Genomic DNA, 144,179 nt, shown 5'->3' on the forward strand with positions numbered 1-144,179 from the left:
CCACACAGTGCCTAATATAAGAGTTCCTCAGGAAACCTGTGTGATTCCTCAGAGAACCACCCCTTTTTAAAGGGTTATCAATATACAACATACCCTCTAATACTCACAGGTTGCTTTATTGCTGCAAATAACTATATCAGTGACTTTTTGATTGAACTTTGCTCACTGTAAGTTGTGTTGGGCTTCTTCTAATCTTATGTTCAATGTAACTCATAGAGTGCTGTATATAGTGACGACAGAGAAGAGGATAAAAATGGACACTCATGTCTAGCTTGATGAGGATATAGTCAAAGCTTTGAAAGGTAAACTGAGAAGTCAATGGAATTCGAATGCATATCTATGCAAATTATAATACACATTCAAACATGGATACAGAAATGTTAATCATTGGTTAATTTTATATAAATTCTTCTTCCCTTTCACAGATCCTATGATAAAGCAGTCTTCAAATACTACAGTATCTGAACCACAAGCCCTCAGTTGTGGAAAATGCGAGTCGTACTCAAAGAAGTGACCGTCCACTTGAAGATGAAGATATTTAAACTCTTCTGTTTCTTTAGTTCAGCCGTTTGTAGGCCTTAGTTTGTAAATAATGCATTATTCACTTCTCCATATTGTTTTTCCATAACTTTTGTGATGCTTATTTAGTGATGTAATATTCATACTTTTCAGTAATACAGGTATTACAGAAATGTTCTTCAAAAAAATTATAAAAATAGCACTGCCATAGAATTTCACTGATCTTTCATGTATTATAATGTATTTTGTTTTTTATATATTTATTTTGCAATGTACACAACAAGACTTTTCTTGATTTCAAAGTGTGTGTCTTAACATTTATATTACATTATTGTTGCACTTTTAATATACCATTTTGAATACTGAAAAAAAAACAGCTTTATAATAAACTAGTGTAATGCTAATACATTTCTAATGAGCTCAAATGCTATTGAAATGTTCTTGAAGCACATTAAAATGAACAATTCTAACTGTAGTTTAAAAGTATGAAAGTATATTTTAAATTAACTGTACAGAAATACACTTAAATTGCTCTAAATGTACTTGAAGTGGTTTCATTTTAGCACAATTTAATATATTAAAATATATTGTCAATAGCTTAAAATTGATCTTAAGCATAACTTGAAATACACTTAATATACTTGAAGTTGTTTCAAAATAATACATTAAATATGCACTTAGTATAGTATAATTAAAATATATTAAGTATGTCCAAAAAATCACTATTTAAATATATTTCCTTTTCACCTGGGTGTCAACTAACTTTCATTAATTAGCAACTACATGTCAACTAACTATCATTAGAATATGAATAAACAGTAGTAGACTTTTAGGTTAGAGTTAGGTGTTAGGGTTCGGGTAAGTTGAAAAAGTTGACATGTAGTTGCAAAGTTACTTATAGTCAGTAGTGATTTTGCCAAGTACAACATGTTCCTGGATCAGCATATTTCGTAGATCCTGGAACCACATTCCTGTGCGAAAATTAACCATATCCCTACCCCTAAACCTAACCCTACAGTGGACCATCAAAATAAATTGTGGCCTAAAGGAATGAGCTGGGTGCAAAACAAATTAAGGACACAATCTATAGTATGTTCATGAGTTTTTAAAAGAGTTAATGACATATAAGAGTGTCCACTAGGGGTGTGCAGCAAATGTCGGTCTCTGTTAGTGATGCACACAATCTTTGTCTGAAATGGTTTTGGAGGGCTAAAATCCAAAAAAAGTGACATTTCATTAGTGCTTCTCCAATGGTGCATTTTGACTATGTCTGTTTCATGCACACAAAGATATGTTAACAAAACTTCACAAAATATGATTTGTAGTGCATATGCCATCCAATAATAACAATAAGCTTTTGCTATCATAAATCTTTCGTGAAAACATCATTATATCATTAAAAGTTTATATCAAAACTTCTTAATGTGCCGTTTAAATGTTTGTATATACTTTAATTTGAGTGTTGATTATTAAGTAATCATCAATTTCGTTTTCAGTGTTTTGGTAAAAAAAAAAAAAAAAATAATAATAATAATAATTTTGGCATATCACTAGTATCTGTATCTAGTATCTGTTTCTGCAATGGCAAACTTATTTGAATCCGTATCTGTATTGGGTTAAAGCTGAATGTGGGTGGGGCTTACAGTAGAAGTTTGTCAAAACTGTTTTAATTATGTTCCCTTCATAGTTAGCATGTGTGGGACATATTGGATGTGTGCTCACGTATAATTTAATCTACATTTTTCGTGTTGGTAAATCATTCAAGAACTTGCTAGGAGGAATAAGTGCAATTTTGACATAGAGACTATTCCCTTCCAATGCATTAAATACTTAACAGTCTCGGGACTCTTAAAAAATGTATTCGCTCCAACCCAGTTTCCATCACAATGCACACTAACAAAATGTTGCAAAAAATTTCTGCAGTGTTTTTTTGTTTGTTTTTTTCTTCTGACCTTCACATTTCTTTTATAATCTGTCCTTGGTGAGCTTTTAACAGCATCTATGGACGGTATGCAAGTAGCTTCTTAAATCCATAACAAATAGTCAAATAGTTTTTTTCTGTATGTCCCAGATCTCATAGATGACATGATGCTTTCTTTGGCATACAACTAAGAAACCTTAGATATCTTGCATAACCTTTGAAATTCAATATAGTATTCATTTCAATCTCACTCTACATCTGCCAAAATAATAGCAAAGCTATTGTGAAAATTCACAGTTGAATTCCTCTTTTGCAAATGTCTCCTTTGATGTCGTCCAAGGCCATCTTGATGAGTCTGATGGTCTTTTTACAGTGTATATACACACCACCCCTTTCTAGAGTCAGTTCAAGAGTATACATTTCTCTCTGTTCCTCTCTATCTCGGATTGTCTCTCCAGGCCTGAACACATGCTCTTGCACTGTCTGTGAGTGTGGGAACATATTTTGTAGTTGGATTAAACATGATGTTTTGTAATGGTCCGTGTCCATGTGTTATTTAAATACATTTTACAAAACCTGTCTAGGTCATATTTCACCCCAAAACATAAAATAAAATAAAAATGATACAAGTAATCACAAACAATATGATGCAAATATTGTATGCTACCCACAACAGCAAACCAATTTTACTATATATATATATATATATATATATATATATATATATATATATATATATATACACTGTATGTATGTGTGTGTGTGTGTGTGTGTGTGTGTATGCTACATGGCTTATAAGTAGATAAATCTCAACCGTATGACTGGATTCCACAAAACATCAACCCAGTTATATATGATAATCAATCCTGTTATTAGGGGTTCAAGCACAAAGTGCTGAAACCCTATTGTAATTGTCCTGATTTTTATTATTATTATTATATATTATGAGCGAAACTGCTCATAACTCCTAGACCGTATGTCATAGACTCAAGTGTCTTATATCAATGGAAAGCTGGACTCCTGATGATCAAAACGTATATCTCCGATTTCATTTCCGGTATGCAAATTTTTCCGCCATTTTGAATTTTGTCAAAAACCTACTTTTGTGAACTAGTTATCTTAGTTATTTTCTCTCTCTCAGATACACTGGGGTTTAGTCCTCTTGGTTTATCACTTTCATTAACCTCCGTTTTCACTCTGTTAGCTTTATAACGGGGATCAGCTCTTAACGCTGACCTCTACAATGTCAACTACACATGTGAGAGGTGACCTTTCACCTCCATAATTAACATGCCCTCCAAGCTTCTGCCTCCACTGAGTCTCCCAGAAGAGAACCACATTTCTCGCCTCCAAGGTCAAAAACACTTTAATTTTCTCATAATATGCATTGGAGCATCAGCTCTTTTCTCAGTGTGTGATACGGTTTTGTTTAAGAATCTGGTCTCTCTAAACCCCTCCTGTTTGAAAACAGTGTCTTCTTGACGTGTCGACAACATGAACCAAACTCTTCCAGGCGGGTCAAGGTAGATGTTGTTCGCAGACAGCCAATGAAGAACATAGACTGGCATTACGCACATTTGTTACAAACCTACGTATGTTTGCGCAGGAAGGAAGACTGTAATTACTGATGACTTAAGGCAGTTCAGAATTGTTTCTTCCTTTGCACTTTTTATTTTTAAAGCTTTGCAACGTTTGAACATTTTATATTCACAAACAGCTATATAACACAAACACATTACATTAAAGGTAATATCCGAAAAAGCATGATAGAGGCACTTTACCAGTCTTCTAATTTCCTCGGCCGATGGTGGCTTGCGAACTGCATTTTGTACGCACTAATTTCTGAACCAAGCAGATTATGAATGCAACTTAAGAATATAGACTATTTTTATAATCACTGCAAGTTACATGATTTTTATATAAAAAAGCATTTAGGGCATACTTAATCAAAAACTGTAAAAACTGTAAAAAATCACTAAAGCCCCATTCACACCAAGGACACACCAATAACTTCTGTGGTATCACAACACCACAACTACAATGATAACGATAAAGATAAAAATCGTTGTAAACATTTAAAAAAAAAAATAGCAGAACTATAACGATAATGGCAAAGAGCAATGATATCATTTGAATGACTTTCAGAACGATTATTTTTCCAGCTGATGGAATACAAAAACATTAACAGCCCATCATTATAGCTATCATTCTTGGTGTGTTTGGGCTTTAACATGTTATTTTGTGTGAAGAAAACCGTGATTTTTTTTAAATGTCATGCAGAGTTTATTTTATATAACTTTTTTGTGCCACTTCATTAATATAAAATTTTTGTGTAATTTTAAAAAAAGTGCATGACACAGCATATCTTTACAGGGGACTTTATGGTTAGAAATGGGGATAGGATTACAACTATATTTATTTGATAGAAATGTTCTTTCAGGCTCAACAGAAGATGATCCAGGAACATGACCTACTTTCACTGTTTAATAGCACACAATGTGATCTTTTATGATAGTGCTTACTTTTTTTCTGAGCCATTAGCTTCAAATCACTTTTAACCATGAGAATATATCACTTTTATTATGGTTAGATTAGGAAGTAAGTAAGTTTCAATCGACAGTTGTGCCGTTTCCAGATGTCGGTTTGTCTTACATATTGAGTTTATAAGGAAACATTTTAATAAGACCAGCTTGAATAACACACATCCTTCAAATATTATTCATAGCTTAGCTATTGCTTAGCCATACCACAGCTACGAAACCACAGTTTTGAAAGCTGCCAAAACATGCCTTTCAGCATATTTATTGACAGGGGCGTAGTTTGTGGGGGGGTTAGGGGGGAGATAACCCCCCCAATATTTAAATCTATGCATTACAACCCCCCCAATATTTATACCATGATCACATGAAAAATATGCAGAATAAATTTTCAACCCCCCCAATGTTCAAACCAAATCTACGCCCTTGTTTATTGAGGCCATTTGTGCCTCACCCATATTTTCTCTTGTTTATCCTGTGTGAAAGCATATCTGCATGTCTGTAATTGAACATTCATTTTACTTTGTGTGTTTGTCATCATAGTTGTTTACTTATAATTTAATTTGATGTTTTCTGGCACATTATTTCTGTAAAACTTTTATATTTCCTTTTTGAGCCTCATTTTGAGGGGGAACATTAGAAACGCAAAGCTATTCACTATGGTTTGACAGAACACTGGACTTCTAAACCCTCTTGTTCTGTCTGTGGTGTAGTGGAGTGCTGGCTACAGAGACTGTATAAACACTTTAGTGACACCAGAGCAAAGCTCAGTCCCCATGACAATCTGATATGGCCTATTTCCAAAAGGCCTGACTTTTCACGGTGGACGCCCAAATGTTTGGCCCAAAAGCCATTATTGCTCCTATTAGATTTCACTGTCAAGCCACAGAAGCTCTAGCAGCGAAATGGAAAACAATGATTTGTGGGACATTTCGCGTACTGATATTTGATAAACAGTTTGAGAAGTAGGCCCCTATCCCAATCCTCTAGAGGCATTAATTGGGTGCCTTTGGGCAGATGATGTTTAATCTAATGTTGTTTTGCAGAAATGAGCCGTCTAAAAATCATTCATCAAAGTTGTAAAAAAAAAAAAAAAAAAGATCTTTATTATGAAACAGCTTTTATTGAAATCATGTCATCCTTTCGTCTCTGGTTATTGTTTATTTGATACAATTTGATAAATAAGTGTGATTTCTCCCTTTATGTGATGTGACTTCACTGGAATCCATAATTGTAAAATTTCACTTTGCATTATGTGGTTTCATTTGTTAACATTGCTTAAAGGTGAAGTAGTTTCTGCAACACTAGTGGCAACTAGCGGAATTACAAAAATAAAGCATATTTTGCAAACACCTCTTTTGCACCTCCCCCAACTCAAACATCACAAACACACAATCACACCCCAAACATTATTATCCAGTTACTTATTAGAAACATACGTTTTTTTTAAATGAAAACAGCTTCAAAATTTGCGTTTTCAACATGGCTGTGTAATTTACATTGTGGAACAAAACGTTGAAGTATCGTCATGTTATATTTACAAAATCTTACATACTTCACTTTAACTAGATTAGTTAACATGAACTAACCATGAAACACATTAAACTGATTTGGCTTATCGCGATTATGAAATTGAAATAGTTTTTTATGCACAGCCATTGTCATTGATGTATGGCTCTGTAAACGCTTCTCCATCTGAAAGCACTGTGAGATTGAGTCACTTAGAATGTGCTTTTGAAAAAGAAACACGAGTCAAACATCAGATTACTAATTACTTTACTTTCAAGTTACTTTGAAAACCTATTAAACCTACAAGAATACACTACAAAGTGAAACTCAGTTCTTGCCGTAATTTAATATTGACTGAAAAATGAAAACAGCAACTTGACTTGATCAGATTCTGTATCTTCAGCAGGCTTATAAATTCTGAAGGCTTTAAGGAAATGTGGCCCATTGTCTGTGACGGTCGCTGTGATTTTCAATGACAGTCCAAATGCTGAATGCCCTTGCTCTATTTCACTTGCAATCACATCATATGCCTTCCTTTGATTCTTTTACAGGCTAAAGCAGCTTTTTCACAGCTGAAATTCACAGGATTAATCCAATAGGCTGTCATTCCAAGGAAGCTTTTATTATTACAAGTCCATATGTCTGCGGTTGTGGAGACATACTCCAAAACGCTTGAATGTTTTTTTTAAGTTCATACTCCATATCCGCATAGCATTTATCTAGATGCCTTGCAAATGTCTTTTGGTCCTGCAAGGGTACAGACCTGTCCGTCACGGGTATCATCGTAAGCAAGTCTCTAAATGACTGCGATTCCACAGTCGACAAGGGCAGCATTTCCTCCACCACAGTCGACAAGGGCAGCATTTCCTCCACCACATACGCTGCTACAGCTCTCTTCACCTGTCCAGAAGTTACCTTCCCTCCCGATCCTGAACAAAAATCCAATCTAGCTTGTTTAGACGAGGTTGCACCACTCTTGTTTCGGGCGTGGGTATTGTTATCCTCCTTGGCGACGGGATTTGTTGTAGAATGCATTCTGTTCAAGTGCTTCAACAAATTGCTGGTCGAGTTAATAGCGGTAGAAAGTTCTTTAGAAATTGCTCACGGTTTGCATTTAACAGTTATATTTTTGTCTTTACGCTCAATGAAATCAAAATAATGTTTATATTTCCACTTGAAGAAACAACCACCACACTCATCTGCGTCCATTTTAGCAGCACGCGTTCTCAGGTAATTCATTAAAGCGCATGCTCATTAACTGGGTTTCAGCATTTCATGCTTGAACCCCTAATTAAAAAGGAACTGCACCAGCGGTTTGGAAAATGGATGGATGATTCAGCTGCAGGCGCCATCTTCTGGTCAGATGCGGGAATTCTAAGCCACGCCAAACGTGATTAGAAATTAATTTTACTTCATTTTTTCTTAACAATACATTTGTAACGCAAGTAACTTAATTTTATTGACATCAGTAACTGTAATCAAATTACATACATTTTAAATGTAATGAGTTACATTACTGCGTTATCACAAAAAGTAATTAGAATACTTTGTAACGCGTTATACCCAGAGATGGGCATAAATACATGGAAATGTATTTAAAATACAAATACAAAATACTGTGTGGAAAAATGTATTTAAATACAAATACAAAATACTGTGTGGAAATTTTTTTATTTAAATACAAATACAGTATTTAGTATTTTGAAAATACACAAAATACATGTGAAATTGGCCATCCAGTGCAGGTACAGGTCACAGTGAATGAAGAAACTACATAGGCCTACTGACTTTACATTCCTAACCACTTTCTTTCTTTCTTTCTTTCTTTCTTTCTTTCTTTCTGGCCTATGCAAAACCTATGCAAAATAGCAGTCAATGTAGTCTATTGCCTGTGGTGAACACTATTAAAAAAATCATACTGTATGTAAAACTGTGGGAACCTTTTCTGCTATCTAGCAAAGAATATGGATGGGCGAAATGACAAAAATCACAATTTTATTTCACAGTAATAATATCATGGTTTCACAATTCTCAATATCAGTTTTGATTCCACAGCATAAACTGAATTTCAAACTCTTTTGAGGTGTTTTATTTTAATTTATTTTTTTGCAGGTAGTCTCAATGCTTTTTAAGTCAATTTATGTTTATTTTATGTAAAGTTTATTTGTTTCTATAAGTTTATTAAAATTAGAAAGTGTATCTAAAATTTTAAATTAGAATTAATTTAGATTAATTTGAAACTATTTACCCCTTTTTTATTATTATTTTTATGTACAATAAAACTAAAAGCTGAAGATTTTTGTGGTGTATCATTCATCAGTGTTTGTTTTTCCACTCCAACGTTCCAATAATTCCTGCCCACTAAAAGCTGCACGGATATTTGCTTACCCCACAAATAGGCCCATCTATGTAAACGATTTAGAAAAAGTTCCATCAATTCAAACTTTATATCATCGCTATGATATGTAGTGTCATATCACCCAGCCCTAACATGCAGTAATGCTTTAAAGGTTGTATCTGTCACGTAATGGGTAAAACAGGAAGCGAGGATTCATGTGCGTAAAAGGAATTTATTAAATAAACAAAACAAACTTACAATCAAAACAACCCCGTGGGGGGAAAAACAGGAGAGAACTGGCATCAAGCAGGCATCAAGAAGAACACGAGGGAACATAGACAACGAACCAGCACAGGACTGCAAACACAGGGGGACTAAATAGGGAACAAACAAGGAAGGTAACGAGGCAGGCAGGTGAGGGACATTAAACAATAACGAGATAAGATGGGCGGGGTTTGACAATTGACAGGAGAGCACATGGCACAAGGAAATAACATGACAGCTATGTGCTCACAACAGACCAGACTAACACAAACACATGACAAACCGGGAGTGTCACAGCTCTGTCACTAAACCAAGAGAAAACCCAGACACAGGTGACAGAACTGTGACACTACCCCCCCTCAAAGGAACGCCACCTGGCGTTCCCAAGGAGGGACACAAAAAACAAGACAAGAACATCAAACGTGCAAGACCAAAAAGCAGACAAGACAAGCAGATCAAAACACATACACCGAGAGGGAAAGGAGGGAGGTGGAACTGTGGGGGATTAGGGGGAGGGACGGAGGGCCAGGACCATGGGAAGGAATGGACACAGGGGATGACAGTTCATCAGGCGGCCTGGGCGGAGACGACCCTTCAGGCGACCAGGGCGGAGACTTCCCCTCGAGCGACCACGGCGAAGACGACCCATCGGGCGGCCACGGCGGAGACGACCCCTCGGGAGGCCACGGCGGAGACGACCCCTCGGGCGGCCACGGCGGAGACGACCCCTCGGGCGGCCACGGCGGAGACGACCCCTCGGGCGGCCATGGCACAGGAACAGACACCGGCTCAGGAACAGACAACAACGGCTCAGGAACAGACAACACCGGCTCAGACACCACCGGCTCAGGAACAGATACCACCGGCTCGGTGGCGGCCATCTTGTCCGAAGACACAGGCTCGGCGGCGGCCATCTTGTCCGAAGACACAGGCTCGGCAGGCGTGACGTGAACAGGCTCGGCGGCAACCATCTTGTCCGCAGACACTGGATCTGGCTCGGTGGCGGCCATCTTGTCCGAAGACACAGGCTCGGCGGCGGCCATCCTGTCCGAAGACACAGGCTCGGCAGACGTGACGTGAACAGTCTCTGGATCGGCAGACGTGACGTGAACAGTCTCTGGATCGAAAGACGTGACGTGAACAGTCTCTGGATCGAAAGACGTGACGTGAACAGTCTCTGGATCGGCAGACGTGACGTGAACAGTCTCTGGATCGGCAGACGTGACGTGAACAGTCTCTGGATCGGCAGACGTGACCGGTCGCTGGGGTGGCGCCGGCAGGACGAGCAGCTTGGGCGGGGCCGGCAGGGCGAGCCGCTTGGGCGGGGCCGGCAGAGCAGGGCGCCTGGGCGGGGCCGGCAGAGCAGGGCGCCTGGGCGGGGCCGGCAGAGCAGGACGCCTGGGCGGTGCGTCAGTGACGGCAGTCACCTCCGGGATGGTCTCCGTGTTAGGAGCCACCGGACAATCAACTGAAGAGGCCCCTTTCCTCCTCCTCCTCCGTCTCCGGACCACCGGAGTCGAGACCACCGAACCCGGGACCACCGGAACTGGGACCACCGGAACTGGGACCACCGGACTCGGGACCACCGGACTCGGGACCACCGGAACTGGGACCACCGGATTCGGGACCACCGGAACTGGGACCACCGGACTCGGGACCACCGGACTCGGGACCACCGGACTCGGGACCACCGGAACTGGGACCATTGGACTCGGGACCATCGGAGCTGAGGCCACCGGAACAGTCACGGAGGGAGTCTTCCTTCTCCTCCTCCGTTTCGGGACCACCGGAACTGGGGCCGCTGTAGTTTGCCTCACTGGAGGGTTCTCTCGTCATTCCAGAAAATCAATGAACCTCCAGAACGTCAATCGCTCCAGCCCTGTCATTGTCCAAACATCAACGGGCTCCTCAAGGGCGTAGTTAAATAGGTCCTTAAGGGCCATCTCACCCAGCCCCAGCCCCTCTGCAGCGGAGCTGAACTCCAGGGTAAAGTCTCTCACATTCGTCCCCTTCTGTCGAAGGGAACTCAAGGCGGTGAACTTAACAATGCGTTCATAACGCGGGCAGGAAATAGGAGAGGCTGGTGGCTGGCGTGAATCCTTCCGCTGAATCCTCATTATGGCTGGTTCGTTCTGTCACGTAATGGGTAAAACAGGAAGCGAGGATTCATGTGCGTAAAAGGAATTTATTAAATAAACAAAACAAACTTACAATCAAAACAACCCTGTGGGGGGAAAAACAGGAGAGAACTCAGGCAGGCATCAAGAAGAACACGAGGGAACATAGACAACGAACCAGCACAGGACTGCAAACACAGGGGGACTAAATAGGGAACAAACAAGGAAGGTAACGAGGCAGGCAGGTGAGGGACATTAAACAATAATGAGATAACAAGATGGGCGGGGTTTGACAATTGACAGGAGAGCACATGGCACAAGGAAATAACATGACAGCTATGTGCTCACAACAGACCAGACTAACACAAACACATGACAAACCGGGAGTGTCACAGCTCTGTCACTAAACCAAGAGAAAACCCAGACACAGGTGACTGTGTGTGAACTGTGACAGTATCAGCGATTTCACCATAGACTGTAAAAAAAATATGGACGTAGTGTCCGTGACGTCACCCGTAGGTTTCTGAAGATAATTTTTGAAGCCTAAAGTGGGCGGAGCCGGCCGTCGCCATCTTGACCTTGCGTCACTCCCAGATAACAGAAAATGGGCAAAGAGGCTGAGAAATCACGCCCAAATAGCTCGACGTGATCGAGTTAGCTCAGGCTGTTAACGGCTCTTGGTAATGCTATAAGGTTATGCTACTGACAGTACCAAGTCTGCGACTGCACAGTACCTCGCGCTAAAGTGACACTTGATGATGTAAAGTCAATTAAAAGTTCCTGTTTTTGCCCTTCGAAATATTATAATAGTTAAAAGACATGGCTACAAGTGAGACTGTGTATCGTGATTCTGTACTATTCTGCTAGTTGAAAATGTATTATGCAGTAACTTAATATTACTCTGAGAGTGTGTGTGACAGTGATTTATGTGCATAGCCTACATGTCAGTCACTTTTTTATAGTCTATGGTCCGTCAGCGCGGCATCGCTTGTCAAGTTCGTAGAGAGCTTATTCAGTCCATTTTAAATTCTGATTTTGGCCGCCTCTCAAATGGGTTAAACCATAGATATATTGCCTATGAAGTTCAAGTAAATGCGCTAGAAAATCTGCGCTCATTCATGGATGTGCATTTATTGCATAGACGGAGAAAGCGCCGACGCCTGCATGATTTCATCTGACGGTACATAAGCATATTATAATCCATCTGTTCCGTGAGAGCAGAACGAACGAGCCTTTATTGACGTTTTTAAATCTGAAAACTCCAAAAAGCAACGAAATTGTCAGACATCCATTAGTGCATGTTCACAGAGGAAAACAACTGAAATACAGCGCTGGTTGTTCTCTCGAACGATACTCGACGACAACGACGGAATCCAAAGCCGTGGGCTTTGTACCCAAGTAATGGGTGTATTAAACTGTATGAAATAATCCCGAAAAAAAGCACAAACACTGCAGAGAAAGCAAGTTCAGCAGCAACATTTGCTGAGGTGAAGTGACGGCTAACAGCAGACAAACGGCAAGCATTGACATCAGCGACAACCCACCTGTCACTCAAGTGGCCACACCCTTCAATGAAGAAATTTAAATATTAATCAACTAAACGGATGAGTTATAAAAAAATGCACCCCCCTCACAGTTGTTATGAAGGGCAAAATTAGCTGTATAGACCAAAGCCACATAGAGATCCAGGCTGTAAACATGTTTTTTTCTGCTGTAAAGTTGGTAATTTTAACATGGGGGAGATACAGATTTGACTCACTTCTGCAGCCAGCCCAAGCGGCCAGTCAATGAATTGCAGTTTAACTCACTTCCGTGTTGGTTTCAAGAGAGAGAAGGGGAGGTTGTCGCTTGGATTTCACCAATCACCGACTGGGGTGGGTGTTATGAGGTTTTGGTGTTCTCCGACTTCGCGTGCAGCTGTGCGCGAGCACAAAACCTCACAACACCCGCCCCTGTCGGTGATCGGTTGGAACACTCTTTATTTTGGTTTTGAGTGGTTGGTGAAACCAATTGTTTTTGTGTGCAGATCTCAGAGCCTAGGCTGCCTACAGAGACGCGTTTTTTGACGGCATGCTTATGGGACGGGCAGCTAGCGGATTATTAGGAAAGATTAGATGAATGTGATCATTTATGTTTTGGCCTGAAATCACTGATACAACCTTTAAACACATTTGACAAGCTAGTTGATAAAAATCAACTACCGGTCAAGAAGACTGATTGGCTAACGCTATTTTCCCACTTGTCTGTGCTCTTTTATTCTTTCATGTTAACTGAAGTGAATAATGCACTATTTTAACTTTAATCAACAAGTAGAATTGATCATGACATTCACCTTATTCCAAAAGAAATCGCTGATCCAATGCTCAGCTAGTGAATGTCTGAACTAGTTGATGCACAAAATCAATACCCCGATAAGGAGGTTGACTGGCAAAAAGTATTTTATGTATTTTGAAAATACAAAAATACTCATCTTAAATGTATTTAAATACAAATACAAAATACTGTGTGGAAAAATGTATTTAAATACAAATACAAAATAGTATTTTGTATTTCAAATACGTATTTTAAATACATGTATCTGAAATACTGCCCATCCCTGGTTATACCCAACTCTGGTCATGTTAAATCAATCAAAGCGTTTCAATCTTCTGTTTATTCAGCTACATTATTTACATAGTGGTGAAGTAAATACTATTTCTACATGAAAAAGTTAGTTCAAGGCAAGAATTTAAAAAATGAAGTAAATTATATATTAGTACTTAATTCAAGCATGTAGAAATTAAAGCGTAATATCAATGTTATAAAATTAAGTAAAATTACTAAATTTTTTCCTGATGCTGGTGTTCCCATCAAAATGGCAATATACTAATCCTAACAACAAAAGCAATGATAAAACAGTGTAAATACAGCTGGAAAACAGTGAAAAACAACCAAGGCTGCACTGGGCCTTGAATAATTAATTAGGTTGATTTTTCACTGTCATTTTGTGACATTTGGAGTTCATTTTCTAATTTAACTTAGTTAAGTAGAGTTTACTTAATTCCATATATGAAATTTATTTTAAAAAATATGCGTGCAAAAACTTTACAAAAAAAAATTAAGTACATTTTACTTATTGTATTTTTTCAGTGCACTATACCCTTAAATAGGGCACTATTTGAGGGGACAGCCATTTATAGTGGTGTCCGAAACCACAGAGGACGTTATTGAGTGCACTCATTCAATCCCACAATACACCGCAATAACGAGTGTACAACTGATGCTCGGCTAGAGAATACCCATAATGCATTGTGAGAGTCGCGCATCAAATGAATTCCCGCATCTGACCAGAAGATGGCACCTGCAGCTGAATCATCCATCCATTTTCCAAACCGCTGGTGCAGTTCCTTTTTAATTAGGGGTTCAAGCATGAAATGCTGAAACCCTATTGTAATTGTAAGGATTCGTAAAACGCATCGTGCAGGCCAAACCGTAAGGCCTAGAGACGTGAAACCTGGCCAGATGGTAGGCCTCAATTTGGGGACAACCTATCAGAGTATGACCCCGATTGGCCCATAGGTGGCGCTACAGCAACCAAAAGTACAAAATCGCTCATAACTCTTAGGCCTAGACTCAAGTGCCTTACACCACTGTGATCCCTGGCTCAAGGCGGATAAAATGGCTATCTCCAAATTCGATTTAGGCAGGAAAAATTTTCTGCTATGTCGCATTTTGTCCAAAACCTACTTTTGCGAACTAGTCCCTGGTTTTTCACCGGATCGAAACCAGACCAGTCTAGGACAATTCTCTGGACTCTCTAGATCAATAATTATAATAGGATAATTAATAGGATAATTAATTTAAAAAAAGTTGAACTTTTGTATTTTAATGGCTGTAACAGGGTCATTTATAAAATGGGCGTGGCAAAATACACTAAAAAGCCCATAAATCCTAAATAAAAACTCAGAACTTCACAAAAATTGGTGAGCATATGTGACATAACATAATTAACAAGCATGCCAATTTTTATGGAGATCGGACGATAGGTGGCGCTATGACTGTTAAAAAGCTTTAAAACCATATATTGCCTATGGTACATTGCCTATATTGACTGTAAATGGTATTTTTCATCTATTATGTCAGTGGTTACATGCTTGCTAAATAAAACTTAATAACTTTTGATGCTTTTATGCTTAAAGGCCTTAACTGCTTGAACCCCGATAAATGCTGCTTGCAGCTTTAATTGATTATTAGATTGTTTAACTACGGTTTATGTATGCTAGTTTCCATGACAGAGTTCAAGATAAATATTTTCATTACTACTGGAGCTGCCAGTTTGCCATGTTTTAAATGATTATTAAGCAGCACAAACCATGCAAAAGCTGTAGTGCTTCTGGAGCACTCAGTGTCCGAATTCACTCACTCGTTTGCATTCACTACTTCAGTGGACTAAATTAGGGGAGAAATGTAGGGAATAGTGAATGAGGGTATAGGTGGCGATTTCGAACACAGCAAAGGAATGATGTGCGTTTTCGTACTTCTGTAGCTGGGCATGTTTGGCGTGTTTGCGTGAGAGCGCCCTCTGGTGTTCAAATGGGGCAGAATTTGCTACCGATCAGCCGCACTGCACTGACAAGTTGCGCATAAAATAATCACAGCCTTTGCCAAATCCGTGCGGTTTCATAGCGATTAATCGTGCAGCTCTAGTTTGTTATTTAGTGATTGGTCAAATCCCCTACTCGATACAAATTAAAAATTTGCTGCCTCAATAAGGGTTTACATCAGTGATATCAAATCCTCATTGGCTCTTGCATGTTTTATAACTGATCGCAACATGCCGTGTTTCAGGTAATTGTGCATTTGAATAAGATAATTTGTATAATTACACTGTAACAAAATTAAAGACAAACTCAGACAGGAAAATTAAATTTTTACTGTTACTGGGACAACAATTAAGAGAGTGTTAGTATTTGTTTTATTTTATTTATAGAATCATTTATTCTGTGCCAGTTTAACCAGACAAACCAGACAGTTTACGGCACCCATTGACTTTCATACTAGAAAAAATAATAATACTATGGAAGTCAATATTTGCCGTCGATACCAACATTCTTCAAAATATCTTTGTTTGTGTTCAGCAGAAGAAAGAAACTCATACAGGTTTGGAACAACATTAGGGTAAGTAAATTAAATAATTTATATTTTTAGGTGAACTATCCGTTTAACTCATTGAAAAAAAAAAAAAATATATATATATATATATATATATATATATATATATATATATATATATATATATTTGACTGACTAAATTACCATGTACTTCAGTGTTGTTGGTTGATTTTTGCCATTACTTACTTGTAGTGTAGCTAATTATACCTTTTCAAATAGGTAGCTTGAATTACTTTCGGATACAAATAACTTGGAAAACTAGTTTCAAAGTAGCTTCCCCAAAACTGATGGTAACAGTTTTCAGTGCCAGACACTTTGCAACAAGATATGGTGTATCCAGAGCTCTCCTCGCACAGTCCAACCAATGCACAAAACCTAGTTTTCTCTCTGGTGTAATCAGAGGAGGAGAGTGTTGTGTTGGCCTGGATCAAAAATCGCAACGAAAGTCAGCCAACAATGGAAGGACTGATAAAGATAAAGTGGAATAAAGAAATGACTGCCATGCCACCCTCTGTCTGATACCACTCTGTCCAGCAGCCTGAATCTATTGCTCTCTCATTTCTTCCTCTCTCAACGGCTCTCTTCAATCTAGCACAAACATAAATGAAGTTTGAAAAATGTGCATTCGAAAACCAATTTAAAGGATGGCTGGCTTTAAGACATGTAGTTTGCAAATGAGTGTGCACTTTAACTAGAGAAATATGAAGCAAGCTGTAATGAGATTTCTTGACTTACAGGGCCAACCATATCTCTCCGGGTTGGGAATTCTGAAATGAGCAATTTTTGGTATGCATTATTATTAAACAAAATAGAGGACGCTATGGAATACACAATGCAGCACTGTGTGGAAGATGAGTCTCTTAGTGGTATAATCAGATATGGATTGCAGCTGTAATATTCCTCCAAGAACTCTTCTGCCTGAATTTAACAATAAAATCTCAAATTATGTCTCTGTCTCTGTTTTTGCAGTCATTTGTAATAGATTTTTAAATATGCCTTAGAACATTATCAAATAATTTCAAGTTCAAGGGTCATTCTATGAAACTGGAGCGATTTCCAGTTTAATAATGTGGATATTAATAAGGTGTATTTTTGTAACATATATTCTTTCAGATACAGTAAATAATGTTTTGAAATGTTAATAAATTATTGTCATCTCAAGCTAACTTAATACAAATGATGACATCATTTCCAGTTTTGGTGATCTAACACTATAATATTTTAAGGTGCAATAGGTGATCTGGGCAATGCTAACTTTAGCCTGCTAGCATTGAAAGCATACGATCCCACCCTCCCTGCAAATTGCTGTCCAAAGCCATATCTCCTCAACAACACATGAACGCACACAGACCAGAAGCGAGACGACCAGAGACACCGTTATTGGATTACATCATGTGTACAGTGATAACAGTACTACAATAACAAACATAAACTACTGTTTGCCTGCCATTCTCGCTCTGTCTGCACAGCGTATGTGAACGTGCTGATGACTTATGATGTTTGCGTGAACAGGCTGTGCAGTGGTATGCAAACACACGTTGACTGACAGCCCATATACACATACATATTTCACACTTAACATCATATATTTTTGTTATATTTCAGAATATATTTCAATGTATTTTTTTCTGTATGGGTCCCCAAAAGTGTCAAAATATATGTGGCATATATTCCAAATACATTGAAATATATTCTGAAATATAACAAAAATATATGATGTTAAGTGTGAAATATATTTTTTGGGCCAATTTCAAATATTTGCATATATTCCAAAATATATACTGAAAATATATTTCTTTTGTGTATGGGAGGGAACACATGCTTTCTTTTCACTTGGACAGATTCCAATGATTTAACAAATATTATATGATCCTACACCTTCCACAGACAATATATATTTATAAAAATACATTTAGACCGCTTAACATAGTGATTGATATCAGGATATGAGGAGACTTTCAACCAGCATAACAAAAAAATGTTTCTGTAGAGAATCATCTATTGCACCTTTAATATGAACACTTATCAGTTACAATATACAATTATCAGTTGTTTACAAAATCATAGTAACAGAGTTGATGTTTTAAGGGTTAATATAAGAAGTAGGTGCTGGTAACACTACAATAACTTTTCATTTGTTAACATTATTTAACTACATTAACTAAAAATTAACAATACTACAAGCATGTATTAAAGTTTCATGTATTAAAAAACATTTTTAAGATCAAAAGTTGTATCTGTTAACATTAGTCATGTTAACTAACATGAACGTTTTAATTAACTAACATTAACAAAGGTTAATAAATGCTGCAAGAATACATTGCTTATTGTTAGTTTGTGTTAGTTAATTCATTAACTAATGTTAACAAATGGGACCTTATTGTAAAGTGTTATCTAGGTGCCTTTCCCAGTGGCTTGTGAGTTTTCATTGCCCAGTTGCTCTTGTATTTTCATGTTTGGTGTCTGCACATTGCTTCTGTCATGTTTGTTTCTATGGCTGCATTTAAGTCCCATTTTTATTCCCTTATCTCGCTAACTTCCCTCTATCTCGTTTACTCGAATATACAACATTGCTTACGTTGCATGAGTGCCCACTACTGGTGGAACCCTTGCAATGTGTTTAATCAACCTAAGCCCTTGATCACTTGCAATCCGCAATGGAGCTGATTTATTATTTACAGTTCTTTTTTCCTTATGAATTTGTTTTACGCACCATTCTATAGGCCTGAATATATCCTTGGGATGTTGGAAAAAATATAAAAAATTGGCGGGTAAATTAAGTGCGATCTGCTGTGACATCACAATAATGTTCCATTCTGATCTATGGATCTGCCTGAAGTGTATATATTGAGAAGACTCACTCCCTCAGTCAAAATCAAGGGGTCGAGGGTCTGTTCAAATAAACTTCCCTCGTCCACTTGACGAAGTTGAATGCACTGCTTCAAAATGGTGGCGGGGATTTCCCTGAGGGGAAGCGCCAACCCAATCTCATGGTAATTTGTAAGTATTTTAAGAGGTGGATAATAGAAACAAATTTTAATGATTTGAATCGTACAAACTTGTATGAATTTTCAAAAAAAGTCATCAGGAAGGACAAATCGTACTAAGGTCTAAACAAATCATACGAAAACGTACAAGTGAGGTCGTATGGATTCGTACGAGCTAGCCACCTCAAAAAAATATGTGCTGTGAGATTGCATTGGAAGTGCTTAGGGAAGTTTGTGAAGGTATGTCTAAAGTGGAGTTAAACGCAGCCCAAGTGTCATGTGATCTCCTGTCTAATGTCTTGACCTCGCCCTCCTTGCTATCTGATATTTAGTTATAAGTTATCTGATTGTTAATTAATTGTGTGTTCTGTCCTGTGTTGATTTATTTTGTATTGTTGCTTATGTCATAATGTTAGGTTGTAGTGATGTTCGATTATTGAACAAATTGTTCTGTTAAGCTCGTAACCGGTCAAGCTGATTCTCAGAATTTAACTGAATCGAGTACCATGCGTGTTAGAACCAGCACATTCAGATCTTTTTGAGTCAGTTTTTTTTTTTATTTTTTTTATTTTGAACCGGTTCTTTGGTTCAATAACCCATCTGGACATGCTCATTGGTTCACTGGGAACTTGGCTGCTACTTAGGATATGCTCTTGCGCCATCAACCTGGAATTAAAGTAAAATTCTGTGAACCGGGTCGATTGGTTACTGGCTGAAAAGCTTTTGTTTTTTGATTTGTTTAAAAATGATTTGTTTAAAAATGTAACATAGTTGGTCTAGTCTGTTTACATCTGCCTGTTTCTGCTCCCTGTTTTGTTTTGCTATAGTTTTCGGTTTTAGTTTTAGAAAAAATTAAAAATGTATGAGGGAAAGAAATGGCTCTCACTCTGTAGAATGACCCTGAATTATTTGGCTTTTCAGTTTATATAGTGAGCTTTTTCGTAGCTAACTCTGCTATTGATTTAGTTTTTACTCTGCCTCTAGACAGAATTGAATTGCTCTCATTTTATCACTCCCTGTTAATACAATATTCCTCTCACTCCCTTCTTTTTGGAATAGGTCTATTGCATTTCCAACACAGACATTCATGTCTCCTACAGCTGTTTCAGACATTACTCGCCAACCTCTTCACAGCTGGACAGGGGCGTAGCACAAGATCCTGGGCCCTATGCATAGGCAGTCCTGATGGGCCCCCATGTTCCTCGACCCCCGATAATTTGTCATGTGTGCATATGTCTACACAAATTTCAAACCTCCTTTCCCAACATTCTCTAGCCTACTTTACTGAGGTTACTAAGGTTAAGCTAAATGATATTACAATTTTTTTTTTTTGTATAACACCCAATGTAGGCTATAAAATTGCTAATTTTAGATATTATAGTCTATTATTTTAAAATTAAACAGGTTTCAATTTAGGCTATTATAATGGTGTGTTTTATACAAACAGCATTGTTAGTGTACAGTTTATTTATTTATCTTTGAAAATAAGTCAGTTACCAATTGTTTCCCCTCATTTTGTTTTCTTTCCTTCTCCTGTCTTTGATTTCTTTTTTGGTGGCCTGATTTGGCTTTCTACAGCAGAAGTTTGAGCTCCACCAGATGCTCAACTAACTAACATAAAGAAAATGCGTGCAGATGGACTAAACCATTTGGCGCATTAGCAAGGGGTGGGACCAGTCAGTTAATCAACCAAGTTATTCAGCCAATACACTAACTTTACATTTCATCTGACATTCATTATGAAATTTAATTAGGAAATGAAAATATTCAGGTAAAATAAAATATATTCCAGACTTTTCAAGGGCCCTCTCTCCACTTGGGGCCCTGGTAATCAGTACTGGTTTTACCCCCAGTTCGACACCCCTGCAGCTGGAACAACACTCGGCTATACTGACACAGCGAAATATGTCAGCAATCAGGATGAGCTAACATTTACATTAACTGGGCCTGAACTCTGAGCTGATGAGTAGATGTGGGATGTAATGTGTGAAGAATGTTAATTGCACATCTTGCTCGAAGGCTCTGGTAATGAGACAGTGAATTTCAGCAGGGATTACAGCACTGATGCTGATCAGAAGGGAAATGTTATCTTGCCTAATCATACAGCCCAGGCACATCTTTCCCTCTCTCGCTCTCAGTATCGCACTATTAAGATGCTAAGTTGCAGTCATCCTCATGGGATTCTCTTGAACTCTATTCCAAAACCCAGTGAGCTGCCTTGCTGTTTACTGCCTACACAGACAACTCGCACTTTCCACAAATGTGAAAAGTGTCACTTTTTTTAGACCATAAGAGGTACAAATTCAATGTCCTTGAGTGCGAAAACGTGTCAAAGGTGGCCTCATCTTATGGTCTTGACCTTTTTATCTGTATCTAACAATTAAAATCATGAGAGCAATGTCATTATGTCTTTAGGAAACAATTAAGAATTAATTTTAATTAGAAAACATAACATTTAGCTGTCTCGTGTTTTGCGTGCTCCCGTTACATGAATTGAACTGTATTATATAAATCATAAACTGTTTCTTAAAGTGTTTTTTTTTTTTTTTTTTTTTTTTTTTTTTTTTTAGTAAATATTTGAAACCTGTTACTATTTATTTATTGATTGATTGATTAATGATTTTTTGATTTATTAATTTAATAAAGTATTCATTTAATTCTGGTTTTGAATTTGACAGAAAAAGATATGTCTTAAGAGAGCATAACGTTTTTTGGAACAACTTTTTGTTCCAAAAACAACATTCAACATTTTACAATAAATTCCCATTAGTTAACATAAATGAATGCATTAACATTACCTTAAATGTGTAACCGTTGTGTTCCTGTTTAGTCTTATTAGTCACATGTCTTTTGTTTTCCCGCCACTTATCCGTTGCCATGTCTACCATTATTAGTTCATCATCATCACCTGTGTCTTGTCAATCACCTTCATCTGTCACCTGGTTTATGTTCATCAGTGTCTGTATTTAGTTCCCTCTGTTCAGTCAGTCTGGGTCTGTTCTTGTCTATGTAATGTTGTTACCAGTGTGTGTATATCCTGCCTATTTGTATCGCTTAAGTTATATTTGTAAGTAAACACTTTGTATTGGAGCCTTCTGCCTTTCTCGTCTTCTGCCTGCACACACCCACCCTGACAGAATGAGCAATACATTTGTTACAGTTTTTATTCGTCTTTTTTAGTTAAAAATAATAAAACTGTTCATGTTAGTTTTTTTTTCAATAATGTATAAATGTTGAAATTAACATTAAGATTTTAAAGCTTTAGAAGTATTTTTCATTGTTAGTATATGGAACATTATTGTAAAGGGTTACCCACACTGTAAAACATTTTTTTTGGAAGATTACTGGAGTACATTTTACAAGAAAAATCAGTTTTGTTACTTCAGAATTTTACCTTTAATTTAATACATTACTTGTTGATTCTTTGTAATTTGTGAAATATAAGCAATTTGTGAGAATGTCTACACCATTTTTTTTTTCAGTTCAACTTCTGTTGAGTGTGCTCCGATGATGCCTTAAAAGACTATGTAGCTAGTCAGCTCAGATTTTGTTACAGTTGTCCTCTCTCTCTCTCATAACATATGACAGTGCAGCAGGAAGGGGGCCACTTATCAGCAGGGAAACCAACGTCCTCCACTCATCTAATCAAGCCAACAGCCATTAAATTGACATGACATCAATAACAACACTGAGAGATATGCACAGAAAATGATAATGGCATGTCATAAACTGGTACCCTTGAAGCAGAGAAAGAAGGGAGACTGTGGTGCTGGTCATGTAGTTTGCTCAATCAAATACAAGTGTCAGTGCTATAGCAGTCTGCCACATAACACATCTTTGTACAATAATAGCACAGAATTATTAATAAAAAATAAATGCATACAGCCGAGCACTGCACTCCAACCATTTCAGGTAGCTTATTACCAGGGACCCTGTTTTATCCTGGGGATTTTTATGTGACTCTTCCTGCAGATTGCATCGTAATGCCTGAAGGAGGCGACAAATGAGTCAGGGAATCATTCACTCAACCCAGTTGTTCAAAAATACTGATTAATTTAGGAAAGAAACAAGCGCCATCCAGCATCTGAAATTCCATAATCTCTGAGTAGGTGCTCCTTTTTTACTTTGCAATGTAAAAAAAATACATTCAAAATAGTATTAGTATGTAGAATGCATAATCCGGAAGTACTGCATTGGTAATGTTGTCATTATTATGACCTACCAACATCAGTTGCGACGCTTCACTGCCATTCATAACTCATTTACTGTGGCCTCATGAGTAGGGTTGGGAATCGTAAGAAATTTTCCGGTTCCGGTTCCGATTCCGGTTCCACCAAACGATTCCGGTTCCGGTAAAAAATATTAAAACAACTAATAAAAAAATAGTAGTAAGGTTAAAATCCCAAATGAGTTTAACAGACCGGTAATGTCAACAAATTCAACATATTATTAAGCAATTTTTGCAAAAAAATATTTTTTTTTCTGAAAGAAAATAAAAATTTCTGCATTCTCTAGAATAATTTGGGACCTCTCCTATAGGTGGAGAATACCCTCTCAGAAGGGGTAGAATATGCTTGAACACCCATGTAAGATGTGTGTAGAACAGATTATTTTTAAAATCGTTTTAAATGATTGATTCATAAAGACTTTACTTGTTTCATTACTGGATAAATCAGCGCTCTAGCAGTTAATAAACAGTACTGCATGCGTCTTGCGGAAGAACATCGTTGCCGGAGCTACTTCTCTCTATTTATGTCTATGACGAGTCACGCAGGTACTGGGCTACTCCGCAGCGGCTGCGATCCGCCAGTCCGAGTATAAACGCTTATTGCAGGCTTAAGTAGTAATTCAGGATAAGACAAAAACACAGTTTGAAAAAAAGGCATTCATGATGCGCTCATTGTATACATTTTGTAAATTCTGAACACAAAATTCTGAACACAAAAAAATCATTCATGCGTCTTTATGAATGTTTTGAAGCATCAGATGTAATCGATACACTCGTTATTTGAAGGCAGCGACTTTCAAAAGGTGATTTACTCTATTTTGGTTGTCGTAGACATCAGTGTTTATACTCTAATTATAAACTTTTATCTCAGTACTTCTGTGATCATTTGAATATTTGTAACATAAATATCGATACTGTGTGATTGTAAAGCTGTTTCATATTGACAACTGCTCTCTCTGGGTCAACGACAGCGCAAACAGATTTGAATGTTCAGGGGTGAGGTTTTTGTAATTTAGGATAAGATTGCGTGGGTGTTTGAATCAAGATATTTTAAAGATTAATCGTGCAGCTCTACTGTCTTTACTACTCTCTATCTCTCTCCGTTGATATCTGACGCAAAACGTATTTGAGGAGCGTGAGGGCTTTATTCATTACTATTTTTATGAGGTGAGACGTCGCTATTAAAGGATAAGCTCCCAGATTGGTAACAAACTCTGGCAGATGGAGCATTTGTACAACACACTCAGCAGCCCATTTGGGTTAACAATTTATATATCTTGTCATGGGAATAATACTTCCTGGATCCCTGCACAAAACTGTTGTTTTCTATATGTTTGTGTGTTGTTTTGTGTGTTTGTCTGTCCTTGCTCCTGTTGTGAGGTTATTGATTCAGTATGACCAACAAGCACTTTTGAACATACGATCATATGTGAATTCGGATTAAAAAAAATCAACAAAGCATCTACAGTACGGAAGGAGCTTTGCTTGTCATCCTCTCCCTCTTGTTTAAGAAAAAGGAGGAAGAGAGGTAAGCTAGCTGGTAATCTATGCCTGAAAATAGAGTAGGGATTCAAATCCTCCTCTACCCAGTATTCTGCTGGCCAATATATAGTCATTAGACAACAAGTTAGATTAACTGTATGCCCGGATTTTAACAGGACATTATGAACTGTAATATACTGTGCCTGATTCAGCTGTTACACATATCAAATGTACAAAACTATTCATCGACAGAACAGAGCAGGGGTGGACGGGGCATTTTATAATGAACTCTTGCTGGCGCATGGAATCAGCACTAGCGACTCACTGCTCTCAGGTTATGACATTTTTATGACAGTTCGACCAACTTCCATCATCATGAAGTGCTTTGAGTGGTTGCTCAAAACATATGCATGCTCTTCTCCATCTGCCTCCATGGCTCCTCTTTTTAGTTTGAGTATTGCTCCAATAGATCTACAGAAGACTATTGCGTTTACATTACACAATTCCCTGAGTCATCTGAAAAAAAAAAGAACTCCTACTGTATGTGAGAATGGTGATGACACCTCAGCATTCAACACCATTATTCCAGCCAAGCTTGTCGCAAAGCTACAGGGCCTTTCCCTGGACAACCGCCTATATGCAATTGGATGACAATTAGGAATGACAATTGGTAGCCTTACATCCTCCACTCTCATCTTCTGCACCAGGGTCCCAGTATAATGCTGTTTACACATGTCTTGTAACGGATGACAGACAGGATGTATATCAACAACGCTCTTTATTGAAAACACACAGATGGTCAGAAACTCAGAACACAGATGATCGCCAACACAGCGGGATAGGTGGGCGGACACAAATGCTGGTGGTATGGTGACGCAGGGACCTCGGTGGGCAACTGGTGCTGGTGCTGTAATCCAGTGATGATCCCTCGTGAAGTGCTCGGTGATTCCGTGATGAGTGCAGGTAATCCAGGAAGACACGACGAAGACAAGAGAATCCAAAATGGCACAAGGAACACGGGAACAGGCACGGGAAACACACCGGGAAACCACAACGATCTGACAACATGAGACACCAGTTACTGAGCTTATAAAGGGACATACAATTGAAACCAGCTGGCGCTACTGATCACTGATGATCAGTGACCACGCCCACAGACACACACACACAACAGCACGTTAGACGAGAGAGAGACAGTGAACCCAGTGGACCGGGACTGGCGGATTAATGCGTGCCCAAAACACAGGTTTAATCTTTGACACATGAAAGGCGGGATGAATTCTCCAGTACGCAGGAGGAAGTTTGAGTCGGACTGCCACCGGACTAATGATCTTGGTGACAGGAAACGGGCCGATGAATTTGGGAGCAAGTTCATTAGAAACGGAGCGGAATGTTCTTGGTTGAAAGCCACACTTTTTGACCAACGACGTATACGGGAGGCTTCGACCGGTGGCGATCGGCCTTAGCCTTGGTGCGCGCCCCCACTTGGAGAAGAGTCTCACGGGCTCTGGTCCAAGTGTGGCGACACCTCTGGACGAAGGCGTGAGCGGAGGGGACCGCGACTTCGGATTCCGTACTAGCAAAAACTGGTGGCTGGTAACCTAAACTACATTCAAACAGAGTAAGGCCCGTGGATGACACTGGTAACGAATTGTGGGCGTACTCCACCATAGAAAGTTGTTGGCTCCAGGAGGAAGGATTCTTGGAAACCAAACATCGCAACACTCTCTCCAGATCTTGGTTGGCTCTCTCCGTTTGACCATTGCTTTGGGGATGAAACCCCGAAGAGAGACTGACAGTCGCCCCCAGTAACTTACAAAATTCTTGCCAAAATTTGGACACAAATTGGGGTCCCCTGTCGGAAACCACGTCTATCGGGAGGCCATGTAAGCGAAAGACGTGATCTACGACAGTTACCGCTGTCTCCTTGGCTGAGGGTAATTTGGGCAAGGGAATAAAATGAGCCGCCTTCGAGAACCGGTCCACGACAGTCAAAACGACCGTCTTGCCCTGGGAGGGCGGTAATAAAATCTAGCGCAATGTGGGACCAGGGTCTCGAAGGGACAGACAGCGGTTGGAGTAACCCATCCGGGGGTCGATTGGAAGTCTTGCCAGTGGCACAAACCGAGCAAGCCAAAACAAAACTGCGGATGTCGCGAGCCATTAATGGCCACCAGAATCGTTGCTTCACCAAAAAACTGGTGCGATTTACTCCTGGATGACACGCTATGCTGGAACAAAGACCCCACTGAATGACGTCGGACCGACACCCCTCTGGCACAAACAAACGATTCGGTGGGCAATCGGGCGGAGGCGTTACCCCTTCTAAGGCCTTCATGACCTTCGATTCGACCTCCCATCTGAGAGTGGAGACCACTAATGTCTCGGGTAAAATACACTCGGGAGTAGACGGGCGTTCGGATTGGTCAAAAATACGAGATAAGGAATCGGGTTTGATGTTCTTGGAACCCGGGCGGTACGAAAGAGAAAAGTCAAAACGTCTGAAAAAAAGTGCCCACCGAGCCTGCCTAGAGTTGAGTCTTTTGGCGGTTCTGATATATTCTAGGTTCTTATGATCGGTCCATACGATAAAAGGTACCCCTGACCCTTCTAACCAGTGACGCCACTCCTCCAGCGCTAACTTGACTGCCAACAATTCTCTGTTACCAATTCGGCAGGTGATAAACGATGAGACAAAAACGCGCAAGGATGCATCTTGTCGTCTGTGGAAGAACGTTGGGAAAGAACTGCTCCTACCCCCACCACGAACTGACGTGATGGATCAGGGGCAACGAGGATGGGAGCCGAAACGAAGCGGCTTTTAAGTTTGGCGAATACAAGCTTCCGCTTCCGCTGTATCGGACCACCTGAACGTCGTTCTGGGGGAGGTCAAGGCAGTCAGAGGCGCGGCTAGTTGGCTGAAGTTGCGAATAAAACGCAGATAAAAATTGGCAAACCCCAGAAACCTCTGTAGGGCCTTACGGGAATCTGGACTTGGCCAATCTATCACAGCCTTAACCTTGTCAGGATCCATACGCATTCCCTCAGACGAGACGATGTACCCTAGAAAAGGAACAGACTGTGCATGAAAAACGCATTTCTCCGCCTTGACAAAAAGCCCATTCTCTAGCAACCTCTGAAGCACTCGTCTGACGTGCTGAACGTGTTCCTGGAGAGAAGATGAAAAAATCAATATGTCATCCAGGTAGACATATATGAACTGGTCAACCATATCTCTCAGCACGTCATTGACGAGTGCCTGGAAGACCGCTGGGGAGTTGGACAGCCCGAAGGGCATGACCAAGTATTCAAAGTGCCCCCTGGGGGTATTGAACGCGGTCTTCCATTCATCACCCTTCCTTATGCGAACCAAATGATAAGCGTTACGTAAATCCAATTTTGTGAAGATGGATGCTCCCTGTAACCGCTCGAAGGCTGAAGACATCAGCGGCAAAGGATAAGTATTCTTTACCGTGATGTTGTTCAACCCTCGGTAATAAATGCACGGTCGCAGAGATCCATCCTTTTTCCCCACAAAAAAGAACCCCGCCCCCGCTGGAGATGAGGAAGGTCTGATGAATTTGGATGCTAGAGAATCAGAAATATATTTCTCCATAGCCTCCCTCTCTGGGACAGAAAGTGAATATAACTTGCCTTTAGGCGGAGACTCACCTGGCACTAAGTCTATGGCACAGTCATAGGGACGATGTGGAGGGAGAGAAGCAGCACGAGACTTACTGAACACTTCTCTCAGGTCCTGGTACTCCCCGGGCACGTTAGACAAATTCACAGCCTCCTCCTGGAATACAGACATAGGTACAGACGAACACGCAGACACTAGACATGACTCATGACACGTATTACTCCACATGGAAACAGAATTGTGACCCCAATCGACTCTGGGATTATGTAGTGTGAGCCAGGGATGACCGAGTACAACAGGTGCGAGAGGTGAGTTCATGAGGAGGAATGATATTGTCTCTGTGTGGTTGCCAGAAGTGATGAGAGTGATAGGTTCAGTGGTGTGTGAAATGTTAGGAAGTTGTTGTCCATTAAGAGCCTTGACAGAGATCTTGTACGGAAGAGGGGAAACCGGGATGTGAAGATGGTGAGCCAGTTCTGAGTCCATAAAATTACCTTCTGCCCCCGAATCCAGTAAAGCCTTGGTGTCGTGTGTGTGGGTTGCCCACCTTAGTCTTACCGGAAGGAGAGTAGCTGATGATGGTGATGATGAGGTCTTCTCGGCAGAGATCTCACCCGATAGTAGCCTCATTGTTACTACCGGGCTTGATCTTTTAACGGGCACGAGTGGATGAAGTGGCCCGCCTTCCCGCAGTATAGCCACAGTCCTTGGGACCTCCGCCGTTCTCTCTCCTCCCGGGAAAGCCGAGCTCTACCCACCTGCATGGGCTCGGGATCACAAACGGGACTGACCGTGTCCAGGTTCTCAGAGCGCGGGTTCTCCATGCCGCGAAACGGAAGGTTCTGTTGGAAGCGACCCATTCTGCTCAGCCGAGCATCCACTCGTAACGCCAACTCAATAAGTCCATTCAGACTGCGTGGAAGGTCTAGCATATAAATTTCCCTCTGGACACGGTCAGCCAACCCATGCAGGAATCTATCCCACTGCGCCTCCTCGTTCCATCGGCACTCTGCAGCCAGGGTGCGGAACCGGATGGAATATTCCGACACCGAGCCGTTACCTTGGCGGAGATCGGCGAGTAGTCTGGCCGCCTCCCTACCCGCCACCGCACGATCGAAGACCCTTTTCATCTCCTCTGAGAGTGCCTGGAACGAGGCGCAGCATGGGTCTTGATTCTCCCACACTGCCGTTCCCCAAGAGAGCCGCTTTGCCGGACAACAGCGTCAGCACAAATGCCACCTTGGTCTGTTCTTGACTGAACGTCAGTGGCTGTAATGAAAAGTGCATAGAACATCGGGTCAAAAATGCTCTACAAAACTCCGGTTCACCTGAATATCCCTCTGGTGTCGATAGTCTCGGTTCGCGCTGCTGGGGCGGCTCTGGTGGATTGGGCTGAATGGGCAGTGTGGGCGGCGCAGTGGGAGCTCTTAGCTGTTGGAGTTGTTGGGTGAGCTCGGACACCTGCGTCACAAGCGCTTGAACCGCCCGACCTGTGTTGGAGATGCTCTCCTCTTGGGTGTTCATTCTCGCGATGCTTCGAGTCGCAAACTCGTCCCAATTCGTGGCGCCTGCTACATCCATAATGTGGTCAGATCGTTCTGTAACGGATGACAGACAGGATGTATATGCAACAACGCTCTTTATTGAAAACACACAGATGGTCAGAAACTCAGAACACAGATGATCGCCAACACAGCGGGACAGGTGGGCGGACACAAACGCTGGTGGTATGGTGACGCAGGGACCTCGGTGGGCAACTGGTGCTGGTGCTGTAATCCAGTGATGATCCCTCGTGAAGTGCTCGGTGATTCCGTGATAAGTGCAGGTAATCCAGGAAGACACGACGAAGACAAGAGAATCCAAAATGGCACAAGGAACACGGGAACAGGCACGGGAAACACACCGGGAAACCACAACGATCTGACAACATGAGACACCAGTTACTGAGCTTATAAAGGGACATACAATTGAAACCAGCTGGCGCTACTGATCACTGATGATCAGTGACCACGCCCACAGACACACACACACACACTCAACAGCACGTTAGACGAGAGAGAGACAGTGAATTCATAAACCGTGACATGTCTGTGTGGCAAACTATAACACCAACACCAACACCATTGTGTCTGCAGTGTCTTCCTCTTGTTTCCCCCACATTCCAAAGACATGTAGGGCTGGTTTCGCTGCATATAGCCTCAAGATGAACAGTACAAGCAGTTCTGTCAGGACCACTATCGTCAAATACAATTGGCAATTGCATACAGTTAGGATTGGCAGTATGGTTCTGTTCTGGGCAAGAACTCCCTGCACATCCTTGCAGCCTAGCATAGATAAGAGCAGAGAGAGCAGCAATAACCCCCCTTAGGGTAAACAGAACAGAACCAACATGAATGTATTGCAGAAATCATTCAAGATTTTAAAGTACAACATAATTCGAGAATTTATTCTGATTCAAGGGGAATCAGAATGCCATACTGACTGCACGAGAGGAGCTGGGGATGGAGGAGGGTAATTAGCTCCTGAGAAACGCAATAGCTGCTGATAATACTGAAGGAGCTTATATATGTATACAGTAGGGGTGTCAAAATTATTCGTTTCTACGATGCATCGCGATGCAGACGAGGACGATTTGGTATCGGTTCAGTAATAGAACATAACCAATTATAATGTACTGGCGCTTTTCTGACGTCATTTGTCGCGTACATGCTTTGTCGCGGTAGCATACAATGGCAGAGGGAGCTGAGTGTGAGAAAATTAAAAATGCTCCAACTACTTTAAAGCAACACCATGTAGTTTTTCAACCTTCATAATATATTTCCAAGACCCTTGTGATGGTACATCGACTTACAATAGGTTGAATGACACGTCTGCCATAGCCTGACGGGGTCTGTATTGCTTTGACTGGCACTAAGGAACTTCGGGGTTTGGGTAGTAACCCGAGCACAAAAATAACTACAAAATTCGACTGCTTTATGGCATACCTCACTTCCCCCACCACCCCCCACCCCCAGTTCCTCAAATTCGGATGTGAGAGCCCAAATAGCGTTTGTTTGCCGGCTGGTATAGCGTGTGTATGTTGTTGTCATGGCCGAAGCAGCAACGAAACCGAAGAAGGCAAAGGTTTTGTCGGAGGAGACTAGGAAGAGAAAAAGGGAGAGTGACAAAATCAAAGGCCGGACGAGGATCAATATTGGTCCAGCGTTCGCTCGCTGACGTGAGCTAAAGGAGGAGGAGGGGTGCCCGACCGATGCTGACTTGGTCGTCATGCTGTTGGACTAGTAAGTATATTGCTTGCATACTGTCTCTAGTTTTTCAAATTTGTTGTCTGCCTGGCTATGTTACGGAAGCTATCTGGTCCTCCATTTATCTTCATGAATCAAGTAATGCGAGGAGCGAACTATCAATCTGGTAGCTAGTAAACGCTAACATGCTAGTTTTCGATGAAAAAATAAAACCCATGAAATTATATTCATATGACATGCTGAAATATATGCCACTGTACCTGGGATGAAGACATTTCAAACGCAATGCAGGGAGTCTGCCCAAGACGTGAGAACTCCTTCTGCAGAGTTCGGGGGTATCGGCTTGTCAACAAATGCACGTGTATCCCCTGGTGTAACCATGACAGATTTTATGACAGTAGTAGAAGACAATACTGTTTCCCAACTGTAGGGGGACCCCAAGAGCAAAACCTACATGGTGTTACTTTAAAAGCCTACATCTGGGCACATTTCGGCTTTTATGAACAACCTGGTAAGCACGACCTGCAGAAGACACGCGCTGTGTGCGCTCATGTCACGCACAAATAGAATATGCAGGAAGTAATACCACTAACTTGATAAACCACGTTAGCCATTTTCACCCCGAGCTGTTAACGCCTGGCAGAGTCTGACTGCTTAAAGTAAGCGGATGAGCTCCAACGTCACCTGAATCCGCAAAAACAAATCATCCACCCGCCCCAATAATTTTCTCTGATTTAAGTATCCGCACCCGATGGTCAAATTACAATTATTCTGTGTTGTTACGCGTGATTATAAATGGATGATCGTCACCTTTAACAGCAGATTCGGCGACGGTTGATGCGTGCATCTTTAATGGTAACATAATACACTGATTAATGAGCGCTGCTTTTAAATGAACATTTCTTTAAAACAAAATTTATTCGACAGATTTTCCTTTTCTTAATGGCATAAACAAGCTTTGTTTATATATGTCACATTTATTGTTCATAAATGTCACTGTTTCTGTCACTGCAACTTCCCGAACAGGCGAGCACACACACACACACGCGCGCACACATCACTTTTGAAGTAAAATTTAAAATTGATGAATGCAGTGCATCATGATCATCGGGATATCGAATTGAACTGAATCGATGACACGATAATCATAATCAAACCGAACCGTGAGACCAGTGTAGGTTCACACCCCTAGTATACAGTGATAGGCGTCGTATTACTATAGGTAGACATGGATCAGCTGAGTGTCAGCTTGACTAACGTGTCCTGCAAGAACTGATGCTACACTTAATTTTGGCAAATGGATGGATGGATTGACTGGTTTATACCTGTATATACTGTATATGTTGCCTTTTTAATTATGTTGTTGCTGTCATTATTGTATGTTGTTTGCACATTGTACTGATACATGGGTATATTTGTTATTTGTATGATTTTGCTGTCATTGTTTTATGTTATTTGCACATTGTACTGATATACTATATATATATATATATATATATATAAGTATTATCATTTAATTATATTGCATTTAATGTTTTATGCTGTTTTATTGTTGAAGGATCTACCTAAAGAATTTTAGTGCCCAGGTTATCTGTTGTGATCTTTGTAAATGACAAATAAATTGATTGACTTTGAAATATTATGATAACTACAGCAGTTGTAAGCTTCAAACAGCAAAGTTAACAGTCCTGGAGGATAAAAGCAACAAGTAAGGATTAAAAATAATGTATGAACTCGGAGTGTATGCCTCAAAATAATTAGCATTACAAAAATGTAACAAAATATTGTCTGTACGGTATAATTGCTATTATTTTGGAAGCAATAAAAAAGGGTAAAACCTGATAAATGTTTTTTTTTTTTTTTTTTGTGACTAATATTCTCATCAATAAATATATAAATATGATGGTATTGGTAGCTTGTTGAAACTGAGTAAACATTATAATGGAACAGGAATTTAAATTAGACTATCAACAAATAAAAGGACCTCATTTCATAAGACCACCACACACCACTGATATGGTCTCATTCTCTCAAATTCTCTAAGACAAATTGATGTATCACTTTGTCTGTATTGTCTGTAAAGTGGCATTGTGAGAAATGTGGGTTAGTTCTTAAATGTACTTGCAAGGAACTGAAAGAAAAGAGGTGCTAAGATTCATTTCCTCTGTGTGTATGCATAAAAAATACCAAAACTGTGCGTGGGTTGTCTCTAGAGAGGAATGAGTCGTCCATCACCCATCACTCTCAGCTTTGGCCCTCAATAACCTGAAATGAGCAGAACTATTTATAGCAGACTATTCTTGGTATGCACATTTCAGCAATCTTCCTCCTAAGCATCTGATATGTTTAGACATACAATACTGACTGTGGGTTTACCGTTAAAGGGAACTTTATATATTCATAGTATACATACATGCATATGTACAGTAGGCCTACATTGCATAGTACTTTTTTTTTTTTCTGCAGAGATATTTGTGGCATCTCTGATACTGAAGCCAAAAATTATCCTTAATTTTGAAATAATGTAAAACGCGTTGCGGCAGCATGCAGACATAGGCAAGACGTCTCGCGCGCCTATTGGCTGCCCTGCGGCAACTGCAGCAGCCTATCGAGAGAGGCCCGTCCCCCTGAAACAGGTGTGGCTTGGGCCTATAAATAGACAGGCTGATAGAATCTGATTTTTCATCTCTTCAGCGAAGCTCTCGCATTGCTGGATCCCGAGAGGAAGAAGCCGCGCCGTTTGAGAAAGCCTTCTGCGGAACGAGCCGTTTGCATCTGAAGCCGCTGGCCGACAACTCGCCGCCTTCAGTCGCCGTTCCTGCTACGCTGTCCAGCGTATTATATCCTTTCTCTGCTAGTGTGTGTTCGCCGCTGCGACTCACACTCTCTTTCTAAAAGAGCCGAGCGTCTTTGTTAAGATGCCTCGCACCTTCTGTGGCTCGTGTCGAGCCCCACTCAGCGACGGGGACCGCCATGTCATCTGCGTTTCCTGCCTGGGTGAGGAACATGCAGCTCTCGCGCTCACTGACGGCGGCTGCCCTCACTGCGAGCTGATGCCCATGGTGACTCTGAGGACTCGCCTGGCATCTTTCGCAGAGACTGCACCTCCGCCCGCTGCGGTGCCGCGCCGTAAAAAGCGCCGTGCTCAGCGGGTCCCGGAACCTCCTCCAACCTGCAAAAGCTCACCGGTTCGCCCGCCAGCTTCGCCGCCTGCTTCGCCCGAGTCTCTCACTGCCGGACAGTGGCCGCCGTCTGCCGCTGCTTCCGTCATGGATGACGACGAAGAAGTCGCATCTGTGGAGGATGACAGCTGCTCTATCCAGCTGCTCTATCCTGCTCTATAGCCTTCTGGGAAAAGGGCCAGCATTGAAGCAGAGCTGATGCGTCTGCTCACACAGGCTGTAGCGAGCCTCGGCCTTGAGTGGTCGGCGCCCGTGGAGCCTGCACACAACCGGCTGGATGGATGTTTCCTGCAAGGGGACCGCGTTTCGCCATCTTCAAGACCCGCGCCTTTTCTTCCTGAGCTTCACGAAGAAGTCGCAAAGTCTTGGAACGCCCCCTTCTCAGCCAGAATGTGTACTTCTGTCTCAGCAGCATTCTCCGTGGTGGACGGTGCTAAAGACAAGGGATACCATTCTCTTCCTCCTGTGGAAGAAGCTGTAGCGACCCATCTTTGCCCGCCCTCCGCTGGACGGTGTGCTAAGATAGCGCTACCATCGAAAGCTTGCCACACGACTTCAGCGCTTACACCGCCGCTGGACAGGCTGCATCTGCGTTGCACTCAATGGCCATCCTGCAGATCTTCCAGGCCGACCTTCTCCGTAAGCTGGATGAGGAAGGACCGGGAGCTATCAGCGTGCCGGACTTAAGGAGCGCCACGGACCTAGCTCTTCGCGCCACTAAGTCCGCTGCACAGGCCATAGGGCGGAGCATAGCCTCTCTCACCGTAGCGGAGAGACACTTATGGCTGACGCTCTCTGAGATGTCGGACTCAGAGCGCACCTCGTTCCTCGACGCCCCCATCTCTTCTGCCGGCCTCTTTGGATCGTCCGTCAAGGATTTCACGGATAGATTCGCTGAGGTGCAGAAAACGTCACAGGCCATGAAACACTTTCTGCCTAAGCGATCCAGCTCCACAGCAGGCCGCTCAAAACAGCCGTCTGCTTGAAGCTCCCAGCCTAGGAAAACGACGGTGCTCAAGTCCCGCTGCGGCCAGACTTCCACCAAAACTTCTCGCTCGTTCAGTTCCAGAAAATGCGACTGTTCCAGTGTATTTTGCAGAAAACAAGCCGGTACTACAGCCCGTTTGCCTGCACACAAACGCCGTTTTTACGGCGTCCACGATGCTATCGGCTCAGAATACTGAAACTGCTTGAGCGCTGCTCGCTGATCGATTAAATAACTCTATGGGCAGTGTGTAAGACCCTTAATATTCATCAGTTCAGGCCGAGTTTTTTCGCCCTGACTGTGTGGAACGCTATTGATATAATTTTCTCCTTATAGGACGCTACTTATTACGGGAATGATGCTGTTCTAGCCCCTCTTTCCCGGACTCTCTGCGAGTCCCTGGTGATCATGCATGAGCCCCGGGCACCTGCCCTTGGGACTTTGGTGTTGGGTCTCGGCATGCAAGGCGTTTTACACTGTGTTCCCCTAGCATAAGATATTACGCAGTACGAGAGACCTCTCGTAAGAGAACGTACTCGGTTACTAACGTAACCTCGGTTCTCTCTAGAAGAGGGAATGAGTACTGCATATCTTTGCCGTACCTGCAAAATGCTCTGGTTCGCTTCGGCGATTGAAAAACCAGATTCTATCTGCCTGTCGAGCTGTATTTCTAGGCCCAAGCCATGCCTGTTTCGGCGGGACGTGACGCAGTGGGCGCGAAGCGCCCCCATTGGATCTGACAATCAGCCTCTCTCGATAGGCTGCTGCAGTTGCCGCAGGGCAGCCAATAGGCGCGCGAGCCGTCTTGCCTATGTCTGCATGCTGCCGCAACGCATTTTACATTATTTCAAAATTAAGGATAATTTTTGGCTTCAATATCTCGCGGAAAAGAGATTTTCCCCTAGCGTAAGATATTACGCAGTACTCGTTCCCTCTTCTAGAGAGAACCGAGGTTACGTTAGTAACCGAGTATGTTTTATAGCCTTGCAAGACAAGTTTCAAACATGCTCTTCTAAACTTTATTTCTATGGAACAAATAAAGCCTAGCAACTATGCTACAGTGGGTTGTCTACTCTTTTTTTGTGCAGTGTCTTCATGAGTGCAGTGTCTTCACACAGAACTAGAGTTTCCCTTTCAGTCGGACGCAAAGCTTGCGCAAAGAAAAAGTTCCTAGCAAGCAGCTTTGAGCCTAGACAAACAAACAAGTTCAAACAAGAGACATTGAATGGATAAATGTACAATCGTATCACTTACTACGCTTTTCACCATATAAATCATGATGAGGACATGAAATATTGATTTGAGAAGAAATCGTTTTTACAATCTTACCTGTTTACATTTTAGAATCTTAGCTGTTTATTAACTTATTATCCAGTACAATTCACAAAACAATCATTCTACTAACAATATAAACACTTCAACAATATTACCAGTGGCCTACTATTAATACTTAAGTCCATCAGTTTAATTTTTCAGTAAATACAGTTGATAGCTGAGAGAAAAAGAGTCCGTGGTGTGATTCGCCCCAAATACCTGGATGGGCGGTCATTATACTGCGTTACTATTGACTACGACTGTTATCGAAGAATAACTGACCTTGGAATGTTGCAAATGACCAGTCAGAATCTAACATTTCAGAGAGCAGTGTAATAATTGCATTTAGTGTACATTATGTGAGGAATAATTGACAACGGGCCGTTGAATTAAAAATGATGCACACCTGAGGTGGTCATGCTATCACGATGCATTTTTCTAATAATTCAATGAAATCTTTTCAGGACCTTTGTTGTATTCCCTGTTTCTAGTGCCATGTTTGTAGTTTTTCATGTCGATTTGTCTGGATTGTTCATAGGTGTGACTTGTTAACTACTTGTGTACCCCTTGTGTATAGCCCTTGTTTTTCCCTTGTTCCTTGTCAATTAACGTTAGCTGTGGATGTGTGTTTTTTTTTTCTACCCTTGTTCCCTGGTCTTCCTGTCTTTGCCTTGTTCATACTGCTCATTTGTATCTACTTCTCTGCCATCTCTTCCCCCACTCGTTACAATTGTATTACTTACAGTCATCCCAATAAAGCTATTTTGAATTTGAGTTTGAGCAAGAGAGCAATGTGTTAATTTAACAAAGTCTGTGTGTCTCTAAACAGTGGTCGACAGCAGCATCTCTTAGCCTGGAAATCCAGACCTAAATCTGAAAGATTAAAGGTCTGGCATCGACTACTGAAAATCGGCCAGCTCGAGGGGCGGCACCAAGCATGCATTTGAAAATCTCACTGCACGCAATTGGATAACACTACGACCAATCACAACAAGCCCCATACGCTTAGCTACCAGCGGAGCTAACTGGTAGATTAGAATTTTGCAGTATCCGGTCGGCAAACAGCAAAAACGCCCTTCTTGCAAAGTAACGATTCGAGCGCCGTCTTCTTTTCCTCTTTTAAATAAAAAGCCAAGTCTAACTCATTCATTGTAGCGGCCAAAGCCGTTTCAAACAACTGGTGTTCATCCATAGCCATCTTGCAATGTTTACTAATGACTTTGACGTCACAGCGCTGTCGTCATCTCGCCTCTGGCCCGCCTATATCAGATAACAAGATGTGATTGGTGCAGCTCGGATACAAGGGCATATTTAATGAGCATCAATACTCGACGCCAGAGTAAACTCGCTGAGCAAATTCAACTTGTGCTCTCGCGAGAACTCTGGATTTCCAGAGTAAGCATCTCTACTAGTAGCAAAATTCGAAAAAAATGAAAAATAGTTTTCATTTATCTGCTTCAAGAACAGTGACGTTACTACCTCAATACTGAGAAATGTCATGTAGCTTTTTTAGTTGCAAAACTATTTGTGATGCGATCTGGGAAAACCCATCACATGGTGAAATTTTACCTATTACAGGTTTTGATACCATATTAAAACTGGTTTAAAGCCCTGTTTTTATTTATTTCATCGTTTGTTGGTAACAAAAGTTATGGTTATCTGAAGTCGGCTGATCGCTATGATTTTCAGGAAAAACAGGTTTAATTAACTGTCACGTCCTGCTAGCGGGACGATTGGCGCTCTTTTTTTATTGCCTTTTTTTCATATCACATATTTTAGAGTCTGAGTCGTAAACTCAGAGTCTGAAATATCCAAAAAAATCTACATTCAAACCAAAATATCTGACTTCCTGTTGGTCGGAGCTAATGACTTTAAAGTTGTCCAGCTCGATGAGACCAATATACTTACTGATTTTTGTAACTGTGGGTAAAAGTAACCCCCCCACTTTTGTCAAAAGCATTTTGAAAGTGACACACATCCTGCTACCAGTTGGTGGCGCTATAACTTTGACTCACAATAGTTACATCCATGTAATCGGCCTCTTACCACGAACACACTGCTGAAGTTTCATCAAGATCAGTTAATGCACATGTGTCAAACACAAGGCCCGCTGGGCCATTTCCGGCCCGCCCTGTCATTTTATGTGGCCAGTGCGAGCTCAAAAGGCATATGATTGTCTTAAAATAAAGTGCTTTACAGCGTACATTGACCAAAAACTACATCCCCCACAATGCATGTCGATTTTGTGACCCGCAAAATGACGTCATCTTGCCGCTAGATAGCAGTGTTTTCATATCGGCGACGCGTTTAACTAGTGGTGGAGTTGAGAAAGAGCTATAAATAACCCCAAAATGTCCAAAAAGAGAAAAATTGATGCAGAGGGAAGGCAATTTAAAGAACGATGGGAAAGTGAATACATGTTTGTACTTCAAGGAGAAAAACCGGTATGTCTTCTGTGTGGCGAGGCAGTGTCGGCAATGAAGGAATACAATTTACGTCGGCATTTTGACACCAAACACGGAGCGAAGTATGCTAACTCTAGTCTCCAAGAAAAACATAAAATTGTCCAAGAATTGAAAGGCAGACTGCAATTGCAGCAAAATATGTTCACAAAAGCCACAGCAAAAAATGATGCAGCCGTGAAAGCTAGCTTTATTGTGGCTGAAGAAATCACCCACGCTTCCAAGTGTTTTTCAGAGGGAGCATTTTTAAAGAGTAGCATGCTAAAGGTATGTGAGCAGGTGTGCCCCGACCAGATACAGACTTTTATGTCAGTTTGTCAAGAAACACCATAGCAGACCGAGTTAAGGAACTGGCAGGCAATCTGACAACACAGCTGGCCGAAGAGACACGCAGTTACCAGACTTTTTCATTAGCTGATAACACGGATACAGCGGGTACAGATAACACGGATACAGCGCAACTATCCATTTTTATAAGAGGCGTGAAAGCAGACTTCACTATCAGTGAGGAGCTCTTGGATGTAGCTGCAATGCATGGGACGACGAAGGGGAAGGACATTTTTGATGCGGTGGAGAGGTCCGTAAATAAAACTAAATTACCTTGGGAAAAGTTGGTGGGGCTAACTACCGATGGCGCACCTGCGATGTGTGGAGAAAAAGCAGGCTTGGTTGGACTAGTGAAGGAGAAAATGCAAAAAAGTAACTGCCACACACCTCTGATAACTTATCATTGCATTATCCACCAAGAAGCTCTGTGTGGAAAGGTTCTGGAACTGGATGATATAATGACCACATTCGTGAAAACAGTGAACTTCATTCGAGGGCGTGGCCTGAATCACCACCAGTTCCAGCTGTTTTTAAAGGAGGTGGGCTCGGAGCATGGAGATGTGCCGTACCATACAGAAGTAAGGTGGCTGAGTAGGAGCGCGATCCAAACTGGCTGTGTGACTTTGCTATGTTGTGTGACCTAGCGGAGCATCTCGCCCAACTGAATCAGAGGCTGCAGGGACGCAAACAAGTCATCACGCAGATGTCCAACATGATCACAGCTTTCCAGCGTAAACTGCACATGTGGAAGTCCCAGCTGGAACAGGATAATCTTGCCCACTTTCCTGTCTGTCAGAGCATCTCTGCCTCAGTCTGGTGCTTTTTCATGCACTCGGTTGGCCACCAAAGTGAACCGGTTAATTAATGAATTTGATCGGCGCTTCTCTGACTTTAAAACACAGCACCCAGGCTTTGCCATCTTTGCCAATCCTTTCGCCGCTGACGTCGACAGTGCGCCCCATCTCCTTCAGATGGAGTTAATAGAACTTCAAAGCAATAGTGGCCTGAGAGCAAAGTTTCAGGATGTTGCAATCGAGGACTTTTACCACCTACTGCCCCCTGCTTTGATGCCACAGCTCCGGCTTCATGCTGCCCGCGCACGTTCTGTCCAAGTTTGGGAGCACCTACCTGTGCGAACAGATGTTTTCAATAATTAATCTAAACAAGACCAAGCACAGATCACGCATCAACGATGACAACCTCCACGCTGTTTTACGGATTGCTACAGCACAAGACCTAAAGTCAGACATCCAGCCAGAAAACAAATAGGTAAGCATTTTTATAAACCTGAATTGCAAATATATAAAAAAATATTTCAACCGAATAAGTACAGTGTAACGTGTGGAATGTAATGGTTGAGCTTGAATTTTGTTTTGTGTTTGTTATTTTCAGAACATGAAATGGATGAGGATGGTGTGGAATATGGTGTAGGTAGGCTACTAGGTTGAGAAAGGATCTTTGGTGTGTTGAGGTCAAGCAGCATCACCTCATCAACTTCACTCAGAACTTGACCAATATAGTTGTGAACTGAGACAACCCTTATTGCCATTTTGAGTTAATTACACATACTATTTTGTGTATAAAGCAATGTATTCAGTGTGTTTACAGGTGTATGTGTCCATGCAGCAAAATGTTTACTGTAATCAAAACCATATCTCATTAGTTGGATTGGATATGCCCTCTGCAAGGCTGTCTGTAGCCTTTTGTTTTTGTAAAATGCCACATCTGTCACACGTTCTTAGCATCTCACACTTACTGTATGTGTTGGACCATAGTTCTGCCCCTCTCAACTGTGACAAAGTTTTGAACAAAGTTGATTTAATAACTTGTGTTTAATGATTAATTTGTCTTTGTTATTCACTTGAAAAGTATGATATTTGAATGATGGAGTAATGCAGGTTTCTTAACCTGATAAATTAAAGGGATTTATGTTATAATAAAACATAGAAATGTGCTTGCATATATTTTACATTTATGTGAATGCATTTGCTGTATTTGTACACTTGAATAAATAATTATCAAACAATTTATAATAATAATTTGTTACATTTATATAGCACTTTTCTAGGTACTCAAAGCGCTTTACATTGAAGGGGGAATCACCTCAACCACCACTAATGTGCAGCATCCACTTGGATGACAAAGGCAGAGAGAGTTATTTAAAGGGATAGTTCACCCAAAAATGAAAATTATGTGATCATTTACTCTCCCTCAAGTTGTTCCAAACCTGTATGACTTTCTTTCTTCTGCTATACACAAAAGAAGATATTTTAAAGAAGGTTGGTAATTAAACAGTTGCTGGTCCCCATTGACTTCCATAGTATTTTTTTTTTCCTACTATGGAAGTCAATGGGGTCCATCAGACATTTGGTTACCGACTTTCTTCAAAATATCTTCTTTTGTGTTCAGCAGAAGAAAGAAAGTCATACAGGTTTGGAGCAACTTGAGGGAGAGTAAATGATCACAGAATTTTCATTTTTGGGTGAACTATCCCTTTAACAATATGTTAATATGGCCCAGGGTGAAAATGAGTTTGACACCCCTGAGTTAATGTATGCAGAAGTTATACCACTTCCTGTTTCTCTTTTCTCGCCATAAATTCGTTTCCTCGCCATGGCCAAACCGTTCGAGATATCAAAAATCCATCCGCAATTTAGCATCCTCGATGTCTTGACTTCATGCACAACGAGTTTGGTCGGGATCGGATGAATTCTCTAGGAGGAGGACATCAAATTCCACAGCAAGCGTTTTCCAAACAACCCATAATAGCCGACTTCCTGTTGGGCTGGTGTAAAACTTGACCGAGGGAAAGTTGTTCGGCCCTATGAGATCTATTCATACTTTGCAGTCACGTGACTACCATGGATACCTGGCGGGCAACAAACGGGTATTTTCAACGTAGAGTCCTGTAGTTCCAGGTCTTTCTACTAGCTATCAAGTCTGTTAGCGAGCTAGCTGCATAACTATGGACTAGGATTAACTCCAAGGTAGCTAAATTGTGTAAAGCAGACAAGGTTTTTTAAGATAATCGAGCAGTAATAATTCCTCCGTAAATAATCTAGCTCTACTGTTGGGTCATCTCTGGTTCTCACTGAAAACTATAGATATCACAAACCTCAAAACAACCTATCACACACTTTTGTTGTTGTTAGCAAAAGATGACAGCTGTTACTGTGCATTCACACTGCCACCGGCGAGAGCGTCAAAGTGCCTGGAAGTCATTCATTTTCAATGAATTTTCCCGCTGCTGGCGCGGTGTGAACGTACAGTTAGCGTAGCTTAGACTCATAACACAAACAGCTGACTCGCCGAACCAGCTGGTGGTGTTGATTGACGAAACTACAGGGTAACTTAAAGACACGATTAATTACATGATCATACACCCATTGTATTCAAACAAATGCTGAAATTACCTTTGATGGAGTGATGGAATGATCACTGCACATACGTGTATACTGTGAAGGTTGCTTATCTCATCTGCGGTTAGTGCATCCAATCGCACAACAACTATCTGGCATGTCATTTACACCTCAAAACACCAACTTTGTATAGTAAAACTGGCGACGTCCTGGCAAGATCCTTGATTAGTTTACTGGGTTTCGTTGCTGGAGAACGACGTTCTTGCCCGCCAGCCAGTACTTGTGACGTCACGTGCAAAGTATGAATATGTGTACCGAGTTTCATATTAATTCATGCAAGCGTGTTTGATATATGGACCAAGTTTTCAGACCCCGTTCAAGGGGGCGCTCTTGAGCTCCCCTGCCACGCCCGTTTCTGAAACTTTTCACATGTCTACTGGCTAATAAGTGTGATGTGTCTGTCGAGTTTCATCCAATTTCAAGCATGCTAAGAGTCTCAAAAGCATCCGAAAAGAATATTAAAGTTTGATGCGTTGCCACGGCAACAGTATCTAAGATATCAAAAATCCTTTCACAGGTCTACATCTGCCGTGTGTTTACATTATACACATAAAGTTTGAAGCAAATCGGGTAAAAAATAAGACAGTGATTTCAAAGCATTTTGAAAGTGACACACTTCCTGCTGCCAGTTGGTGGCGCTATAACTTTGACTCACAATAGTCACATCAATGTGATCGGCCTCTTACAATGGACACACTGCTGAAGTTTCACCAAGATCAGTTAATGTATGCTGAAGTTATAATACACTTCCTGTGTCCCTTATTCGCCATAAATTCGTTTCCTCACCACGGCCAAACCGTTCGAGATATCAAAAATCCGTCCGCAATTTAGCATCCTCAATGTCTCAAACCCATAATAGCCGACTTCGTGTTGGGCTGACGTAAAACTTAGAGCATGAAAGTTGTTCGGCCTGATGAGATCTATATAAGTACCTTTCACACATACGTTCGCCCTTTCAGGGCTTGGGCCCTAATGAGAAAGGAAAATGGGTGTAAAGTGGATTGTGAGGGTCGTGGGCTAAGGGCCGATGGCTAGACATGGCAAGTTCAATTTAGGACTGTTCTTGTGTGTATACCAAAGCTGAATGAGTTCTCCTCTGGTTGTTCAGTCTGGCTTACACCCCAGTCAAGCAGCTCAGATTCTAGCCTCCGCAACTCAGCATGACATCACAGATGGTCCAGGGCATTGTTGTTTGTGAATGCATGCCTACCTGTGCCTATGTGTGCCTAGAAAAGACAGATCTCCTTGTTGTTTCAGCCACAATACCGCTGGGCTTGACAGTTTTTTTTTGTTTTTTTTTTTTTTTTTTGTTGTTGTTGTTGTTGTTTTTGTTTTTATCTATAAAAATATATATTAATACATTCAATGACTTGAATCTTCTTTGATATTTTTGGGTGCATAAAATCAGAAATGTCAGGGTGACACAACTGTTGTAATAATGAAAAAAGCCTGATTAAAATTCTGATAGAAATTCTTGCAAAGAAAACCATATTAAACAATTAGGCTTTAAAAAAGTAAGAAGTAATTCACAGTAATTAACTCTTTTCTTGCCATTGACGGAATTTTCACTGTTATACGGTAGGGGGCTCTATTACTGATCTTCTGAAATAGTACAGCATCTCCAGATCCAAAAACAAATGAAGCAGACACAAGCGATAGAAAAGCATTACTTACTCACATGTAAGCTAACGCGATCATTAATCAGAACTGAATGAAATGTCAAACCCACGAAGAGGTATACGACTGTTCAAGCTTTGGGGGGTTTGATGGACTCAATCTTCTTGATTTATGCTTGATATCATCGTTCTGAATCCGATCCGAACATAGTCTTTGACCAAAATGCAAAACTTGCCCATATTTAAGAAAAACAAAATGCATGAAGCTAAAATAAAATGTTTGTTGTAGTTTGTTTGTTTAAAAGTACAGGCTCTGTTCCTTCTTTTGATATATTGTAGTTGTACAATATTGTATCCTATACATTAGTACTTGCGTGTAAAACATGTTTGAACTGCCGTTGAACATAGTTGATGTGCTCTATGTTTGTGCGTTGATCAATGTTTGTATGTGAATAAAAGCCTCAATTAAATCTGTTCACCATGCAAATCATTTATCTCTACAGAAGTCTTAACCACTTAATATTTAACCACTCAATTCATATGGATTACTTTTACAATGTCTTCATGAACTTTTTGAAGCACAATGGACTTTCAATGGAGGGACAGAAATCTCTGGGGGTTTTCCAGAAAGCAGGTCATGTGACATAGGTATGTTTAAAGGGTAACTCAAGGCAAAATTTAACTTAGGCTCTTTTTGTTAATCTACCCGAGTCAAACTTTTGTGTAAAAGCATAATTAGAATGGAAAATTGACTGTATTTTCGTTTTAGGTCAAAATGCCTTTTGAATAGGAGTGCTTGGGGCACGACTATGATAGCATCAAAATCGCTATTTTTAAAACACTAAGAAGGCTTGACACAAAATAAAACTGTGCTCAAAGTATCGCCAGGGGCTCTACACATGAACTTGAGCATTGATTACATTGTTTGTGTACACAGAGTTTACTAAAAAGAAAGGTTTTGTCCGACTCACTTTATCAGTTAGTGTTTCCGGTGGCTGGAATTTTGTCAGTCAAAAGTAGTCGATCTCCGAATGCAACGTAATGAACTGACTCCATATGAAGAAATGTCATGAACTTGTAATTTCAATGAAAAGCATGATAACTTACATTAAAAAAAAATATCTGTGAATTTATATGGAAACAAGCTTTAGGAGCTTTCCATCTTTACTTTCCTCATGTTATGTTGCATTCGGAGATCGACTACTTTTGACTGACAAAATTCCAGCCACTGGAAACACTAACTGATAAAGTCACGTCACAACTCTTTTGGATTTGCCTAACTGGATGTAGAGTTGTAGAACCCACATCATCTCTGGTACAAGTGGTGCTCACTGCAGTGTCAAATGGGTCAAATGGCACGCAATGTGGACATAATGGGTGGAGTTTGACCTAGTTACATTTAGGGATAGGGTAAAGTTTAGAGTTAGGGCGTGGCTGGACCTTCAAGTTTCGCCCATTACATCCAGAGGAGGAGCTGGACATCAAGCTCCTCCCACTGTCTCAGTGAGCGGCCTCTGCTCAGAGACTTGTAGAAGCAAGCTAACATGGCATGTAGCCTACTATAAAATCATAAAAGATTTTTTACAGTCTGGTTGCTTCTGCTAATACGTTTTTATCTCCCATTTGTTTTTGTTAACCCTATCAGTTAGGTTTAGATAGTATGCTGTTTTTACGCTGTTGACCATTTTAGCGTCACTCTCCTGACATTTATTTTCCGAACTGCCGCCATACGTACAACAATCAATGTAATAAAATTTTGCTAGATTCACGTTCATCTGTTTTGGATCAAAAGGAACACACTTTTAGCACCACTCACTTTGAGAAGCAGTCATGAAAACCAGGGCTATTACAGTTAACTAAAACTAACACCATAAAAAAAGTTACTTGAAATTAAATAAAACTGAACTGAAACTAAATAACAAAAACGTTAACATAAAAATGTATATAAAAAAAAAACTATACAGACAATAAAAATGACAGAAACAACACAATTACTAAAACTTTTCAAAATATTGATAACCATACTTAGCCTAGAAATCTAGACGCACCCTAGCGGCAGCAAAATTTATTTTGCAGCCAGGGTAGTCTAGCAAATCTCCGTTGACTTTCGGAGCTGTAAAAACCTAAATTGGGTCAGGCCAATCACATCGTGTATAGAGTAGGCGGGGCAGGCTTAACATAATGACGACAGAGTTGCGACAGTTCCCTGCTACTTGAAAACAAAGAATGGCGGCTGCTGCTGGCGAACAGTCTTTCGAATCGGCTTTGGCCGCAACTCTGGAGGACTTGGAGTTAAGTTTTTCTTTGAGAAAAGAGCAAAGAACGATTTAAGTAAGATGTGTTCGTAGTTTTGCCGGCCAGATTCACAAGTTGAATCTATCAACTAACGCTAGCTCCGCTGTTGGGAAAATGCTCTGGTTGGTTGAAGCGCTGTCCTATTGCATGCAGAGGGAATTTGAAAGACAGCCGTTTATCCCGCCCTTCGGATTGAGCCGTGTCTATGGTGAGTTACCAGACCTAACATCTTGATGTAGATGCTAAACCATACTAGTATATCAACTAGAAAAATGCATTTCCGGAGGAACTGCAAAGTGTGCTTGCTCGGGTGCAGTGCACTAACGTTAGCAGGTAGTGGATAGATGCGAGATGCGAGAAAAAATGCGAGAATGCGAGATGCGAGAAAAAAGATGTCAAACTGTCTTTTATTTTCGAATTTAATTCCTCAATCAGCGCTGGACCGGCATTTTCTGTCTTCCGCTGAGCCCTGGCTGTAGACAGATCATATGTTTCACGCTGTCAATGCAGTGGTCTGCGTTGCGCTGATCTTATTCACACTATCGAGTGTAGGTGCAGCATTCTAACATTGAGTCATAATGAGCTGTTTGTGAAGAAATTATCCGCTTCCAAATTATGTAATTTTAATCACGAAATTGAAACATTAAAAAACAATTTGCTCTGTATGGTGTGCGAGTGATAGAGCGCGGCAGCAACGAACCAACTGATCAGCTCGCAGTGTAAACATTGAATGCTCGGCCGAACAGCTGATCATAGCTGTACAGGGCGCCTTATTATTTTTCATCTCCATAAATATAGCTAGTAGTAAAGCTAATGCAAGGGCTAGAAATCTATTAATCTTTTGCTGATACTTCCTTAGCTGTGTCTGAAACCGCTCACTCATTCACTAATCCCTACATAGTGAATGGCAGTTGAGTGCACTACATCAGCAAAGAATTCGGACGCTGACATAATTATCACGCACCAGAGAGCTCGGACAATTTGTCATAAACATTACCTACCCATCTTTAATATTTCCTTTTTTTGGCTGTATGAATTATATGTAACAATTTTATGTATGTATTTTTCACGTTTATTGCGTTATTTGATTTAAAAAAAAGATAATAAAAACACTTGCTTGTCATATTTATTTACTTTTTACATTTATATGTGAAAATAAAAGAGAACAAAACACTACACAACACATTTGTTTATTCAAATATAGATATAACGGTATATATAAATAAATAACCAGGCGTCTGGTCTTATAAATGATTGTTTTCTAACTCGCGTGCACCGTTGCCATGGTGACATTTTTGTTTATTTTTCATTCGCGCTCTATCGCCTTATCGTGTTGGATTGTGGGAAATAGTGTCTCAGCAAGTGTACATCGTATGTACACTCGAATTCAGAGAGGATTGTGGGTAAAAGTAGTGAAGAATGTAGGGAATGATGTCGTTCACTCAGAATTCGGACACCACTACAAAATGGCCGACACCCTAAATAGTGCACTATATAGTGGATAGGGAGCGATTTCAGACACAGCTCTTGTCATCATGGAGAGCGCAGACGCCACAGGAGAACAAGCGCTTGTGGAAAGGAGACAGCGGCGCGCTCGCGCTTTCCACTTGTTTTTACACATCTAATGTGCGTTCCATTCGACAGGGTCCATACGCAGTGTTCACTGCTCCCCTACTCCCTGAGCACGGTATATCAGTTGAAGTGGACTTCACTGACAATAACCGCTCATTTGAAACGCCCTGCAAATGTCATCAAAGAAAGTAAACGACGGAGTCGCGCAGATTATGATATAACATAAATATACATAGGACTACATTCATATTTTAATTTTTATTATTATATTATATATTTACAATTATATTGCACTATTTTACAACTACCTAAAATAAAATCACTTTACTTCACAAACTAGTTAAGCTGGCTGCATTCACTGAGGTAAATTATAATCATCAAAAATAGTATATGTAATATTCACAACAATAACCGTTAAAATACTGTCATTTGTATAACAATGGCGAAATGTATGAATACTTACACACATACGTAAACTCCTCCATCGTTAGTTATGACCGTTCTGACTGGTGATGACGTGGTGCGCGAAATGACAGTTGAGTGATCATCGCTCTCCACTTCCTGTGAAGTGATGTATCGATGTTCCCTTATTCCCTATGCCGTGCGCAGTGCCCTTCGAACTGAACATGTTCGCTCCCTTCGGATTAGAATCTAACTTAAGATGGCGGAAAACCCTGTGAAGTCCACTTCGCAGTCCACTTACGGTCAAATGGAACGCACTGTTTGAGCATGTGACTGCGCGTTTCTCCTTGTTTTCTATTGTTATGCGCAGCATATTTCCCGTGTGCACAAACACAGCCACAGACAATGAATTGTTTGTTCGGTTAGCGAAGAAGAGCATGATGTATTTTGTATAAAGTGTTTGTTTGTTTTTTTTGTTATTAACTGCTTTGAGAACTGGAAATGCACAATTCATGCATACAAATCTGTATATATTAATAAATGAAGATAATTAAATTAGACCAATGCAAAAAACGAAATTCATGCCTGCATTTATTAAGACAAACCTAGTAAAAACGAATGCAGTATATACACTGACTTGGCAGCTCTGTGAAATGTAATACAACAGTGCCACCTACTGTCTAAATGCATTAACATTAAAAGTGTGAGGTGAAACTCTTGCATAGACATAGGTAAATGGGTTTGTCTATTAGCCAGAAATAAAAATAAAAAAAATAAAAAAAAACAGATCTTGTGCTTCCTCACATTGGAGTCCCGAGTTCATGTACAAAGTTTGGTTTCGATACGTGACATAGTTCCTGAGATATGGACGACTTCCTGTTTGGCGACTACGCCGATGATTTCGTTTGGCTGTGACGGGCAAACGCTTCCGAAAATCAAAAATCCTTCTAGTAACTTTTGTGAGGCTTAGTCCAAGGATCATGGACGTCTAGTTTCGTGAGGTTCGGACCAAATTTGTGACCTGTGAAACTTTAGATTCGCTTTCTGTTCAATCCAATATGGCGGACAAACGACATGGACTCGTGATGTCATCTTCGCGAGCAACTTACACCGGTACTGACCGGACGTTTTAAAGTTGGAACGGTGTCTCTGTCTCAAAGGGCCTAGGCGCAGGAGCTGGCCAAAATTTTTCTCCCGGGAATAATAATAATAATAATCAGAAAACTTAAGAAGAACAATAAGTGTGCTGCTTTTAGCAAGCACACTTAATAAGAAGAAGAAGAAGAAGAAGAAAACTTAAGAAGAACAATAAGTGTGCTGCTTTCAGCAAGCAAACTTAATTAAAAAAAAGCTTTAATGCCAGTAACACTTTATCAAACTTTGACAAGATAGCTTAAAAGAGAAAAGATCTGGGCAGAAATTCCAGTTTCCTTTAAACAGTGAGATCAGGTTGGGGCTCAAGGCTTGATATGCATGACAAAGTGAGTTTGACGGAGCCTTTAGGGCCAGAATGAACCTATCTTCTCCAGCCACAGCTTGCTATGCCATGCGATTATTATTCTGCTCTTCAATTATTCAAAAGCACTCTTAAATTTTGATCACCTGCATAGGAGTTGAATATTTTTTAAAGGAGACATAGAGAAGGAGGAGGAGGTAAGAAAGGAAGAAGAGACGACAGGATGGTGTAATGAAAGCAAATGCGAACAAAGGATTTCTTTCTCGTACATCCACCCACATTTACTCCTGCCATGCCGTTTTGGTTTCTTACATTCAGAGACAGCTGTTTCCCATTCCAAAGATTACAGAGCATATTAGAAGGCCAGGCCAGAGTAATGTGATTCTGCCATAAACAGAATGAGACCTTTCATCAGAAGTGTTCATGTTCATTTTCTCAGTTCACAAGAACTGAGAACTGATAAGAATGTAAATGTGTACCTGCCAAATGCATAAATGTAAATATAAATGTCAAAGTACATTTTCTAACAGCTCTACAGACAGATAGAGCGAGAGAAATGAGTCACTGGTACCATATTCTCAGTATTCAACCTTCATCAAATCCTGCTTCATTGTTTTCACAGTCTGCAGATTTTTTTATTTTATTTTTTGGCCATTGAAATGGCAATGTGGTTTCAGAAGTGAAAGGAAGGATATGCACAGAGCTGGAAGGGTGGAGCATGTTTAGCTCTCATGCTGCCAGCACTAGTTATCTAACTGTAACAGTCTCTGCATACAAACGACAACATTATTGAGAGATTTTCGTCAAAAAATAGTCTGATAGTTCACAGAACTTACTAGAATCCATTGAGCCAAGTTCAACTCTTCATTGAGTCTCCTCAACATCTGTACAGTTCTTGTGACTCAACTAGAGAAAGTAAGTTGTTGTTTTTATAAAAGTGTCTACCAAATGCTTAAATGTTGAAGTAGAGCTTATTTGATCATCTTTCAATCATTGCTCATAGTAATAGTATATTAATATTACCCAAATAATATAAAACTTATTTTGAAAGTATAACCAAAATTAAATTCCAGAGTTTATTTTTGCTCAAATTCAATTTATCTTGTAATGCAGTTTTGTTTATTACCACTTTAGCGCCAACAGTTGCAAAGTGTACCTTTAACAAAGTTATTTTAAGAGTATGGTTATCACTGAAATTTCTATCACACTTTGCCTACTTTTTAAACAGCATTATGTTAAAAATGGAACACAATGGCAACGTTTACACTTGCTTTACACCTGCTCTGTATTTTTATATTATTCCACATGGGCCCCAGTGCAGAACTGATTTCCTTTATCTAACATTCAGACACTTTACACCTTTTTTTTATTAAAAGCTTTGCATTCTCCTCTGTTGCCACTTATTTCTGTTACATTCCTCACAGTTCTTTGATAACCTCTTTTCTGAGATAAACAGGGAAAAATACAGGGGAAAAAAGTTATCAGAAGCTAACCAGAAGTGAGTCATAAAAGAGGGATTCCGTAGATAGAGGTTTCCTCCGTCTGGGCACTTTTATGTCCTAGGGGGTTATTTTTTATTAAAACTAACATAATTTACTTTTGTTACATTTAAACAGCTTCTTTTTTTTTTGCTTTTTTTTTTTAAAATGCCTTTTATGTATAAGGGGCTTTTAGCACATTCATGTTATTTATAAACTGCTGCAATAAGTGCAATAACTAGAATAAAATGTTGCCGCAGTCACATTCATCAGGCTTGTGGAAAAAGTAGCATGCTTTTAGCGTAATATACCTTGGTCCAGATAGAACAGTCTTTCCAATGGCATGCACTGTATAAAGGTCCTAGATCACATGTCATTTTTTCAATAGACTATTTGGGTGTAGGCAGAGCCGATCCTGACCTCCCTTGGGCCTTAAACAAAATTCTGTTAAGGGGCCCTCCTACCTGACCCATGAGCCATGTAAACCATTTGCCATTGCCACAGTCACACCTGACACCCCAGTGCTCCCACTACAATCCTCCCTCCTTTAACTAGTAGGGGAGAGCCGGGACAGTTGAAACACTTTTCAGATAAATGTCGTTTTCTAAGATAAGGTTACAGATAGATTTTTTATTTTTTTGTGATTAACATCTCACATATGTGTTCTCTTAGTATCATGTGTTATTCGGTACAAATATAGAATGATTTAAGTAAAATTTGACTTTGAACAGGAGTTGTGCTTTGTTTCAATCGTCCCGCCTGTGCGGGACGATTGAAACACAGGGGTGGGACGGATGAAACATAACAGTTTAAACGGCAACTATTCATCTAATGCTTATTTTTGTGAACAATATCTGACAAGTAACTTATGTACATATTGTTACAAACATATTTTGTAATTTATTTTAATTTAAAGGTTCATATTAACCATTTTTGTTCTGTCGCCCAATAAATAATCGGCTATAAGCCTATGCGCATTTTGTAATCTTTCTAATAGGCTATTTTGACGAAGATAAACAAATCCGTTTACAATTAATTTCCTTACATTTCTTCCTTGAGTCATATTGAGTGTTTGCTAGTTGAATAGCCTGTTATTATGAAGAAAACGAGGTCAACCAGAAGACCATAAATTAAATTTATTGAAGATTGAAGATTGGACAATTGATGATTATTACAGAGATAGCATGTGTTTTGTAATTGAAAATTAATTTGCATTAAAAGAAACACAAGTCTAGAAACAGTATATGAATCTATGAACAGTATAGGCTATGACCAGGTTTAACGTGCAGGACGCGCTGTCGGGACGGTTTAAACACTGTTTCAACCGTCCCGACAGCGCCTCCTGTCATTTAAACCTCTTTTGCCCTTAAACTAAAAAACTCTGATATTGCACACTTAAGGGTGTGTTGCAGTACTAATACACCTGCCGTATTATCATTACAATTGCACATGAAACAATAAATCCAACTTGTCAGTCAAAAAAAAGTACCGCACGAAAGAATTCACTTACAGCACTCAAAAACAGCTTTGCGGCTTTAACTCCAAAACGGCACGACGTAAAGAAGAAATGTTTTCGCGGGTATGGTAGGCATTGCGTGCTGTACGTGCTGACGAAATTTGACGTACATGACGTGAGTGGTTTTCAAGGAAATCTCAGTGTTTCATCCGTCCCGCGTTTCAATCGTCCCGCCTCTCCCCTACTAATGAAAATGTAATTCCTGATATCAGAAACAGACATTGTTTCTAGAAAAAGTACATTCTTAATATCAAGAATTTGTATTTTAAGTAGTACAAATTTAATTATTGATATCAAAAATGCATCCTGTGAATGAATAAAAGCTAAAATGGCTTGCCATAGCATGTCACTGTGTTTTAATATAGCTTATAAATCAATAGTCAATGTCAATACATTGCTTTCCATCTTGCTTTATTTCAGAGTTGTAACTAAACCTTGACTTGGAGACTAGATAATCATTGTCTAAAAGTATGTGCACCTATAATGAGGAGTGCCATCACGCCCATATTGTACAGGTCCCCACAGATGTTTTGATGGAAAGTGCATATAAAGTGCATGTTACGCGCGACACGGTTATCTTTTCCGAGCTGCGGTTCATAAACAAACATTGTTGCCCTTTGTCGGTTATCAATAGTAGTATTTCACTTTCTTTTTTTTTTTCTTTTTTTTGTCAGGCACTTAATCACAAAACACAGACCTGGAAGTGGCCGACATTAGCAAGCAAGACACAGAAAGACCAAAAGATGCACTACCCCCAGCTGGGTTACCAAGACAGACAGACTAGAAAAAGATGCATTTCAACTTAACTTTACTGTTATCTGCTGACATCAAACTTGGAGAGGAGAGAACACAAGTCTACCTGATTGCTGTTCCCGCAATTCACTCTCGTGGTGGTTTAAAAAAAAAAAAAATTAAAAAAAAAATCAGTTCTGCAGTAGCAGTCTACTGAAACCATGAAACAAAAGAATAAAAAAAAATAATAATTTAGTTTTGTAATTAATCAGGTTTATGTCTCAGAATTCTGACTTCTTTTCTTGCAATTCCGAGTTTTTATCCCACTATTTTGAAAAATATCAGAAACATAAACTCATTATTCTGTATAATGAGTTTATATCTTGCAATTCAGATTTTTCTTCTCTTATACTTTTTCCCTCAAAATATAAACTCGCAAACCACCCTTTAAAGCACTCTCTAAAGCCACGCCTCCTCCAAAACACATGAATGTGCAGAGCCAGAGCAGAGTCTGCAAAGTGTCATGAGAGACGATGTTAAATTGCTTCATGTCTCGAAGCACATAACACTACAATATAAATATTAATCAATATTAATTAATTAAACAATATTAATTTAAACAACTTAGAGAGCTCTGACATGTACCACCTGATTGCCACAGATAATGTTGCCATAGAAACGCATAAATCTGAGTCTAAGGATGAACAGCTCAAAGTAGAATGTCACAGGTTGCCATCTCGTAATTACGATAGCCTAATTACAACATGGTGTGAACACAGCATAAGCTTGTTGTTTTGGTTCAGGAGGAACTGTGGGGCCTGTACCATGAAGGTAGCTGAACAAACTCGGGGTTACAGGATTAGTTTTGAGTTGACAAAACCAAACCGATGCAATCAGGCTTTATTGGTACCATGATGCAGCTCATCAACTTTCTCTGTCAACTCAGGCTTTGATCCTCAAGCTATGATTACTCCACGCGCGCGTGCACATAAAAGAGTGACGTCGGCACTGAACAACCAATTGCGGGTAGAGCGAGAGCGATATATTTTTCCGCGGAGGAACGAGAGATAATCATTCAGAATTACGATGAATTTAAATATGTATTTCAAGCTCGAAACAATACGTTCTCTGCTGCCAAAGCAAGAGAAGACTGTTGGAGAAAGATTGCTGATTCATGTTAATGTGTAAGTTAAACAAATACGTTATATATTTATGTAAAATTATGTATGTGTAGCCTATACGTGTAATATAGCCTATAGCCTATTTTTATAATATATAAAAATGTGCATGGATGTACTAAGAAAGATTAATATTCATTGATTTTTAGATGCAACCCCAACTCCAAATGTTCTTGGCAGCAGATAAAGACAAGATATAAAAATATAATTCAAAGTGGTGAGTATTTACCGCAACCTTTTATTACTTTTGTGAACATTTTATCATAAACACTTGTTTGCAGCAAACAGAAATAAAGAGTTAAATTCAGAAAACCAGAATACACTGGCGGAGGAGTTGGCTCTGAGTAGGCAATAAGGGACGGCCGATTATGGATGTGATTACAGGTGCTGTACAGTCTGACCCTGGTGCTGGCTCCTCTAAGCAAGTAACACTGGGTACGTGTGCAATACATTACTACTTTTTTAAGTTTTAAATATGGCTGACTGTATGTTCTGCAGTAGAGGGAAATACAGTGTCCCTGTTGAAGCCAGCACACATACACACACACACACACACACACAGTCTCCCACACAGAGGTCAGTATGCAGCAAACAGAACACCAAACATAACCTGCTTTACAACAGTTATGCTTTACATTGGCCTATTTTTATTTATTAGGGTGGAGGAAATGAAGACACTCTGTCTGTGTGTTCTCAGACAGTTTCTGATGTGAATGCACTGGGCTTTTTATTATGGCAAACATTTAAATGTGTGGCATAAAAAAGGGACTGGCCCTTACACATCTCTTTTATTGTAGGATTTTTCAGAACCTGCCCCAGAAATGGAGGCCTCTACCTCAATGGGCTTCAGAAGAAATGTGTAAGGATTTAAAACCCTTGACATAAATTACAGTCAGTCCTGTGTTTGTAGGAAGTCAAGGAACTTTTTCTGAGCCTCCAGAAAACTTGTAATGATCATGTTTGTGGTGGAATTATGTTTTAGGTGGAAACAGACTCAGTCAGGGCCCTGTACAAAATGAGTCTTGAACTAGACCGCACACTAAAGGAGTCTTGAACTAGACTGCTCACTAAAGGAGTCTTGAACTAGACTGCTCACTAAAGGAGACTTGAACTAGACTGCTCACTAAAGGAGACTTGAACTAGACTGCTCACTAAAGGAGACGAACTAGACTGCACTGTGAGCTGAGAAGGCTCCAAAAAAAAAAAAATTGGAGATCAAACAGCTGGATAAAACTGATCTCAGTATGTGAATTTATTTAACCAAGTAACACTTTAGTATGAATATTTATTAATGCAACTTTCTCTTGCTCTTTCTCCCTCCCATCCCACAAAACCAATAAAACAGTTTGAGACCTATCTGCAGTTTCAATGTGCTTTTATTAAGTGTAATATTGTATGGTGATTGCCTCTACATCTGCACCAGCTGGGTGGGCCGCTCTGGTGACTCTGAAGCGCCGAACACAGTTGAAATGTGCCTTTAGGATGCCAAAGGTCATCTCTATCTTCACTCTGGTTTTACTGAGGGCCACATTGAAGCGGTGCTGTGGCCCTGTCTGAGGGTCATGATAGGGGGTTATTGTGTAGGTTTTTCTATCTCAGTTCAAATTAACAGTGTTTTGTACTGTACCAAATTTAACTTGCTTTCCTCAAAGCGCTGACACAACAAAGACTCACGGAAAATTTGTGAGACAAGCACTGGAGCCAGGCCATTTGGCATCCAAACTTGTGATCATACATTCATGACCACAAGTCGTCTGCAGATGAAATGTTTAGTAGATCATTGTTATATCTGTTAATGTTAGGCTACTATTAATTTAAAGATTCATCTCTCAGAAAATAATCATCTCACATATTCACATCATCTCTACTTGAACATTAAGGCTGTGATAGGACTTCCTATTAACATAATCTGCCTCATGTTCCCCTAGAGCAGTGGTTCTCAACTCCAGTCCTCGGGACCCACTGCTCTGCACATTTTGGATGTCTCTCTTATCTGACACACTCAGTTCAGTTCATGGAGTCTATCCTAACGAGCTGATGATCTGAATCATGTGTGTTAAATAAGGGAGACATACACAATATGCAGAGCAGTGGGTCACGAGGACTGGAGTTGAGAACCACTGCCCTAGAGCAGTGGAGATTGGAGCAATAGACTGCATGTTGCAATGACTCTAGGGAATCCTATCATAAGATTAACAGAATAATAATAAAAAATATTTAAAATAATTCTTAACATGTATTGTATAGTAGCCTACATTTGTGAAATTTGCTTCTTTAAAAAAAAAAAAAAAAAGTGTTCATGTGATGTCACCCTATCAATATATCTTACCGGCAATTTTATAAAAGTCCTCTTTTATGGACATGGTCGATAAATGTCCGGGAAACACTATTAATGAAACTATTAATGTACTCCTGCAGAGCGAGGACCACCTTGCGAATGGTTCGACAAACATATGTTTTCCCCCAGCTTCTGTGCGTCACCCACAGTGCAAGAATGTACCACTTGCAAAAAAAAAAAAACGCAACGCAATATTTGCGGTACAGTAAGTGCATGAATTCGACGTGTTAAATTCTTTATGTGCGGCTCAAGAAGTTCGTAAAGGTAAGACATTGCTTCCGCGGAAAATCTGTATCTTTCATACAAATAATTATCAGGAAAGGCAAGGGGATTTTGTCATGCTAAAAATTATTTCTTTACGAAGTACTCGTCTAACAATTTGCGCTGAGATGTCACCGGATTTGGAAGAAAAGGTGAATAAGTTACGTCACCTATATGTTTCTTTGCTCTCAGCTGATTGGTCAAACTTCAGTCTGAGATCTCGAATCCAGAACATAACCTGCCCCGGAGCAGGTTAGCCGTGCAGCGTAAGATACCATGGCAACGAACACCGATTAAAGCCGAGCTACTTTCATAGTACCTAAAACCCAGGGTTGGCGGAAACTAAACTGAAACATAGCTGGCTAGCCACCTAAACCGGCTTCATGGTACAGGCCCCTGGTGGCTGCTGTTTGTTTGCTGCGATAATATAGACTAAATGCAATGATTTGATGAACATTTTTGGTCCTGAGACTTCCACAGAAGATGTATTTTTTTTTAAATATTAAGACCACTTTTATTATTGGTTGCGATCAAGATGTCAAGAGAGTTTCAACCACTATAACAAAGTGTTTGTGAAAAACATTGCCTACCGTAGCTTTAATTAAACACTTTTCGAAGACAGTAGCAGATATGAAATAACCATTAAGGTGATCTTTTTACAATGCAAGTACACAAATATTTACTGAGTAATATTAATTAACAACATGTCAAGTTTCCCCAATATGCATTTCTGTGGACCCTTATTTTGAAGTTTGTTTACCTCAATGGTTCTGTTACGAACTGCTCCGAGACAAGAAGGTTGAGGATCCAAATGCAGTTTATTAGAGTAATCCAAAAACAACAACAACAACAACCAAATCCAGAGGGTAAGACAATAACGTGAAAACCAGGACACAGGCAGATATCAAGAACCAGGAACATAGACAACAGTGGAAACACTCAGAAATGCAGTGTAGGGTGGACTGGCCATTAGGCAGACCTGGCACTTTCCCGGTGGGCCGACGTGCTTTTTGGGCGGATACATCTCATACTTCACAGGATATTGAGTGTAGAGAACTGCGGTAAGCAGAACTAGGCTATACTTTCAGAACACTTAAATATGAGTGTAGGAACCCATTACACATTATTTCCACATCTACATATTTGCTGATTACGCATTTTACTAGAATTGTAATGAGACGAGTTTGTGAACCATGTTTTCCGCCAAAATAAAAGCTCGATGCAGTTTCTGTCAAAAAAACAAAAAGATTCCACTCACTATAGATTTACCAAAAATTGTAAAAGTTATTTCATCTGTTAACTTTTACTCACTCATTACATGGCATTAGTGGTTTTAAGGAATAGGAGTTGGTATACATATTCAAGGCCATGCAAAGATCAGTTGTGTTTATGATCATATGTAGTGGGCCGGTCTGGGCCAAAATGCCAGGGCCGTTTTTTTTGTCCCAGTCCAGCCCTGAGTGTAAAAACATACAAAACTTCGCAGTGAGTGATAGGGTGAACCAGGCTTATATGGGGTGAGCTAAACAAGATAATGAGACACAAGTGAATGTGATAATGAGTGCTGATGAGGCCAGGCAGAGAATTATGGGAGATGTAGTTTGTGAGTGAAACATGATTGTCTGATGTGGAGTGCCCTCAGGTGGCTCTTCAAGGGCACTTCCAGCTGATGACCCTTACAGGTTCTTTATTAATGAAGACAAAAATAGCATTGCATGTTATATTGACAAAGTTTTATCCTTTATTGTATACATATATTGCACATACATGTTCCCATATAAATGTGAATGTATGTTCACACACTTATATATTACAGCAGATTTCTAGTTACTAGCATGCTTTGCTTCTAGGGCTGTAACGATACGCGCTATACTCAGATCCACAAACCTGTGTCGCGGTGTAAGAAGGCAGAATCACGACACACCCCTTCCATCTCCCAGAGTTATCCTTCCCATCCAGATCCCATGCTACCACATTTTTAAATTACTATTGGGCAATTCCAGCGTTATGGACGCGATATTTGCAGTCAAAACTTGAAATATAAATTCTCAGAAAACGCATTTAATACCAATATATTGAAACGTCTGTTTATATATCCATACTCCCTAAAAATATCAATCTACACATGCGTTTTATATTTAATATGAGGGAACACATGCTTGTAACGGACGTGACACAAAAAAACTTTAACTTTTAGGTGGCAAAATAATTTTTTGTAATTATGTGAATTACACTGCGCAAACCAAAAGTAATACTAGACTACCCACCGGTTTAAGAAGGGTTGGCTCTCCACATAACATGAAATATTCCATTTATTTAATTTTTCGTGTTCGCATTTATGAGGAAAAAACTATGTTACGGACGTGACAGTTCTCCGTTACGGACATGACCGCTCTGAAAGAGAGCCTAAAAGACTGCTTTAAAACCTTCACAGAGACCTCAAATAGGCATTTTAAACACCAAATATTAAGGATTGGCATAGGCCTATCAGGTAAAATAATATTCGATGATTGTTTGAAAATCGTCTCCCCCACATGCCGGTAAGACGCCGTTAAATCTATCCCGCACCGACATTAAATCTGTCTGTAGGCTATTGTAGGCTAATAGGCCTACGTGTTGTAGACCAGTCATTAAAGAAAACGATTTAGTTTCATATTTATGTTTAAATAAAATAATTTATTTTTTAATTTCATCTATTTTGATTACATGAAAAGTGAAAAGCACGAGTGGGCAGACATGATTTTGGCCACTTCATTAAGTTTGTTTTTGTAGAAAGCCTTTCTTTATAGTGAATTTCGTTTTGTATTAATTGTATCTTAATTTTAATCAATGTTTCATCAACCAATTGCCTGGATTTAAATATAGCAGGCAATATAATCAGGACACGGAGGCTCCGTCGCGTGAACTGGAGCTCATCTCATAAATGAACCGATCGAAACTCAGCGTATAAGCTACCTCACAGACCTGAGAAATATATCTATAGAAAGCTTGAAATGTGCACTTTTAAACAAAACAATTTAAAACAAAAGAAAACAGACTGCTCTCTGCTTATGTAATCCGTATGAAATGTGCATTTCTCTCTGGTGTGTTCACTACTGCGAAGATTGAGTCAGCATCGGCAACTTAATCTTTGACACAGAAAACACTTGTTTATTAATTAACAATTGAAATGTATCCTTGCTATATCTTTGCTGTATCCTTATTATATCCTTGCTATATCTGCCAGTTCTTTGTGACAGCTTTTAGGTGCGCTTTAGGTCCCTTACATGTTAGCCTACCTACATGAACGCGCGCACCACCGCTCAATAGTTAATATTGTTCTTTGGTGTTCAGTTTACAAAGGTTTTTCAAATGTATAAAAAGTATATTTTTTTCTCAAAAAATTATTTTTTTCAGATGAAATCAATCGGAGTTGGCTGGTGAAAATGTAAAGCCCAAAAAAGTGCATCCATCCATTATAATAGTAATCCATAATCCAGGGGCATTCTATAATATCCATATTCTATAGCATCCATAATAAAGGCATTCTGAAGCGAAGCCACGCATTTGTGCGAGGAAAATACCCATATTTAAAACTTTATAAACTATAATCACTTGCTTCGGCAGATGGCCGTACGCATCGGTGGAAGGCTAACCCCTGACCCGACGCACAACGTAATGACGAAAGAGGAAAGAGAAAAACAAAACACCGGTTGCGAATTAGAAATTTTGAAGAGAAATGTCGGAGGATTTTTTATATAATAGAAGAGGAGCTTCGGTTTGTTGCAGAGCCCTATTTGTTTAAACTGCGAGAGGCTTCTAAGCTTACGATACTCCTATACGTCATATATGCGTATTACTCTTGTGGCTCAAGTCGACTTGCGTAGTATGCGTATGGTCGTCTGGCGGAAGCTAGTTATTTTAGATTATAAAGTAATAAATATGGGTATTTTTCTTACAACAACCCATGGTTTCTCTTCAGAAGGCCTTTATTAACCCCCCGGAGCCGTGTGGAGTAATTTTATGGATGGTTGGTAAATGGTTTTGATTCTGATGAGCAGCTAGCAAATGAATTAAATAGTTTTTATATGAGATTTTCTAACAGTGATTTTAGTGAACAAATCAGTCACATGTGTGATAATTTGGTTAGTGATTGTATTCTTGATTTTGATATTGATGTATTTAAGGTCAAATCATTATTTAAACAAACTAATGTTAGGAAAAGTCCTGGCCCTGACAACATCAGTGGTCGAGTCCTTAAGTCTTGTGCTGGTCAGTTAAGTGAGATCTTTAAAGTCATTTTTACTCAATCACTTCAGACGCAAACAGTGTCAAAGATTTGGAAACATTCTACAATTATTCTTGTAGCTAAGTGTAAGAACCCTAAGGTCTTAAATGACTTTCGACCTGTAGCTCTCACCTCATTGGTGATGAAGGCTTTTTAGAAGTTGATTAAGCAGGAGTTACTGAAGCAGGTAGAGGAGCAGTTAGATCCTCTCCAGTTTGCTTACAGGCCTAGTAGAGGTGTTGAGGATGCAATACTTACATTGTTAAATTTCCTTTATCAACATCTGGAATCCTCAAAAACTCATGCGAGGCTCCTTTTTATTGATTTCTCTTCAGCATTTAATACTATTCAGCCCTTCTTGTTGGCTGAGAAACTTCAGTCTCTTTTTAACTTGAACTGTAATTTAATTGGCTGGATACTGGATTTTCTGTCGAACAGGTCGCAGTGTGTTAGGGTAAATGGTGTTTCATCCTCAAAAGCCCTTACCTCCACAGGCTCTCCGCAGGGCTGTGTTCTTTCACCTTTGCTTTTTATTCTATATACGAATGACTGTAGGAGCAAGTATGAGAATAGGCACTGTGTGAAATTTGCAGATGATACTGTTATAGTGAGCCTTTTGAATAATGATGAGGATGGGCATGGCCCTGTAGTTGATGATTTTATTGCGTGGTGTGACAACTTCTATCTGTCTATTAACGTTTCCAAGACAAAGGACATGATTATTGATTTTCGTAGATTACAGCACAATGTTTCAGAAACTGTTATTCAGAACATGAATGTTGAGACAGTAGATGAATATAAATATTTAGGAACCATCATTGACAGCAAATTATCTTTTGAGAGCAACACAGTTGCTCCCTGTGAAAAGGCCCAACAGAGACTTTTCTTCTTGAGGAAGATGAAATCATTTAGCGTGTGTAGGACTCTGATGACTTTGTTTTACCAGTGTTTTATTCAATCAGTCTTGACATTTTGTATCGTGGTGTGGTACAGTGGCCTTTCAATGATCAACAAGCATAAGCTAGCTAGGCTGGTAAATGTTGCCTCTTAGGTGGTTGGGGTACAGCTACCACAGCTGCAACATATATATGATAAACGGGTCCGGGGTAAGGCTAACCACATTTTAAATTGTTCTGATCACCCACTTTTTGGGGAGTTTAATTTGCTCCCCTGAGGTCGCCGTTTTAGGCTACCCATGTTAAGAACCAGACGTGCCAGGGATTCTTTTATTCCTGTGGCTATTAGGACTCTGAATTCACTTAGGTGATTTCTTATGAATTTTTTTATACAGTATATTTTTTATATTTTTGTCATTGTTCATTATGACATACTGATCGTGTATTGTATTGGTTTCTGTCATTGGTTCTGGGGAAGGAGTGTCTCCATTGTTGTGTTGATGTGTGTCCTGTGTTGTGTTTATAATGTTGTTGGCATCTGGTGGTGCTCTTATCCTGTTTTTATTTTTAGATATCCTGCTGCACACTAAATTTCCTTTCTAAGGATAAATAAAGTGAAACTTTTAACTTTTTTTGGGCTTCAAATTTTCACCAGCCATTCACTCCCATTATAAAGCTTGGATTAGCCAGGACATTTTTTAATATAATGTCTGAAAGAAGAATGTAATGTACACCTAGGATTGCTTGGGGGTGAGTAAATCATTGGGTAATTTTCATTTTTGGGTGAACTTGTAACAGACACCTGTCAGTTACTTAGACCGCAATTACACTCCTCACCACTAGGGGTATTAGTGAGACAACTGTGTTTAGATAAAGAGACAGGTGAGCAGTAGAATAAATTATATCCTATCTCTGGAAGAACAGCAGCTGCTGTATATATTCCTAAGTTTCAAATTAGTATCAAGAAAAGAATAACTGACCATATCTCTGTATTTGCAGCAGAATTAATTGCCATGATGGTTGCACTCCAGTGGGTAGAGGACGTAAAACCGAGATTAGTAGCTATATGTTCTGATTCGTTTGCAGCAATCACAAGCCTCGTAAGTGGAAATAAAGTATCAAGGCAAGACATTATATATGAGATACTTGCAAGTTTGCTAAGAATAAGTAGTGTAAGCTTAATAGTGTTTGTGTGGGTTCCTGCTCATGTGGGACTGGAGGCCAATGAAGTGGTAGATAGACTAGCAAAGCAAGCAGTAAAACATAATGAGATAAATGTGCAAGTGACGTTGAGCAAAAATGAAGTTAAAAGTAAAATAAAAGAATTCATAAACAATAAATGGCAAGAACTATGGAATAATGAGGTCAAGGGAAGACAGTTGTATAGTATTCAGAAGCAAGTAGGAAATGGAAGAAGTGTTTTTAGGAATAGGAAAGAGGATACGATTGTTTCTCGTATTAGAATAGGGCACACACGATTAAATCATTCCTTGTTTAAGATAGGAAAACATGATACGGGAAAATGTAATTATTGTGATCAGGCAGAAACAATAGAACATGTTTTAATAAAATGTTTAAAATATGGAAAAGAAAGGTTAGTACTTAAAGAGTATAGTAAGAAAATTGGGTGTGGTAGTATTCAGTATGGAAAGTCTATTGGGAAAGCAAGTAGAACAAGTAAAAATATATAGTGCGATAATGAAGTATCTCAAAGCAATAGGAGTAGATTGGAGAATTTGAAGTATAGGGGATAAAGGTTTTTTTTTATTATTTAGTTGCTTATTGTTTTTTAGTGCTTCACACTCCAGTCCAGTTGGTGGCGGTAATGCACCGAAAGTTGGTTTGCCAACCGCCATAAAACGCCAACCGCCATAAAACACCAAACGAAGAAGAATAAATACTGGGTTAAATAAGCGTATTTAAATGAGGGTGTTTTTTTTTTTTGTTTTTTTTTTATCTGTCATGGGGGCTGAGAGTGGACGGAGGAGCTGAACACGCAGCGCCGGATGAAACTCTATGAAGCCTCTGTGCGGGTAAATAAGGGGAATTTATGTTGGTTGAGAGGTTAAAGTATAGGAAGTGTCAATGGTCCATTTCCAAGATAGGTGGCGGTAATGCACATATTTGTCTGCGATCCGCCGTAAAAAGCAAGGAAGAAGAAGAAGAAGAAGAAGAAGAAGAAGAAGAAGAAGAAGAAATTATCATGGCTGACCTCCTTGGTCAAACAAGGTCCTGTTGGGAAACAATTTGTTTCATGCTCAACTGTAAGTAAAACGTTCATGTTAATGTTTAAGTTTTATTTACTGGTGAAATGTTATCTTTGTGCTTATTTAATATAGGGGATTTGATGCAGATAAATAACAGGAGGCATTTTGTGTTTTGTAGAAGGACTTTTTTGTATCTGCTGAATGAATTTGTGCCAGTTTTGTGGTCCTGGTTGGGATTATGCCACATTGAGTACTTCTACGAGGTTCATGATTTGACTGCTGCTGCGGACTGCCTTTGACGGGAGATATATGTGTTTGATGACTGTCGCCATGCAGAACTAGCATATGGACTTGGGCCGCCAGAATAGGCTCCACTCACCTCGCTGAGCTACTGCTCAAGCGACAGGTTGTAGGTGGTTAGCTTACAAATAAGCCCCACTCCCCTAGTCTGGACGCAGATAAAATTCAGTCACATCTAGAGCCGCTGGTGGGCCCGCACCCTGTTAAATCTCAGGGTTAGGTGGTGGTATTCCCCTGTTTATACAGGGTAGGTCTGAGTACTTCACTTTCAGTTCTGTATTATCCTACCTCGCACCATTATGGCTCGGGTCGAGCGGAAAGTTTTAACCTTCACTTCTTTTTGGTTTTCGAAGTATGCTCCCGTGAAGCCAGAGCATTGCCATGAGCTGACACCCATGCGTACAGATGGTAGGCCCCTGACTCTGGGACCTCCATTGAGGCAGAGTGGCATATGTTGTACTCCCCTTGCTTAAAGGGTGTTGTGTTCTTGCTGAGTACACTGCCATAGGCAATGTGATTAGGCACCAGGATGCTGTAGGCGCTGTGTAAACAGCTTATCTGCCAACGAAGGCTGCGCTGTTAGGTAGTAGGCCTCAGCAGGCCTCCTTGACCGGGAAGCCCCCAAGAGGGCTCTGTAGGCCAGCTTACCTCAGGTGGTTGGCCTAAGTAGTTCAGGCAGTAGACTCACTGATGAGTAGTAGGCAATAAACAGGCGTCTTCGGAAGGGAGTCCTAACGTTGTGGGACATACATTATAGCTGCGACCAGGTAGCTAGCCTTATTAGGCCTCCTGTGGTGGCCTCAATATTTGTGTTGGTGTAGTATGGTTCCCAACGGTGTATTTTTGTAGCAGAATAGACTGGCTATCAGCTAGTAGGCCCGACCAGGCCACCCTAATGGCGAGTCCTCGGCAGTATGAATTTGGCTGACAGCACTGACTTGCTTCAGGCCTCTCAAATCCTCTAAGTGAGTCTTGAGTGACGGGGTATACAAACAGTAGTGTCGATGGTCAGGTGCTGACCTAAATAGCAAGGCCTCCCTGACCCTGAGCCCCATCATGGGGTGCTCGACTGTTAATTCGCTGGCCAATCAGACAATTGGCTTCAGTGGGCCTCTCTGGAGGCACGCCCTGATTATAATCAGCCTAATAGGATTGATCACTGTCAGGCAGTTGGCCTTATGAGGCCACCATGTAGCTCAGTCCCAAACCTTACTCGCCCATAGCAGTCAGTTTCTCACCTAAAGAAAACTTTCAGGTGACCGGCTTTAACAGGCCGCTCCGAGACTGAGCCCTAAGACTGGCAGGTCTTAGCAGGCCACCCTGGGACTGACACAGAATCAGGGTTCATAGCAATAACCATTGCTATATGTTTTAGCTTGCTATCAGATAGTAGGCCTCTCCAGGCCTCCTTGAAGGCAGGTAGTAGGCACTTCCAGGCCCCCCTAGCTGTTCTGGCAGCTAGTGGCCACTTACTATCAGTTCAGCTGACCTTAGCAGGCAGCTTCTGAAGGTGAGTTTGCGCCCTAGCATGACTAATGGTAATTTTCTGCTACTGGTTCCCTCCCGGAACCTCTTTTATCTAGACTACAGCCTGGTTTGCCTACCGGGCAGACCATGTGCTCCCCTCACTGAGGGTCATGAGTACTGGTCAGACGGTCGTAGTTAGATCCCAGTTAGATCATCCCTTAAGCCTTTTCAGGCCTCCTCAGTGTTTTGAAAAACAAACATTGGGTAGATCCGTGGACCGAGCAGAGAAACTCCCTTGCTAGCAAGGGTTGTAAGCACTATGCTGAGTCATGTTCTCCAGGATACCCTGTCTCTGAGGTCCGGGCCGAGTGGTTCACTGTCAGCTTCACAGTCCCTCGGATTGGATGCCGTACCTAAAGGCAAGTGTCCAGAGGGTCTGTCTTTGGACAGACAGGAAGTTGGCTAGACTGAAGTGTCCAATGTAAGTGACGCCAGGTCAGGCCTTCCTGGTGGCATTTCGGGTGAGTTTGTTCCCCTGAATAGTGATTGGCTGGGGGTCCTTCGGGTTCCCATTCCTTAGAAGGGACCCCATCTAAATTTGAAGCTTTGGTCCTAGGCCCTTGAGCAGGTCCAGGTAGGCAGTGTTTATGGAGGTTTTCCTGTGAAACATATAGCTTGGGCTATGACCGTAGGGAATGCTGTTACTGACAGCCCAGTGTGACCTGAGGGTGAGTGGATCTGGCATTTCATTTGAATTTGCTGGTTTTGACAGTTGTTAATGCCAATGGGTATGCACTTCCCTTAGCATGGTGGCATTGGTATATTGTTCCCCTTAGCATCAATCGACGCAGTGCAAGTTCCCTTTCGAAAGGGAACGTCTAGGTTACGACTGTAACCTCTGTTCCCTGAGAACAAGGAACGAGACACTGTGTCTTTTCGCCATGCCTCGAGGCCTGCCTGCCAAACAGTCCCTTCAGACGTAAAGGTGATTGTCATGTTTGCAAGGCGCCCTTATATACTTCCTGGTTAGCATGACGATGATGTCATGGGCTGTTGCCGGTCAATAGGATTACCGTGATTTGATTGTGATTTCAGACACCTGTCACGCCTGAGGCGTTCTCCTTAGCGCCAATCGACGCAGTGTCTCGTTTCCTGTTCTCAGGGAACAGAGGTTACAGTTGTAACCTAGACGTTCAAAAGCCTTAGAGACTTAGACTGGATTTAGAGATTTAGACTGGAGCATCTCAGACAAAAATATTAGTCATTTAACACCTAACACCATCATATATGCTCCACTGCACATCAAGCCATTTCAGATGGATGTAAGATCCAGACAAGAAGACATATAAGTCTTTCCTTACTTTTCCAAACAGCCAATTATTTTCTCAGTTAAAGGGATAGTTTACCCAAAAATGAACATTTTGTTGCTCTAAACCCATAAGACTTTCGGTCATGCAACTGTATCTTGTAGAATACACTCTAATAAATAATTTTGTAAATAAAATGAATAAAATGTGTGCTTGTGTATGTAGTTTAAATGTTGTGTTTCATCTAAGGTTGATTATACAGTATGTAACCATGATTGACTATAGGCATACTGCACTTAGGACAAGATAAGAGCAAGAGCATGAGTGAAGTACAGCCTTATACTGATTGGTAAACTGCACTGTGTTTTATACACATCTTAAGAGATATGCTGGACATTCATATTAAATTAGCATTATTTTCCTGTTTTTACATAATAAAAATCTATATGGCTTTAGTTGTATGTAGGACATATATGACATATATGATTAAAAATACATTAATATTATGCAATTTATATATGTGTTTTTTGCAGCATATATGTCCTTTACAATATTCTGTTGGAACATATAAGAATCACAGGTGTTTTTAGCAAACCTTTGCCATATGGGATAGGTCTGTCTGGTTCTGTGAATCACAAATTCAGCTTTCCTTCTCAGAAGATCGTTCAATTCAGCTTTAAGGGTCTGCAGCGTCTTAAAATGTGAATGAGAGAATGAAGATTTTAGTTAAATTCAAGTGTTTGACATTCTTTTTCTAATGGTCAATTCTCTGATTCTGCATCTTTTTTACATTAATGGCAAAGGCTATAGAGAAATCTTTAATAAAACCTTTTGTAGCTTCCCAGACAAATATAGGTTCTTCAACCGAAACAATATTAAATGAAAGAAATTCAGACAGACCGGCTTTGAAGTCTTCATCAAACTGGTTGTTCTGTAAAAGAGAGATATTAAATCGCCACCGCGGATATATTTCAACAAATGGAGTACATTCAAATTCTGCCATTAAAGAATTGTGATCTCCAAGAATAGCTGGTATAGTATCACTGTCTGGTCAAAAGAGTTCAAAAGTTCCTTGGAGCAAAGTAGATAGTCTATTCTTGAATAAGAGAGATGCCATGTCGAGAAAAGGGTATAGTTTCTACTCAAGGGGTTCCCAGATCTCCAAACATCGACCAAATTCAGTGCTTTTACAAGATCATTAAGTGCAGCCGAGGAATTAAGCTGAAATTGACTACAGGAGGAAGATCTATTCAATACAGGATCTATCACCGCATTATATCAGTCTATCAATGAAAGCAAGTGGCTAGTTACATGTAGGAAAAAATTTGCCTCAAATATTATAGGGGCATGAATTTGATACAAATGCTATGTTCTTTCCTTTAATGTTTGTACAAAAATATGCAAGCCTGCAAGATTGATCTTGACTTTCTCTGTCAATCTTGAGGTTTCAGTCACGAGAAATCAGTTAAAGGGATTGTACCTTTAGTTTTAGTTTTAGTTTTAGTATTAGTAGAAAAGGCTGCAACTCTATAAAATGTATTCTATAATCTCTGAACGTCTGCTCTCTTTAGATGTGTTTCCTGAATTAGAGTGATATCAATCGCTTTCCTGCGCAAGTAGATCAAGAATTTGGCTCTCTTATTTGGACTGTTGAGTCCTCTGATATTAAGCGATATAATTTTTAATTTATCCATAATCTAATGAAAAAGTGGTGTGAATACGTTTTGCAAAACCAAAATATATCTGCTTGACCTGTGACAAAACCAAAACATTGTAAGAGATAGATAGAAATAACATGAACAAATACCCCCTATCAGAGGCCACAAAATCCCCCAACGTTATAAGGGCCGGTGACAACATCCACCGTCGTTGAATGAATGAATGAATGAGGCATTTAAATATCGCTTTCATATGTACTACTGTACACCCAAAGCGCTTTACAATCATGTCGGGATCTCTCCTCAACCACCACCAGTGTGCAGCATCCACTTGGATGATGCGACAACAGGCACAGTACAACAGCGCCAGTGTGCTCACCACACACCAGCTATAGGTGGGGAGGAGAGAGAGTGATAGAGGCAATTTCATGGGATGGGGATTATTAGGAGGCCATGATTGGCAAGGGCCAATGGGTGGAATGTGGCCAGGATACCGGGGTTACACCCCTACTCTTTATGATAAATGCCATGGGATTTTTAATGACCACAGAGAGTCAGGACCTCGGTTTTACATCTCATCTGAAGGACGGTGCTCTTGACAATAGAGTGTCCCCGTTACTATACTAGGGTGTTAGGACCCACACAGACCACAGGGTGAGCACCCCCTGCTGGCCTCACTTACACCTCTTCCAGCAGTAACTTGGTTTTCTCAGGAGGTCTCCCATCCAGGTACTAACCAGGTTCAACCCTGCTTAGCTTCAGTGGGCAACCAGTCTTGGGCTACAGGGTGATATGGCTGCTGGCATAACAGCAATGCTCACCAGAACATCAACCACCCTCTTCCATTGAACATGAAGTATGTAGTATAACAACAGTATACATAGTATAAACAGTAGTGACAGCCATGTATTATATGTATAAAATAAATAAAATATAAGTGTTTGACCAATTTGGCTGAAAGACAAAAAAAAAATTTAATAAAAGTTTTTTGTTTTTTTTTAACAGGACTCCTCTGACACAGATCGTTATATTGCTTGCACTTTACATTATCAGAGTACTCACTCCTAACCCTAATGACTCGCTTTACACATCCATAGACCCTGGAGGCGGCGCTGGCCCATAAAAGGACAGTTTACGTCTGGCACCCGATGCATGGGTATTACGAGCTTCCACTAAGAATTCCTCCGCTTTTTTAACTGAATCAAATGAGTGTTGATTACCACCAAAACTGACAGGAAGGATGGTGGGGTATATGAGGAAGTTTGGAATTCCCAGTGCAGGCAGCTCCTTTTGAATACTTCCGAAGGTCTGTCGTCTACGGGAGGTAAACCCATTGTAATCAGCGAAAAAACGCAGTAGGAACGCCTGGTCATGAATTGGTTTGGTTTTCGTCACTTCCCTGGCTCCCTGAAGAATATTTTGAAGGAAGCCTATTGGGTCATCCCCTTCCCGGCCCTGCAGCAGTACCACCAAACGCACATTATAACAGCGAGACCTGTCTTTTAACTCCGCGATTTTCAAGGAGAGGCTATGCTGCTCTGTTGTGCACGTTTAGATGTTTCTTCATCTGCCGCGTCTCACCCTTAATCTTGTCTACCTTTGATACCAATTCTCGTACCGTGTTCGTTTGAGATTGCACTTCTTGACAGAGCTCGATCAGAGAGGATTTAACATCCTCCATAGCCAATCGAATCGCATTTTGAATCGAAGTTTCAAGTGAGAGTTGTTGTTTTGAAAGCGCCTCAGCAATAGCGTCTGTCAGATTAGCCTTAGTGCTCGCTAGCTTCATCTTTTTCTTCCCGGAGGGAGTTGTGGACGGCGAGGAGTCCTGTTTTTTGTTTCCATATATTATGCTTGCTGACAATATACAGAGTAGGAACTAACTGGCTGTCGGTACTATAAATTGTTATTTAGCAAAAGAAAGGAGGTTTGGACGGAGCATCAGAGTCCCTCGACCATCGCGTGTATGAGTGACGTGACCTCTCCCCAAATGAAGATCTTTTTGATGATATCTGAGAGCTTTCTATCCCTCCGCAACTGACACTTTGACACTTCAAAAAGTTCATAAAGAGAAGTTCATAAAACTAATCAAGCAGATAATAATAATTTTCTGAAGAGTCTGCTTTATATGATGAATGGATTGAATTTAGGCTTTTATTCACACATAAACATTCATCAACTCACACATCAGTTGTGGTAAACGGAAACTTTTGTTTAAATCATGTTTGCTTGACGTGTGAGAACCAATGAGGATCATTCTCGTGTTACACAGCATGTTTGAGCAAGAAGTTTGTTCTCCTACGTTAAGCAGGTTCGATTGAGCTTCTGTTTATATACACTGATCAATGTTTGTGAATAAAAGCCTAGATTTAATCGGAATATTCATCATAAAGCGATCGAGTCTCTTCTCGATCTTCTCCCAGTTCATTGGCCACTTACTTTTATGTAGCCTAAATTTACGTGATGTAAATCCGACAGATCCGAGTCTTTAAATTGCTGTGCAAACATACATGACGGCTCCCATTGCGCGTCATAGATCTAACATGATCATTATAAATGTGTTTAAATGACAAAACATATTCACTTAGACATATTTGACAATTGGAATATATCATTTCATGAAATATAAGTTTGTGAATATTTTTGGGGGAAAAGAAGAAAAACTAAATAATAGCGGTAGGCTACATCTGTCATACTGGTGATACGTTATAAAATAACGCTGAGATAAACGCTTATAAAACTCACGTTGGGGGCTCCGCTAGTTTGTTTGTCCTGGCTCTGGTTTGCAGTACTGTGCCAGTTCTTTGTCAAAGGTTCCACTCCTGTGTTTCCTTGCATGTTCCTGCCCTGCTTTTTTGTTTCTTTCCCAGTCAAGTTGCCGGTCATGTCTTCCCCTACAAGGTAGTTTTTCTTTGTCTTGTTTAATTTTATTATTAATAAAAAGCCCATTGTCTCTGCATCCATGAGTCCTCACCTCATCCCTTCACCCAACCTTAACACAAAAAGGTTATTACACAAATAATAATAAAAATAAAAATAACAATTATTTCTTCTACTTTGAATATAGGCTGTTTTTTTTTGTTTTGTTTTTTTTGCTTCACACTTTTGTCTAGTATTGTGTACACAATAATGAGTTGGCATTAAAGAAAAGCATCCTCCCTTTGCATAAAATTGCTTCCATCAATGCTTTTTATTATTGTTGAAGAACTGCAGTGAAGGATAGCATGACTAGATTTAGTTATCCTTAGCATTTGCATCTTCATTTCATACAAATGTTGTTTTGGGGGATGTTTTTTTTTTTTTTTGCGGATGTAGTTTTCCTTTGTCTTGGAGGTAACTGCTGTGCTGCCAGCATACAAACTGAGCAGCAGGGCTTGAGGTTTTAAAAGCACTCTGAACATTATTCTAATGTAAATAGGCAGTGTAACTGACAACCTTACCTTCATCTCACCTGGGAGAATAATCAAACCTTACATGAGGCTCTTTTTAAGGGAACCCCCGCCCCCAGATTTGGTGTCTCATTTACAACAGTGGGTTATTTCCATTGACGGAAAGGACTTTCTTTGAGTGCATGGGTCATTGGATATGGTCCATTCGACCCCAGTAGACTCAAGTTCAGGCTCATTTACGTGGGGGGGGGGGGGATGTAACACTATGGATGCAGAAGAACTTTTTGTTGTTACACGACAAAAACAGGAAAAACAAACATAAATATAGCAAAAATGCCTAAAATCAAATACCACTGATATATGCACAAACAATATATGTTTTGCTATATTTAAGTATATTTGTTTGCAGTATTAACCCATTTGTATTTCCACAAATTACTTGCTCTTAAAAGGTTTTTCTTGATTATGTCACAAAAACTAACTTTAAAAATCCATAAAAATAAGTTTTGGTTCTCCAATTAATTCATATTATAAAAAAAAAAAAAAAAAAAAGAAGACAGATACTAGAATAAGAATAACTTATTATATTCAAAATTATTATTCAGTATAGAAGTATGGCAGTATTTGGGTGCTATTCAGAATTTAATTCAAAATTAAATTGAAAGGAAGTCGAATTCAAGTGGAATAGTTGAATTCAAGTGGAATAGAATTCAAAAAGATTTTCATGTTCAGTACAAATTACTCAATCAATATTATACACTTAACTTTACACAGTATCAAAAACTGAAATGCCATAAAAAATCATTTAAATCAATATTTGCATTATTTTAATAATTTAATATACTTTATTTCCCAGAATGCTCTAACATACTCCATAATTATGATGATTCTGTATGATGTTATAAAGCTATCCTAAAACAATATGTTTGTGGTGCAGAATGACAAAATTAAAATCCAATGGCAGTGTTGAATGATTGAGAGAAATATGTCTAACCAGGAGAGGGGGGGAAAGTATCAGGGTATCAAAGTATCAAAATTTTACTTGAGTCAATTGAGTATATTCCTCTTCCTGTCATTCTGCAGTAGGCCTAAATCAAAATTCAGTATCCTGTGCATAATGCCAAAAAAACTTGTATCCACACTGAGTCAAATCTTATTCCTGTATCAGAGAACATAATCCATGCTGTTAAGTGCAGTGAAAGAGGCACAATGTAAAAACTACAGTCAAACCTATATCACAGGCATAACATCTAATCCAGTCATGACATGGACAATTCCAACATGTGATGATGCCACCAAAAGTGTAGGACCATATATTAATTCAACAAGAGTGTGTATACAGCTTCTCTCTCTTTGTCTCTATCTCTAAAGGTTGAGTCTTCACCACCTGCTTCAGTTCATACACAATAATAGCTGCACCTCCTTGAGTTGTTGTCATGGCAACTGCACAAGACATCATCAGAGGAAAGCAGAGAGATGCTATGGTACCCGGTCATTATGATGTACATGGGGAACAAACTGTGCGCAAGCGTGTTCCTGTCTGTTTGTAGCCAGACTGTGTTGGTAGCTAGCACAGTCGTGGCCTAATGGTTTGAGAGTCAGACTGGTAACCCGAAGGTTGGGGGAATGATTCTCAATACTGGCAGAAAATGACTGAGTGTAAGCGAGGCAAAATAACTCCCGGGCGCCACAGCAAAATAACTGCTCACTGCTCCGGGTCTGTGTGTCCCTGGTTTGCAGTGTGCTCACTGCTCCTAATATGTGTGGACTAACTTGGATGGCAGAAGACAAATTATGGGTATGCATTACCATATTGGCCTTCACGTCATGTTATTTTTACTTTCAAGCAAGATTAGCTGAAGACATTCTGTTTCCTACAGAACCCATAAGGCCAATTACATATGGTTCTATATAACATCCATTCATTTTGAGAAATATGAAAGCTGTAAAGAATTCCTAAATACCCATGGAAATGACCTGTGGTACAAGAAAGACCCTTGTCTCTTCTTAGTATCCAGAGAGCTGTCATAATCACATGATTTATTTTATTTTTTTAATTATTGTCAGTAAAATGTGTGTTCAAAATAACTGCATTTAATACAGAAATGTTGTTTGGTAGGTTTTGCCATTTAATTTGGGTAAAATATAACCAAAGACTTATTATAGGTTTACTATTATATTATTATTATAGAATAGGATACTTACTATTCTAACATTGATCTGTATGATTGCATTTTTTTTTTTTTTTTAGGCTGAAAAATTGGTGGTTTAGTCCTATTTGTTTTCTTCCAAGCATGCACTATAGTGTCTCAAAGAAACAATTTTCATAAAATGATTAAAAGCTGCCTAAAATCTGACACTTCACATAGTTCCACAATCAAGTCATAGTCATAGTTCCTGAAGTCCCACTGTGTACACTGATTAGTGCTGTCAAATCGATTAATCATGATTAATCGCATCTAATATAAAAGTTTTTGTTTATATAACATTGTTCACAAATGTGTGTGTGTGTGTGTGTACTGTACACATACATATATTTTTTATATATACTTTTATATTCTGAAATATATATATAATGTCCGAATGTCACTAAAGTACACAATGTATGTGTACTTTACATGACAAAACACCAAACCAAACAAATCAGTCAACAAATGCTGCTAGATCTTTTCTCAGAACTAACTAAAACTACAGTGTTTTTTTTTTTTACTTCGTTAAAATGCAATCATTTTCGCCTAATATGATGAAGGTAGACATAAAAGGGACTCAAAGGCTTTCTTGGTCAAATAAGCCTGGAACTATAAGCAGTGAAATGAAATATAGCTTTTAAGATTTTGTAAAGAATTGCTTTAACATTTTATTTGGTAATGAGAAAATATGCCTTAAACAACACATAACACTGGCATTCATTGTGAAATTTAATGATTGTCTTTGAATTAATTCTAAAGAAATAGCATTACCTGCATTCTGCATAACAGTTTTGATCAGTATTTTTGTTGCTCATTTTCCATTTTCATTTCTTGATTTAATATACAGCAAATGGACTGAAACTCAAAAACAGACCTAGAACATTCCAAACAACCTTAAGCATCCATTTAAGGGAAAAAAGGGCAATGCAACATTTGTTTTGTACAATATAAATTTTCCAGCTGTGGTTCACGGATGCTGCTGTATCAAATATCTACTGGTTCGTTTAAAAAACTAACAGTGCTATTGAATGACCACAAAGAGCTATGACATTCCAGAAAGCGATAGTGAAATCTTTCAAAAGCACTTTGATTGGAACAAACAAATCCACAGTTTCAGGTGGGCTTTTGAAAGCATCTCTAGTGCAAGAACTCTGTCACAGTTTGGAGGCAGTCAATAAAGATTTACTCAGGTCTTTTGCTTCTCCAGCTGTTCTTACACGTTCATAACCCAGGATGGCCATTGCATTATGGCAGTACTCCTCTACTTGTTTTATCTGTTGAATACTCAACACTGTTCTCCATGCACTGGCCGCCTGTGTCGCGTTCCTGGCCGACACAATAAATGGCTTTGAGGAAGAGCTTGTGCCATTAGTCATGTTAAGAGCAAAAGACTCAATGTCTAGGTTGGCACTGAGATTGGCAAATTGATAAACATTCCGGAGCGTTTTGACAGGGTTATCCACCAGATCTTCATAGCGCACCGCCAGGTATTTCCCCTTCAGCCAGTTGGGTGGATTTAAGGCAGTCCTCAGGCTCCTGTACGTCTGATCGCATATCACCTCCATAGCCCCAACTGAATGGTAATCTGCACCGTCTTTTTTACTAATTTTGTGGCCAGGATCCACAAAGGGTACCCGACGGAGTTTGGGATCCCTGCTTCGGACCACCTGCAAGTTCTCACGAATCAGCCCGTGCCTCGATTTGATCCTGGAGTTGGCCACGGCTCTGGGATCTCGCACAAGGTGAATCACCTTCAGATCCAGAGACGGATCCTCCATAAGGGGCGCCAAAACATTGACGTCCAGAACCCGGACCCCTTTTATGACTATAGTGTTGTACTTAAGGCATTCTTCCTCTAAAAGACTGAGGCTTTGTGGGGGACATTTTTTGCACACTTTGTCATCCACCATCCCGACTACTTCTTTTCTATAACCTGAGCAAAGAGGATACGAGCAGATGACTTTATTAAGTGTGGCCCCAAAAAGTCCAAGGGAGGTGAAGTTTTTGCTCCCAGGGCTGTTGTACAGTTGAAAAACTGAAAGATCGCAGCGGTACAATGAGCTCAGCATGTCCCTCGCTGCTCCCTGTAAGGACACAGCATCACCCGGGTACAGCTTCTGCCAGATGTGCCACATAGGTTCATACAAGAAGAAAACCTCTGGATGTTGATTAAATAGCTCTCCAAAAAATGATGAACCAGATCTCCATGTGGTCAAAACGTAGACAAGCTGTCTCTTTTTAGCAAGAGATGGTCTGTAGAGGAATCGGATGTCCGACCTTCCCTGATACGGAGTGCTTCTCATCTGGAGATTACACTGTTGAGGTTCTTTAGTCCATCTGTAGTTAGCCAAGTTCAGCATTGTGAGAACTAACAGCAGAAAATACGCTATAAACAGTACTATTCTTTTTCTCCGCAACACTTTCATTACGATTCCAGGCTGGGATACTATTTTCGTGGGATGGTTCCGATATGTTTTGAGATTTCTGTCATAAACACCATTCTTTTCCCCAAGTACAGACAATTGAAGTTGTAGGAACTGGTTGCTTCTCATCTGTTGAAGGATAGAGTGGCTTGAACCACTCAATTACAGTGAATGAGCAACTGCACACACACTATCAATTAAAACGATGTTTCCATGCAAGCAAACTTTGTTCTTAATGAAAACCTAGATGTAGTCTCGTCGTTTGCCGACATATATTTAATATCCATCACATCCACAGTCCAGTCGTGTGCATTGTTGAATGTAGAGTCACTGCAGTGCGCGGATTCTCCCCTCAGTCCTCAGAAAAAAATCGCGAATGTTCACAATATCATATCCGTTTGTACGTCCATCAGTATCGACCGTAAGAGAAATCCCTTTTGAAACGTTTGCTTATGTTGTTCTGCGGTGATGGAGAACCACTACAGTAGCGAAATAGACATTAGTACATTATAACCGAGTCACCGTTATGAATGCAGTCAATACTCTGCGAACATCCGCCGGCGTCTTGTTTTCCAGTCGAGCGTCGTGATGCGCGTCTTTTTTCGCCGATGCGCCGTCTGTCTCCGGCTCCAACTGTACAGAACTGATTCAATCTCGGTCCGGGGTAAAAAAAAGACCCTCCCCTTCTCCACAGCCAGTGGAAATAGACTGGTGCTTTCGCCACTTCAAACGCCCCCCACCATAATGTCAGTGGTTGAGATGGCTTAAAACAGAAAGTGCGGCTGTAAGTAATTTACATGAAGACTGCACAATAATATCACTTAAAATCACGGGATATCATACATTCATTTAAAATACAGGCACTCGTCTCCCTTTTTCTAGTCATTTTAAGCAATTTGAACAGGAGAAAAATAACAATTAATTAAATAGGATTTTTGAATAGTGTTTCATTTTTTCATTCATTCTATTGCAAAACAAATGCTAGGTATTTGCAGGCATATAAACACAAACATATTAAGATTTTAGCAAGAAAAATAGTAAGATTATATGCCTGCAAATAGCCTACTTTCTGTAGGAAAACAACAGAAATAGTAAGATAGTTTAATCAAGCAGAATAGTATTATTATTATTATTATTAATCGAACATTTTATAGTATGTTTTTACTTGGTATTTTATTTTATCTTTTTTTTTTTTTTTCATTAATGCATTGTTTGTAAAATTGTATGTTTTATTTTGTTTCTATTCTTGTGAAGCGCTTTGAGATGATACTTTTAAAGGTGCTATAAAGTTTATTATTATTATTGCCTACCTATTTTTGTAGATATTTATATAACGTAATCAAATAATCAAGTCAAGTATTTTTTTTTTTAGCAGTTAAAGATCAGAACTAGAAATATCAGATTTACAAATGTTTCACTGTTTTGATTTGAAGCTTTTGTAATGAATCCGGTTAACAAAATCGCTTAAGGCAGAGGCTATACTAACTTAGTTTATAAATTAATTTGGAAAAAAAAAAAGCAAAATACATGAATATTGATATATATATATATATATATATATATATATATATATATATATATATATATATATATATTTATATATATATATATATATATATATATATATATATATATATATTGATATATATATATATTGATATATGTTGCTCACAGTCCTCAGATTTAAAATGACTAAATTCTTTTAAAAAAAAAATAGGTTGGATGTTGATTTGATGAAGTGGCCTGAATGCAGCTCAGTTGTGCACATGCATAAAATCTACACCATGTGCACAGGAGTTTGCTCTTGCTGTGAGTTCATGTGACTGTGAGTGACAGGTTTTCCCACCCTCGCACCGCAAATCATGTCATCAGAGAAGAGAAGAGATGTCACTGCAAGAGGAAGGGAAAGTTATTTGATAATAAATATAATAATAATAAAAAAGAATTTGAACAGATACATCATTTATAATAAATACTGCCATAAATATTCCATAAAATAAAATAAAAAAGAAATAAAGAATTGTCAATTTTGATTTCATGGTGACTTTAAAAAACACCAAAAAATGCCATAGCGCGAGAACAATAATAGTTCAGTGAAATAATGATTCAGAGAACAGTTTTTAAAAGAACCATCTTTATCTTGATGTGAAAAACATTTTAAAAATCTAAAGAACCTTTTGTGTAATGGAAGGGTTCCATCAGTGTTAAAGTTCTTCATGAGATTATCAATGTCAATAAAGAACCTTTATTTTTAGGAGTGTAAACTTGTTTTTAAACACATGTATTGTCAGTGTAATCATGGCTAATAAATTCCAGTATTGCCAGTTTATAGTTTGGATTTATGTTCTCAAGCAAATGACTAGCGTGATAGGGCTCTGCCAAGCCTGCTATGAACTATAATAATTTGCATCAATAGTAAAGGTATTGCTATATGTCGTAAAATTGTAGTATGTTATTCCAAACATAGCCAAAGTTTCCCAAGTAAAGCATTATTCACACAGTGTGTGCCTGTCTGCTACACCACTGATATGAAATATAAAATAAGGATCACAAAATAAACTATTTTGATGCATTTTGATTATTGCAAAGCTAATGTACAATATATTCGAGAATGAAAAATCTGGTATAAAACAGGCAGAGGCTATTTGTACTGTGCAAATCGCAATAGATGCAATTTATACTTGGTGCAAATAGTGGCAAAAAATATTGCCACCTCAGTGTACTACATTGTAAAACAGTATGCAATAACATATTCAGTGTATATGATTATATTTATTAAAATCATAAGTGGATACATTACTTGTTGCTATTCCTAAACTCACCTACTCCTACTCCTAACCATAACCATATTGAACCTTCTGATCAGTAAAGGTATCCTCGAAGGTCCAGGAAGGGAGCTATAGTTATATAATGGGCCTAAAGCCCAATTAATACTTCTGCGTCTAACTTACGCCATAGGCTGTGTGTAGCACATGTAGCCTATGGTGTACCCTCATGTGCACCTCCCCAAAAATGTAACAACGCGTCAATTCTACACAGACCGCAAGCACTGTGATTGGTCTGCAAGAACCCCTCCCTCGGGTTTCACATGACACCGCCCTCATACCCTCATTCACTCTTCCCTACGTTAGTCCACTAATACTGTTCACTTGAAGGAGTGAATGAAAACGAGTGAGCGAATTCGGACGGCCGTTGAGTGTACATCGGTTGTTCAATAACGTCCTCCATGGTTTCGGACACCACAATGGCTGTCCCCTCAAATAACGGCCTGTTTGAGGGTATAGGGGGCGATTTCAGATTCAGCCTTCTTCTCACACATTACATCATTCCACAAAATTATTTTTCTCCCTTTTCAAAATAGTAGTCCACAATATAATTTACATTCTTAACAAAATTTTTGGGTTTTGTATTCATCTCCATGTTTTCATGTCTCTTATTTTGAAGTTTTCCCATTGTCATGTTCCTGGTTTTGTCATGTGATTCCCTTATCCCTGATCCTGTCATGTGTCATTGTTAAAGGATTAGTTCACTTCTGAATTAAAATTTACTGATAATTAACTCACCCCCCACGTCATCCAAGATATTCATGTCTTTCTTTCTTCAGTCGAAAAGAAATTAAGGTTTTTGAGGAAAACATTCCAGGATTTTTCTCCATATAGTGGACTTCAACGGGAACCAACGCATGGGTTGAAGGTCCAAATTGCAGTTTCAATGCAGCTTCAGGAATAAGGATCTTATCTAGCGAAACGATCTGTCATTTTCTATAAAAAAAGGACATTTTTACATACTGTTTAACCACAAGCGCTCGACTTGCACCACCTCTCTGATGCACCACGCATTATGTAATCATGTTGAAAGGTCACGTGTGACATAGACAGAAGTGCAGACCTAGTGTTTACAAAGTAAATGTGCAAAGACTAAGTCAAACGCCTTTCACCAAAAAAAAAAGAAAGAAAGAAAAGGTAAAACAGCGATGTCGGACGTTTTTCGCTCTACCCTACATTTTCCATTTACCGCCTGACCTTTCAACATGATTATATAAAAAAGTTTATACATTTTTATTTTATTTCTTAGAAAATGCCCAATCGTTTCGCTAGATAAGAACCTTATTCCTCGGCTGGGATCGTGTAGAGCCCTATGAAGCTGCATTGAAACTACAATTTGGACCTTCAATGTTGGTATGTTGGTTCTCGTTGAAGTCCACTATATGTAGATCCTGGTATTCCCAACACAACACAATAGTGATGTTACGTATGACACTGAAGCTTCAATGTGCGTATCACACATGCGACAAAATTTCTAGTGAAGCCCTGTATCGGGGTGTGTATTGGTTTACTAGACAAATGAAGCCTCACTTTCTGTCCAACCACGTGCGCGTTTCGCTTTGGGTGTCAGAAGGCTCGAACCCCAGATCTTATTTAAGGAGTCATTGTTGGCTCAGTCTGGTTGATGGGTTTGTGTGGTGAGAAAATGAATTTATTTAATGAACAAATCAAACTCAAACATGTAAGGCTTTTCTTTGTACACATAACATTGAAACTATGGAGTGTGTTGTGGTTGCTTCATGCCAGAGCTTCTAACACAGGCTTCTGGCTGCTTTATTTTAAATAAGCACCAGATGGCGCTGTTCTCGACATTCTCGAAGCTTTGAATCTTTTCCCGGAACAGTCAGGGGAAAGACTCAGTGATTAATTTCCCCATCAACACAACACAACACAACACAACACAACACAACACAACACAACACAACACAACACAACACAACACAACACAACACAACACAACACAACACAACACAACACCAATCCTGGCGAGACCCGACAAAGACACACAAACAGAACAGAACTTAAATAGTGAGAGGATAATGAGATGATTGATTAGTGCACAGCTGAAACTAATGAGTGTTCTTAACACCTGTTTCAGGTGTTGGGGTCGGAGCTAAACTCTTTAGGACAGTGGCCCTCCAGGACCAAGTCTGGAGACCCCTGCTGTACAGAAACCATCGGATGTGACTATGTTCATTCAACCCACAGCTAATTCTTCAGGTAAATAATTGTTTATAGGGAGTTTATTATGATTGAGAATATAAATACGATTAGAATATAAATCAAAATGGAATATAAATCAAAATTAAAGTTTTTTTTTGTTGTTGTTTTTTTTTTTTACTTTAAATGTAATTCATTGTGTACTTGTAAATGTTTTTGTGAGGACCAGTTTGAGTTGTAGACCAGTGGAGTGAGGACAAAATTAGTAAAGTGAGGACATTTTGTCCAGTCCTCACTTTTTGGTAACCCTATTTTAACCGCCAGGGGTCGTTGTATACCTAAAATCGCTAGAGGGAAAAAATGACCCATGCACATGACTACTGTATTGATATGGCTAAAAAATGTATTATGTCACTGTATTATGCCACCATCTTCACAAAGTGTCTAGAGACATGAAATGATTATTTTTAGTCATCAACGATCAACTAAAAAAAATTATATCATTTATAATTTGAATAAATGAACACTAATAAACTTGGGGACATCATAAAAATTGTTTTATTCATTACATCATAGATCGGAAATATATATATATATATACATATATATATATATATATATATATATATATATATATATATATATATATATATATATATATATATATATATATATTATTATTATTATTATTATTATTATTATTATTATTATTATTATATTATTATTATTATATATTTTTTTTTTTTTTTTTTTTTTTTTTTTTATCAGGAAACGGGCAGACTTGAATTAATAGCAACACGGTAGGGAACAATAAATGATAAAAATTGCAAAACAAATATTAATAATTAATACAAAGTTTGAACATTTTTGAGTAGGCTAAAACATCTACATTTGAACATGCATTGTATGACTGTTTACAGTAAGCATACACATTGATCAAACAAATTGCATCAAAATAAAGGCAATATTACATTTGACCTGCTGGCACTTTGGACACAATTTTAGTAAAAGTCAATGTAGGGCTGCGTATCGTACGTATCGCCTGCGATAATTAATGCGATATGGCTCAGCTTGTCAGTTAACTATGGCTCTGTGTTGTAAATGCCGCACCATCTGAAAGCAGGTGATGGTGATTTACTAGGCTACTAATCAAGGAACCGGCTTTACTGACGAGATGCGCCTAACAATAGGCTTGTTTGAGATGAGCAAAATCTGCGCAGAACCGATCACCGGTGATCAGCGCGAGATGCATGCCGGTTAGAAATGTGTCCGAGTGCGGTCCGCCTTGCTCTGATGTCATGCTGATGTATGTCAAAAATCTCTCGCGAGCGCAAGGCGCACGTGTCGGATTCTGCAGTCGAGCGCAGTTGCTCTCCACCGACTGCGCTGATCAAAAGCACGATGGGAAACGACTTGCTGACGACACAGCTTAATGCTCATTGGTTTAAACAACTGTGATGTATTGTTCTCTTTTAAAATGTTTGATTTTAAAACTCTAATATCATGTTTTATGTGTATATGTTATGTGTGAATATTCCCAAACTATCAGACAGTGCGATCTCTTTGGGTTATGCAATTTAATTTTTTATAAAAAATAAAATAAAAAATAAAAACACATATGTCTGTATTAAAGAAAAAAAATATTGATAAACATGTATTTGGAATGGAATTAAATAACAAGTACTTTGGGTGTCTTGTTCATTTTATTTATTTTCATATAAAAGCAACAGAACTTGAATTACATCCAGTTTATTAGCAACACTGTGCATGAGCGTGAATCCCGCGATATCCATCTTTGATCTCACAGGTGTCAGATCCACTGCGAGAAGAGTGAACTGTCCGGCTTGCCTGCGCTTTTTTCACTCCTCCTCTCACTGCAGCCGCCTATTCTCGCATACATTTCAGGCGAGGCAAGGCGCATCTCAAACAAGCCTAATGTCATGTGATATATCGCCCAGCCCTAAGTCAATGACTGCGTGACTTTTTTTTATAGGGATATTGTATTGAAAATCTGTTATGTACATTTGAAAAACAGCCATGGGTCAATTTTACCCAGTGGCGGTTCTTAAATGCCTCTTTGAAAATCAAGTCTTGGTTTTCGGGATTAGGTTTAGGGTAAAGGTTTGGGTTAGACTCCTAGTTGTGATGGGTAAGGTATGAGATTGTATTGTGTCAATGAATGTCCTCACAAAGATGGATGTACAAGAATGTGGTTACAATTAGGTCACATCTGCAAAACAAATACTCATTACAGTGCCTTAGTTCACAGGATAACACACTGTTCCATTTGTTTTTTGCTGCTTTGTCTTTGGACATCCACCTGTATGGTAAGTTCATTTAAAACATATTAAATAATATATATAATGTTATAATATATAATATACAGTGAGGAAAATAAGTATTTGAACACCCTGCTATTTTGCAAGTTCTCCCACTTAGAAATCATGGAGGGGTCTGAAATTGTCATCTAGGTGCATGTCCACTGTGAGAGACATAATCTAAAAAAAAAAAAATCCAGAAATCACAATGTATGATTTTTTAACTATTTATTTGTATGATACAGCTGCAAATAAGTATTTGAACACCTGAGAAAATCAATGTTAATATTTGGTACAGTAGCCTTTGTTTGCAATTACAGAGGTCAAATGTTTCCTGTAGTTTTTCACCAGGTTTGCACACACTGCAGGAGGGATTTTGGCCCACTCCTCCACACAGATCTTCTCTAGATCAGTCAGGTTTCTGGGCTGTCGCTGAGAAACACGGAGTTTGAGCTCCCTCCAAAGATTCTCTATTGGGTTTAGGTCTGGAGACTGGCTAGGCCACGCCAGAACCTTGATATGCTTCTTACAGAGCCACTCCTTGGTTATCCTGGCTGTGTGCTTCGGGTCATTGTCATGTTGGAAGACCCAGCCTCGACCCATCTTCAATGCTCTAACTGAGGGAAGGAGGTTGTTCCCCAAAATCTCGCAATACATGGCCCCGGTCATCCTCTCCTTAATACAGTGCAGTTGCCCTGTCCCATGTGCAGAAAAACACCCCCAAAGCATGATGCTACCACCCCCATGTTTCACAGTAGGGATGGTGTTCTTGGGATGGTACTCATCATTCTTCTTCCTCCAAACACGTTTAGTGGAATTATGACCAAAAAGTTATATTTTGGTCTCATATGACCACATGACTTTCTCCCATGACTCCTCTGGATCATCCAAATGGTCATTGGCAAACTTAAGACGGGCCTTGAGCATGATTTCAAACCATGACGTCTTAGTGTATTACAAACAGTAACCTTGGAAACGGTGGTCCCAGCTCTTTTCAGGTCATTGACCAGCTCCTCCCGTGTAGTTCTGGGCTGATTTCTCACCTTTCTTAGGATCACTGAGACCCCACGAGGTGAGATCTTGCATGGAGCCCCAGTCCGAGGGAGATTGACAGTCATGTTTAGCTTCTTCCATTTTCTAATGATTGCTCCAACAGTGGACCTTTTTTCACCAAGCTGCTTGGCAATTTCCCCGTAGCCCTTTCCAGCCTTGTGGAGGTGTACAATTTTGTCTCTAGTGTCTTTGGACAGCTCTTTGGTCTTGGCCATGTTAGTAGTTGGATTCTTACTGATTGTATGGGGTGGACAGGTGTCTTTATGCAGCTAACGACCTCAAACAGGTGCATCTAATTTAGGATAATAAATGGAGTGGAGGTGGACATTTTAAAGGCAGACTAACAGGTCTTTGAGGGTCAGAATTCTAGCTGATAGACAGGTGTTCAAATACTTATTTGCAGCTGTATCATACAAATAAATAGTTAAAAAATCATATATTGTGATTTCTGGATTTTTTTTTTTTAGATTATGTCTCTCACAGTGGACATGCACCTACGATGACAATTTCAGACCCCTCCATGATTTCCAAGTAGGAGAACTTGCAAAATAGCAGGGTGTTCAAATACTTATTTTCCTCACTGTATATATAATAATATATAAAAACTCTACATTGCATAGCAACGCTGCGGGAACTGTATTAAATCCCGCCCTGAGAGTAGTGAAGATAAGCCCGGAGAAATGGGGTCAAGCTACACCAGCCATGGAAGAGACAGACAGTCAGCGAATAGCCGCACCGCTAGGAGTGCTCGCATCTGATAGGCGGAAATTTACAATAAAGCTCACAATAGATGAGTAAGAAACTTAACTCACCGAAAGCACACGCGACGCCACAGACGGTACATCCAGTTTGTAAAATCTGTTCTGAGAAGACCAGCCAGCAGCATGACATCCTGGATAGACATGCCTCTAGACCAGGCCCACAAAAAGGCAACCGCCCTCGTCGAATGATTTCTGATGATAAGGGGACAATCTTTCCCCTTCCATTCGTAAGCCTATGCGATAGCGTCCACAATCCAGTGAGAAAATCTCAGTTTTGAGACAGAACGTCCCTTAGTACATCCACCAAAGCACACAAAAAGCTGGTCCGACTGACGAAAGGCGGCCGAGCGATTCACATACATCCGCAAAGCCCTGACAGGGCAAACAGTGCTCTGAACGTCATGTGAGGATGACAGCTCAGCAGATAAAGTGGGCAGGGAAACAACCTGCGCTTTGAATGGTGTAGAGAGTGACTTAGGCACTTAGGCACGTAGCCCCGTCTCTGCCGCCCTGGCGATTTATGTACGAAACCACAGACATGTTGTTGGTTCGAATCAGTACATGCTGCTGCTCCAACCTCGACCGAAAAGCTTCCAGGGCTAAGGACACCGCCTTTAATTCCAAACGGTTTATGTGCCACTCTCTCTGTGACTCCGACCACAGACCTGAGGCAGGCATGCCCAAGCAAACTGCTCCCCAACCTGAGGTCGACGCATCCGACGATACCACGGTGCGTTGTGTCACTATTCCCAAAGGCACTCCTGGGCTGAACATATCCGGGTTGCGCCACGGTCTCCGAGCTCTGACGCAACTGTGTGTGACCGGAATGCACGTGTGACCTGAAGACCACGCCCTCGACAGGACTCGTGTTTTCAGCCAAAACTGCAGCGGCCGCATATGCAGCAGGCCCAGTTGGCACACCGAAGAAGCTGCCGTCATCAGCCCCAGAAGCCTCTGAAATTCCTTCAGTGAAACAGACCTGCCCAGTCTGAAACGGTGCAGAGTCGTTGAAATTGTCTCTATGCACTCTTGAGAGAGGTTGGCTCGCATCGCCACCGAGTTGAAACACACGCCCAGATATGTTATAGTCTGACTCGGAATAAACACACTCTTCTGCACATTCACACGCAGTCCCAGCGAATCCAGATGACGAAGCAGCCTTTCCATGTGACTGATTTTCACATCCCTTGAGTGCGCTACAATTAGCCAATCGTCCAGATATTTCCAAATGTGCATTTCGCTCATTCTAAGGGGAGAAAGCGCTGCGTCCACACACTTGGAAAAAGTGCGGGGGGCTAGGGCCAGCCCAAACTGAAGCACTAAATACTGGTATGCCGTGCCTTTGAAAGCAAATCTCAGGAAGTGCCTGTGGTGCGTCGCAATTTGAATATGGAAGTACGTGTCCTTTAAATCCACTGATGTGAACTAGAGGATGGATACCCGACCCGAGCCCGACGGGCCGGGCCGGGTTCGGACAGATATTTACAAATTATGTTCGGGTTCGGGTCGGGCTCGGTCACATCAGCGCGATAAGGCATTGAACATTTTAAATTTAAAACAGCTTATTATGTTGGTAGCCAATGTGCCTGATGCTTTCACTTGATGCAAACGTTCGTTTTTGTGATTAAAATACATGTAAAATATTACCATAACATCTGTCTTCCTGTGTGCGGAAATTTGTTATGTAGCCGTGACAACGAAACACGTGCATGCGCGCCTGCGTTAAGTGCGCTTGTTGCTCCGTGCGCGCTGATGCACTCATCCTGCTGACATTTCCGAATGCCTTCCTACAGTTGCTTAATAAAAGCGGGTTTTCCACACAAACAAACGTACATGTGTCATTAGTATGAGAAAAAAAAAGGGATTTTAACTGTCGGACTCGGGCTCGGACATAAATATCTTTATGCCTGTCGGGCTCGGGTCGGGTTCGGTTACTGCTCTGTCGGACGCGGGCCGGGCTCGGACAAAAAAATTCGGCCCGATCCGCACTCTAATGTGAACCAGTCCCCGGGATGGATCTGTGCCAGGATTTGCTTCAGTGTTGTCATCCTGAACGCGAGCTTGTGAAGTGCTCGTTTGATGGGTCTCAGGTCCATAATCAGACGAAGTCCTCCATCCTTCTTTGGCACCACGAAATAGCGACTGTAAAAAATGCTCTTCTGCTCGCTCAGAGGGACGTGCTCTATCGCTCCTTTTTCGAGCAGACTGAGAACTTCCTGTCTCAGAACGGGGGCGTTTTGGGGCAATGTCAGTGACGGGACCACGCCATTGAAGCAGGGGTGGTCTGCGTCTGAACAGAAGAGAATATCTGTTGAATTATTCCCAGTGAAATGCCCGGAATAGCCCTCCACGCATCTAGGAAATGACACAGTGGTCACGTTAGTTCTACGGCCGCCGTTGCCATTGGCAACGTGTTTTGATTGGAGCTCCGCCCCAGCGAGGCTAGAAGCACTGGCGGGGAAACGGCCCATGGAGGATAGGCTGGCAGGCGATCGGGCACGAGCAGGGTCGTGCACGATGGGGACATAATGCAGAACACGGCGCTTGGGGGCAGGGCCTCCAGCGAACTCTCTCCTCCTCTTGACTGATCGGTCAAGATGAAGGCTTGGTAGCCAAGGAAGGCGCGCTGTCTTTCTCGTGGTGCGGGCTTCTCCTCTGACCCTGATGCTTCCATCCTCAGATGCGTAGGCCTTGTCAGCCTGATGGGCCGTGAATCTGCATGGCTTGGACGGCAGGCTGAGGTCCGTGCTCAGAGAAGAAGAGAACAGGCACAGGTGTGCACCGATTGGGGTGCAGACCACGACTTCACCACGTGCTTGTGAACATCTGGAAAGAATGGAGTCCTCCTCCTCGAAGCAGCCTGGCGGCGGCCCGACTGGAAATAACATGAGTCCAGCTTACATTTAGTAGGCACATCCGGAAAGAATGGAGTCCTCCTCCTCGAAGCAGCCTGAAGGAGGCCCGACTGAGAATACCACGAGTCCAGCAAAAGCTTGCATCCGTGAAAAGGACAGGTGAGCACAATGACGATGGATGACGGTGGCTCCAGACCCCGTCGTCTTCTTTGCTGCCAGGCAGAGGAGGACCCACCAGCGGCTCTCTGGCGGCAGTGGGCCTCGTCCCCGTTATAGCACGAACCAGGTCCCTCCTGATTCTTAGGGCGCACACCGGCAGCTCGGCGCAGTGGGTGCACGTGGAGTCCGTGAAGGCCGCCTCGGCATGGGCGAGGCCCAGACAGGTGACGCAGATCTCATGTTCGTCAGGCAGGTCGATGGGGCCTGCACAAATCTGGCAAGTTGATGCCATCGGATGCTCAAAGAAAAAGTTTGCTAGTCCTCCTGGTGCAGCTTCCACAATGACAGCGTGAGAAAAGAAATTCTGATGCAATTGTCGCACCCATGCATTTTATACTGCCCCCGAGCCTGTCAGTATTTGCATACTTCACGACAATTGGCCGGCTGTTTCAAGCTGGTGTTAGCCCATAAGATTTCAACAAAAGTGGAGAAGGGAGTAAATGAGCAAGTGTCTGTGGGTTTTACTTGATGTTTACCTAGATGTTTTAAGCAGACATTGGTATAATTCAAATTAGTAATGGTAGTTAATTGTCTCTTATTGGCCTGTTTAGCTGAGCCATTCATATAACAAATAAAACAAACCCTGAAAATTGATAAAAGAACATATATACACTTGATAATCTTATTAGATAATTAGATAGTTGCATTTGAAAGATATTAATTTTAATACAAATTTGCAATAGATTTGTAAAAGGTGTTTTTATGCATGTTTGGCCCAGGTTTTTGTTGCATTTACACTGTTCTGACCACTAGGGGTCACCGTGGAGACGGGTGTCGAATTGTTTGGCACATTTGCTTCGACTGTTTCACTGTTCCATGAAGACTCGATCTGCCCACCACTACAGATAACAACAGAGTCCAAGACACAGGCAAACAAGGAAATCCAGGGAGACAGGCAGAAAATCTAAATCATAACATGGAAACCAGAAATTAGAACTAAGAATTGCAGTGTAACTCTAACAAGACTTTTATAGGCAAGCATAAAGGTGTTAATCACACACAGGTGGAAGTAATCAGACCATAATGAGTCCAGGCAATGGGTAATGGAAAATGTAGTTCATCATCAGATAACAAAGGAGACAGGGGATCTCTGGTGGAGATCATGGAGATCATATATATATACAGTACATATACATACATACATATATATATATATATATATATATATATATATATATATATATATATATATATATATATATATATTAGGGCTGTCAAACGATTAATCGCGATTAATCGCATCCAAAATAAAAGTTTGTTTTTACATAATAAATGTGTGTGTACGGTGTATAATTATTTTCTACATATAAACACACACATGCATGTATATATTTAAGAAATATTTGCATGTACAGTGAGGAAAATAAGTATTTGAACATCCTGCTATTTTGCAAGTTCTCCCACTTAGAAATCATGGAGGGGTCTGAAATTGTCATCATAGGTGCATGTCCACTGTGAGAGACATAATCTAAAAAAAAAAATCCAGAAATCACAATGTATGATTTTTTAACTATTTATTTGTATGATATAGCTGCAAATAAGTATTTGAACACCTGAGAAAATCAATGTTAATATTTGGTACAGTAGCCTTTGTTTGCAATTACAGAGGTCAAACGTTTCCTGTAGTTTTTCACCAGGTTTGCACACACTGCAGGAGGGATTTTGGCCCACTCCTCCACACAGATCTTCTCTAGATCAGTCAGGTTTCTGGGCTGTTGCTGAGAAACACGGAGTTTGAGCTCCCTCCAAAGATTCTCTATTGGGTTTAGGTCTGGAGACTGGCTAGGCCACGCCAGAACCTTGATATGCTTCTTACAGAGCCACTCCTTGGTTATCCTGGCTGTGTGCTTCGGGTCATTGTCATGTTGGAAGACCCAGCCTCGACCCATCTTCAATGCTCTAACTGAGGGAAGGAGGTTGTTCCCCAAAATCTCGCAATACATGGCCCCGGTCATCCTCTCCTTAATACAGTGCAGTCGCCCTGTCCCATGTGCAGAAAAACACCCCCAAAGCATGATGCTACCACCCCCATGCTTCACTGTAGGGATGGTGTTCTTGGGATGGTACTCATCATTCTTCTTCCTCCAAACACGTTTAGTGGAATTATGACCAAAAAGTTCTATTTTGGTCTCATCTGACCACATGACTTTCTCCCATGACTCCTCTGGATCATCCAAATGGTCATTGGCAAACTTAAGACGGGCCTTGACATGTGCTGTTTTAAGCAGGGGAACCTTCCGTGCCATGCATGATTTCAAACCATGACGTCTTAGTGTATTACCAACAGTAACCTTGGAAACGGTGGTCCCAGCTCTTTTCAGGTCATTGACCAGCTCCTCCCGTGTAGTTCTGGGCTGATTTCTCACCTTTCTTAGGATCATTGAGACCCCACGAGGTGAGATCTTGCATGGAGCCCCAGTCCGAGGGAGATTGACAGTCATGTTTAGCTTCTTCCATTTTCTAATGATTGCTCCAACAGTGGACCTTTTTTCACCAAGCTGCTTGGCAATTTCCCCGTAGCCCTTTCCAGCCTTGTGGAGGTATACAATTTTGTCTCTAGTGTCTTTGGACAGCTCTTTGGTCTTGGCCATGTTAGTAGTTGGATTCTTGCTGATTGTATGGGGTGGACAGGTGTCTTTATGCAGCTAACGACCTCAAACAGGTGCATCTAATTTAGGATAATAAATGGAGTGGAGGTGGACATTTTAAAGGCAGACTAACAGGTCTTTGAGGGTAAGAATTCTAGCTGATAGACAGGTGTTCAAATACTTATTTGCAGCTGTATCATACAAATAAATAGTTAAAAAATCATATATTGTGATTTCTGGATTTTTTTTTTTAGATTATGTCTCTCACAGTGGACATGCACCTACGATGACAATTTCAGACCCCTCCGTGATTTCCAAGTGGGAGAACTTGCAAAATAGCAGGGTGTTCAAATACTTATTTTCCTCACTGTATATACTGTGTATATATATTTATATTATATATAATTTATATTATATATAAATATTTTATATATAAATAACACATTTTCTTAAAAATATATATGCATGTGTGTGTATTTATATATAGAAAATAATTATACTCCGTACACAGACATAAATTATGTAAACACAAACTTTTATTTTGGATGCGATTAATCACGATTAATCGTTTGACAGCCCTAATATATATATATATATATATATATATATATATATATATATATATATATATATATACATACATACTGGTCAACAGAGATGTGTAGAATGTGAAAGCTCAGAAATTCTTACTATCAAACTTTTAATTTGCAATTAATTAATTTCTTCAGTTTAATACATTTGTTTATGATTTAATCCAACTTATCCGTGTCATATCTTTATCATACCTTCTGATGAAGAATACAATGGACAAACTCTGATGATTAAACCAAATGTTACATTATGCTCATTACATATAACAATGATATTGTATTTTGAAACGATTATGTGGAAAGAAAATATGTACTACTGTAATGTAAGCATGAGATCAGGTTTTGAAAGAATGACTAGCTGTAAGTAGTAATTGGGTGTAAAAAGGGACCAAGATAGCAAGCAATCATTAGCCACGTTTCCATTATAGATTTGCGCAAAACTTTTACAATATTTTCTAAATTTCGATAAATAAAAAAATGTTTGCAAAATGACGCAGTTTCCATTAACCGATGTTATGCAACTAAAACATTCAAAAGTCATTCCAAAAATCATGGCCACTGCACTAGCCCATTGGCGTCGGAAGAAAAAAAAAAGTGGGTGGGTCCTCCCCCAGAAAAATGTTACTGGAGTAAATACCATTTCATTCTGGTGCCTTTTAATTAAACAAGTAAACTAAACTCCACTTAACGTCGGCGGTTCTTTGCCTCCACGTAAATGCACAGCTATCCGTGGATTATCCCCCTAATACGGTAATTTGCCAGCAATGACAACTTAAAGCTGTTATTGATGTTTGCAACGCAATATTTGACTGGAAAGGTACAAAGGGCGGTTTCTTTCGTCAGTTGCGGCTCGTTGAGAAATATAATGTAGCGATTCAGCGGAAATGGAGTTTAATTTATTCATTTTAATTACAATTTTTTTTTTTTTAATTCCTCAAGTGGAATGGATTTGACTGACGGCGCTTTGAAAAGTGAACAGACAAATGCGCTGAATTAGAGACGGTAAAAGTGAGTGGGTATAATATCATTGATCTTAAAAAGTGGGTGGGTCCTGTCCCACCCATATACAATGGTTCCGACACCCATGCACTAGCCATTATTTATAATCGAAGGAGACTCACTAGTTGTTTTATCCAAGCAGTAATGGCAAGGAAAGCCCCTTATACTTATACTTAGTATGTGAAGCGGCACATTCAAGGCTTTTCTCCCTCCTATCTGCTTCAAGGTCTTCATAAATTGTGGCATTTCTTTGTTGTTTAGAATCCACTATTCCTGCCATAATACTTTTGTCTTTTATGAGTTTAATAAAGAACACGTTCTCGTCTTCTGTCCAAACATACCACGCCATCTTTAAAGAATGATCGACTTTTACGTACGCCAGGTGACCTGTAAATGTGAGAATTTCCATTGCAGTTTCGCGAAATATTCCTTTTTCGAATTGCCTGAAAAACCACCTCAGGCGAGCAAAAAAACTTTTTGGGGTGTTTTTGCGAAACTGACGTGTTTCCATGGGCATATTTTCAATTGTAATGCCAGTGAATCAACATTACTGCTGTTAAATCAGCATCGGAATGACTAAAAAATAATCAGTGGTGATGTTGTTGAATCAGTGTTACACTATAATTGATTCTACATCACTGCTACATCACACTGAATCAATATTGAAATTAACAAATACAATCATTTGTTATATAATTTTATCAATGTTACAATGTGACGTTGATTCTAAATCTTTTGTTGAAACACTGAAGATGCAACTGAAATGCAATGTCAACATAATACAATGTTGCCTTCTGATGTACCAAGTTAATGTTGAAACAACATTAATATTTCAGCTATAGCTACCTCAGTGGTAAGTCAACAAATTCCTGACCATTTCTTTTTGAGGGAAAACCTCTTAAAATATACATGATACCTTTCCAGCAGTTGAGTCCATTTATTTTATTTGACAGTTTAACACAGTCATGTGACAAAAATATATATAAAAATCAAATTCTGTAAAAAAAGGACAAAAGCATTACAACCTTTACAAATAAATAACATTACTTTCAGATGTCTGATGTCATTATAAATGCAAGCAGTTTTTAAAGTTTTTAAAAGCTGGCTTGCAATAGACTAACACCTCTTTTTATTTGGGTTCTCTGAAATCTGAAAAAGAAAGCATAATGTTACTGCAGAGCAAGTTCAGTTGTCATACATAGTCACATTCAAGAATCTTAATATGCTAAACAATTACATTCTGACGCCTCTGTTCCGCCATATAATGGGAAAACTGTGCATGTATCTGTATACATGTTATAAGCCCTGTTAGCACAGTTATTAGCAGCAATATTTTGGCTATGTCCACCATTTCACAGACTCGCCTCATGTAAACAAAGGAGATAGTGGCGCACAATCTGACTTCACAAACCAAAATCTCCGCTTTCACCGGTTACACGACAACACTGCAACCGGAGTTTCTGAAATTCTTCACTCTTGCTGGAGTTTTCAAAAAGGTTCAGTTTATCTGAACTGATACTGCGTTTGCGTGTGGACGAACGGCTAAACCGCATAGAAAAAGCTGTGGTTTTGAAAATACCGTGTTTGTGTGGACAGAGCTATCTATATAACTATTATCTATTAACACTTTACTATCAAATGGAAACAATAGCCTATAGCAAGGTGTCCAATCTTTCCAGTTGAGTTTATATCTAGCCCTAATTAAACACACCTTAAGCAGCTATTCAAGGTCATTAGGGTCAATGAAAACTTTACGCAGCAGTGTTGGAGCAACCTCTTAACAACAGAGGTTAGCTGAATACATTAATACATAACAATTGACATTGAACACGATTTAGATGTAATGAAGACCAAGTTCCAGTGAAATATCTTCACAATCCCCTAAGATTTCTTTACGTCCTTCATTATGTGTGCATTCTGAGAGGCAGTTGCTCTCTGCAGATGATGAAGTTATGGTATGTGGCAGCATCTGAAATAAACAATTGAGTTTAGAGTTACATTGTGTCTCTTCCATTTGTTCATGAAGGCCAGAATTAGCAAAAATGGACAGAATGAGCCCTTCACCATGTTAAAAGGAAAAAGTTATATAAAGTCATGGTATAGCTTTAATGTTGTTGTTTTGTTTTGCTTTTGTTTTTTGACTGGGTATGTTTAGGCATAAAGTCATAATTTAAAAACAATCTAACAATATGGATCATAAATTCCATATCTCTGTTACTTTGTGGAGAAGAGAAGATGAGTATCCTTTAACTGAACAGAGCTGCTCACACTTGCATGTATGATAAATACATGATTGTTAGGAAATGATTGTTACAATTTTTAAGAGTTATTTTTTTAGACATTTTAAGAAAGAAATAATTTACCTGTTGAGAGTATGTTGGCAGTCTGTGTTTAGCTCCAGAAAATCTGTAATGAGGAGGCTTTGACATTTACAGATTTGAAAAACAAAAAGGCGGGAATAAAGAACCCTAAACTCTAACACAAAGAACCATTCCAGCATATAAAGGTTTATTCAGGATGATACGGTACTAAATAGAACTGTTACTGCGTGTAAAGAACCTTTAAAGAACCATCTTGTTTAGAGTGTAGGCTATGACATTCTTGCTCACATTCATGACTTGTACTTCAAGAAATCTGTTAAATGTTGTTAGAACTTTAATCAGGAAATTCCTAATAAATAATACTAAAGCAAGATGCATGCATTTTTTTCAAGAATGTGGAAAATGGATAGTTTATTCAAACACTTCAGTAACAATAAATCAAATGCAAATAACAAGAAAGCAAAACAAAGGAACAGAACAATAATAAGATAGATGCACCATTGTTTGAAACCCAGAGAAGTCATGTATGTCAGGTACTTTAACAAACAAGACTTCTATATAGGATGCTCCTGTGTTTTCCCTCTAATGAGGAAGCATCAATTAAACTGAGAAGTGCAGATGAAGAATCAAAATGGGCATTTTCCAATCATTGCACATTTTCAAACTACAATCAGTGTTTTTCAACCATTTTTCAACAGACTTGCTAAAATCATGAAGGCCCAAACCAAGCCCCCAGTGGATTAGAGCAAATCAGGTAAAGCAACTGAAAATGCCCATCGTGATTTGAGACACCCCACTAATTAAGAAAGACCCACTAGTGTTATGCAGAGATGCATACCTGCATGGTCTTCTGGTCAGCAACTACAAATCACTATTAGTTCAATGTCACTGTCTCCACCCATGTGGCTGTTGACTTTCATCAAAATTGCAATGCTGATCCAACATTATTTAAACATTGAAATGTCAATCTCAACCAAAATTACCGTGCTTTCCTCCCTCATATCCCCCTGAGACGAGAGATTTATGTATTTTTTTTTGTCTGGAAAAAATCCTCAGAAGACGCAAAAATCGTAATTTTGCATCATCGGAGGATTTTTTGGCCAGAGGCTAGAAACTACAGCCAGTAGTAGGGGCTGTCCCGCATGTTTTCAACCCACCCATAGAGGAAGGGATCTCACTCACTCACTCTCACTGAATGTACAAACAGTGTCAGCCATCTGTTATTTGGAAGCTAAGCTAACGGTTTCTTATTCTGTGGAGAAAGCTGAGTAGTAGGGGTTACCATACATCCTCTTTTTCCCGGACTTGTCTGGCCATCGAGATCGTCCAAAATGTCCGGGATTCAGCTTTTGCTTTCTGCAGTCGCCATTCATTGTTTACATGCACACCTTTTGTTTCAATCTAACGTTAACTGAATTCATTCCGATTGGTGAATCTGAATGTAGTGTTTACATGAACGCTAAACAAGTGATCGGTTGATGTGCGTTTTAACATTGCTAAGAAAATACCCGCTCCTCCGTGAGAGATATGAGACCGGTGCGTCTGCATCAGTAATCACGCCACCGGCCTCGCATCGTTCTCCCGCGGCCCTCAGCCTCGTCCTACTCGCCACAGTAAACATGATGAATGGCGACTGTAGAATGCAAAAGCCGACTTGTCACGGAGACTCACTAGTAGTTTAGCTTTGTTGTTTAACTGCTCTCTAACCGGTAGGCGTGGCTTGGCAGTGGCCTCCTAGGGCAGCGAAGCAAGTGCATTCTGGGAGTTGTTGTCTATCATCCACATGAGCCAAAAATAAATTTTCTGGCATTTCTCAGTCTAGAAGGCTCCAAATTCAAAAATAATTTCACATTTCTGCTACATAAATGGCCCAATTTAAATACACATTCATCTTTCCAGAGGTGAAGTATCCCTTTAAGGAAGGGGATATCAGAAATATATTATACTAGCATGGAAAAATTTTGAATAAATAATTTAAATAATTGAAGCAATCTCAAAGAAAGCTCAGAAAATCTTTCAAGTATATTTATACTATACTCAAAATTATAGAAATATATTAGTAGCACAACACTGCTCTACAAAGGCCAAACACAGTAACTACACCAACATTGGAACTAGGGCTGTCACTTTTGTGAAAAAATCCTGTTCGATTTTTGAGACATAAGTGTTCATTGAATCGACTGTAAAATCGATTTTGCATGTCTAAAGACGTTTCCATTTTAAACGCCAAATATAGGCAAATCCACGGACAACTAACAGGCATTAGGACGAACGTAAAGAGGGTGCTTGAGATGCGCACAAGTCAGCAATATTCCTGATGATTTACTGGCGTGAAGTTTCGTGCACAATGACATAAATAAGCAGAGTGGACTGCCATAACATCAATGAAAAACATTACTACAGGCTTCAACATGGCTGTGTTTACGATTAGAAATGTCAAACAAATTTCGCTACGAGGGCGATTGTAGACCGTTGCCCGAATCTGTATCTGTATGCACGAGACTGTCTGAATACCGGCAGAATTCACAGTTTTGTAGTAAAAAGAGACACATTATGCAGAAGTATAATTTGCTGTTATGTGTGTGTGTCAGAGCCTGCAGTTGCTGTGTGACGCGCGTTCGCTGCGGGCGTATCGTGACAAGCTGGACGCGCTCCGAGAGAAGGCCGTTAAAATCGATTCCCTGTTTTCATTTTCGAAACTTGTGTTGGTCGGTCCGATCGATTGTGCAATCGATTTTCGAACGTAAAGTGACAGCCCTAATTGGAACTGAGAAAAATGTTTTCAGAGTAGCTTGATTGTAGTATCAATTGGTTTGACAACCAAACCTTTCTCCCACAAAGCAAATCATAAACTTAGATACCTGATTCCACATTTGCTACCTGTAAAAATGAACTTAAGGAGACTTCTCACAAGGAAAGCTACTCACAATTTTGTGACACAGAGACACACACCAGGCAGGGTATCCAGCTCAACAGAAAAGACCAACCTCAATACAGTGTTGGGGGTAACGCATTAGAATTAACATGCATTATATAATCAGATTTGTTTTCTTAAAAGTAAAGTAACACATTACTTTTAAAACATATTTACATATAAATATTTGAGTTACTTTTTTTAAAGTAACACATATCACTTTTCAGTTTAATATTTTGCTTAAACATTTTTTTAAAACTACTGAATTAACTAGTTTTTTTTAAATTGTTTTCAACTTTCAATAAAAAGAGTTGTACAGTAGGTACAGTAGGTATAACCCAGGTATACTGTAATGTCCAGGGATCTTTTGGATGGCATAGCTCTAGGGGTCAGAATATAATAATATTCTAAATGTGTTTTTAAAAGAAAATTAAGGTGTAAGTTATATAGGCTGTTGTTGAGTGCAATATGGTGGTAAACACTTGCAAAAAAAAGAGATCGAGCCTCAGCCAGGTGAGAAAAAAGTAACATTACTTTCCATAAAACTAACTAAGTAACATAAATAATATTGTAATATTGCTTAAAATTAACTTTCCCCAACACTGTTGTTTTGTGATACAATGCTAACATTTAAATATAATTTGATTTCTTGGTCATCTTTCAGACTTTATGGAGATTCTTGGAGAGTGGTCATCAGATACGACAATGCCAGCCCCCTATTCCTACACGTGTTAAAGGAAAACAGATACAAACAAATTCCTCATCTGCAATATCCGTTCATGACATGGGAATCAGTGAAGAGGAGTGGGACCGGCTACAGAAGGCTCTGGACTGGCCCGGTCCAGATCAAGAAATCATTCAGCTGAATCAGAGCACAAGCCCAGTCCACTCAACATTCTCTATTGTGGGACTCAAGGAGAGTTACAAAGTGGGAGAAAAGATCTCTGTTACCATCACAGCCAGAGACCACAACAAGAACCTGAAAAGATATGGAGGAGATTTTTTCAAAGCAAAGCTATTCAATTCAAAGCTCAAGGTGTGTTTGTTTTATATTATTTTATTATATTTATTTTTATAAAAATTAAGACACTGAGTTTGATTTGCTGAGTTTGATTTGCCTGTTAATGGTTGATTTACAACATGTTATAAATTAAAGTTTTATATGCTTTAAAACTTGATTTACCTACAGACATTAGTTTTCTGCATTACACTTAACCTCTGTTCTTCTTGAAGGCGAGTGTGTACGGGGAGGTTGTGGATCACTGTAATGGGACTTACTCTGTTGCTCTTCTTCTGCCCTGGGAAGGTCAGGCACAAGTTTATGTACGTCTAGAGCACTCCAGTGAGGTTGTGCAGATTCTTAAAAAATACAGGGAGTCCTCATTTCCACGCAGCCACTATAATGGCTACTTTGAAGGGCCAGGACCCAATAAAACCAGGATCAGTGAAGTAGTACAATGCAATCTCAAGTGGGGTGCAGATGGAAGTTGGAGTAAAGGCAACTGCTGCTGTGAGTATAAGGATATAAAAACAGGGACGGTGTGGCAGTGTGAGAGACCAAAGAAACTTTCTTGTGACAAACTGGTTCATCACTCTTACGGAGGTTTGGAAAACCCATTAAATCCTTTTGAGAAGCAAATTTTCAGAAAGTAAGTGGGAAAGGATTCAAAATGAATTACTGAGGAATTGTAAAAATAGAAAATCTGCAGATGTTTTTTTCTCTCCACAGGACATTAACAAATGTTGCTATTACTGGAGACACACAAATCATAAATGTCCTTCCCAACACTACAGGCATCGGTATGTTCATATATCAGGACCGATATAATCTAAAATCAAATGTAGTTAGTTGCAAGAGAATTAAGAATTTGCATAATTACGGCACAGTCTCTTCAGGTAAATGTTTCTTTGCTTTAGGCACAGTGGAGAGATGCAGATCTGGCATGACAACACCAGTTCCTGCAGGGTTTTATCTGAAAGACGTCTGGAATTCTTTTGTATGCAACACCCAAAAGTTCAGTTCTTCACAAATGGGAAATTGTCTTAAAAACAAGATCGTCTACTTGATGGGAGACTCTACCATAAGGCAGTGGTTTGAGTATTTAGAAAGAAAAGTGCCAGGCAAGTTATTCATACATGACAGGTGAAATATACAGAGGCCCCAAAAAGTATATGGATGCTTCATCAACAAATGCATGAACGTCTTGCCATTACACCAAAATATTAAACCAAGTGACAATTTTTTAAGACTTAAATAGGTCACACTTTAACACTGTAATAAAATGGTTCATAAAGAATTTGTTTGCATCTAATGCAATGACACCCAGTCAGTGCATCTTTAAGGGATAGTTCACCCCAAAATAAAAATTCGGTTGAAATAAAAATGCCCTCACCCTCAAGTCATTGCAAACTTGTATGACTGGCTTTCTTTTGTGGAACACAAAAGATGATTTTCAAACATTTGGATCACATTGACTTTCATTATATAGACAAAGACTGTTCAAACATTCAATATCATCTTATGTGTTCTGCAGAAAAATAAAGGCATACATGTTTGGAACAACATGAGGGTAAATTACAGAATTTAAACGTTTAAATGCCCATTTATTTTGGGGGGCTGCTGTGTACAATAAAAAGCAGCTTTGCAAAGTTGTTTAAGAAATAAATAAACTAATGAGTCTAATGTAAGTTTTACTTATCTTATTTATAGACATAAAAAGAATGGACCTCCACACTCCTCGTTCTGGTGGACCCCTGATGGCTGTAGAATTGAAAAATAATATCATTGTTCACTGGAGGCCACACGGTGTTCCTTTGCGATTTTCTAAAATGCCCATTACCGACTTGCATTATATCAGCAATGATATTGATGAAATAGCTGGTGGTCCTCATGCAGTCGTTGTCTTTACAATATTTGCCCACTTTGCTTTTCACCCAATAACATTTTACGTGCATGAAGTCGCCAAAATCCGTCAGTCTGTTGTTGCATTGTTGAGTCGTGCACCAGAGACTACCGTCATCATCAAGTCTGGAAACACTGCAGGATTAAAGGTACAATTGCTCATTTTCCAGTCCTACTCCATTTGCAATAATTTTTCTGTCTTGTATTTGTAATATGGTACATTTGTCCTGCTGTCTTTATATTTAAAGTCTGGACACACAAATATGCATGTGCTGAGATGACACTTCATTTTCCAATTCATGCAAAATTCCATCCCTTAAAGGGATACTCCACTTTTTTTGGAAATAGGCTCATTTTACAACTCCCCCAGAGTTAAACAGTTGAGTTTTACCGTTTTCGAATCCATTCAGCCGATCTCCGGGTCTGGCGGTACCACTTTTAGCATAGCTTAGCATAGATCATTGAATCGGACAGGACCATTAGCATCTCTCTAAAAAAAATGACCAAAGAGTTTCGATATTTTTCCTATTTAAAACTTGACTCTTCTGTAGTTACATCGTGTACTAAGACCGACGGAAAATGTAAAGTTGCGATTTTCTAGGCTGATATGGCTAGGAACTATACTCTCATTCCTGCGTAATAATCAAGAAACTTTGCTGCCGTACCATGGGTGCAGCAGGCGTAATGATATGACGCAGCGCCTGAAAATAGGTCTAATAGGTTAGACAAACTTAGTCCCAGTCACGTTGGAAGTTACCGAGCTGGGGACTATTTTCAGGCGCTGCATCATATCATTACGCCTGCTGGACTCATGGTACGGCAGCAAAGTTTCTTGATTATTACGCAGGAATGAGAGTATAGTTCCTAGCCATATCAGCCTAAAAAATCGCAACTTTTCATTTTCCGTCGGTCTTAGTACACGATGTAACTACAGAAGAGTCAAGTTTTAAATAGGAAAAATATCGAAACTCTTTGGTCATTTTTTTGAGAGAGATGCTAATGGTCTTGTCCGATTCAATGATCTATGCTAAGCTATGCTAAAAGTGGTACCGCCAGACCCGGAGTCAAAGTACAAGGTCAAAGTTAAATGTCAGTTATAACAGGTGACAGACAAATATTTAAGTAACACACTCAGCACTGTTTCTGGTAGTTTATCTAAATCAAGTTAATATTAATGCTTGTAGTATTGTCTGTTACTGATCTGTTTTGTTACAGGACATTTTTCAGAGTGATTGGTATGCAATGCAGCTGAATACAGTGATGCAGGAGATGTTCCGAGATATTGATGGAGTAATCTACTTCGATGTCTGGCAGATGACGTCCTGTCACTATCTACGTGAAGATATTCACCCAGGTCCTGTTATCATTGCTATTGAAGTCGAGATTTTGCTCTCATATATCTGTCCTGCCTGACACAATAGAATAATATTTACCTCACTTTGTTATAATATACCAAGAAATGTATGTACCTACAGTACAAAATTGAGCATCTGTAAGAAACTTCTGGTATACATATTGTTAAAACTTACCAGGCTTAGCACCTACCTGCTTAATGTAAACCTGTATAATCTCAAAATTAATTAAATTAAATTCATTATTTATTTATTTTCAACCTCAACCTTTGGTTCCAAAAACTGAGGTAACTTTCAGGGTGTGTAAATGGCCATAGTGGTACATTCCGTGCTTATTTAATTGTATGTTATTATAATAGTGTATATTGTGTTAGATGTTGTGTGCTGGGGCATTCCAGAAAGCTATGTGTCACGCTGGGACTTCAATGAGGACGATGAGGCAACGGGTACAAAGTAACAAAGATTTATTCACACAACGGTAGTATAATCCAAGAACGAAACAGCATGTGAGGCACATATAGCGTGCACAAACACAAAACAATCACCGACAATGACAAGGATATGAAGGGAACTTAAATACACAGATGATAACGAGACAACAGCTGAAGACCATGATGACAATGATGACTGGCATGTGCGGGTAATGGTAGAGGAGGTGCAGGTGTGGGCCAAGGAGGATCATGGGAACTGTAGTGCAGACAGTGATGATGAAAGTGTCAATGAACATGACAATGAACGTAATGGTGACAGTACTCCCCCCCTCCCGGCAGGCGCAACCTCGGGTAGGTCAGGCTGAGCAGGAGGTCATGGCGGAGACTTCCCTTCGGGCGGCCATGGCGGAGACATCCCTTCAAGCAGCCATGGCGGAGACATCCTGGTCAGTCTCTGACTTGGTGGGCATAACTGGAACAGTCTCTGGCTCGGCAGGACTGACGTGGAGTGCAGGCTCGGCGGGACTGACGTGGAGCGCTGGCTCGGCAGGACTGACATGAAGATGCTCAGGCTCGGCGGACGTGACGTGAAGATGCTCAGGCTCGGCAGACATGACGTGAAGAAGCTCAGGCTCGGTAGACATGACGTGAGGATTCTCAGGCTCGGTAGACATGACGTGCAGCTCAGGCTCAGTAGACAAGACATGATGAAACTCAGGCTCGGTAGACATGACGTGCAGCTCAGGCTCGGTAGACATGACGTGAAGATTCTCTGGGACGGGTTTGGTTCCAGACCGGGACCCAACACTCTCCAGACACCAAATCAAGGATTCCCTCCAATCCAGCCCTGTGGTGTCTGGGAGGTTAATGGGGTGATGGAAATTAGCCCCGAGCTGGAACATGGTTCTCAGAGTGTTGTTATCGAGGGAGCTGGTGAGGGCAAGCCGGAAGAACTCCCTCGAAAACTCTAAAAAGTTTTGATTTTGATCTTACCTTTCAAGTAATGTGAAAGCAAAAAAACAAAAAAACTTTTACAGCCATGTTATCTTTGTAAGCAAACTGTAATTTAATTTAATCAGTCTTTATTTTATTATATAATTAACATCAAACAAACAATATGATTCTTATTCACAGTGATTAAAGATTATTAAATGAAAAGATTGAAAAACGATTGCACAACACCAAATACTGTAGGTGGTGATATGCAAATAAACATTTAACAAAAGAAGAAGAAATAATTATTATGGCACACTTTTTCTTAGCGTCCGTTTCCATGGTGACTCATCAATTCATCTCTGTTGAGAATGTCTTATGTGTTAACCACGAACATACCCTGACTTGGATGAACTTACTCCTGGACGCGTTTTTGGAACCAGCATACCTCGAGTAAGCAAGGTTTGGGTGAATCAACAAAGAGTTCAGGGTATGTTTGACGGTAAGATAACCTTGCTTTCTGGAATACATTTTTTTGTAAATAAACCTTGTTGAACTGGAATTTAATATGTCTCCCATGCGGGGCAGGGCCTGGCGCAATCTCTCACCCAAAATCTTTTTTTCTTTTTCACTATTACTCCTTCACCCTAGGCAAATGTTACATCTGGAACGTAACAATTGCGACACATTCTCTGAACATAGTCAACTCCAGAGCAGGTTATGTTCCAGAGTTAGTTTACTTCTTAAGTTTACTTCATAGTTATAAGAAAGAATTGTGTTTCTTATTTTACCACAAAAATCATAAAACCAACATTTTCTCATCTCACACGCCATGGATCTACAGTATGTGTGTGTTTCCTGGAGGACTCTTAAATTGAAGTGTTTTTAAATTATATTTGTAAGCAGACTGTTTTTTAGTTTAGTCAATCTTTGTCATGTCTGTCTCGGGGTCCGTTCTTTGTACCTCGCTTAATACATATGAGATGATTTGACAAATGCCAGATCTTCTAATCGTGACAACTGATCTCTGGCTAATTTGGTTCTTCAAACGAATTTGCGGATTTGATTAAAATATCTGGATTAAGTTATGTGAGATTACTATGTGTCCTTGTGTTCATTGGAAAGGACCGATATATATCGATACTCAAAACCATGATCAGCAATGCAGTGATTGGCTGGGGACAAGACAGAAAAGTAATGACAATCATATTAAAAAAGAACATCACACACCTGACGAAAAACTTGAATTTCTGGACCTTTATAAGGAAACAGCCAAGCGACCAAAACAACATAAAAGTTATAATGGATAAATGAAATGTACTGTTGGTTACATGATTCCCAATTATTTCATGATTTCTAGTATTTGTACAGCCTTTACAGAGAAACTACAATTGTCCTCTACACTAGGACCAGTTCTTCATTTCTGTGAAATAATATGGAAAGAAAAATTAAGTTGTGTAGAGAGGATGCCTTCAAATTATAATTCATACATAGATATATTCTCTAATGGCTGAAAAAAATTGATAACACTGACTATATTAGAGTTCAGTAGTGTTAAGATGATTTTGAGGCTGTTTTGTGAAACTTCCCAGGCTCACCCCCCTCCCTCCATCTGAGAACACAGCAAGCATCTTAAGGATTCTCCTGATCAGACGAACATGCACTCATATGCACGGAAAGGTGACGATTGTCTCATACCCCTGCCCGAATCTGAGCCTTGTACTCCAGAGAGAAGTCGGCCTGAAGATGAGTCAGAATACAGCTGTTCTCAATCAAGAAATACAGCAAAACCGAGAGTGTGTTAATTCTTTGAAGGAGGCTACAGAATTTCTTTTTCAAGAATTGAAGGATGTAAAGGCAGTCATCTCCAATATGAAAACGATGGGTGAAGATCATCAGAAACGGATAACTGAACTGGAGGACAAGCTCAACGATACGGAGAGGTACCAAAGACGATGGAACTTGAGGCTGTATGGACTGGCTGAACAGGAAGGCGAGGATGTTAAAATCCGGGGGGTTGAAATCTGCCGCTCTGTCATCCCAGAAAATGAGCAGGCCTGTCAACAGCATTTTGATGTCAGCCACAGGATTGGCAGAAAGAGTGTGGAAAAGATTTGACAAGTTATCTTCAGGTTTGTAGCCAGGTCAACAAGAGATCTCATTTGGAAGAACACCAGGGGATCGGAATATTTGAAATCGAGGATGTTGTGGTTTGGGGAAGACCAAAGAGGGGAAAAGAGCTTTTTATGTGGGAGCTAAAGCAATAATCGATGGAAAAGAAGTTCGAGTGTAATGTGAGCAATAGCTGCTTGCTACGCTGTACGTGATTGTTAATCACCATCTCTGTTTGAGATATTCATATTTAAGCTCTTTTTTGTTTCGTTTATGAGAGTGTTAGACTCTAAGGTAAATGACATTTATTATGTTTCACATTTCTTTGATAGATTTCTTTAAAGGTACACATGGGACTATTGATTGACTTTATTTTTTTAGTTACATTGTTCTACGGCGTTTGATGTTTTTCTTCACTGCTCGTTTTTCTTTGCAATGTCATGTTTATATTCATTTAATGTGAGGGGTATTCGTGACATGTTGAAAAGAAAAGCTATTTTTCTATATATTTTTACTTTTTGCAAGAGACTCACGCTTTAGGATCTGACTACAAGTTTTGGAGGAATCAATGGGGAGATGATCTTTGGCTGTCCTATGGAAGCAGTAACTCTGCAGGTGTTGCGATTTTAAGAGGAATGTTTAAAGGAAAAATACTGAAAAGTAATGTACACTCATCTGGAAGATGGATAATTTTGATAGTTGAGATAGATGATAATATTGTTATTTTAGGAAACATTTATGGTTATAATAACAAAGCTGAGAATCAGACTTTGTTGCAGAGCTGAGAATCAGACAAAGCTGAGAATCAGAGAATCAGACTTTACATGTAATCTGTAAAGAGGTAATCTGTAAAGAGGATGCTATAAATTTTACAGTAACTTACTGGCAGCTGGATGCCAGTAATTTACTGTAAAATGTTTATAGTATTATTACTGTATTTTCACTTACAGTATACTGTACTATTTACTGTACTTGCATTTACAGTATTATTACCATATTTTCATTTACAGTATTAGTATTGAGTTTATTTAATTTAATTTTCATCATTTATTTTTTTTTTTAATGTATGTTTATAGGTAGGTACATTTGTCCTTATAATATTCTTTTTAATCGTTGAACATTTTGTTTTAGACGTACAAATTACAAATCTTTGACCTTTAGGAGCCACTAGCTGAAGAAAAAAAAGGCAACATCACCAAAGTCCATAGAATTAATCTCCTGGGGACCATTTGTATCTGTAGCATGGCAAAAACGTACACACACTGAAAAGCAAAACAGGTCTTAAAATAAAGAAATACAGTCAAAGTCAGTTTGTGTTACATTTCAGTAATTTTGCCAGTCAAAGTTGACAAGCTCTCTGATGAGAAACACTGAGGGTTTCAGGCTGAGGCTTTTCTTTGGACCTTTCCAGATTTCCATCTGATCTGTGCCTTTGGTGTTTGGTGCCATCAGGGTTGATTCTCAGAATGAACCTACAAGCACAAGCAGGGAAAAATATATTATATTTTCAGACCGGTGTTGGCAGAATTTTCCCTAACTCTCAAATTGATGCTGCATTTACTTTGACGTTAATAAAAGCACTACATCTGATTCTGAATGCTCCTACAGGGATGGTATTACCTCATAATCCATTACATTAAAATCATTAAAGCTTCATTCTTTTTCAATACATACCTGTAGCTTAGATTTTCAGGGAATGGATAACTTAAATTAAACTTAAATACAATGTAAGTTGCTTTGGATAAAAGTGTCTTCCAAATGCATGCATGCATGCATGTAAATGTAATGTAAAAAATAAATAAATATATATATATATATATATATATATATATATATATATATATATATATATATATATATATTGGTTTACCTAATTCTGCATTCAACGAAATAGACAGCTAATGCTGAAGAAGAGTCTGTTAGCTGTTGTAACTGGATGATGATTCTGCCCTTCATTGTCAGCATCCATGTTTTTGCTTAGAGAACAGACTCTCCTGAAACAGACAAAGTCACAGCAGACTTTTAGTGTTATAGTTTACAGAAAAAAACTAAAATACAATAACAGAACTTATTACTAACAACAATAACATGTGGGGTGAAGATGAGGTAAGATATGATGTATGGTTGACTTTTGGCTACTGTCTAAAGAACTAGCACAAAAAGTTAAGGAAATTGATATAATACCTTCCATTCTTACTGACCATAAAATGATCCATGTTATGTTTGGTTTTGATAGTTTGGCTGAAAAAAGATCTGAGTTTAATTATTGGAAGTTATATAACTCTCTCCTTGGAAATGAACAATTTCAAAAAGTTGTTAAAATATTATAAAGGGGTCTTAAGGCAAATGCTTCTAAAGTGTATGGGAAACATTGGGAATTTATGAAGTATTCAATAAGAAAGTTTGCTATCAGGTTTGGAAAAGAATTGGCCAAAGCCAGAAGGGTTAAGGAGGATTCCATCATTAAACATATTATTCTTATATATGAAAAACAGTTTATCTCAAATAGATAAAGACATGTTAGTTAAATTACAATTAGAATTGGATCAAATATTTGAGAATAAGGCAAAAGGAGCATTTGTGAGGACAAGGCGTAAATGGTTGGAAGATGGAGAAAAGAACTCAAAATATTTGTTTAATCTCGAAAAGAGAAATACTGAATTGTCCTCTCTTAAAAGACTTATGATTGATGCTAAAGTTTCAACGGACTTAAATGAGATCTCTCAGTTTGTAACAAATTTTTATAAAAAAATTATACACAAAAGATGAAGGTATTGTAGGCGCAGGGACTCTTTTGGAAAATATTCCAATTAATTCTACAGTAATAGATGAAGATTCAAAACATTTTTGTGATAGGGGAATAACATTGGATGAAATTAATAAACTATTGCCAAATTGAAGAATAATAAATCACCGGATAATGACGGTTTAACCGTCGAATTTTATAAAACCTTTAAGATCTCCCTGTGTTCCTTTTACATGTTTTTCAGGAAATACTGTAAGCTGAGAAAATGCTGCCTACAATGAATCAGAGTTTAATGACTCTTATTCCAAAGTCGGGTAAAGATCCACTTAGTATTGAAAATTGGAGGCCCATATCTTTAAAGGTCCCGTATTATGCCCCTTTTCACAAGATGTAAAATAAGTCTCTGATGTCCCCAGAGTGTGTATGTGAAGTTTCAGCTCAAAATACCCAACAGATCATTTTTTACAGCATGTTTAAATTGTCATTTTTTGGGTCACAGAAAAACACGCTGTTTTAGTGTGTGCCCTTTAAATGCAAATAAGCTGCTGCTGGACGACCCAGGGGGCGGAGCTTCATGAGCTCGCGCTCAGTCTCTCAGGACAATTTCATCTCACGGAATGATGATAATATCAGAAACTCTCAGTAACGGTGTTCATTTCGAGTCGGACAATAATGCCTACAAAGTCAGAGTGCTGTATAGAGATGAAACAGGTATAGTTTAGTAGTTTAATTACGGTTATTATAACGTATTTGTCATCTGCTTGTATGTATCCATTTATTAATAGCCTACAAGTCTGCTGTCTGAATGATGATCAAACGTATACTGATGAGTTTAATAAAGTTTATTGTACATCACACAAAAGATGAAGCGTCAGTTTTTCTTCAGAAAATCACCATAAGAGCTGAGTAAACACAGTAAGTTATAAGAAGTGCGCAAGTACATAAACGAATTTCGGTAGAGTTGAGGGAGCATTCCTGTGGGCGGAGGTTAGTCAAAAAACGGTTCTAGTGACGTCATTAAAGAAGGAAGTAGAGGGATGAAGTCCAAATGGGCCGTTCGATGTAGCCGACTTCTGTTAAATAAAATATCTCGCTTGGCATTGAACTTTAAGCTTTATAATTTTACAGATATTATTTATGCTCTAACAGCAACATTACACACTAACTAAAGTTTGAAACATGGGATCAAGAATAACGGGACCTTTAATTAATAATGATGCTAATAATGATGTTATCGACTATTTGCAGAGAGGCTGAATCTTTGTCTGGATAAAATTATTGATGACTGCCAGTCTGGCTTTATGCTTGGCAGATATATTGGAAATAAAATTTGTCTAGTTTTGGACCTAATTGATTATAATTTTGTCAGGTTTGGCATAGACGAAGCAGACAGAATGGTAAGTTAAATGCTTTAATTTGCAGAATGGATCGGTACAGCGAAACAGGTGAGTAAACAGTAAGTTGAATTTCAGATGATAGCTTAACTGAAGTGTAACCAAGTCTCTCTCTTTCTCTTGCAGATGATGATGAAGGAGTTTTTTAGAAGACGGAATGTTGACTGGCTGAGAAGATCGGGATCGAAGGTAGGTATACAGGTAAGTATGGCAGAGAGTCTGTGTCATGTGTAGACGAGATCAGACAATGACTGAATGTTTGTCCAGAATCCAGAATCCAGAATCGGTCTGTCTTCGCCGGCCAAAAGTGGTCAGCGCAGACCACAACGATCTGCCCAGGTCTGACGGTCCTGGGCGAGCCTCATCCAATTGTGTCCCAGATCTTGTCGTAGCGAGTCGCGCCATCGTGTTGCAGGGCGTCCACGTGGCCGCTTGATGTCGATCGGCAACCAGACGGTGACTTCGCGCGTCCATCTTTCGTCCGTCCGCCGCATCAGGTGCCCGGCCCAGCGCTTCTTGGCCTTGTTGGCCCGGTCCACCGCGTCGTCCACCCTGGTCATGGCCCGCAACTGCTCGTTGCGGACGTGGTCGGTCTGTTTGACCCCGATCATGCGGCGCTCGATTGCGCGTTCAGTCACGGCCAGCTTTAGCCGGTCGGCCGCCGTCATTGTCCAGGTCTCAGCCCCATAGAGCATGGCCGGCAGGACGGTGCTGTTGAATAGGGCAGCCCTGATGTCCGGGTCAATGGCTCTGTTGTTGGCCGTCTCGGCAATTGAGCCGAAGCTGACCCAGGCTGCTCGGCGTCGTCGTGCCAGTTCTCGGCCAATCTTGTGGTCGATGGTCAGCTCCTGGCCCAAGTAGATATAGCTATCTACTTGCTGGAGCTGATGCTGGTCGACATGGAGGGTAGTGTTGGCCACCTGGTCGTTGCGCATCCACTTAGTTTTGGCCAGATTGATTTTGAGGCCGAACCGGGCACCAGCCTGGTTGAGCTGGTCAAGTCGCTGCTGTACATCGACCGCCGAACAGCCTATCAGCACGATGTCATCGGCAAAGCGCAGGTGATTGAGCCAGCGGCCGTTGATCTTGATGCCGACCTCGTCCCAGTCGAGCTGCCGGAATATTTGCTCGAGACAGGCGGTGAAAAGCTTGGGCGAGATGGTGTCTCCCTGCTTGACCCCGCGGCCGACCTTGATATTAAGCGGCCGGTCGAACAGGGTGATGGTGGTGGCGCAGTTGCTGTTCAGCTCCTGCAGCAGGGCCACGTGCTCGTCACCGATGCCTTGTTGTTGGAGGGCGAGCAACACTGCGTTAATCTCGACCGAGTCGAAGGCCTTCTCGTAGTCGACGAAAGCCAGGACCAGCGGCATCTTGTACTCCCTGGTCCGCTCGAGCAGCTGGTTCAGCACCTGCACATGATCCATGGTGCTAAAGCCAGATCTAAATCCGGCCTGCTCGACGGGTTGTTGTTCGTCTAGCTGCTTGGCCAACCGATTGAGCAGCACCTTAGTGAAGATCTTGTACACGGCCGACAACAATGTGATCGGCCGGTAGTTGCTGAGCAGCTCGCGGTCGCCCTTCTTGAACAACAGTACTGTCTTGGCCGTCTTCCACTGTTTGGGGGTTTGACATTGTGCCATGTAGCGGCTGAATCGGGCCGCCATGGCCATCCAAAGTGAGTGGCCGCCGGCTTTGAGTAGCTCGATCTCAACGCCGTCCAGGCCAGGCGCCCGGTCTGCCTGTGCCTGTTCGACTGCATGTCGGACCTCACTTTCCAGTACTGGCAAAAAGGACGGCAGCTGGTCGAGCTGAAGGTTAGGTGGAGGGATGGAGACCTTGCTGGCGAATAAGTCACTATAAAAGCGCCTGCACTCGGCCTCAATACCGGACCGAGTCCTGATCGTCCGCCTGTCTACAGTCTTCAGTGCTGGTATTTGGCCGCGCTGCTGTTGCATTGCCCGCCTACACTTTTTCAGGCTCTTGCGGTCCTCGGCTGTTACCAGCAGGCGCCTCTGTCTATATTGATCGAGGTCGGTCTTGAGCTGCTGCCGGATCTGCTTGCACAGCAGGCCGTACTCGACGTGTGTGGGTCCGTCAGCGCGCATCTGCCGCCGCCTCTGCATCAGGGCCTTGGTGGCGTCCGAAATTCGGCTGGTCCGGCTGTTGGTCGGCACTGCGGCTGCATCGCGGCTTGACTTGAGCAGGCCAATGAAATGGTCGTAATCCTGGTCGATGTCCGTTTCAAGCTGGGCCCAGTTAGTGTGGTCAATCAGAGTGTGGAAAACGGCCGGATCAGTGGTGACCGGCTGCTTTGCCCGGTTGCTGGCTGCCAGTGCACGCTTTTCGGTCCTGCCGTTGATGACCAGCTTGGCCCTTACCGGCCGATGGTCGCTGCCCGTGTCAAAGAACTTGCGGCCGATGACAGTGACGTCCTGCAGGATGCGGCGGTGGCTGCAGAGGACATAGTCGATCTCGTTGGTTGTCTCTCCATTGGGGGACATCCATGTCCATCGGCGACCAGGGCGCTTTTTGAACAGACTGTTGCCGATGAACAGCCGGTTGGTCTCGGCCATTGCAACCAGTCGCTCACCCGGTCCGTTCCTGTTGCCGCAGCCGAACGGGCCGACAAAGCGTTCGCCATCCAACCCCTTGCCCACCTTGGCGTTGAAGTCGCCCATCAGGACGAGGTAGGTGGCACGGGGGGTAGTGGCTGCCTCGACGGCCTCGTAGAACTGCTCAAGCACATCCTCCTCTTGCTCGGCCGCTGCTGCTGCTGTTGGTGCATATATCTGTACGATCCGGATGGTGGTTTTATTGTGCAGGCGCAGGGTGAGCACGCCGACTCGAGGGTTGGTCACGTCGACCAGGTCAATCATCGGCGACCATCGTTTGGATACAATGAAGCCGACGCCACCGACAGGCCGCGTCTCTTCCCTGGCGCCCAAGATGACCGTCCTGCCGTCGTCATAGCGCACGTGCAGCGGCTCCCGGCGCTTGGTCTCGCACAGCCCTAGCACGTCGCAGCGGATACTGTTCAAACCTTCCAGGATGGCAGCCAGGTTTGCCTCACTCGATACAGTCCTGGCGTTGAAGGTAGCAATGTCGAGCGCCATGGTGTTAATAGTCCGGTCCTTTAGTCGGTTCCCAGATGGCGGCCTGGTACCTGAGATTCTTAGCAGCCTCTCGTCCCTGGCCGGATCGTTCCGCCGCCGTAGAACGGGCACAGGGGCGTGCAGGGTACTGAGGCCCTTGTTTGTCGTTGTCGTTGCAGTTGGGTTCAGACCTCGGCTTGCAAGGCCACTAGGTCTGTGCCCTCGTCCTTAGCCAGGCGTCTGTCATCTTCTCAGCATGGTTTAACCTACCAGGAATTTGCTTCCCGCTGTGTATCGATGACAGACTCCTGTTTCACCCCCCCGCCACGGTGAGGCGGACGAATAGGACTTGGGGGGGAGTTTTTTAGAAGACGGAATGTTGACTGGCTGAGAAGATCGGGATCGAAGGTAGGTATACAGGTAAGTATGGCAGAGAGTCTGTGTCATGTGTAGACGAGATCAGACAATGACTGAATGTTTGTCCAGAATCCAGAATCCAGAATCGGTCTGTCTTCGCCGGCCAAAAGTGGTCAGCGCAGACCACAACGATCTGCCCAGGTCTGACGGTCCTGGGCGAGCCTCATCCAATTGTGTCCCAGATCTTGTCGTAGCGAGTCGCGCCATCGTGTTGCAGGGCGTCCACGTGGCCGCTTGATGTCGATCGGCAACCAGACGGTGACTTCGCGCGTCCATCTTTCGTCCGTCCGCCGCATCAGGTGCCCGGCCCAGCGCTTCTTGGCCTTGTTGGCCCGGTCCACCGCGTCGTCCACCCTGGTCATGGCCCGCAACTGCTCGTTGCGGACGTGGTCGGTCTGTTTGACCCCGATCATGCGGCGCTCGATTGCGCGTTCAGTCACGGCCAGCTTTAGCCGGTCGGCCGCCGTCATTGTCCAGGTCTCAGCCCCATAGAGCATGGCCGGCAGGACGGTGCTGTTGAATAGGGCAGCCCTGATGTCCGGGTCAATGGCTCTGTTGTTGGCCGTCTCGGCAATTGAGCCGAAGCTGACCCAGGCTGCTCGGCGTCGTCGTGCCAGTTCTCGGCCAATCTTGTGGTCGATGGTCAGCTCCTGGCCCAAGTAGATATAGCTATCTACTTGCTGGAGCTGATGCTGGTCGACATGGAGGGTAGTGTTGGCCACCTGGTCGTTGCGCATCCACTTAGTTTTGGCCAGATTGATTTTGAGGCCGAACCGGGCACCAGCCTGGTTGAGCTGGTCAAGTCGCTGCTGTACATCGACCGCCGAACAGCCTATCAGCACGATGTCATCGGCAAAGCGCAGGTGATTGAGCCAGCGGCCGTTGATCTTGATGCCGACCTCGTCCCAGTCGAGCTGCCGGAATATTTGCTCGAGACAGGCGGTGAAAAGCTTGGGCGAGATGGTGTCTCCCTGCTTGACCCCGCGGCCGACCTTGATATTAAGCGGCCGGTCGAACAGGGTGATGGTGGTGGCGCAGTTGCTGTTCAGCTCCTGCAGCAGGGCCACGTGCTCGTCACCGATGCCTTGTTGTTGGAGGGCGAGCAACACTGCGTTAATCTCGACCGAGTCGAAGGCCTTCTCGTAGTCGACGAAAGCCAGGACCAGCGGCATCTTGTACTCCCTGGTCCGCTCGAGCAGCTGGTTCAGCACCTGCACATGATCCATGGTGCTAAAGCCAGATCTAAATCCGGCCTGCTCGACGGGTTGTTGTTCGTCTAGCTGCTTGGCCAACCGATTGAGCAGCACCTTAGTGAAGATCTTGTACACGGCCGACAACAATGTGATCGGCCGGTAGTTGCTGAGCAGCTCGCGGTCGCCCTTCTTGAGCTGGGCGGTCAGGATGGTCAGAATGGAACTGGGAGAGTAAGGCTGGATCTAGGATATCATCACGGAGCACCCAGGAACGCTCCTCTGGACCGTAGTCCTCCCAGTCCACCAGATACTCCAGATGGGGACCTCACCGCCGGGAGTCCATGATGGATCGAACTCTGTAGATGGCCTCTTCTTCCACAGGAACGGGAGGAGGAGGCACGTCATCCGAGGTGGAATCTGAGGGAACAGAAGAGACTGGGTCAGTGAAGGGTTTGAGGAGAGAGACATGGAAGGAAGGAGAGATCTTGTACTGAGGTGGAAGGTTGAGTCTGTAGATTACTTCGTTCAACTGCCTCTGGATGGTGAAAGGTCCAATGAATCGAGGACTCCGCTTACGGCAAGGCAGGCGGAGGCGAATGTCCCTCGTCGATAACCACACCTTCTGACCAGGTTGATATTGGGGTGTATCGGCTCGTAGACGATCCGCTTGATCCTTGTGCCTCCGCACTGCCTGTTGTAGATGCACATGAGCTGAGTCCCATACCCCCTCGCTCTGATGGAACCAAAAGTCGACAGCTGGAACCTCCGAGGGCTCACCCGACCAAGGGAAGAGAGGTGGCTGATATCCGAGGAAGCACTGAAAGGGGGTGAGCCCGGTGGTACTCTGAGTGAGGGAGTCCAGAAGGGGAGTACGAAGATGTTGAGGTACGAAAGTACGCCCTTCTGGACCTCCAGGCGGAGCAGGATGGCGAGAATTTTCCTGAGAGATTTGCTGGTCGATGTCCCAGAGAATGGGACTGAGGATTAAGGCTGGAGGGAGGATGGTTTCAGTACTGAGGTCCTCTGAAGATGAATGATGGAGTCTGGAAAGAGCGTCTGCCTTGCAATTCTTACTTCCTGGGCGGTAAGTAACAACGAAGTTGAATCGAGTGAAGAAGAGTGCCCAGCGGGCCTGGCGAGGATTCAATCTTCTTGCCTCACGAAGATATTCCAAGTTGCGATGATCTGTAATTACTTCGAACTGGTGATTTGCTCCCTCCAGCCAATGTCTCCATTCTTCTAAAGCCAGTTTTATGGCTAGCAGTTCCCGGTTGCCGATGTCGTAGTTTTGCTCCGCCGGGGACAGCTTTTTGGAAAAGAAGGCACATGGATGGAGTCTGGGAGGCTCACCCTGCCGCTGTGACAGCACCGCTCCAACCCCAGTGGAAGATGCATCAACCTCAACGATGAAAGGAAGTTCTGGATTGGGATGGATGAGGATTGGTGCTGTCGTGAAGACTTCTTTGAGGCGATGAAAGGCTTGGATAGCTGTGGGATTCAAGGACAGAGACTTGGGTCGATTCTTTAATGAAGATGTGAGAGGAGCACTGATGAGACTGTAGTTCTTGATGAATCTTCTGTAGAAGTTTGCAAAACCGAGGAATCTTTGAAGTTCTTTGACAGATGTGGGTAATGGCCAGTCTTGGATTGTTTCCACCTTCCTCTGGTCCATCTGGATACCATGCTGATCTATGATGTAACCCAGGAACTGAACAGAGGTGATATGGAACTCACACTTCTCCAATTTCAGGTAAAGCTTGTGTTCTCTCAGTTTCTCTAGTACTTGAATGACATGACGATGGTGTTCAGCAATTGAAGATAAATAGATGAGGATATCGTCAATGTAGACAATCACAAAGCGGTTGAGGTACTCACGGAACACTTCGTTCATGTACCCTTGGAAGACCGCTGGAGCGTTGGACAGCCCGAAGGGCATAACCTGATATTCATAATGGCCAGATGGGGTGACGAACGCTGTCTTCCACTCATCTCCATGCCGTATACGGATCAAGTTGTATGCACTCCGAAGGTCCAGTTTCGAAAATATGCGAGCCCCACGCACCTGCTCCAAGGCAGCTGGGACCAGAGGAAGGGGATAACTGAATTTGACGGTTTGAGAGTTGAGATGACGATAATCGATGCAGGGCCTCAAGCCTCCGTCCTTCTTACCCACAAAGAAGAAACTTGAAGCGGCAGGGGAGGTCGATGTGCGGATGAACTGTTGTTGTAAAGCCTCCTCCACATACTCCTCCATGGCCTTCTGCTCCGGGATGGACAGTGGATAGATACGACCTTTAGGTAGAGTGGCTCCAGGTAGCAAGTCGATTGCGCAGTCCCATGGCCGATGAGGTGGTAGTTTAGTAGCCAGTTTCTTGCTGAACACATCCTGGAACACATCCTGAAATTCCCCGCCGAACCAGAGTCAATAAGGGCTTGCGCTGAGACACAAATATGAGAAGTTAATACATGCACAGTGGTGCGATTTAAAGCTTCAATTTTAGGTGAGACTTGAATTGTGCTTACCGCTGGGCATGGAGGTCGAACAGGGCAAGAGCTGAGAAGATTATCAGATGCACAATAGAGACAGAGTTTATGAAGAATTCGTCGTTGACGCTCTGAAGCTGGAAGATGGGCGGAGCCGAGATCCATAGGCTCTGGTGCTGGAGGAGTGACTGATGGAACCATGGGCGGAGGACATACAGTGGGAGTCGGAGAATCACAGGCTGATAGTCTTTGCGAAACTCGAATGGATTTTTGAATTAATTTCTCAATTCCCAGACTGTCGTCGTAAACCACCATCAACTGACGAATGTTAGGGTTCAAACCATGACGAAAAGCTGTGATCAGTGCTGCCTCATTCCAACCACTGGATGCCGCTAAAGTGCGGAATCGTAAAGAGAAAGTACTCACAGAAGATTGGCCTTGACGAAGATTGTAGAGTTGATCATGTACTGATAGATCGGCAGCTGTTTGACCGAAAACTTCTTTGAAGTGTTGTATGAAACCGGAGAGGGATTTGACGACTTCCGAATCCGAATTCCACAGAGACTGTGCCCACTGAAGTGCTTGCCCAGACAGAAGTGAAATGATGAAAGCAACACGAGCTGAATCGTTGATGAATTGATGTTCTTGCATGGAGAAATACAAAGATACCTGAAGTAGAAACCCACTGCAGTCCTCCGCCTCACCGGAGAATGTCGCTGGTCGGGCCATGGGACACGCTGAGGCAGTGAACGAAGCAACGGGCGCTTGAGGAAGTGAAGCTGAAGAGGTGTGTTGATGAATGGCGATCGGATTGACAGGTGAATTCGCTGTGGATTCCGAAGGATTCTGCATGGTGGTCTGATCTTCTGTCAGGTTTGGCATAGACGAAGCAGACAGAATGGTAAGATAAATGCTTTAATTTGCAGAATGGATCGGTACAGCGAAACAGGTGAGTAAACAGTAAGTTGAATTTCAGATGATAGCTTAACTGAAGTGTAACCAAGTCTCTCTCTCTCTTTCTCTTGCAGATGATGATGAAGGAGTTCCTTAGAAGACGGAATGGTGACTGGCTGAGAAGATCAGGATCGAAGGTAGGTATACAGGTAAGTATGGCAAAGAGTCTGTGTCATGTGTAGACGAGATCAGACAATGACTGAATGTTTGTAGCAGGTATGGGTGAACTGATGATGAGGTCCAGGTGACGGTGATTAGTAATCAGGTGACAATGAGCGTGTGAATGACTGAGTGGGCGGAGTGAGGGAATGAGTGGAAGGAGATGGTGATGGAATCCTGACAAATTTCTTAATTCAGGATGAAAGTTATATATTATTAATTGATTATTATAAAGCCTTCGACTCTGTGGACCATGCATTCTTGATGGATACTCTTGTTTGTTTTTTTTGGCTTTGGTAATAATTTTATTAGAGCAATTCGTACAATGTATAGCGATTGCAATAGTGTGAATTGCCCTAATGTGGGACATTTTTTGCACTTCAGACTTCTGTGACATATTGCGATGTGTAACCAAAACATTAAATCCACACCCAATACCATTTTAAAAAACCCAGGATGTATCCTAATCAAATCAAAAGAGAAAATTCAGATAACCCATTCATAAGATAAATTATAGACATATTAGTGCTCTTATTGCAAGTCGTCTGAGAAAATCTGCAGCTTCCTAATGTGGGACAGAGCGTGTCCCCAATGTGGGACACTGAAAAATCTATGATAAAAGACCAAAAATCACATTGATACATGTAGAATAGTAAAATCTTTTATTTTAGATTCACTGGAGAGTAGATTTAGGGACATTCCATGCCCTGGCCAACAGTCTCAGCTGAGGGACCCCACCATTCTCAACAATACTCCTCTATGGCTCTTTTCATCCTGTCCTGCCTCCACTGATTAAGTTTCTTTCTCTTATCCTTTCCCTGTTTCTGCCTCTCTTTCTGTGACAATCTGTCCCTGTCTTTCTCACCTTTGCCATTGTGATCTAAAATACATTTCATTGAATTAATCAGATGCATAAAATAAAGTGGAATTGCTTTATTGGTTTTCTACTGCATTTTTAAATTCAGAGCTATTTTTCATTTTAAGTCAACTATACCTTTTACACATACATGGCACATACATGACACACACACACACACACACAGAGAGAGAGAGAGAGAGACACACACACATATGTAGGCATGTACACGCACACATACACACAAAAAAGAGCCTTCAAACCGCCCTTCAAGAATAAAAAATTCACATTACTGTAAAAATCTGCATTAACAGTATTGTAATATTGCATTACAAGACTAAAACCATGTAAATAACCATGTTTGTCCCACAAACCATGACCCACCACACATTTTTGACTCATTGAAGTACTGTCCCACATTAGGCTGATCATGCTGTCCCGGATTTGGAAACCACATTTCCTAATGTGGGACACTAAGAAATTTGATAAAAATATAAAATATATAGTTTATACACACAAAGTTAGACTATTTTTTGATGGACAAACATTTCATAAGCATATTAGGCTAAAAAGTAGCAGGATTGCATTGTTTAAAATGTATTTAACTCCTTAATATCAAACTTGTTAAAACTCTATGTCAATGGCCTTCGGATGGTCTTCACACAAGGTGCCTCCTGTTTGATGATTGCTCCAACCTCAAATATGATTGGACATTTGATAGGTCATGTGATTTTGATCACATGACACCACAGCTTTGTCTAACCCATAGTTTCACTGTCATTCATGTATTTATAGGGGACCTACAAACACTAGACCTTAGGTGTCCCACATTAGGCAGTGTCCCACATTAGGGCAATTCACCCTACTTCTATTAAATTGCCTTTTGGAACAACTACCAGATTTAACATTTCTAGAGGTGTTAAACAAGGGGACCCTGTAGCTCCTTTCTTATTTTTATTAGTTATGCAAGTGTTGTGCCTTAATGTTAAAAATAACCCATTTCAAGGTATTTGTTTATTTGACAAAGAAATAAATGTTTACAGCTTGCAGATGAAATAGGTGCAGCAGTTAGGTGTTTAGATATGTTTTCGTCAGTCTCTGGCTTAATTATAAATATTAATAAATGTGAATTGTTCCCTTTGAAAGATATACCTGATGGTGTGGTGGAATTGTGTGGAATACCAGTTAAAAACCAAGTATCTTATTTGGGGATCAAAATATGTAAAAATCAAAAGGAAAGAATTTACATAAATTATCCTCCATTAATTGATAAAGTGCAAAAGAAATTTAATGTGTGGTTAATTAGATTTATCTTTGACTGGTAGAATATTGCTATCAAAGGCTGAAGGGTTGTCTAGATTATCTTATACAGCAATGGTTTTAGATGCTCCAAAGTCAATTATTAGGCAAGTTAATAAGAAAATGTACAATTTTATTTGGAAGAATAGGCCACATTACTTAAATAGAGGTTTATTAGGCAATTTATTTCATCAAGGTGGTTTAAATGCCATTGACTTTGAAATTTCTAATACTGTCTTTAAAATTAAATGGATTCAGAATTGTATCACATCTAATAACAAATTGTGGTATTATATCCCAAATTTAGTTTTTAACCAAATTGGCGGTATTAAGTTTCTCCTCAATTGCAACTTTGATATTAATAAAGTCCCTATTAAGCTGTCTAACTTTCATAGGCAAGCTCTGTTATCCTGGTTGCTGGCGTACAAACACAATTTCTCTCCCCATAGATGTTTATGGATTAATAAAAATATTAAATATAAGAATAAAACACTTTTTTTGGAATATTGGTTTAGAAACAATATTTTATTGATGACACAGTTGCTTCGCCATGATGGTCACTTGCTTTCATATGGAGAATTTCTGGATAAATTCAAACTTCCGATATCTGCAAAGGATTGTTTTTGATGCAATACCTTCTGGTCTCCTTCAGTTGTTGCGCTCTGCTAATGCTGTTGATTTGAATATAACTATTGATTTCAACTTGAGGCTAGAGGGTATAAGTATTGTTGATAAAAAATGCAACTATAATTTCCTTAGACAGATCTGTTGTTCATTTAGAATTCCTCCAGCTAAAAGTTTCTGGAATTCACGCTTCCAGGACATTAAGTGAGAGGAGGTTTTTATGGTTTCCAGGAGATACTGTGTCATTAATAAGATTTGTGAGGTTTCATTTAAAATTATTCATTGTATTTATCCAGTTAATCAGGTCATAAAAATATTTAAGAAAGATACTAATAGATGAAATGTCTATTTTGTAATTTAATTGGCGAGACTATCTGTCATATTTTTTATTTTATTTTTTTTATTGTATTTGTACTAGATTGTTTGGTGTGACTTTTAGATCTTTTTTAAGGAGATTTCTGGAATTGACATTACTCCGGGGGATAAGAATATAAAACATTTTTACGATAAGCCTTTAGAAAAGAAAATTTGTTTTGTTCTTAATTTGTTTATTAGTTTAGGGAAATATCACATTCATAAATGTCGATGGGCAAAAAAATGCACCTAGTTTTATACAATTTAAATTCGAGCTTTGTCAGTATCTTAAATCAAGACCAGGCTGTCATTGGAGGGTGTGAGGAACACCAAGGCAAAAAAGACTGTTGTAAGGGACCGTTCGGTATTTATGGAAGGGGCCACCGGAGGAAAATAGGGGAGGGTCATGTCTTTTTATTCTTTGTTGAGGGGAGGGTCATCCAACTTTTTTTAGTCTAGGGGGAGGGTCACCCAACTTTTGTGAAAACAGCAACATTTCAAAGTGGCTTGTTTGGTGCATATTTTTTTTACATGTAGCTCCATGTAGCTCTCGTGATCTCGGCCCCCCATCGCTATCAGATGCGTCTGACCCAACAAAAATCCAGTTTGGCGCTGTTTGACAGTGCGCGCGCACTTCACGCGCTCAGAAAAAGTGCATCATGTCAAAAAATGTTTACCCGGCAAAGCTTTAAAGCACGAGCAAATAATGAACTTTTATGATTGCGAATAAGTGCAGTGTCATGTGAGTGTAACTCTACCGCTGCATTAACATGTGATGTGAATGTACATAGAGTTTTACAGTATTGGGACTGAGGTGCCAGAACTGCAGCTGATAGAATGTGCGCTGTTGCACGATACTATCATATTTTAGTTTCCATTCTTATTTTGTTTTCACAATAATGTTAGTGAGTAAATCTACTAAAATTACCACCATAACAGTGGAGTGTGATGTGTAAGATGTAGGGCTACCACATCTTTAAATTACTATTAGTATTATTTGAAGTTAACATAAAAAATACGTAGACCTACACCAAAAAAAGTTGAGGATAAATTCCAGCGTTATGGACGTGACATTTGCAGTCAAAACTTGAAATATAAATTCTCAGAAAATGCATTTAACCCTTGTATGGTGTTCGGGTCTGTTGGACCCGTTTTCATTTTTTATCAAAAGAAAAATTATACAATTAATTATTTTTTCAAACTGAGACTCATTGGCCTTGGCTCATTTTCTGTGAGGAATATATATCAGAACACATTTTCAATGAAAACACACTGTACACCCCCCCCCTACACATTTATATTACACACAGGATGTTCGGGTCCACTGGACCCAGGGCTAATAAAAGTGTAGAAATTGTAGGTCCTGTGTACCTTTACTCTGTCCTCCTCCTGTCAGGGCCTGCTGTTAGTGTGTGTATGTTCTTGTATATGGTTTATGAGGACACAAATGTCAAATGTGTATAATGACATGGGTATTACAACGTAAACATGGTTTATGACGACATCTGTGTCCTCATACTAAAACATACTAAATGGTGTTTTTTGAAATTCAAAAAATGCCAAAAGTTTTCTGTGATTGGTAGGTTTAGGGGTAGGGTTAGTGTAGGGGGATAGATTATACAGTTTGTACATTAGAAAAACCATTATGCCTATGGAGAGTGACCGTACACCACATATCCAAGTGAGTGTGAGTGTGTGTGTGTATGTGTATGTGTGTGTGTGTGTGTGTGTGTGTGGGTGTGTGTTTTGTGTGTGTCTGTGTGTGTGTTGTGGGTGTGTATGTGTGTGCATGAGTGTGTGTGTGTGTGTGTGTGTGTGTGCGTGCGTGTGAGAGAGAGATTGTGTGTAAGTGTGAAAGAGTGCAAGAGTGAGTTTTGTGTTTCTACTCCTGCCATTCCCACACGAGGTTGCAATTCTTAAATGTGATCTAACAAAGGTAAAGAGAAAATATTAACCATATATGCTGTTTATATTGCTTGTAATTGGGATGAAGTAAACATATGTTGAGTATTTTAAAGGTCCCGTTCTTCGTGATCCCATGTTTCAAACTTTAGTTAGTGTGTAATGTTGCTGTTAGAGCATAAATAATATCTGTAAAATTATAAAGCTCAAAGTTCAATGCCAAGCGAGATATTTTATTTAAAGTCCACATGAAATCAAAATTGACCATATTTACTTTGTTTGCCTAAATTGATCGTTTTGTGGTGAACAATTCATCCATGCAAGTCAATCCACACAAAAAAAATTTTTGGCTTCATAATCTTTAATCAAAATCTGAAAATGCCCCTCCCCTCTGCATTGGAGGACCTTCCCTGATGACGTAGGTTTGAGGACTTGGGTTGGGAAACGCTTAACCACTCCCCTCAAACCGTTAGTCTGTTATGAGCGAGAGATGGAGAGGAGGAGCGCTAGAGTAAAACCCTGCCCTCTGTTCAATATTCCTTTTCACTGGGAAATACGTCACAACACTGGAGAAAAGTCGTTTGCAACTTCCGGTTCACGCGGACTTTAACAGAAGTCGCCTACATCGAACTACATCCCGATAGATGTTTGGACTACATCCCTCTACTTCCTTCTTTAATGACGTCAGTAGAACAGTTTTTTGACTAACCTCCGCCCACAGGAATGCTCCCTCAACTCTACCGAAATTCGTTTATGTAGCTACTTGCGCACTTCTTATAACTTACTGTTTACTCAGCTCTTATGGTGATTTTCTGAAGTAAAACTGACGCTTCATCTTTTGTGTGATGTACAATAAACTTTATTAAACTCATCAGTATATGTTTGATCATCATTCGAAACAGCAGACTTGTAGGCTATTAATAAATAATGGATACATACAAGCAGATGACAAATACGTTATAATAACTGTAATTAAACTACTAAACTATACCTGTTCCATCTCTATACAGCACTCTGACTCTGTAGGCATTATTGTCCGACTCGAAATGAACACCGTTACTGAGAGTTTCTGATATTATCATCATTCTGTGAGATGAAATTGTCCTGAGAGACTGAGCGCAAGCTCATGAAGCTCCGCCCCCTGGGTCGTCCAGCAGCAGCTTATTTGCATTTAAAGGGCACACACTAAAACAGCGCGTTTTTCTGAGCCCCAAAAAATGACAATTTAAACATGCTGTAAAAAATTATGGAAGTAAAATAATGTCAAATGTTTTTGAAACAAAAAGCCTGTTGAATTGCACTACTTGAAAAAAATAGGCATTGCATTAACCATGCTTGCATTTTAATGCATTGTATTTTTAGGGCTTGCATTTTTATGGGCTGAAATTCAACATGGTTGAATATTTAAGCTGTGAATATTTCAATTAAAAACTTTTCAAACACATTTTCATTATTAAAAATTCAATAATCCATATTCACCTTTCATATTTCACTTCCAAAATATTCAAACTGTTTAAAAATACAACCTATAATATTCAACAGGCAATTTTCGGTCCATTTTATTTCGCTTTGCAAATTCGCTTCCACAAATTCAGTGGTTCAAATTCGACAGTAAATTCAACGGAATTGCAGGAAAAGCAGTAGATTACCGAGTATACACTCCATCTGCTGTTAGTCAACCCCACCAGCAGGTGGTGCAAAAGCGCATGTTGTTGACGAAGACCAGCAACAGTTTAGAGCAAGCCATTCATTCATAAAACTCATTTACAGCAATGTAAGTGTATTTGTGATTATTATGACGGCGGTTTTATGTTAAATTCAGTGTTTTCACGGTTACTTTCCCTGTGTAGCCTACATGCATCTTTCTCTACCGTGAACGAGATTATAATGTTATTCCCCGATGCGGATATACAGATCCAATGTTACATTTTTGAGGTTGACATAAATTTCTCTTGGTTGTTATTGCCTTAACTTTATATTGTGGCGATGTGCTGCATGCAGGCTATTAGGGTTTCCTTCAATACTTAAGGATTCCCCTGCTGGACATATAAAACGCTTAACGTAGCTTAATGGACTAATTACAGTGATATAAAAGACCAAACTCGCAGGCAAGCAGATGAACTCAGAATAATGCGCAAAGTTTAATGCTGAGCGTTTCCCAGTGGCATAAAGTTGGCTTGACATTGGACATTCGCACATTTAGGGACTGTCTCTAAAGTGTACGACTTTGGTATACACGTTTCTAACTTCAATAGCATTTGAATAGAACGAATTACAGTCATAAAACCAACTGTAAAGTGTTCATGTAGCTTCAGGCATAATGCGCACCCTTTAGATTTGTAAATAAATAAATTAATTAAAGTTTGCTATTGAAGTTAGAAACATGTATGCCAATGTTGTATGCAACTTTAGATACGGTCCCTAAATGTGCGAATGTCCAATGTCAAGCCAATTTTACATTTATTAGGCTACATTTAGTAATTTATTTAGTAGACGCTTTTATCCAAAGCGATTTACAGTTAAACTAACAATAGGAGGACAACAATATGCAAGTGCTATGACTCTTCCCAGTTTAAGCTAATGCAATACACGTAGCCATATTCTACATTATACTATATATTTATATATAGAGAGAGAGAGAGAGAAGAGAAGAGAAGAGAAGAGAAGAGAAGAGAAGAGAAGAGAAGAGAAAGTGTTAGTATTGATCAAGTGTTGATTTTATGCCAGTATATCACGAAACGCTCTGCATGAAATTTTGCGCGCGTTACATTCATATTCTTAGTCCATCTGCTTGCCTGTAGCCTATATAGTAGCCTACAGCCTACATCCCCAATAAGGTGCGAGTTTGGTCTTTCATATCACTGTATTAGTCCATAAGCTACGTTAAGCGTTTTGTCCCGACGGAAGGGGAATCCTTGAGTATGAGGTATTGAGGGAAACCGATTATAATCCTGTTCATGGTAGAGAAAGCTGATGACATGTAGGCTACACAGGGAAAGTAACAATGAAGTTATTGAATGAAACATAAATACAGCTTTTGTGTCTTTATCATCTTTTCCGCATATATACTGACACAGATAATCATTTTCATTTTATGAATGAATGGCTTGCTCTAAACTGTTGCTGGTCTTCGTCAACAACACGCGCTTTTGCACCTCCTGCTGGTGGTGTTGACTAACAGCAGATAAAGATTATGCTCGGTAATCTATTGCTTTTCCTGCAGTTCCTGGACGTCAATGTTGAATTTACTGTCGAATTTGAACCACTGAATTTGTGGAAGCGAATTTGCAAAGCGAAATAAAATGGACTGAAAATTGCCTGTTGAATATTATAGGTTGTATTTTTAAACAGTTTGAATATTTTGGAAGTGAAATATGAATGGTGAATATGGATTATTGAATTTTTAATAATGAAAATGTGTTTGAAATGTTTTTAATTGAAATATTCACAGTTTAAATATCCAACCATGTTGAATTTCAGCCCATAAAAATGCAAGCCCTAAATATACAATGCATTAAAATGCAAGCATGGTTAATGCAATGCCTATTTTTTTCAAGTAGTGCAATTCAACAGGCTTTTTGTTTCAAAAACATTTGACATTATTTTACTTCCATAAAAAATGATCTGTTGGGTATTTTGAGCTGAAACTTCACATACACACTCTGGGGACATCAGAGACTTATTTTACATCTTGTGAAAAGGGGCATAATACGGGACCTTTAACATAACATTTTTGATTGTGTTGAATTAAAAACCCAAAAATGCAGCGGGTCCACCAGACCCACGAACACTGGCTGAGTAACAAAAATATGAACACCACACAAGGGTTAATACCAATATATTGAAACGTCTGTTTATATCATACTCCCTTAATAAAGGAGTCAAGACATTAGAAAAATATCAGTCTACACATGCGTTTTATATTTAATATGAGGGAAATACACATGACGTGACACAAAAAATTTTAGGTGGCAAAATATTTTTTAGTAATTCTATGAATTACACTGCGCAAACCAAAAGTAGGCTAATATAGCCTACCCACCGGATGAAGAAGGGTCGGCCTCCACAGAACATAAAATATTCTTTTTATTTTATTTTTCGTGTTCGCATTTATGAGGGGAAAAAAAACAATGTTATGGTTGTTCTCCATTACGGACATGACCGTTCTGAGAGCGACTTTAAAACTTTCACAGAGACCTCAAACAGAAAGCACAAAGCCTTTCTTTAAAGTGAATTTCGTTTTTTTATTAATTGTATCTTAATTTTAATCAGTGTTTCATCAACAAATTGCCTGGATTCAATAAATAAGAAGTAAATATAGTAGAAAATAGATAATCATGACACGGAGGCGCCGGCGAGTGAACTAGACTTGTCTCATAAATGAACCGAAACTCAGCGTAAGGTAGCCTACTTGCCTCACAGACCTGATAAATATATAGAAAGCTTGAAATGTCTACTTTTAAACAGAACAATTGAAAGCGAGAGAAAACAGACTGATCTCTGCTTATGTAATCCGTATGTAGCTAATGTGCATTTCTCTCTGGCGCGTTCTGCGAAGATCGCGAGTCAGCATCGACAGCGGTCGACACAGAAAACACTTGTTTAATTAAAATGTCTCCTTGCTATATTTGACATATTCATAATAATTACTTTTGCCGGTGTTACAATATATTCGGTTCCTGAAATATTTGGTTCCAATGGGTGGAGCTACCATGAATATTCACGAGACCATAGCGTGCATGGGCGGGGCATATACAAGCGAGTGGAACAGAAATTATTAGCGTGAGCACCTCAGATCGCGTTTTGTCCTAAACTACTCCTAACTGTTCGTTTCTCACGAATGACTGAGATTAAGCTTTTTAAATGTCTATTATTGCATGTTTAAATAAATATTTACAAATATATTCTTGTGTTTTTATTCTGTCTCCCAAAGTTGTCTAGGCTATTATTGAAATAGCTTTTATAGGATGATAGCTCAAGACAACATAGGCTACTTGGAGTTGCATGTTGTTGCATGCTTTGAATGTTGCTTTACACTCAACTGAAAATCTTTTTGATACACAACTGTCAAAGGTTATCATAAATGTTAAGCTTCAGTTGCTTTAACAGTTGTTTTCCCTAGCAATGCTTTAGAACATTGGTCAAATTAAGTGATAATTATTTCATATTGACAGCAAGGTCCAACTAAAGTAATTTTATACTCAGTTTGTGCAATTTGTAGTTTTGAATGTACCATTCCAAAGGTAAGTGCACTTAGTTGTAATAAAACAGAGACAAAACTCTAGCAAATTGATTCATTTAATTTAGTTTTTTATTTGGCAATGCCAAATTTCAAATTTTCTTTCATTGATATCATGCATGGGAGTACAAAATTAAGGGTGTTTGCATCTAGGGCAAATAAAAACCTCACTATAATATAGTATAAGACCTCATCTAAAAGTAGTATGTTTTGATCATGAAGAGACAGAAATCACTAAGTGTTACTTAACTCACCTCTCGTTGTGAAGTTCTGTGCCCTTCTAAGAAGGACATGTTTTTAATTTCTTTTAGAAACACCATGAGGAACCTTTCCAGATTTTTTCAATTCATACAAGGTTTTAAACATTTCCTTATCTATATTGACAGCCCAAGTGACAAATTCAACAAAGATGGGTAGGTTTATTTATATGAATTGTGGTTGAGACTTGTTATTATTTTAAAACATAGCTAATAGGATGTTGAATGCTTCACAAACTAAATGTACTGAACCAATTATTTATTGGCCAAAGCTGTACAATTGTAAATTGCACAGACATAGAGGTCAGAAATAGAGGTCAGTTTCTCAGGTGTGGTGGGATATGGACATATTATTAAAAAGTATTCTCATTTAAAGAATATAATATATATACATTTTATAATATAAAACTATATGCATAAAGTTATCTACCTATCCTAAATATGATCTAGACTGTTTAAAATTGATTAACAAAAACATGTTTTTTTAAAGCATTCATTCATTAACTCAAAATTATTTTTATAGTAAGATACAGTGTCTTAAAATTACATATTTTATTCATATTCAGCTGTAGAAACAAGAATGTTAGACAAGAGAAAAAATGGGATCAAGGACAAAATTAATACAGCAGGACTAATAAAATATTTACTATATTATTCAAATATGTATTTATAAATATACCTTTCCTTAATATTTTGGTATACCCATGCCTTCTACACCAGTGTGTTTTTGTGTTCACTTGTTTACAAAAAGATTACATAAGAATGATAACATTACTAAACTGATAAGATGTAGGCCTAATTTTTATGATTAATGGTTAGTCATTATTATCAATTCATTTGACAACTGTTCTAAAGCATTGCTAGAGAAAACAACTGTTAATGCATCTGAAGCTTAACATTTATGATAACCTTTGATAAAGTAAAGGTTGTGTATCAAAACGATTTTCAGTTAAGTCAGTATAAAGCAACATCCAAAGCATGCAACATGCAACTCCAAGTTCTTATGTCGTCTTGAGCTATCAGCCTAATTTAAAGGCTATTTTAATAATATGCAGACAACTTTGGAAGACAGAATAAAGACACAAGAATATATTTGTAAATATATATTTAAACAACAATCACACACCTTTAAAAATCCTAATCTCAGTCACTCATGAGAAACGAACAGTTCTTTCACGAGTTCACATCTACATAATTAATACAATAAGTTTCTGCATATTTGGCGTGCTGTCCGGGGGGAGGGCTCCGAGCTCGGAATTAGGCCCGAACCCAAAGTACTCCCCCCAGTTGGTAAGTGTAGATGGAAATGGAAGTGCAGATGGAACTGGAAGTGAGGAGATGGGGTGGAGGAGGGATGCTGACAAACTTTCAATGAACAGAGATAGGTCTGCTGTGAATTTATACTCTGTCATTGAGTTGATTACCGATTAATCAACAGCTGTGCATGATTTGGTTAATTATCTGAACCTGCTCCTCCCGAACTTTGTTAAATAAAACCTCATTTCACGAGTTCACATCTACATATAATTAATACAATAAGTTTATGCGTATTCGGCGTGCTGTCCGGGGGGAGGGCTCCGAGAATTAGGCCCGAACCCAAAGTACTCCCCCCATAAAAGCCAGGTGAGCGCAGGACAGCAATCGTAAAATGATGTGCAATTAATCCCCCCAAAAAGTGCAGGGCATGAGAAGGTATTTTACTAAAAACGAGCTTGACTGTTCGACCGGTAGGGCTCTCACGACATCCGACGGGAACTTGGATGCTCACGGCATCGGACGGATAAGCCCATTCGGCAGTGGAACTGTCAACTCGATGACGCAAGATTTTTACGAGCGTGATTTGAGAGAGTTTAGCCATTCAACTGGGAGGGCCCTCGCAGCGTCCGACGGGAACTTGGATGCTCACGGCATCGGATGGGTAGGCCTCGCCAGCGGAAGGGAGGGCGCCCGCTGGACTCTGTCGGGGGGCTCGACCGGCACTTCGAAGGGGGCTGGGACACGGGAACAGAACCCTCACGGCCCGACGAATGGGGAGCCCACACAGCGACACGAGCGCGGACGTCCCACGATGACTAAGACGGGCAGACTCTCACTGCGATTCGAACGGGAAGGCTCGATCAGCGCTTCTGAAGGGGGACAGAGCCCGGCCCTTGAACGAGGAGCCGTTACGCGTGCGGACGGGGGAGCCTGCCATTGTTTGTAAAAAATACGCTGTATTGTAGATGTTTATTGTATCGAGCTTGAACGCAGCGAACCAAATGATACTGGAAGTGGGTTGGAACTTGGTACTGGTACTGAGAGTGACAATGGATGGATCGCAGCAGGTGATGGAAATGAATGATTTAATTATGGTTTGGTGAGCGTTTTGATGTGGAAGCGGCTGGATCTGATGTAGGTTTTGAACGCTTCTGATGTGGGCCGAGTAGGGATTTGAACATTGAACGTTTATACTGCAGTAAATCAAACGAGAGTGGTACAGTTGGATGGGGGTTGGCGGATTGAAAATATAAACGAAGTGACCTTTTTGCTCGATCAGTTTACTACTTGTTTAAGGAAGAAAATATAGTTTCGATATCTATGATCTGTAAATCTGAGATTTAAGGATGGGTATTTGAGTTGACGTGATGTGATAGTCAATTCAGAGCGGTGGAGAAAACCGAACACAGCTAGGACAGACGTGCTTCCAGTGTGCAGACGGAGTTGGTGGAATGGTATGCGAGACAGTGTTGGAATACATTTGGTGAGTATGTCAATTGCAATAGATTGACTGGTATCCGGACGAGTGGGATAAGTTCTTGAACCTTTAATGAGCAGGGATGTTTGAGATTTATTTATGGCGGAGGCGGGCTTACCGTAGACTAGTTTATTGAAAACTGAATGCTGGTTAGATAGCTCTAGTAAGCTTTTTATGCTTCTGGCACCAATGTCCTGAATTTCTGGAAAGAGTAATGGGAGAGAGTCGGCGATTTGATTTTGTGCTCCTGGAACGTGTTTGGCAGTTATTACGAATTGGTCAAGCGGAGTTCCAGATGAGGCATCTGAGGAGTGGCAATTAGCGCGGGCGAGTAAGAACGACCTTTGTTGATGCAGTGCATAGTTTAGTTTGTCGCGATGGACCAGGATTCTGTTAGTTGACCACTTTCCCCTCTGGGAAAGCCGTGACGACTATTGGAAGGAGCTGTCAACGGCTTAATCGAGGGGGAGAGAGAGAAGTAATCGTAGAAAAAGGTTAAGCCATTCCACTGATTAGAGTAAGTTATCCATAAACTTAGGGCGAGGAGGTGCGCGATGAAAGGGCGGCCTTGCGGAATTGTGTATAGATTCGTTTATGTGGCCGAGCGGCGAGAAGAATTCGTGTTTGGAATTATTTGGGCAGTATATGAGGTTGGACGGAAGGACTGCCTCCGCTGTGAGACCGATGCTTGGCGAGAAGAGAAAACAGATACATGCAGTGTCCGCTGTGAGACCAATGCTCGCTGGACAGAGAAGAGAAAAAAAAAAATGTATGCAGTGTCCGCTGGGAGACCAATGCTCGCTGGAAAGAGAAGAGTAAAATGGATGCATGCAGTGTCCGCTGGGAGACCAGTTCTCCTGCTGGAGCAGACCCATCCCTGCTAGCAGTAGAGAAAATGAACTGGAGTAACAAATCCTGTGGGAGCAAAGGAAACCTCACTGCTGTGGCAGTCTCATTGCTGTGGCAGTAGAGAATTAGCCGGAGAAACAGTTCCTGCAGGAGCAGAGGAGACATTGCTGCTGCGGCAGGAGAGAAAATAGCCAGTAACAGAAAACCCAAGAGAGCGAAGGAAAACCTTACTGCTGTGGCAGTAGAGAATTAGCCAGAGAAACAGAGCTCTTGAAGGAGCAGGAGACAGCCTTGTTACAGCAGCATAGAAAATTAGTTAGGGAAATAGAGTTCCTGCGGGAGCAGAGGAGACATCACTGCAGTGGCATTAAACAAGATTAGCTAAAGAAACAGGGCTCCTGCGGGAGCAGAGGAGACATCAGTGCGGTGGCAGTGGAGAAAATAGCCGAAGTAACGGAAAACCTGTGGGAGCAGAGGAGACATAACTGCTGTGGCAGTCGAGAAAATAGCCAGAGTAACAGAAAACCTGCGGGAGCAGAGGAGACATAACTGCTGTGTCAGTCGAGAAAATAGCTGGAGTAAAAGAAAACCTGTGGGAGCAGAGGAAACATCACTGCTGTGGCATTAAACAAGATTAGCTAAAGAAACAGGGCTCCTGCAGGAGCAGAGGAAACATCACTGCTGCGACAGTGGAGAATTAGCTGGAGTTACAGAAAACCTGTGGGAGCAGAGGAGACATCACTGCTGTGGCAGTGGAGAATTAGCTGGAGTAACAAAACCTGCGGGAGCAGAGGAGACATCACTGCTGTGGCAGTGGAGAATTAGCCGGAGTTACAGAAAACCTGTGGGAGCAGAGGAAACATCACTGCTGTGGCAGTGGAGAATTAGCCGGAGTAACAAAAACCTGCGGGAGCAGAGGAGACATCACTGCTGTGGCAGTGGAGAATTAGCTGGAGTAACAGAAAACCTGCGGGAGCAGAGGAGACATCACTGCTGTGGCAGTGGAGAATTAGCTGGAGTAACAGAAAACCTGCGGGAGCAGAGGAGACATCACTGCTGTGGCAGTGGAGAAAATAGCCGGAGTAATAGAAAACCTGCGGGAGCAGAGGAGACATCACTGCTGTGGCAGTGGAGAATTAGCTGGAGTAACAGAAAACCTGCGGGAGCAGAGGAGACATCACTGCTGTGGCAGTGGAGAATTAGCTGGAGTAACAGAAAACCTGCGGGAGCAGAGGAGACATCACTGCTGTGGCAGTGGAGAAAATAGCCGGAGTAATAGAAAACCTGCGGGAGCAGAGGAGACATCACTGCTGTGGCAGAGGAAAAAATAGCCAGACTCACCTGAAACCAGGAAATGAGCTCCTGCAGTGTGTGGATGAGCAAAGGGAGGAGGAGAGTGGGGCTTGGAGAGCCGATGGTCATCTTTTTTGTGCGTTAATCTAAGACGCGATGAAGAGGAGGTTAGAGATGAAATCCTTGCGGGATTATGCATTTCTGTTGTTTAAGTGGCCGAGCACAGATATCAGTTTGCTTAGAACGATATTGACTGTCTGAGAGGTGGACGAGATCCGAAAGTCCTATTTATTTATTTTTTGCCATAAGGACTGGAGATCAACTGTGTTCAAATTAATGGCCAGGATTCGATGAGGCTGAACCCATGGTTTTAACCTGCGTTTGGAATCCAGAGCTTAGCCAACCTGTGCAAGGCTGAAAGATCAATTATTGAACGTTTGATGATTAACGACGTCAAAGTACACTCTGATTTAGATAACGATTGTTCGTTTATCTGTTGCTGGTTTCTAAGGAGACAGCATACGTAAAAGACGACGCTTTGCATGAATTTAGTTTAGGCACTTTGTGTTTGTTTAATTTTGTTTCATTTAAGGATCACTAAACTATTGGTGTGAAGCACATTGCTTGTAACCATGTATAAAAACATTTATGCTATAACTAAGTTTCTACGCGATTTGCAGATGAATTGCAGGACATAGTTAAAGATTCTGAGCGCATGCGTTCAGCACGTAATGCACGTAATGCACGAGGCCGCGAGCTACTGTACTTGTGAGTTTTAGCCACAAGAAAGCAGCGCGTTAATGACAGAAAATAATTTGGACCGACACCATTTAAAACATGTTCCCCTCGTTATAACTGAACAACTGAATTCAATGCGAAATTTAACCACGGAGCGGAGCGCTCGCCAAGTTCAGCCAACGGGGTTGAGATCGTAGGCTGGTCGACCGGTACTGAATCTGCGGCGCTGCTCTTCGAGGGCCTGCGGCTTCGGCCTAGAGCTGCTGGAGAAGCCCGTTCTTTCGCGTGAAGAGGGCGCCGTTGCCCGAACGCGAGCGTGGTGCTTTGCAGGCCTTATGACCATTCTCCATGGCAGGAAAAAACGTTACTTGAATGATCTGGTTTAGAAAAAATGCGGAAAAAGATCGCTGGTTTTTCGCCTGTGTTGGCAAGGACCCGTTTATTTGGCTTGACGCCCGCAATATAACACCCGAGGATTCTGGCAAATATTTCAAAATGACGGAAAATTCCTTCATCGGATGGGAGAACTTGGTTCGGGAAAATAGGGCGCAGCCAAATGCTGACAAACTTTCAATGAACAGAGATAGGTCTGCTGTGAATTTATACTCTGTCATTGAGTTGATTACCGATTAATCAACAGCTGTGCATGATTTGGTTAATTATCTGAACCTGCTCCTCCCGAACTTTGTTAAATAAAACCTCATATAATGTCAGCAACAACTAATCTGGGAAAATGTGGAGAAATATGCCTTTATTGTAGGTCTTGCAACGCTTCCTACAGGATCAGGTCTGTAATAGTTCAGGTAAACTCAGAGTACTGAAACACATGCTACAAAACGACGAATTATTTATAAAATATATACGAGTAGTTTAAGATTAACTTCGTTCAACTTTATTACCTGTTTGAAATAAATAATCCATAAAACAAAACGAGTAGGCGCTCACGCTAATAATTTCCGTTCCACTCGCTTGTCGCCCCGCCCACGCAATGGTCTCGTAAATATTCATGGCAGCTCCACCCATTGGAACCAAATATTTCAGGAACCGAATATATTGTAACACCGGTTCTTTGTGACAGCTTAGATGCTTTATTGGCAGCGCCACCCACATGTTGAACGTGTCACACCGGCATCAGCACCGAAAACAAGATTTTTTTTCAAATCTAAAATCAAAAATCGTGATACGAACCGAATCGTAGGTTTGGTCAATCGTTACAGCCCTAGTAAGATGAGAAAGCAGGAGTTTATGGTTATAAAAAAAACAATGGCTATCTGAACATCTTTGCCAAACGCAAACCAGAAGTAGGCTAATCAATAAATTATCGGGGAGGGTCATGCCTTTTTTCACAATCATTTTGGAGGGTCATAGAAAAATTTATTGCTGGCGAAGAGAGGGTCATGTCTTTTTTGACTACAGATCTCAAAACTCCTCCGGTGGCCCCTTAAATAAAAAACGAACAGTCCCTAAAGCCTTGAAATGTTATCCTTTTTAAGGACCTTTGTATTATTTTGTAATTAGAGAAATGGATTTGATTTCAATACCCCTGTGTATATAGTTGTTCATATTTGTGTTATATTGCTTACTTTTTTTATTTACTTGTATTATTATTAATATCGGTATCTATATATTATACATTTTATATTTTTTTATTGGTTTTCTTGCTGTTATTATTGTTTTGTATTACTATTATTTTTTGAATTGTTGTACGTTCTGTTACTGAATAAAGCATTAAAAAAAAATCCGAGTGAACGAGTGTCACCATTATGTTCAGTTCATAGACTTTCAGTTGTTTTCATTCATCACCTGGGCTGCGTTCAGCCCCGACAAAACGTTGCACAACGTTTTTTAAACAAAAATGGTGATGCGTTGAACACACTGTTCTGATGACGCAAGAGTTGCAACTATGGCAGCTGAGAAGGCCATTCTTTGTGAAGAATTTTCTGAGCCTGATGAAGTCGGTATAAATATGTGTTTAATACTACAAAATATGCCCGATGTTACAGTTACTGCACTTGCCGCCCAGAACAAAAGAGAACATCCCAATCGAGTGAAGGGATTGCTGAAACTGAAATGGAAGCACACATCTTACCTAATTCAGACTAAAACACATCTATTTAGCCTCACATACTGACTTTATTTGTAGTTCATACTGTTTCCCCTGTATTTTCTTTCTCATTTTTAGGAAAAGCACTTAATTACCATTGTTTATTTCTATACCAAATGTCATACACTTGCAATGAAGCTAAAAATATAAACAACTACATCATTATGTTTATATCCTATATTTTTACAATAAAACTTATGACAAACATGTCTTCTAATATCCTCAGTTGTTGCGTATACCGAGCTGCATCGAACTAAATTAAATGTAAATTACTTTCCTTGAATCCATTGTGCGAGTCACTTTTAGTCATTGTCACTTTAATACTGCTTGCTTTATATACACGTTGCTGCTGATTGGACTGCAGTTCTGACACACCCACCAAACAAGAGAAAACGTATCTCAAACCCCGTTGCACACCGGTGCACGCCGTTTCCAGGAAACATGACGTTCAACCCGGAAACCGTAGCAAAACGTTGCGCACCGTTTTGAACTTGAACGTGCCCCTGTGTTTCCCTGTCTGTTTCCCACCACCAATCTGTTACCATGGACACTGATCACCTTCCTCACAGCTGCATGTCGTTTGTGTTCATCACCACTGTGTATTTAGTTCCTGCCCGTATTCAGTACAGTGTCTGAGGTGGCGGTATGCACCTTTATAGTCATGGTTGCAATCTGCCATAAAACGAGAAGAAGAAGAAGAAGAAGAAGAAGAAGAAGAAGAAGAAGAAGAAGAAGAAGAAGAAGAAGAAGAAGAAGAAGAAGAAGAAGAAGAAGAAGAAGAAGAAGAAGAAGAAGAAGAAGAAGAAGAAGAAGAAGAAGAAGAAGAAGAAGAAGAAGAAGAAGAAGTACAGTGTCTGGTATTGTTTGTCAATGTATCACCCGATTGCTTGTTCCTGAGTTTATATTATTAGATCGTTTGAAATCTTCTTCACGAGCCCTGACAACGAGACGGAGGAAGTTAGCGAGTGGAGGGGAGCCTAGATGTGCTGTTGCTGTTCCTGCTCGCGACCTGAAAGAGAATTAAGAAACATTACATCTACTGCTATTCCTGCTGTTCTCAGATGTCAAATGTCGAATTTGCTGTTGAATTTGAACCACTGAATTTGTGGAAGCGAATTTGTAAGGCGAAATAAAATGGACTGAAAATTGCCTGTTGAGTATTATAGGTTGGATTTTAAACAGAATGAACATTTTGGAAGTGAAATCTGAAAGGTGAATATGAATTATTAATAATGAAAATGTGACATGTTTTGCATTGAAATATTCACTGCTTAAATATTCGACCATGTTGAATTTCAGCCCATACAAATGCAAGCCCTAAAAATACAATGCGTTAAAATGCAAGCACGGTTAATGCAATGCATTTTATTTTTTTATTAGTGCAATTCAACAAGCTTTTTTGTTTCAAAATCATTTGTCATTATTTTACTTCCATAGTTGTGCATTTGAATAAAATGCGCACCTTCACAGAGTGGTCCAGGATACGATTTCAGCTATTAATAATTTAAATTCTACGGGTTACCTCCACAAAACTATTGTATACCACCAGAGAGAACTTCGGATGCAACACATTGTGTTGCAACACAACACAACACTGCTTTATAATGTTTGGAATAAATTGCTGTTTATTACTGCTTACTGCTATACTGTTTTTAAAAGGGTCCTATTATGTCCTTTTACAAAGTCTTGATTTTGTTTCTGTTAGTGGTTTCAGATTTACATAAAAGGTGTATTCAATGTACATGTATAAAGTTAGGTTAAAATGTAGTGTGAAAAATGTGCTTGGAGATAACCTAAACTGTTAGAGGCCTGTCATTTAAATATAAACTAAAGAAAGGGTAAATTCAAATACATTTCTTAATTCACAACTAAAGCACATAGGTGGCATGATCATGTTACAACCAAACAAGAAATGTACAGTCAGGTCCATAAATATTGGGAGTCAATCACCTGACCTGAATCCGATTGAGCATGCATTTAACTTGCTGAAGACAAAACTGAAGGGAAAACGCCCCAAGAACAAGCAGGAACTGAAGACAGTTGCAGTAGAGGCCTGGCAGAGCATCACCAGGGATGAAACCCAGCATCTGGTGATGTCTATGCGTTCCAGACTTCAGGCTGTAATTGACTGAAAAGGATTTGCAACCAAGTATTAAAAAGTGAAAGTTTGATTTATGATTGTTAATCTGTCCCATTACTTTTGGACCCTTAAAAAGTGGGAGGCACATATACAAACTGTTGTAATTCCTGCACCGTTCACCTGATTTGGATGTAAATACCCTCAAATTAAAGCTGAAAGTCTGCAGTTAAAGCACATATTGTTCGTTCCAAGCACATCTTGTTCCAAATCCATTGTGGTGGTGTATAGAGCCAAAAAGATTAGAATTGTGTCGATGTCCCAATATTTATGGACCTGACTGTAGGTCTGGCATGACAACACATGTCTTTTTAGCAAGTTATGGTGTTGAGAATTTGGTGTCCATTGTTGTTATGGATTTTGGAACACTGGAAACATCTCAATCTCAAAAACGTGTGGGCGTAGGCAAAAAAATAAAAATAAAACACTTAGAATAACCTGCTTGCATAAGTGTGCATAATAGGGCATGTTCATGATCACATTCAAATTCCTATATCCACCGGTCATCATTTAAAGTGGCCCTATTATGCTATTTTAAAGTTTCCTAATGTTGTTTTGGAGTCTCCTACAACAGTTTTACATGCATCAAAGGTAACAAAAAAATGTTTAATTTCCTCATAATATACATTTGCACATCACCAATAATTCTCAAACAACTTGTGAGATGAATCAATCTCTCTAAATAATAATAATAATAATACATTTATTTTTATAGCGCTTTTGTAGACACTCAAAGACGCTTTACAGTTAATTGGTTTACATTGAAAAAAAAAACAGAAAACAAGGTTACATAGCTAGCACAAGAAATGAAAACACATAGGTACATGGACAAGCAGAGGCAAAGCAAGAGAGGTGGCGATGAAATGGATGAAGATGAAGAACTGGGAAAGTCTGTTAACCGGAAAAAGCAAGCTCAAATAGGCGAGTTTTGATGGCCTGTTTGAAGGATGTTAAGGTGCTTGACTGTTTGATGTGGTCGGGGAGGGTGTTTCAGAGGGTAGGTGCAGCAGCTGAGAAGGCTCTGTCTCCCCAGGTCCGGCGCTTAGTTCTGATGGTCTTGAGTGTGTCAGCACCAACGGACCTGAGGAGGCAGGTGTGAGTGTGGCGGGTTAGTAGGACGGAGAGGTATGGAGGGGCAAGGTTATTAAGTGCTTTGTATGTGAGGAGAAGTATTTTGAAGTTGATCCTGTGTTTGACTGGGAGCCAGTGGAGGTTGTAGATGACAGGGGTGATATGATCGTGGCGGCGGGTGGAGGTGAGAAGGCGGGCAGCTGAGTTCTCTACATATTGAAGTTTATCGATGATTTTGTTTGGTAGTCCGTAAAGAATGCTGTTGCAATAGTCCAGTCTGGAGGTGATAAGGGCATGGATGAGTGTTTTAGCTGCAATGGTAGACAGAGAGGGACGGAGCCGTGCAATGTTACGAAGGTGAAAGAAGGCAATTTTGGTGACGTGGTTGACGTGTTCCGGTTTCGGTTCCGGTTCCCATTCAATAAAAATTATTAAAACAACTAATAAAAAATAGTAGTAAGGGGAAAATGCACAATCCTTTTTGTGTTTATTTCTTATACTTGTCAAATGAGTTTAACAGACTGGTAATATCAACAAATTCAACATATTATTTAGCAATTTTTGCAAAAATAATACATTTTTCTGAAGGAAAATAAATATTTCTGTATTCTCTAGGATAATTTGGGACCTCTCCTATAGCTTATTGTATCTCCAGCAGTGGAGAATACCCTCTCAGAAGGGGTAGAATATGCTTGAACACACATGTAAGATCCAGACAGGTGAAACATAATATTTCGATTTGAATGACTGATTCATAAAGACTTCACTTCATTACTGGATGAATCAGCGCTCTAGCAGTTAAATAAACAGAACTGCATGCGTCTTGCGGAAGAACATTGTAGCCGGAGCTACTTCTCTATGTTTATGTCTATGACGCAGGTGAGTCATTCAGGCACTGTGCTACTCCGCAGCAGTGCTGTTGTAAAGTAGTCCGTGTAAAGTAGTGATTCAGGGTAAGACAAAAACATGTTTTTTGTCACGGAAAAAAGGCATTAATAATGTACTCGCTCATTATATTCATTTAGTAAATTCTGAATCGAATTTTCGTTATTTGAAGTGACTTTCAAAAGGTGATTTACTCTGTTTTGGTTGCTACCGTAGACATCAGTGTTTATTCTGATGTCAAACACTGTCAAGTAGCCGAAGCTGTCGAAGCCAAAACTGCAGTTCGGTAGCTAGCCGCCTACTGACTTGGTAGCGGCTAGCAGATGCTAACTGGAGGCAGCAGTCCCAGGCAACAAAGCCTAACTGCACCCAGACAGCAGCAGACTGTCCAGGGGTCTACCTCGGAGTAGCAGTGCTGGAGAAGGAGATGAATCCAGGTTGTAAGCTTCAGACAAGCAGCGGGCATTTTTAAAATGGCGACGGATAGCTGAGCCAGCTAGCGTTTCCCGTTGAGAATGGCAAAAAGTTGTGGAGTTACCCAGGGATGAGCTGCCGGTGGTGGTGATGTTACCACAGGGAAGTCTGGATGGCAGCAACGCTTGAGCTGGTGGTGTTGGTCAAGGGTAGAAGCCGTCGAAGCCGCCGTAGGATGAAAATGATGGCAGGTAAGTTGGCAACCAAATGAGTATAATCCATGTACAGATGGAGAGATACAGGATTACAGTTGACAATCGTGGTCAGTAGAGTTGAAACGATAATGCCAGTTTAGCAGAAAGATAGACTTTGGATGGAGAAGCGGCGAACAAACTACGCCAGCGTCCTCTCACATCAGCGTTTGAACTAGGATAGGATATCCTATCCTAGGATAAATCCCTCCTTTCCACGAGCTACTCTGCTCTGATTGGCCAGACAGCTCAGTCTGTTGTGATTGTGTCCTGAGGCTTCCTACACCTTAAACTAAACACAGTACAAACAATGACGTCGATTTTACCATATCAATGCGAGCGCGAGTTCAATGATGAAATACTGGAAGAACTAGTTATTCAACCAGAACCTCCATCGCAAGGACGACTTGAGCAGGACGTTTCTCAGTGAAACACTACTCAGTTTGAGGAACATTATGAGATGTTGCAACTGTAATTCCTCACCATCAGCATTAACAAGTGCATGTCCATCAACAAATTTTATTTTACTTGTACTAATTTATTTACAGAGTATTTTTTTAATATATTGCAGTGAACATGTGGAAACTGTATCAATAACAGACGAGGCTGAATCCAGCTTCTTATTCACAGCTTCTTATTGACACCATCCGTTCCACCTTAAATGACGCGAACTTCCGCGTTTGCTGGCTTCTTATTGACGCTCAACTTAGGGATCGTGCAGTTTTTCTCTTTTTCGCGTTTTTAAAGGGATTGTGTTACGTTTGTGTCTATTTTCAGAATAAAAGAATAATACAAAATGTTTAAATGCAAATAATACTGATAT

The 144,179-nt window shown here is 40.4% G+C and overlaps 2 protein-coding genes across 5 annotated transcripts; one reads left to right on the forward strand and one right to left on the reverse strand.

Moving 5' to 3' along the window:
- The first annotated feature begins 51,697 nt into the window (after window positions 1–51,697).
- Window positions 51,698–109,219, forward strand: LOC311075475 (NXPE family member 3-like). Of its 4 annotated transcripts, XM_084102922.1 has the most exons (9): window positions 51,698–51,886; window positions 83,501–83,622; window positions 85,825–85,889; window positions 100,845–101,216; window positions 101,414–101,829; window positions 101,910–101,980; window positions 102,098–102,301; window positions 102,891–103,231; window positions 104,298–109,219. In XM_084102922.1, the coding sequence occupies exons 2-9, from the start codon at window positions 83,592–83,594 to the stop codon at window positions 104,493–104,495; spliced, it is 1,698 nt and encodes a 565-aa protein (XP_083959048.1). In that variant the 5' UTR covers window positions 51,698–51,886; window positions 83,501–83,591; the 3' UTR covers window positions 104,496–109,219. The 4 variants fall into 4 exon arrangements, with proteins under 4 accessions (XP_083959048.1, XP_083959049.1, XP_083959047.1 ...); XM_084102921.1 differs by lacking the exons at window positions 51,698–51,886; window positions 83,501–83,622 and having other exon boundaries at window positions 84,339–85,889; window positions 104,298–104,436; window positions 105,205–109,219; XM_084102923.1 differs by lacking the exons at window positions 51,698–51,886; window positions 85,825–85,889.
- Window positions 76,808–79,330, reverse strand: chst2b (carbohydrate (N-acetylglucosamine-6-O) sulfotransferase 2b). The gene has a single exon (XM_084103432.1). The coding sequence runs from the start codon at window positions 78,704–78,706 to the stop codon at window positions 77,309–77,311; it is 1,398 nt and encodes a 465-aa protein (XP_083959558.1). The 5' UTR covers window positions 78,707–79,330; the 3' UTR covers window positions 76,808–77,308.
- Window positions 109,220–144,179: the final 34,960 nt, after the last annotated feature.

This window comes from Abramis brama (assembly GCF_963993115.1).
Source record: "Abramis brama genome assembly, chromosome: 24".
Lineage (NCBI taxonomy): Eukaryota > Metazoa > Chordata > Actinopteri > Cypriniformes > Leuciscidae > Abramis > Abramis brama.

Excerpts from the sequence above, each read along its gene's own strand:
- chst2b (XM_084103432.1), bottom strand. The coding sequence starts at position 78,706 with ATGAGAAGCAACCAGTTCCTACAACTTCAATTGTCTGTACTTGGGGAA.
- LOC311075475 (XM_084102920.1), top strand. The coding sequence starts at position 85,719 with ATGAGATTGTATTGTGTCAATGAATGTCCTCACAAAGATGGATGTACA. Across the intron at positions 102,302-102,890 it reads TTTAGAAAGAAAAGTGCCAG|ACATAAAAAGAATGGACCTC; the intron begins GCAAGTTATTCA and ends TCTTATTTATAG. Across the intron at positions 103,232-104,297 it reads GAAACACTGCAGGATTAAAG|GACATTTTTCAGAGTGATTG; the intron begins GTACAATTGCTC and ends GTTTTGTTACAG.